Raw genomic sequence first — 126,095 nt, forward strand, 5'->3', positions numbered from 1 at the left:
TTAATCTTGGGAAGAGGGCACTTGTTTTTAACAGTTACCTTATTCAATTCTCTGTAGTCAATGTAAAGGCGTAACAGTCCATCTTTCTTTTTCACAAATAGACCTGGAGCACCCCATGGTGACACACTACGATGTATGAAACCCTTTTCGAGCAACTTTTGCACCTGGATCTTGAGCTCCTTCAACTCTGCTAGGGCATTCTATATGTAGCTTTCAAGATAGAAGTTGTTCCTAGCTCCAATTTAATAGTAAAGTCTATCTCCTGATATGGTAGAGAACCCGGGAGATCCTCTGGGAAAACATCTGGATAATCTCTTACCATTAGTTCTGAAGTCAGGGAGACCTCAAATTTTCTAGTGTCAACCACATTGGCTAAGATACTTCAGGTACCTTGGTTAAGCAACTTGTTGGCTTTCATAACTGAAATTACTTTGGGCAAGACTACGGTCTCAACCCTTTCAAACTTAAAGTTAGCTTCCATAAGAGAGTTGAAAATCACCTCCTTACGGGAACATTCTATACTAGCATTGTAGCAGCCAACCAATCCATGCTCAATATGACATCAAAATCATGCATGTCTAAGACTATTAAGGTTGCATCTACATATGGTTGGCTATCGTAATCTGACATATTTTTATCTTTTCATTTGCTAAAATAAATTTTCCCTACTGATATGTTTCTATTAGGGCATTTATCATTTGTGTGCCCCTCCTGCTTGCAATGATAACAAACCTCGGAGCCAACCAAACATCGTCCCTAGTGACGTCTTCCATAAGAGTTACACACTAGCCAACTTCTCTCTACCATTCCCAACTCAGAGGCCTACTACTTGTGAAGGGATTGGAATTCTCCCCAACAAAAGCAATTGGATGTCATTGTCTCTTACTTATATTTTACAGAACATACAATTACAGAGTAATTCAAAGTGATGGAAACACAAGGATAAACATAATAATCTGAAGCATGGTTGAACTGTGAAAATGGAGAAGAGGGATAAGTATCATATACCCTTGAAGAATATTGTCTTCTCCCTTCCTCTCCCAACACGAACACAGGATGCTTGTCTCGATCCTTCGAACGCAACCACTAACACAACGTATAGGAGAGGATACCACTACAATGTCTTCCTCATTATTCTCAGGGACGAGAATTATTAGAGAGTTATGGGCTTCTAATGATTAATTTTGGTAGAAAGGGAGAGGAAAAGAGCTTAAGAGAAAGAACAACAGAGAGATGGAGAGGGATTAGGATGAAGATAAAGATCCACTATCTTCATTCTTCACGTAAAAACATGAGGGAATAATGTGAACAACTTCCCTTTTTTTTTAACCAAAAGATTTTTTTTTTTGGAGAACAACTCCGAAAGGGAGTTGTTAAATTTAAATTCGAATTCAAAATTTGAATTTAATATATATGAACCATTTTAATATATATATATAAACAATATGTAATATCACATACAACACATAACCTATAGTTTATATTATATTATATATAATATAACCTATGGTTTGTTATTCTCTCAAATAACCTAAGGTATTTGTATGAAGATAAAGATCCTCTGTCTCTTCATTCTTCACATAAAAACATGGGGAAATAATGCGAAACAACTTCCCTTTATTTTTAACCAAAAGAATATATATATATATATATATATATATATATATATATATATATATATATATATAATATATATATATATATATATATAATATATATATATATATATATATATATATATATATATTTGGAGAACAAACTCTGAGAGGAGTTGTTAAATTTAAATTCAAATTCAAAATTTGAATTTAATATATAGAACCATTTTAAATCACATACCAACACATAACCTATAGTTTATATTATATTATATATAATATAACCTATAGTTTGTTATTCTCTCAAATAACCTATGGTATTAATATAAATCACTTTCATATTAATTTTAACCTATATTATTTATATGAATCACATTCATATAAATAATATTTGAATCACATTCAAATAATTATCTCTCTCATGAAACTATACAAATTTAATATGAATCACATTCACATTAATTTTAACATATAGTTTCTATCTGAATCATATTCACACAATTAATATTTGAATCATATTCAAATATTTGTTTCTCTCATAAAACTATATATAAATTTAATATGAATCATATTCACATTAATTTTAAGGTATAGTTTCTATATGAGTCATATTCATATAAATAATATTTGAATCATATTCAAATGTTTATTTCTCTTCAAAAAAAAAAAACACTACATAATATATCAACATACATTATTAATTGTGTCTTATACAATTAATTTTCTTTAATTAATTTGAACAATTCAAATTAAACCAAAATTAATTTGATTCCCATTAGTCTTTATTGAGCTAACAAGGGGACCTTATGGACCTGTAGATTGAAGCTCGAATGATACTTGATTATTTAATTAAACTCTTTAATTAAATTAATCAACTTTCATTAACTGTCGGTCACTCCACTAAAGACCGACAGGTAAACTTTTCTCACTATAGATATATTTTTATGTCCATTGTATATAACCAATCAACAGTGCGTTTACTATTCACAAATTGCTCATAAGTACAGCTGGGTCAAATTACCGTTTTACCCCTATATTTATATCTAACTCCTTAAATACCACTGATCTCTCTAATGAACATTTAGTCATAGTCTAATTATAAGTGAACCCCTCTCGGGCTAAGAGAGATTGAGGTGTCTTATTATTCAAGCCCAGGAATCAGCTCTTAAAGGTGCAATTTATCTACCTACCCTAACAATAAGAAATGAGTGAATTCTTTCTTGTGTAGTTGTGTTCCCAGCTCCTCAATCAGACAAATCTCCAAAATGGTAGGCTTATTGAGTCGGTGAATTTGGTCACTTTCAGCAATACAAATCAAAGGATCGCCTTTATAGGCATAAATTCACAACTCACTCAAGATTCAGGTCAAGTCACCTATGGTCATCTTAGTGAAATGTAAGTCTCTTTTAGCAATGATGCTATAAAGAGAAACTATGCATTCCGTAGTTCGATCTTATACAAACTCTTTGTATAGGATGCCCCAGTCACATGTCTTCATATGAATGAACATGATCAAATCATTTGTAGCACTTTACAACAACTGTAACAACTACAACACGGGTTGTATCAGTAGTTTTACTAGGATAAGGCATCGAACCTTATCCATATACTATAGACCATTTAGATCATCACTTAAACATGATCCACTTGGATGTCTCCACATACATGTTTAAGTTACATATGATGATCTTGGATCTTTGTTTAATGGGTCATTGCATATAAAATTAGTCAACCATCGATTTAAATAATATATAACTATGAGACTTTAGGGCATGTATCCTAATAGTTTGAAGTGTCGAAATGGCCTATCCGATTTCTGGATCTTCTACTGAAACCGAGGCTTAGAAGCCTTCTAATCTGTCTTCATCTTCTAACCCGAGGAAGGTCCTACACCAAATATCCTTAAGTTCTCGCTTTCTGACTGGAAGTCCATCTCGACTTCCAAATGTGCTTCTACGTGAGTGACCGATTTAAATGTTCACACAAAACTTATTTTGTCCTTCAACTCTGAATGAATCTTTCTGCTTTCAAAGTTTCCATAGTGACCAATTCATGAGTGAAATAGGACAATGTGTCAAACTCTTGGTCATACACCTCAACATATGCCCCTGTTTTAGGTCCAATAACTTCTACTTATTATACCTCAAGTTAGCAGAGAAGTAGTTTGTGTAAAAGCGCTCCTTGAACTACTCCCACATCACTAGTCCACCACTTGCACCTATCATATTCTTTGTCGACTTCCACCAAATCTGTGCTTTATTAGTAAGCATGAAGAAAACACACTACATTTTTTATCCCCTAGGCTTTTCATATAACAGAATATTGTCTCAATTGTCGACAACCATAACTCTGCATTGGTTGGGTTCTTTAGTGACCCATTGAAGGTGCGAGGATTGTATTTCTTGAAATCCCACTTCACTGAAAGGTTCGATATGCTCTGGTCTGTGTTTGGTTCTAGGCCTGAATTTGTGGCGTCTGAACTTGTGCGGGTGGTATTTGCTGAGATTGAGCAAACTGGGTCGTTTGCTCATCCAAAATGTCCTTTACCTTATTCAGCACCATTGTCATGACCAATTCCCCTATAGCTGCTGCCAAATAAATAAACTCAATCAAGATGGCTGAGGGTATCGGTGTCTACAAGGGCACAGTCGTGTTTTGGGCTCGACTTCGTGTCTGAGTTTCCGACACCCTGACCCAGAAGGTTCTTTAGGCAGTAGGGGATCCTCCGGCACAAGAGGGTCATGAACTTGTGAATCTTAAACTTGTGGTTCCTGATCTTGTGAATCTTGATCTTGAGGATTTAGAACTTGTGGATCCTGAACTGTTGGATTTTTTCCTTCAAGATTTCGCCCCCTGTGGTAATCCTATGACCGCCTCTTTCTTTAACACGTATCATTTCCTGACAATAAACGTTACCAGACTTTAACAAATTCTTCACCAAGAGAAACAGATAAATTGCAATCATAAATCCAACACCATCTTCTACATATTATTCTAAAGACTTTTCTTAAGGGATTTACCTGGCTATGATGAAAAATCCATTAATGGCCAAAGGGGACAATCTGGACTTATATAGTACGTCAATCTACAGAACCCATTACATGGGCTCTGATACCAACTATAATGACTCGACTTTCTAAAATACCTGATAGGGTCGTTATTTCATGCATAAACTTGAACATAGACATTTACTTTTAAAATATGAGAATTAGACTATTTTATTAAACAAAGAATTCGAAGAAAGTTCCAACTCAGAATTTCACAACGTTTTGAATCGGGGTACCCTAAAACATAGATTTTAAAATAAGGGAAACTAACCGGAAAAAAAAAAAAAAACCAAACACTTAAGTTAGGTAAAAAAAACTAAAGCATGAAAAGAGAACAGGAAAAACATGGAAACGACTCTAGAACTCGTATGTAGAAGAGTTTGTTTAGTCCCATTAACATTGTAATGGATTCCTATAGTCAATCGATCGTGTATCCTTGCCCTTACCTGAAAAACATGTAAATATAAAGGATAAGCATAAAATACTCAGTAAATGACCTATTACTGGGATCGGGCTAAGCAATCACATGCACTGAATGTTAAGGACTAATGGGACATGCATACTGTAAGTGTTTCTGGATGACTATCTAAGGGGATAACCTATCTCACCCTAACCCGCATGTCTAGTGGCTTAATGACACACCGTTAAAAAAACATGAAAGTGAACCTGTCGATTTATGGAAACGTAACATGCAAAGGAACCCATCAATTCACACATCTAGTGGCCTGGTGACGCATCGTCAAAATATGGAACTAGACCCGCCGGTCCATTGTATCAAAACATGCATCGAGGCAAGATGGTAGATTTCCCCTACTGGTCTAACATGTATCACATACATAAATCTCATAAGTGGTCCCACAACAAAACCCATATCATAACATATAGATTCAACATGCTCATAATCCTCATAACTTTCATACATGAAGGGTGATTTGGAGTTTTAGGGGCAAAAGCGCTCTACCCAATGGAATTACGTTCGCCAGTCATTGGTCCACCTCCCTGCTCAATCCACCGTGTCACCATCGCTCGCCGGAATCTTGAGGTGCGACTGACTGGCGACGCGCGATGGACCGATGATGCAAATGGTGCGAGCCCAAATGGCAACTGGACGAGAGCTCATGGCTGCTGACGTTCGTGATTAACGCAGGTGAATGATGCGCGACTCGATGTTGGAAACCACAACTAGGTGTCAGCTGGGTTGAGTGGCAGATGACGGTCCGAGCAAAATGCTAGCATTATGGTTGAGGCACTGGTGCTTCATGAAGAAGAAGATGAAACTCCCTTTTTTTTTCCCTTTTTACTTTTTACGTTAACCAAGACACCAATATATATATAAATATTTTAAACCAAAACCCTAATCACTTTTATCTATCTATCTCTCTATCTCTCTATCTCTCTATTTATCTTATTTCATTTTCCTTTTCCCTCTCTTAAACAATTCCTCAAATTCCAAATTAACTTTTTTTTCAAAAACTCAAAAATAAAAATCAAATAATTTAAGACAATTAAATTAAAAATTACCTCAAATTTTGGGTTGTTACACTAATGCCTTTGATATAATTCTTATACATTTGAAATATCATGTTTATAAAATGAAGCACTCATATTTAACTTCAATTAGTGACTTAATGATATTTGATGTACTACTGATCTATACTTGAAATATCAATAAAATGAAACATATATGATCTACTTCAACATAATTTACTGATTGATGTTTGATTTATTACTGATATACTTGAAAATATCAATAAATGAATAAGTGAAATATCATTAAGATGAAACACGCATGCTCTACTTCAAAATAAGTTACTGATTGTTGTTTCATTTACTAATATACACTTGATACGCTCGACTGATATATTTAATAGTGATGTACTTGACCGATATACTTGATGTACTTGTCAAATCATGCACTCGTTTGTACTGCTGATAAACTTGATACGTTTGTACTGCTGATAAACTTGATACGTTTGACTGATATACTTGATATAATTGATAATAAGGTACTTTACTGATAAACTGCTGATAAATTTGTCAATCATTCACTTGTTTATATGCTGATAAACTTGATACACTTGATTGATATACTTGATAATAATACACTTGATTATTATATTACTGATAAACTTGATAATAATGCATTATTTTATAATGTTGATACAACTAACTGATATACTATCGATATATTTGATTGATATATCATAATAAACATGATAATGATGTACCGATACACTTAGATTAAAATTTAAAAAAAGAAAGAAATAAATAAAGAAAGAAAGAAAGAAATCAGATGATAATCAAACAAAAATCACAAAATACTTAATAACGATCATATAGAAATCACGTAGCAATCTGATACACTTGTACCTATATCTGATTTACTGTTATATACTTGAAATATTATGCTTATAAAATGAAACTCACATGCTTTACTGATATACACTCTTTTAAATATGTCATTTATATGACCAATATACTTCTACACTTTGTTATTAAATATAAGTTTATCGATACACTTTAATTTGATATTCTATATATCAGCTCATTGATACACTCTGAATATTATACATGTAAAAGTTCAGGTTGGTTAGCTCATTTTCAATTGATAACAATTAGATTTAGTCATTCTTTTGTTTCCCCAAAATAATATTGTTAAAGTTGCCATTTGATCTTTTAAATAAAAAACTTGAACTTGAGACATGTTTGGTTTGCCTAAAAGAAATATTTTTCAAAAAGTTATTTTCATTTGAATTCTTTTTATAAAAACAGTTTAAAATAATAACATGCATGTGTTTGGGAATATTTTCTCAAAAGTTTTTTTTATACATAAGATTGTCTGGTTTGCTATACAATCAAAGTATTTCGATTAATGTCAAATTAATATAAGAGACGACTATTGAGCACTATGAATTAATAGTTACAAATTTTTATTTTAAAACTTTCATCGACATAGTTTTTTTCCCTTTGTTTTTGTTTCTTTGAGTAAATAATCAATCGAGTGAGTTATTAGATTTAGTCATTGGAGGTGAACGATGAAGTTGGTTGTTGCTAAAATTAGGCGTCAAAGGTGGTAATCACCAATGATGATTGTTGCTGGAGTTTATCGCCAAAGAAGGAGTTATCAGAAACATTGGAGGGAGAAATAGTTGGTTATCTAACCAATGAATGGTAAATAGTGCTCATGTAGCATAATGGGAGTAAAAAAAAAAAAAAAAAGAAAACCCTTATTCGTATTTTCTTCCTAAACATTAGTGTGCTATTATTATCAACTCAATTCATTCTGATTTAGAGTTCCAAATGCCCTAATATTCTAAATAAGTGGGCACATGATTTCAACTCATGCTAAAAAATATTTAGCTAGATTCTCAACTTTGTCCTTCCACCACTAGGCATACACACTTAAAAATGCTTGTTTACAATGTCACATATGCCACTTCCTAGTGGTGGTTGTGCTATCACCACTTAGTGAGATACTTTGTTTTATTTTATACTTCTTTCCATCATTTAGAACGATGACGTACTTGGCAAAACAATGAGGTATTTGATTTAGATATACATATACTTGATGGGTTTTCTTTATACCAATTCATCATTGTCATATGGATAATTGAATTGATTTTGAGCTGTCGTATTTGAATTGAATAATAATACTCATAATAATTAAGCCAACTTCTTTGAAAAATCATTTCACTAGAGGTGGTTCGTTTGATTTGCCTTCCTTTTTATGCTAGGGCATGGGTCAAACATCTTATGCTTAGAAGTTTGAATACGTAAGTTCAGGAAACTAAATCTAAGAAACTTGTAGGTAAAAATATATTCAAGTTGTGTCTTTTTTTTTAAAAAATCGGTGTAAGTAGTTATTTTTACCAAATTCAATAGGAAAAATAACTTTCGACCCAGACAAATTTTAAGATTTATTAAAAGCAATTGAATTGAATTTATGCATTGGAAGATTAAAATGGAATGAATTCCTTTGGACCAGTATTTCAATCAAGAGTGCAAATTTAAAAAACTTGATTTAAAAATAATTGTGTCATAAAGTGGAGCATGAGAATAAGATACAACTATCAAATGAACTAACTCAATTAATCAGGACCTGTATAACTAGTTTAGATGTAGTGTTTATAAGTTTAATTTTACTTTTAAAAATATTTATTTTTTATATTTAAATTTTTTTTTGAAAGGTGTCTTTTTAAATATAAAAAAATATTTAAAAATATTTAGACTTTGTAACAAAAAGTTTCAAAAGTACAAACACTTTTGGAACATTTTGCTATAAAGTGTAAATATTATTGGAATTTTTCTATTTATAAGAATTTTCCTTTTTGAAAATTGTAATTACATAGTTGGTTAAAGACAATACTATTACCTATATTACAATCATCATTTGTAAAAAGAAAAAAAAGTAGTTCCCATAAATGTTAATTTAGGAAGATTTGAATTTTTGACCTCTAACTAGTTGTAGCGTTTAAAGCAATTAAAATAAATTATAAAAATCATAAACATTGAACTTTGTATTTTGTGTAAAAAAATATTTATAAACTCTCATACGTTTGAATAATACCTTTAAGCTTTTAAAAACAGTTAAAAAAATTACCATACTATTAGTTTTAGATGGAAGTCATTTATGCTTTGTTTCAATATTTTTAGATTTTCAAAAGTTTCATTACTATTCTTACCTCAAAGAAAAGTTAAAAAATATATTTTTTTCATTTATTTATATCCCATCACCTTTTTTTTATTCTCTCTTTTTTATGTCCTCTTTTTTTTCAGTTCTCTCTTATTTATTTTATTTGTTTCTCTCGGCCCTTGCTTGTTTGACCTTCGTTTATCTTTTAAAAAAATAATAATAATAAACATGCCTCTTCAATTTATCTTGGTTTTTTCAAAAAAGAAACAAAATAATGGAACCACCCATGCATCTTAAGATTTAAATATTTTAAAAGGTTGTAGGTTAGTAATTGAATGTGTGTTAATGCGTTGTTTAAGTTTAATAATAATAAAGAAAAAGACATGTTGAGAATTAGAGACATATTGAGATTTGGATCAATAATTTTGAGGATGTCTATTAAGAGAAGAAGAAAACATGTACGTTACCAAATTTGAAGTGATCAAGACTTTGTTACTCTTTTTTCCGCTTCAAATTACTTTATTGTCGTGATTAGTTAAGAAGAACATTGTGATCGTAGATGATATTTCTTTATCTGACATTTTTGTATTTAGCTATTTATTGTTTTGCTGGGTTTTAAATGAAGATTTTGATTTTAAATTTTTATGGGATTTTATGTTCAGCTTGAAGTTTTTTGTGTATACTAGGTAAAAGAAAGGGAAATTATTTCAAATGGTAAAACTGTTGAAAATATTTTTGATAGAAGTCTATCAGTGTCTATCGATATCTATCATTAATAATTCTAAAATTTTGCTATATCATGTAAATATTTTGGTCATTTTTCTATATTTAAAAACAACCCTAAAAGAAACTTGTGAGACACGTGAATTGAATTTCTTTGAAAAAATTTTGGAAGGCAAAATTTCATTATTGAATGTAATACTATTTATTCATTTTTGGATAAACGCCCAATCTTGCTCGTAGAGGATTACGCATTGAGCAAACAACATGAAAGAAAACGACAAAATACGTGGGTGGTGGATGTCAAATCAAAACACAAGTTGGTAGTTGATTTGAGAAATTGACAACAGAACCAATGGATCTTTGACGCGAGTAATCGACACAACAGGGTATAGAATTAAATGCAAATGTGTTATTGAATCATCAGAAAGAGACAAGGAAATTGCTCTTTTGACACCTATAAATAGCCCTTCAGAAAATGACTAAGTAACAGTCTTCCCATCGAAAGATTGATCAAAGCTCTACTTGAATTCTATCTCAATCCACCAATGCCACTGAGCTTTCAAACTTTTCTTTGAAGAATTCTGAGTGAGAACTCAGTCTTCTTCCCTAAAAAAGGAGAGAGAGAGAGCTGCACTACCACCTTTACAACCACCTTTGAAGTAGTCACCAAACAAGCCAAAGGAATCGAGCGATTGCGACTAGTGACTTGACACTTTCATTCTTTGTTCTTTATCATTTTTTTTTTTTACATTTACGTTTGTATTAAGTAATTGAAATTGAAAAATCCATACTCTTAATATGAATGTGATGTCTTTCACATTTTATCCAATCATGTGTTTTCTATCTTTGATCATGAGCAACTAAATCTTACATGGGTTAAGGAAGCTAAATTGACATTTTTTCTAAGTCTTGCATAAGCCAAAGTTAATCTTGTTTGATGTATGCGTATTACATTGCTTGAAGTCAATTGTGAGATTAATTTAAGTAGACATAAGAGAGGAAGTGTGTGTAGATCTCATTTAATCAAGGAAAGAAGTAGCTTTAACGATAAAGTTAACTTTTTGTCAATATATTAACTCATTGCATACGTCCTAGAGATAGGATATTGTGAATTAAAAACATCGAGAGAAGAGTTCTCTATTTTTATGAATTAGTGACATGAACACATGACTTATCTAAATTACTTAAGAAAATATTAGTAAACCTTTCTTAACTGATATTTCCTTCACTGTCCTTGCACACAACTTCATTGTATTTGTAGTCACCACCATCTTTTCCACTTCATTTCCATGCCTCATACCATCCAACGCATCGATCATCTACTATCACTCACCCAACCACCACCATCAACTTCAACCATACTTGTAATTAGTTATTAGTTAGTTATATGAAACACTATCAATGCATAATTAAAAAAACTCATCGTGTTAAGATTAAGCATCAATATCAACGCATCTTAATCAGTAGTCCATGTGTTTGACCTTAGACTTATCAGGATTTGTTTAGACTTTTACTTGGGTATGAATAGGTAAAACATTGCATTTAAGGTTCATTATGCATTTCATTTAGAGATTAAGGCACGACATAACACTATAAGTTCATTCATTAGATTGAGGCGCAACAAGTTTTTGCACTGTTGTAGGGGACTTCGGTAACTAATTTATGTTTGATTTTTTAAAAAAAAAAAAATTCAGGCACTCAATAGTAGGAGTATTGTGCACTTGACCAAGAAGTGTTGAAAAACATCATATAAATGAAGGCACCACATTGGAATCATTGTATGACCTTGAAATTGAGCAGACTTTTTATAGATGAATTAAAACCAATCGGAAAAGAAGAAAAAGGAACAAACCTAGAATCATGGGAGATCCGTAAAATGACCAAAATGCACTCAATGCGGCCAACAATGCGGCTAACGATGCATTGGCACGAGTTAATCCCATACTCCTAGCAAATAATAAGGGCACATTTATAAGAGAGTTTGCTTCACAAAATTTATACAATTTTTCGTTAGGAATTATGCGACTGAGAACTAAAGGGGCCAGGTTCGAAATGAAGTTAGTAATGCTCTAAATGATCAGGTAGCTGGACAATTTGGAGGAGTGCCAGACGAAGACTCTCACACCCATTTAAAGAGCTTCATTGGGATATGTAACATTTTTGTAATCTCAAATATCATTGAGGAGAAGATTCGGTTGTTTTTGTTTTTGTTCTCTTTAAAATACGAAGCAAGACAATGGGCCTATGCATTAGAACCAATGAAATTACTTCTTGGGAATAGAAGATGATGAAATTTATGAAGAATTTCTTCCTGCCTACCGAAAATGCAAAAAGACTACGAGAAATTACCAACTTTCAACAAAAGAATTGGGAAACTCTAAGTGGCACATAGGCAAGATTTAAGATATTAGTGAGAAATTGCCTGCATAATGGTCTGGTGAATTGCATGTAGATGGAAATGTTTTATGATGGACTTACTGAAGCTTCGTAGACTACGACAAACTTTATTGTGGTAGGGGGCCTGTTAGAGAAGACTTATACCGAGGCAAAGGCCATTCTAGATAGGATTTCACAAAATCATGAATACTGGGAGGATAATGGTTTTGGATCATGATCAAACTCAGGAAGAAACAATTCAGGAGTAACAGATAATGATACAATAGCTGCACTTCAAACTCAAGTGATTTTTTTGACGAACCTACTGCAGATGATAGCGTTGAATAAAAACAATGTAGGAAGTAATAATTAAGTCAATGCAGTAAGTCAAGTTGCTAAAATTAGATGCGTTGGATGTGGGGAGTCATACTCATTTGACATGTGCCCACACAATCCACAATCTGTATGCTTCATCCAAAATAATTCGTATTCAAATACTTACAATCCCATATGGGAAAACCATCCTAACTTTTCTTGGGTGGAAATCAGCTACCGCAGACAGATCAGTCAAGCGGGCAACAAACAAATCGAGGTAGACCACCTGGGTTCCATCAAGGACATCAAAGACAAAAATAAAAAACCCGCTGCAACAAGCATTGATTTCCTCATCATTGGTAGTATTAGGTTGTATGTCCTAAAACTCGCAGTTTGTATTGTTAAACATTTTCTATTGTTAATAAATATGTTATTGATGTTTATTCAATAAAACTGTTGTCGAATATGTAATTGTACTTGTAAAGACTAAATTCAATAAACTAAAGATCTATGGTATATAAATACTTTAACTTTCTATGGTGATACAAATATGGATCAAGTTTGAGTAAATATCCAAAACGGTCTATAGTATATGAATAAGGTTGGGTGCCTTATTTCGGTAACACTATCGGATACGGCTCATTCTGTAGTTGTTACAATTTGTTCATTCATGTAGTGACATGAGGAGTAGGGGCGTCTTATGCAATGAGATTGCATAAGATTAGACCAATAAATAAGTCACTCTTATTTTATAACGTTGTTTACTGTTTATGACTGACTGTTTTAAATCGATGATCTAGGTAACTCAACCTTAATCCTAAGTTAACTATGAATTCCTATTTATTTGGGATTATCCTTAGATTTACATAGGTGAGGGTTGGCTCAACAGTGTCGGCTCAATAAGCGTCCCATTTCAGGGGTAAGGTCGGGTAGATAGTTGGGGACATAGGGTGTAAGACAGAATTCACACCTACTCGATTTAGAAATAGGAGAGAGGTTGTTTTCTTAAGTACTGAATCCAGGTCTCGAACAAGAGGCCCTACTCTCTCATTGTCCCAAGAGGGACTCAGTTTAGTGATTAGATCGCAAACCAATTGTTTATTAAAGAATCAGTGGGACTTAAGGAGCAAGATATAATTTCGTGGGTAAAACAACATTTGACCCAGCCGATATTACGAACAACCTGTGAAGGGTTGACTTACTGATTATGGTTAAATCAAGTGGAAAAACATATATCTACAGTGAGGAGAGTACAACTATTGAGCTATAGTGGTGTATCTCGGTAGTTAACGAATATTGATTAATTGAATCTAAAGAATTTAGTCAATTAATCTCAAATCGTTGGAACTCATGATCTATAGCTTCATAAAGTCCCTTTACTAGCTCGTAAAATTACATTTGGATTAGTAAATTGAGTGGTTTTGAAATGTTCAAAATCGAAATTAGGGTTTTAATTTGAAGTGTTCAAATTTCAAATTAGGGTTTGAATTTGAAATGTTCAAATTAAATTTAGGTTTTAGATAATTATATTTGATATAATTAATGTTTAATTTATCGAAATTAAATGTAATTAGAGAGTTTAAAATATTTAAATGTTAATATTAATTACATGAATAGGATTCATGTATGAAATAGGTGTTTAATTAATTTAATATTTGATATTAAATTATTAATAATTAATTAATTAATTTTGTTTAATTAATTAAAATCAAATTGATTTTCAATTTTCAAATTCAATTTTGTATTTGATTAATTTTTAATTAAATCAATTGAAATTGAAAATTAATATTTGAGATAGTGGAAAAATCCACATTTTGAGTTACTTAGTGGATTATTCCACATTTAGACACCTGTCCCACTTGGTTAGTGGACTTTGATGTGTCAATCAGCATTATGGCTTAGTACTTGCATATATTAGATACATAAAAGCTTTAATTTTGAATTGAAGAGTGATGATGCATGCTGAATTTATGAAATTCTACAGAAATTCTTCCTTTCTCTCTAAAACCTTCTTCTTACCTTCACCTAATTAACCTCAATCAGAGTTTCCACCACTTAAATCCAAGTTGGAGAAAAGTAGAGAAGACTTTCTTGGTGGTCTACTATTGATTTAGAGGTTGAATTCATGGAAAGGAGCAAGGTTCAAGAGGATTTTTTCAAAGGTCATAAGTTCTGAAACCCTATTCTTTGAAAAGTGTTTTCATTCATGCTTTTAAAACTCAAATTAAGTGTAATTAGAGTGTTTATTGATTCTGATTACTTCTGATATTTGCTTGTACTTTCCATCAATTAGTATCAGAGCATGATTTAAGCACTCAGTTAATGTTAATTTGAGTTTGGTGGGTGAATTTCTATGGACGTATGTTTGGTTGACTGATATAGTTGAAATTCAACTTTGGCATTAGATTTCTCTTTGATTATGAAGTTTAATTTGTAATTAGCTCTTGATTAATGAGCTTATATGTGTGCTCTAGAGTCTAGAATTTTATTGGAGTCAATAGAGTTGAAATTAGGCTGTATTCAAACATGGAAGCAAGCTTGGTCAGCTGTAGAAACTGGAAGTTCAGCTACTGCCCTCACAACGTCGTGACGCTGCTCATAGATCATCACATTATTGTTCCTAGAGCTCGAAGCATTGTAATGTTGGGATGCAATGTCGTGATGTTGTTCATCCCAGTTTAGAAAGGCACACTTTCGTGAGTCAGTTTGCACGGATGAAGCCGATTCGACCGGTTTTGGTGGTTTCTAGTCCGATTCAACCACCCTAGAGTCTGGTTCAACCTCATTTGGAGCCTTAAAGAGCCGGTTCGGGCGGTTTGGGTCTAGTTCGGGTTGGGTTGAGGTCCAGATCTTTTTTGAAGCTGATTTTGAATTATTGTTTATAATAATTAGTTATTTTACTTGCTTAGGATGCCAAAGTTGAACCATATTAGTGGTGTTTAAATATTTATGCATTTGATGTATGTTATATTTAAATTAAACATGTATATGCATAATGTATACCATGTATATTTAAAATTCCACTATAGGAAGCATGTTACATACATTGAAAATATGTTATAAAAAGTTATAATATACAGTATGCATGTTTTGGGTTTCTAAAGTTTAATATAAGTGTTATATTAAAGTTTGAATGCCTTTGATGTATGTTATGGATGCATAGTATTTCTATTATTTTATAAGTTGTTATAAAATTGGATTAGACATTAAAATCTATAACAAAGATAAGTTGCATGCTCACGTAGGCTAACCACTTATTTTAATAGTTAAAATAGGTCGTTATCTTATAAAACTCGGGTTACAAACTCAACTAGTATATAATCCTATCTAAGGCTAGGGGTACTTAAGTTGACGGTCTACGAAACACCTCCTATCTAGGGATTATGGCCGAATAATTGAGCGTTTTTAACTGATTTTATAAGTACATATGAGCGACGTGAGGTATTAAAATTGGTTTATCACCTAGACATCGTAAGTTAAATCTAATTATAAACATTATACTTAGATAAACAACATAGACTTAGGTTGTTTAATTAGCCAGAATAAACCTAAGTAAAAGTATAAACAAGTAGAACACTTCAGTGGGAGATGAATAACATATATGATATGTTGTTAGAACACTTCAGCGGGAGATTAGTAACATATACGATATGTTGTTCTTAGCTCTCACGTCCCTATGAGTTCACACTATGAGATGCATGCTTGGGTTCCTGTCACCTTGAGAGTGACCTCCATTCGAAAGGTGTTTGCATGGGTCAACATCAAGGTGAATAGGGGAAGTAGTTCATAGTAAGATTAAATATATACGATATATAGATCTTAGCTCACATGTCCCTAAGAGTTCACACCGTGAGATCCATGCCCGACTTCGTATCAATTTTACCTCGGCTGCTCCATTCGGAAAGTGTTTGCATGGGTCAATAGCAAAGTGAGGAAGTTCATAGTAAGTGGATGAAGGATATGTGTCAACGTGTCCTGCAGTCTCTTCCGTAAGTTTGGACAGTGAGATTCCTATGTTACACCTGATGTCGTCTTTTGGGTAGCATTAGTTAGTCGCTAACTACGACTATCCCCTCGGAGGGTTGTAACATAAGATTCCAAGCAACTTAAACTCCAGAAATGGATAGAATTTCTTAGGTCGATTCCCAACCTCGACTTTCCAATTCGGTAGCATCGTTGGGACCACTGATTTCTGAATTCTGAGAATGGAGGGTTACACTTACAAAATTACTAAGTGTTAGTAAGTTCTTGACCAAAAATGGTAACTAAATGACTATAGGAATAAGAGTTATTCTGGAGATAGTATTTAGTAAAGAATGTTTTGCTTTAGTGAAAGGGCATTTGACTGTCCCTTGGTAGCACTTATTCTGACTCACTATAGTATCGTTGCAAATAAATAATGAAAATGGATACATTATACCTTTTACTAAAACTAAATTGGGTTTACAAGAAATTTACTAATGAGAATTTATTTATACTTTCAGCATGTCGACTTCTTTAAAATCACTTGCTTCCAGTATCATTAACGTCATTAACAATTCAACATGGAAATTGGATATACTAGCGAACGATGATTTAAGATTTGTTTTAACAGAGGAATGTCCTCAATCTCCATGTTCCCAAAAGAGTTGGTATGCATATGACATATGGAATAAGGCTAATCAAAAAGCTCGAAACATTATTCTGGCAAATATATCTTATATATTAGCTAAGAAATTCGAGAACATGGTTTCTACTAGAGAAATCATTAATGTCATAGATGAAGAAACAAAAAAAGCACAATATAGTAAATGTGATTTGCTTGTGATTGAAACATGTTTAGTGAAAATGATAGCTTATGAAACTAGTTCATGGAGATAGCTTATAGAAGGCAAAGCAACCTTTAAGGTAGGGACCAGAGAGGTTGTTTTAGCTAAAGCAGTGGGAGATATGAAGTTATTTGTTAGAGATAGATACATTTTACTTGAAAATGTTTATTATATTCCTTCTATGAAAAGGAATTTAATTTCTATCTCATGTTTGCTAGAACATAAAAAGTTTCTTTTGAGAATAATGAAGTGTTCATTATTTTGAAAGGTATTAAAACTTGTTCAGCAAAATTGGAAAATAACTTATACGTGTTAAAACCGACTGAGGTAAAAAAAATGTTTTGAATATAACGATGTTTAAAACAGTTGAAACTCAAAATAAGAAAAGAAAATTTTCTCCAAATGTTTATTTTTGGCACCTAAGACTAGGTCACATTAATCTTAATAGGATTGGGAGATTGGTTAAGAATGGACTTCACAACCAATTAGATGATAACTCCTTACCACCATGTGAATCTTGTCTTGAGGGTAAGATTACTAAAAGATATTTTACTGGAAAAGTTTTTAGAGGCAAAGTACCCTTAGAACTAGTACATTCAGATCTTATGGTCTGATGAATGTTAAAGTGAGAGGAGGGTATGAATATATCATCAGCTTCATCAATGATTATTCAAGATATGGTTACATTTACCTAATGCATCATAAGTCTGAAACACTTGAAAAGTTTAAGAAATATAAGGTAGAGATTGAGAACCAATTAGGTAAAAAGATTAAAACACTTCGATCAGAACGAGGTGGTGAGTACATGGACTTAAAATTCCAGGACTATTTGATAGAACACATAATTCAGTCACAACTCACAGCACCTAGCACACTTCAACAAAATGGTGTTGTAGAAAGAAGAAATAGAATCCTGTTGGACATAGTTTGTTCTATGATGAGTTATACTTAGTTGCCAAGTTCATTTTGGGGTCTTGTAGTAGAGACTGCAATGTATATACTGAACATAGTTCCCTCAAAAAGTGTTTCAGAAACACCTTACGAGTTATGAAGAGGACATAAAGATAGTTTACGTCACTTCAAGATTTGGAAATGCCTAACACATGTGTTGGTGTAAAATCCAAATAAGCTGGAACATCGTTCAAAAGTATGCCTATTTATAGGCTCTCCTAAAGAGACAAAAGGTAGTTACTTTTATGAACTTCAGGAAGATAAAATATTTGTATCGAAAAATGCAACATTCCTTAAGGAAGACCACATTAAAATTCATCAACCTCGCAGTATGCTAGTATTAAGTGAGATGTCCAGAGAAACTACAGATAGATCAACAAGAGTTGTTGATTAAGTAGGTCCTCCAACAAAAGTTGTTGATGAAACTAGTACTTCACATCCTTTTCAAGAGTTGAGAATGCCTCTACGTAATGGGAGGGTTCTCCAACAGCCTGACTGATACATGGGTTTAACTGAAACTCATATCATCATACCTAATTCTGGATTAGAGGATCCATTGACTTTCAGACAAGCAATGAAAGATGTGGATAAGGATCAGTAGATAAAAGTCATGGACCTTGAAATGGAATCAATGTACTTCAATTTAGTCTGGGATCTTATAGATCAACCATAAGGGGTAAATCCCATTGGTTACAAATCGATCTACAAGAGAAAGAGAGACCAAGCTGGTAAGGTACAAACCTACAAAGCTAGACTCATGGCAAAACGGTTTAACCAAAGAGAGGAGGTAGACTATGAAGAAACCTTCTATTCGATTGCCATGATCAAGTCTATTAAAATACTCTTATCCATTGCCACTTTTTATGATTATGAAATCTAGAAAATGGATGTCAAGATAACTTTTTTGAATGGCTATCTTGAAGAGAGTATCTATATGTCTCAACCAGAGAGGTTTATTAAATAGTGTCAGGAGCAAAAAGCTTGCAAGCTTAATAGATTCATTTATGGGTTAAAACAAGCATCTCAATCCTGGAATATGAGATTTGACACCGCGATCAAGTCTTATGGATTTGAATAGAACGTTGATGAACCTTGTGTTTACAATAAGATTGTTAACAAAACTATAGATTTTCTGGTTTTGTATGTTGATGATATTCTACTCATAGGAAATGAAGTAGAATTTCTGGCTGACGTTAAGAGATGTCTTACTACGCAATTCCAAATGAAGGATTTGGGAGAAGCATGGTATGTTTTTGGGATACAAATAGTTTGAAATTGTAAGAATATAACTTTGGCATTATCTCAAGCATCTTATATAGACAAGATGTTGTTTAGATATAAAATGCAAAATTCCAAGAAAGGAATGTTACCTTTCAAACACGGAATTCGCTTGTCTAAGGAATAATGTCCTAAGACACCTTAAGAGGTTGAGGTTATGAAACGAATTCCATATGCATCAGCAGTAGGGAGTTTAATGTATGTTATGTTGTGTACTCATTCCGACATATGCTATGAAGTTGGAATTGTTAGCAGATATTAGTCCAATCTTGGATATGATCATTGGACTGTCGTTAAAAAAAACCCTTAAATATCTTTAGAGAACGAGGGACTATATGCTCGTGTATAGTGCTAAGGATCTAATCCTTATGGATACACTGATTCTGACTTTCAGATCGATATTGATTCAAAGAAATCGACTTTGGGGTCAATATTCACTTTAAATGGAAGAGTTATAGTGTGGAGAAGTATAAAGAAAAGTTGTATTGCTGACTCCACCACGAAAGTTGAGTATGTCTACATTTAAAGCAGCTAAAGAAGCAGCATGGCTCAGAAAATTCTTGACTGATTTGGAAAGAGTTCCAAATATGCATCTGCTGATTACCCTATATTGTGATACCAGTGGAGCAGTTGCTAACTCAAAGGAACTTATGAGCCATAAGCGTGAAAAACACATCAAGCGCAAGTAACATCTCATCAGGGAGATCGTACATAGGGACGTGATTTTACGCAAATTGCCTCTAAAGACAACTTGGTTGATCCATTTACAAAGGCCTTCCTAGCTAAAGTGTTCGAGGGTCACCTAGTGGGACTAGGACTACGAGATAGATATACCTAGGGCAAGTGGGAGAAATACTTAGTATATGACGCCCTAGTTTATTGTATTTATTCTCTTATTACTCAACATTGTATATATATTTTTATATATGTAAATTCACTGGATTTTTAGTCCAAGTGGGAGTTTGTTTGATTGTATGTCCTAAAACTCGCAGTTTGTAATGTTAAATATTTTCTATTGTCAATAAACATGTTATTGACATTTATTCAATAAGAATGTTGTCGAATATGTAAATTGCACTTGTAAAGACTAAATTCAATAAACTAAATATCTATGCCTATTATATGAATACTTGAACTTTATGTGGCGACATAAAGATGGATCAAGTTCAAGCAAATAGCCAAAATGATATATAGTATATGAATAAGGTTGGGTGCCTTATTCTGGTAACACTATTGGATGCGACCTACTCTGTAGTTGTTACAATTTGTTATAAAGTGCTACAAACAAAGTGATCCTAATCCATTTCATGTAGTGACATGAAAAGCGGGGGCGTCCTATGCAATGATTTTGCATAAGATCGAACCAAGAAATAAGTCACTCTTACTTTATAATGCTATTTACTATTTAAGACTGACTGTTTTAAATCGATGACCTAGGTAACTCAACCTTAATCCTGAGCTAACTATGAACTCCTATTTATATGGAATTATTCTTAGATTTACATAGGTAAGGGTTGACTCAACAACACCGACTCAATAAGCCTCCCATTTCAGGGGTAAGACTATGTAGCTAGCTGGGAACATAGGATGTCAGACGGAATTCACACATACCCGATTTAGGGATAGTAGAGAGGTCGTTCTCTTAAGTACTAAATCCACTTTAAATTCTTCCTCTCTCTCTAAAACCTTCTTCTTCCCTTCACCTAATTAACTTCAATTGGAGTTTCCACCACTTAAATCCAAGTTAGAGAATAGTAGAAAATACTCTCTTGGTAGTCTAGTGTTGATTTGGAGGTCGAATTCATGGAAAAGAGCAAGGTTCAGAGGATTGCTTCAAAGGTATAAGTTCTGAAACCCTATTCTTTGAAAAGTGTTTTCATGCATACTTTTATAACTCAAATTAAGTTTAATTAGAGTATTTATTGATTCTGATCGCTATTTTCTTGTACTTTCCATCAGATAGAAGCCCTACTAAAACAATATATGTAAAAGAATAGTGCTCTACTTCAAATTCACGCATCATCCATATGAAATTTAGAGCTTCAAATGTGGCAGATTGTTGGAGAGCTAAATAACTGACCACTTAGAATATTGCCAGATAACATGGAAGCTCTTAGAGGCCAAGAAAGTCCAGGCAAGAGCAATGTCTATGACACTGCGGACTGGAAGACCCTTGACTACTAAAAATTCAGAGAAAAGCAATACCTATCATTCATTGACCAAACCAAGATAGCCATTGATCATCAAAACACAGAGAAATCAACAAAAGAAAAGGTAACGCACAATGACTCATTTCCACGTAGAAAGAGAAAGGAACAAGAATCCGCAAATGATAATGAACACAGAGATTCATTCGTGAATGCTTCAACTTTAAGGCGCAACACTTGAGTTACGTCTAACTCCTCCCTTTCCCTATAGGTTTAAGAGAAATAATGACAAAAAGAAATCCAAACACTTTCTCAATGTGCATAAGCAATTACACATTAACATTTTACTAATAGAAGTTCGGGAGCAAATGCCAACCTACGTTAAATTTCTGAAAGATATATTATCCAAAAAGAGGAAGCTTGAGAATTTTGAAACCGTTCCATTGACATATGAAAGTAGCGCATTTGTTCAACACAACATACCTGAGAAGATGAAGGAATCCTGGTAGTTTTGTCATTCCCTACTCAATAGGGGGAATAGATGTAGGTCGCGCATTGTGTGACTTTGGAGCAAACATCAATTTAATGCCTTTGTCAATCTTTAAGAAATTAGGGATTGAAAAAGCTCAGCCTACAAAAGTAACTCTTTATCTCGCTGATCATTCAATTACATATCATAAGGGTAAAATTGAAGATATTTTGGTCCAAGTAGACAAATTCATATTTCCTACAAATTTTGTTATCTTGGATTATGAAGCTGATAAAAAGATCCCAATCAATCTTGTGGGAGCTTTTTCTTTTTTTATTGATGTTCACAAAGGTGAACTCACTATGCACATAAATGACCAGCAAGTAAAATTCACTATTTTCGATGCATTAAAGTATCTTGACGAGCTGAAATCACACAATCTGATAGAGAATGTGGATTGGACTAGTGAGATTGACGGGAGTGAATCAGAACTATCAGTAAAAAGTGAAGAAGAAGAATTTCTAGAATCAATCTACGCATTGCGCAACCTAAAAAGGAAATTGGAATCCTTTGAACTTACAGGAAACAATGTTAGTGGCAGAATATGAGAAAGAAATATATAGAACTTCCCAAATATGTCATTTCAATGATTGAGGATGAGAGGGACACAAGATTTGAAGATGGTTTGAGAGAAGATATTCGTGTTGGGGATGATGCCCTAAACTCTCGTTGGGTCCTGTAGTTTGTAAACACAGTTTTGAACAAATGCTTGTGATGTAATAATATATGATATTTTTTTCACTTTTGTCTATGGAACATTGGATGTTTTATTTGCTTTACTACAAACCAATAAACTAAGATCCCTGGTTGTTGTTTGTAACTTAAGCATGTATGTGAAGACATACAGGTAGATCATGTCTTAAGTAATAAACAAAATGGTCTATAGTATATGGATATAGGAGGGAAACCTTATCCTGGTAACGCTACGGATGAGGCCTGGTTTGTAGAATAGTTACAAGTGTCATGACTTGCTACAGATGGTCTGATCCTGATCATTCATGTAGAGATATTCGAGCGAGGGCGTCATATACAAAGGAGTTTATATAAAACTGGACCATGAAGTGTTATAGTCTTGTTATATAACGTCGTTCATGATAGAGACTTCACTTCACTAGAATGACCATAGGTAATATTACCTCAATCCTCAATGAGTTGGAAACTTCTGCCTTTGACGACGGTTCTTTGATTTACATGGGTGCGAGTGGCTAGATCACCGACTCAAACCTACCACTTTGGGGATTCGTCTGATTTAGGAGCTGGGAACTCAACTACATAAGATGGAATTCACTCCTTCCTCGAAGCAGGGGTAAGTAGATAGATTGTTCCCTTAAGGGCTAATTTCGAGGCTTAAATGATGTTATGCCACACATCTTCTCATGGCCGGAGAGGTGTCCACACATAGTAGGACTATGTTGTATTGTTCATTAGAGGGATCAATGATACTTAAGGAGTTAGATGTAACTACAGGAGAAAAACGGTAAATTGGCCCAGCTGTACTTACGAGCATCTATGAAAGGTTATTATGATTGGTTATATCTGATGGACACAGAAATATATATGTGGTGAGAAAAGTGAAGCTATCGATCTTTAGTGGAATGCCTGACAATTAAGGATGGTGGATCTTGTGGCTAAAGAGTTTAGTCAGCTATTGACAATTAAGGATGGTGGATCTTGTGGCTAAAGAGTTTAGTCAGCTATTAACGTACCATTGGAGCCTATTAGTTAACGAATGGGGGTTAATTCGGTGTAATTAGTTTAACCAATTAATTTCGAATCGTTGGAGCCCATGATCTGTAGGTTCGTGAGGTCCCCCTACTAGCTCGTAAATGGATTAGCTTTAGAATAGCGTGATAAGTTAATTTGAAACGTTCAAATTAGAATTAAAGGAATTAATAATTATATAAGATATAGTTACATGTTTAATTTTAAGAATTAAACAAAATTGGAGAATTAATATTTAAATATGATTTAACTATATGAAGGTTGATTTGTATAAAATTAATTTAATATTAGATATTAAATTAATTAGAATTATTTAAATTGTTTAAATAATTATTTATTAATTTTATTAAGAAAATTAATAATATTTTTGTTTTTTTTAAATAAAATTTGAAAATTGAAAAAGTTAGAAAAAGAAAAAAAGGAATTTTGGTTTTTTCCACTACACCTTTATGTAGCTCACACAAAACCCACCAATTTTTTGCTTCAATAACTCTAAACATGAGCTGTATCTCATGCAACCATCTTCTTTGCATGATAATCTGCAATATATTGAGAAAATTGGAGTGGAATTGAGGCATGCAATCTATAGAATTTTTGTTGAAAACTTTGTGTTGAAGGTGTTCTTCAAGTGGGTTGTAGTAGTGAGCTATTCTCCAAATTCCCTTCATTCAAGCTTATTTTGAGTCCCACAACTCAATCTAAAGCTCCAAGAGAATAGTGGGAAAGATCTTAAGATGGTCTACAACAAAATTTTGAGAAGTTTGCAGCTGAAAGTCGAGATTTGAAGAAGTTCTACAAAGGTATGACTTGAAACCCTCTTGTTTTAGTGTGAGCATGCTTTAGTTTCTGCCAAAATTAATGAATTAAAGTGTTTATTGATCCTTGTTGCTTTCGCTGCTTGCTGATACATTCCTACACTTTTTAAACCCAATCAAGTTTTAGCAAAGTAATAATATACCCAAGATTATTTTGTAACGATACTACAACAAGACATTCTTGACTAAATACTATCTCCAGAATAACTCATATTCCGATAGTCATTTAGCTACCTTTTTTTGTCAGAAATTACTAACTCTTTAGTAATCCTGTAAGTGTAACCCTCTATTTTCAAACCTCAGAAGTCGACCCCAACGATGCTCCCGAAGTTGGAAATTCAAAATTGAAACTGACTTTAGAAATCCTATCCATTTCTGGAGTTTGAGTTGTTTCGAATCCTATGTTAAAACCCTCCGAGGGGATAGCTGTCATTAAACGTCTAGCGATGCCAACTTAAAGACGACAAACAGACGCAACATAAGAATCTCACGGTACAAACCAATAGAAGAGACTGTAGGATATGTTGACACATATCCTTTACCCACTTATTATGAACTACTTTCCCCATTCACTTTGGTCTTGATCTCATGACGAACACTTTCCGAATGGAGGTCACTTCAAGGGTGACACGAAGCGCTACACAGATCTCACGGTGAGAATTGAAATCAATATATCATATATTTGATTTTTCATTGAACAACTTCCTCTCATTCACTGTGATTAATTCACACAAACACTTTCCGAATGGAGGTCACTTTCAGGGTGACATGAAGTGTCGCATAAACCTCTCGATGTGAACATCTTGAGAATGTGAAAATTAAAATTAAAACATCACATTTGATTTTAAGGTGAACAACTTCCCACATTCACCAAAATCTCGATTCATGTAAACACTTTCCGAATGGAGGTCACTCCCACGGTGACGCGAAGTGCCACATGAATTTCAATCGTGAACTCTTAGGGACATGAGAGCTAAAAATAATCATATCATATATGTTTATTAATCTCCCATTGAAGCGTTTTAACATATCATATACATTATTTATTTTCACTGAAGTGTTCTAATAGCATATCATATATGTTATTAAACCCCCACTAAAGTGTTCTAACGTTAAATGAGGTATACATTTCCTTAGGCTTGTTCCGGCTAATTGAACAACCTAAGTCTAGGTATTTATCCAAGTATAACGTTTATATTTGGATTTAACCTATAATGTCTAGGTGATAAACCAGTTTTAAAACCTCACATCGCTCATGTATTGCTCATAAAACCGGTTAACAATGCTCAATTATTTGGCCATAATCCCCAGGTAGGAGGTATTTCATAGACCATCAACTTAAATACCCCCAGCCTTCGACACGATTATATACCGGTTGAGTTTGTAACCCTAGTTTTACAAGTTTAACGACCTATTTTAACTATTAAAACGAGTGGTTAACCTACGTGAGTATGCAACTTTTCTTTGTTATGGATTTTAAATTAACCTAATTTTATAACAACTTACAAAATTTTAGACATGCTAAACATCTACAACATACATCAAAGGCATTCAATATTTAATATAACATTTATATTAAATAAAAGAAACCCTAAACATGCATACTATATATTATAACACTTTATAACATACTTTCAATGCATGTAACATGCTTCCTATGGTGAGATTTTAAATCTACATGGCATACTTTATGCACATACAAGATTTATTTAATTATAACATACATCACATGTATAAATAATTAAACACATATTGATATGGTTTTAGTTTTGGAATTTTCAAGCAAACAAAAGGCCTAATTATTACAAAAACCAACAAGAAACAGCTCCAAAACTCTTCCAGACTACTTGAATTGCTCCAAACCGAACTTGAAGAGCTTGAACCGGACGTGAACCATCTGAATCGGACCAGCCAAAACCTTTTTGAAGCTGAATCAGATTGGACAAGAAGAGAACCGGTCGAATCGGCTCAAAACTCGCTCACTTGCTCTTCAAACCGGACCAGAACTCGCTTCCTCACTCGGTCAATTCTCATCAAGCCGGTCAAACTCGTTTGGTTAAGTTGAAACTCAATACTCGACGGCTAGTGGTTGAAAAAAACTCAATCGTCGCTCCTTGATGAAACTCGTTTCTCGCTTGACTATGAGCAGCGTCGCGATGCTCAAGGGCAGCGTTGCAACGTTGCTTGGACAAAAGCTCACGATCCAGTTTTCTACAACTTGGCCTTCTTCACTTCTTTCTTCAATTACAACTTAATTTCAACTCTAATGACTCCAAATAAATTATAGACTCTTGAGCACACATATAAGCTCATCCAATAAGAGTCAATTACAAATTTAAGGAATCAAAAAGAATTTATATGTCAAATCTCAGAAAACCATATCAGTGCACCATTTTCATATATCTCATAAAAAACACACACCAAACCAAAATTAAACCAAATTGATCCTTAAATGATGCTCTAATACCAATTTTTAGAAAATACTAGTAAGCAACGAAAGCAAAACGGATAAATATCATTTTAATTCATTAATTTTGGCTATAAATTAAGCATGCTCATAAACTAATAAGAGGGTTTCGTAACATACCTTTGTAGAACCACTTGAATCTCGAATTCAACTGTAAATCTTTTTCAAATTTACTTCTGAACCACCTCAAGGCCTTCCTTATTATTCTCTTGGTGCCTTAGATTGAGTTGTGGGACTCAAAATAAGCTTGAATAAAGGAAATTTTGAGAAGAAGCTTGTTGCTGCACCTTGGAAGAACACCTTCTTCAACCACAAAGTTTTTCAGAAAAAACTCATATTTTGCATCAGTTTGCATGCTCGATTCTCAGTCCAATCTTCCCTATTTATTGCAAGACTATCATGCATAACAAATTGTTGCTTGAAGAGACGCTTATGCTTGGACGATTGACTCAATGAAAGGAGTGGGAAATGAATGAGCTACTTGATAGTGAAAGTGGAGATTTCCCATTTTTTCCAATTTCATGCTTTCAATTTTGTTTTATTCAAATTGATTTTCCAAAAGCAATTTTGGTTTTCAAAATTGAAATTTTTATTAATTTTACAAAATTACTTCATTAATTAATTTTCTAATAAAATTAAGAATAAATAATTAATTAAACAATTTAATTAATTCAATTAATTTAATATCAAATATTAAATTAATTTAATACTAACTCCACCATCATGAATCCCTGATCATGAATTTAATATTTAAATCGTATTTAAATATTATTTGATTCTCCAATTCCATTTAATTCAAAAATTTAACACGTAATTATATCAAATATAATTACTAATTCCTTTAATTCTAATTTGAACGTTTCAAATTAACTTATCACGCTACTCTAAGGCTAATCCATTTACGAGCTAGTAGGAGGACCTCGTGGACCTATAGATCATGGGCTCCAATGATCCGAGATTAATCGATAAACTCTTTACACTGAATTATCCCCCATTCGTTAACTATTGGGTCACTTCACTAAAGCCCAGAGTTACACTCCCCTCATTGTAGATATAGTATGTGAAGGAAATCAAGCATGAGGATTTTCATGAGTAGGGGAAGAGATCGTTTCAAATTCCATTCTAATTGAACACAAACAATTACAGTCTAAGAATGGAAACTAATAGGTCATGCACAAATAGAAATTACCGCATGCTAAAATAGAACTCTAGGGATAGAATATGTGTACCTCTAAAGAACCATTCTTCACGAATCCCTCGAATAGTCTCTCTATGCGTCCAACAACAACAACGCCCAAACGCAATGATCGGAACAACACGACCAACAACACAAACACAACGAACGACCAACAGCTACTCGAACCCAATCAAGTCCAACTCCATTCACAAACTGAGTAAGAACACCACCACAATGGTTACCTTGATATTCTTAGTGTGAGAATCCAGGAGTTGTGGGCTCTATATGATCTTGGCTTGAGGTAGAAATTGGGGGACTACGATCGAGTAGACGATCAAGCAAGTGGGAGATAAGATATTGTCTATCGTATAGATGATGTGCTTGATCGTTTAGTAAATGGCAGCCTATCGTATAGACTTAGCCACTCGATCGTGTAGCTACGATCAGCTGAATGAACTATCGTATAGTCAAAGATAAGCGATCATTTAGTCTCTGCCCAACTATTGCTTAGTGAAACTATTTCACGTGATAGCTTATCCGTGAGTTCTTTCCTAATGAAGTAACTTCTAATTTTAGGAAAACAATTTTCCTTTTATCTCCCGGTTACCATAAAACCACCAATAACCTCCCACTCAATCGGTTATTAGAGAAAAAGATTTCATTATCATATAATTAATATATTATAAATAAATATGATAACTAACTTATCATATTATATTTATAACCTATAGTTTTAATATTTCATCTCATGAAACATACAAACCATGATTCTTTTTCTATTTTATGGTACTTAATGTAAATCATATTTACACTAATTCCTCCACTTGATGTATCCCATACATCACACCAATTATATCATATATAATTGAATTTCCTCTTGTTAATTTGAACACTTCCAACTACCCCAAGAATTGATTCTCAACTTGAATCCATTGAGCTACCAAGGGGACCTTATAGACCTGTAGCTTGAAGCTCCAATGGTATGTGAATAACTGACTAAACTTTTTAGTCACGAGATCCACCATCTGCTAAATGTCGGGCACTCCATTAAAGACCAACAGCTACACTCTTCTCATTACATATATATATTTCTGTGTCCATATCAACCAATCAACAGTGCGATAACCCTTCACAGATCGCTCGTAGGTACAGTTGGGCCAATTTACCATTTTGCCCCTGTAGTTACATCTAACTCCTTAAATACCACTGATTCCTCTAATGAACAATAAGTCATAGTCCTACTATGACTAGATCCTCTCTTCCAAAGAGAGGATGTGACCACTATGTTCAAGACCCTGAATCAGCCCATAAGGGAGCAATCTATCTACTTACCCCTGCTTCGGGGAAGGAGTGAATTCCATCTTGTGTGATTGAGTTCCCAACTCCCCAATCAAATAAGTGCCTAAAAAGGTAGGCTTGTTAAGTTGGCAATCTGGCCACTCTCACCCATACTAATCAAAGGACCGCCCTCATAGGCTGGAGTTTCCAAAACACTCAGGATTAAGGTCATGTCACCTATGGTCGTTATAGTGAGATGTAAGTCTCAATTATCAACGGCGTTATATAAAGAGACTAATCATCTCCTAGTCCGATATTATACAAACTCTTTGTATAGGACACCTCCGCTCGCATGTCTCCACATGAATGGTCAGGATCAGACCATCTGTAGTAGTTCACAACACTTATAAACCTCTACAAAGTGGGCTGTATCTGTAGTATCACCAGGATCAGACCACGAATCTTAGTTTATTGGATATGAGTAAATGCAAATAAAATATCTCTTATTTTATTAATAACAATGTATACAATGTTTACAAACTACGAGACTCCGGGAGAATTAGGACAAAAATCCCAATATTATGTCCACTCGATATAACCATGATTAGTAAGTTGACCTTTCACAGATTGTTCGTAATAACGGCTAGGTCTAATGTCTGTTTTATCCTCGGGATTACCTCTTCTTCCTTAAGTTCCACTGGTTCTCTAATAAACAATTGGTTTGTGATCCGATAAAAAATCGAGTCCCTCTCGGGGGGGCCCTTGTTCAAGGCCCGGAGTCAGCAGTTAAGGGAACAACCTCTATACTATCCCTGAAAGTGGATAGAAGAGAATTCCATCTTGCACCCTATGTCCCCAGCTATCTATCTGGTCTTACCCCTTAAATGGAAGTTTATTGAGTCGGCGCTATTGAACCAACCCTCATCTATGTAAATCTAAGGATAATTTTGAATAAACAGGAGTTCATAGTTATCCTAGGATTAAGGTCAAGTTACCTAGGTTATCGCTTTGAAATAGTTAGCCTTAAATAGTAAACAGTGTTATAAAGTAAGAGTGACTGATTTCATGGTCTGATCTTGTACAAACCCATTGCACATGACGCCCCCACTCCTCACGTCATAACATGTACGAATTAAGATCACATCATCTGTAGCACTTTACAACTCCTTGTAACAACTACAGAATGGGCTGCATCCAATAGTGTTACCAGAATAAGGCACCCAACCTCATTCATATACTATAGATCATTTTGACTATTTACTCGAACTTGATCCACTTTTATGTCTCCACATAAAGTTCAAGTACTCATATAATAGTCATGGATCTTTTAGTTTATTGGATTTATTTCTAAAATTAAATAAGCAATCCATATATTCAATAACTTATTAAATTTTTAGAATAAGTTTTATTGTTTACAAACCATGAGTTTTAGTAAAACCTAACAGTGCTTCTGGAGGTATTGAGAGGAGACCTATTTGTGCAGAATGTGGTAGAGGTCACTAGGATCTATGCTTTGGGAAGAATGATGTATGCTTCAACTATGGACAACGTGGACATTTCCGCAGAAATTGTCCTAAGTTATTGCAAGAGAGAAATACTACTCAAAGAATCACTTCTTGGACAATTGATCAGCAGAATATGCAAAGAGCTTCCAAAGGCAAGGGTTCAAGCGGTGCTAAGCAGAAGACACAAGTGGGTCGCCTCTGTGCTCAAGGGAATATTTTTGCAATGACCCAACAGGAAGCTGATGAAACACCCAATGTCATGATTGGTATGTTAATTTTTTTTTTTATAAACCTGCCCATGTATTATTGATCTTGGTGCTACACATTCTTATGTGTCATGTGTGTTTGTTGTGGGTGTTAATAAAAAGATAGAATGTTTGCCAGAAGATTTGTTAATTAGTATGCCATTGGGTAAAACATTTGTGGCTAGAGATGTATATAAAGAATGTACAATACGTGTTAATGGAAGTAAATTGTCTATTGACCTAATACCCCTAGATATCCAAGAATTTGATATAATTCTAAGGATGAATTTCCTTTCAAAATATCATGCCTCTTTAGATTGTCATCGAAAGGAGGTATTGTTTAAATAGCTAGGAAAAGTCGATGTGAATTTTAAAGGTGACAAACGAAATCTACCTACATGTATGATCTCTGTACTGAAAGCATGTAAGATGTTAAGAAAGGGTTGTACTGCTTATTTGGCTCACATGATAGATAAACAGGTTGATAAGAAGTTGAAATTAGAAGATATACCAGTGGTACAGGAATTACCAAATGTTTTTCCAGACAATCTGTCAAGATTACCACTTGATAGAGAGATAGAGATTGCAATTGACTTAGTGCTTGGAACAACCCCGGTCTGTTGAGCACCATATAGAATGGCAAAAGTATAATTGAAAGAGTTGAAAATGCAGCTGCAAGAACTGGTGGATAAAGGTTACATTAGACCCAGTGTTTCTCCGTTGTGTGCTTCAGTATTATTTGTGAAAAAGAAGGATGGTACACTAAGATTATGTATTGCTTACGAACATTTAAATAAGGTAACAATACGTAATACGTATCCTTTGCCTCTTATTAATGATTTATTTGACCAGCTAAAGGATGCCTCAGTGTTTGCAAGATTGATTTACGGTCAGGGAAACATCAGTTGAAAATTAAGGAACCAAATATTCCAAAGACATTGTTCAGGAATGGGTATGGGCATTATGGGCATTGCTAATGCACCTGCAACATTCATGGATTTGATGAACAAGATATTTCATCCTTACTTTGATCAGTTTGTAGTTGTGTTTATTGATAATATACTGATCTATTCTAAGAAAAAAGAAGAACATGTTAAGCATTTGAGAATAGTGTTGCAGACATTTCGAGATAGGAAATTGTATGCAAAGTTCAGCAAATGCGAGTTTTAGCTCGAGCGGGTGATGTTCCTTGGACATGTGATTTCAGCTAAAGGTGTTTCAGTGGATCCACAGAAAATAGAAGTAGTACTTAAGTAGGAGCAACCCAAGACAGTGATTGAGGTACGTAGCTTTCTGGGTTTAGCTGGTTATTATCGTCACTTTGTTGAGAGATTCTCGAAGTTGGCACTTCTATTAACAACTTTGACCAAGAAGCATGCTAAATTTGTATGGAGGGGGGATTGTGAACAAAGTTTTTATGAATTAAAAAGGAGATTGGTTTCAACACGTATTCTAACACTTTCAATACTTGGTGTTGAGTACGAAGTTTACTGTGATGCTTCTCGCCAAGGTTTAGGGTGTGTTCTTATGCAGAAGGGTAAAGTGATAGCTTATGCTTTCAGACAGTTGAAAAAGCACGAGTGTAATTATCCAACATATGATCTAGAGTTAGCAGCAGTATGTTGGCACTAAAGATTTGGCGACATTATTTGTGTCGGGAAAAATTTCGCATATTTACATACCATAAACGCTTGAAGCATGTCTTTAATCAGAAAGAGTGAAATGTGAGGCAAATAAGATGGCTAGAGTTAATCAAAGATTATGACTGTATTATTGATTATCATCCAGGCAAGGCTAATGTGGTAGCTGATGCTTTGAGTAGGAAGACAGTATGCCCAAAAGCTTCATTGAATGCTATCAGTTCATCTCTTTTATGTGAACTAAAGGGTTGTAATGCAGTGTTAGTAGCAAACAACTAGGGAGGTTTAATTGCATAAATTCCGGTAAGGCCTATCCTATTAACAAGATTGTTGAGGCACAGAAAAATTATGCAATGTTGAAGTAGATACGAAAAACAGTGGAGCAAGGTCATTAGATAGAATATGATGTAAGGAATGACGAAGTTGTAATAAGATATAACCATGTATGTGTTCCTACTAGGGTGGACTTAAAGCAAGAGATTTTAGAGGAAACCTATAGCTCAACCTATACAATGCATCTAGGTAACACTAAAATGTATCAAACTTTGAAATAGTTCTACTAGTAGGCTGGGATGAAACGTGATATAGCTGAATATGTATTGAAATGCATGATTTGCCAGCAGGTTAACCCTATTAGACAGAAAACAACTGGGCTCCTAAACCTACTCCCAGTTCCAGAATGAAAGTGGGAGCATGTTACCACGGACTTCCTATTTGGACTTCCTCGCACTCAGAATGGTCATTATGGCATCTAGGTGATAATTGACAGGTTGACTAAGATGTATATAGAAGAGATCGTTAGTCGTTATGGAGCACTAGTATTAATTGTCTCTAAATCGATTGTCTCTGACCGAGATTCATGATTCACGTCAAATTTTTTACCAAGCTTACCATATGCTCTTGGTACTAAACTTAAGTTTAGCATAGCCAAATCCCTAGATAGATGGGCAATCAGAATGAACTATTCACTGATGGAGTTTGCATATAATAACAGTTACTATTCCAGTATTGAAATGGCTCCCTATGAGGCTTTGTATGGGAGGAAATGTAGAACCCTAATATGTTGGGACGAAGTTAGTGAAAGGAAGTTTCTCGGTCCAAAATTGGTGCAAATCACTACGGATACTATTAAAACTATTAGAAACTTAAGGCGAATCAAGATTTCTAGAAAAGTTATGCTAGTTGTCACACCCCACCCCAGACTACCTTCTGAGCTTGAGAAAGGGCATGACTGCAGCAGTTATCAACTCTTTTGTTGACATTTATTGCCTAATAACTCTTGCAGAAATAACTCTGATACCAATGAACAAATTTTACAACCAACTGATTTAGTCAAGGAGGCAAACAACAACTGATTAAGTAGGCTCATTTTATTTCAAAACGTAACGTTTATACAACTTCAAGACTTAACTATAAAATTTACAACTGTAAAACCCTCCGGAAGTGTAACTGTGGCATGTGGCAGACTTTGATCTTAGGAACACCCTGGAACTCCTCACGTTTCGCTACCTGGGGGAAAAAAGAAAAACATTTGGAAAGCATGAGCTATAAAGCCCAATGAATGACTAGAAAACTGATTCTTATCAAAAGAACTACCCCACACTTGGGTACTTTTGCTCAGATACCTTCTCAACTATGTCCTTCAGTATAGAGCTACTCGGATACCTTCTCAATCATCCTTCAATCGAGTTTCAAGTAAAACTAGTCATACAATGACTTTCTTTAATAAAACTTAGAAAACATGTCTTTATCTAAAAGATCTTTCTTTAGCACATGGTTTCTTAAAACATTGAAAATATTTTAGTCACTCACCTTGATTGTTTATGAACCTCTCTTTAGAAGTTCCTTTGGTCACCTCGGGCTCCCTTTTGAAGCCTACGATCTAAATTCATTTCAAATATTACTTATAGTTCTAGGCTTTATCTCAAGATACTTCCTTCTACAAATATGCTCTAAAATGTCTTAGGAAGCTTACCTCAAAATCTTAGCTTAGAAATCCTTGTGGTTTGGCCGGAATCATCAAAAAATCAAGACTGGTTCAGTTTACCCGACAGCTCGACTCTTTTGTCTTTTCCTCATTCTTCAGCCCGATTTCTTAGAGCTCCAGTAGCCCTACTTTGAAAACTAGACTTGCAGAGCTTTCAGGTGGTTTTGAAATCACTCCAAACGCATAAGTAGTTTGGAAGAACTGCTTGTTTGAATTTGGTTTTCACGTATGTCCGGACAGTTCTACCTCCTCCGCGTCCTTGCTTGTATCTCCGACCCACACTTTGTTTTCCCTCTTCTTATTTTTCCTTCTTTTTGATCTCTAAGTAATAACTTGAGGTGTAGGTCAAAGTGGGGCGTCCTCCTCTTTTATAGGCGTCCAAAAGCCCTCTTTGTCCGACACCTCCCCATCCAAGTGTTGCCCTTAGCGATTGCCAACCTCTAGCCCTTTCCACCTCCTACTTGAGGTGTCTTCACCTCACCCCATCAATGCAATGTTTGATCAACGCAATGTTAGGTGTCCTTCTCCTACATAGCCAACGCATAGGACTTACTTTTGCATGTCTTCTCATGCACCCACCTCAAATCTTTAAGGCTTAAGACTTCTTCCTAGCAAGCCACATGTCTGATGACGTCCTCCATATGAGCTCATCCTTCTTATGAGTTCATTCCACTCAATATGCGTTCACTAGGATGATGACCAACACTCCCTTTCAATGCATAGTATGAATTCAATGCATAGCAACCCTTGGTTCCCTTTGGTTTTCAACACAGCACCATTGCAATCTAACTTACTCAGTCATTGCAAGCCTTAACCATCGCAAGAGCCAACACCATGCGTCCAACCTAGCCCATTGCATGGCCTATGACGTCAACCTTCAATGCATAGCAAGGTCACACTACACCAATGCATGGGGCGGTTTCTTAGCATCAACGCATGGCTCGCTCCGCATCAACGCATCGCTTGTATGGGTCGCTTGGCACTGGCACTTGGCATCGTTCGCATGGGTGCTTGGCATTGCTCGCATGGCATCAACGCAGGGCTCACTCGGCTGCATCGACACATACGCACTTGGCCGCATCGACGCATAGGTGCTTGGTCGGGCGCTGGGCATCAACGCATAGGGGTTTGGCATAGGCACTGGGCACCAACGCATGGGCGCTTGGTAGAGGCGCTTGGTATGGGTGCTCGACGCATGCCACCCTCCAACGCATGCCTTGCCCACATCCTCGCCTACTCTTGCGTCTGCATGCCCTTTGCACCGCCGACCCTCGTGCCATCCAACCTTCCAACGCATTACTTCAACTTTCTTCCTTCAGCTGCATACCACCCTCCAATGCATCCATTGAGCCTATTGTGTTGGTCTAACCTCTAAGGCATGCGTCACTCCCACTTCAACTTCTCCCTTTGCCTAAATAATCTCTCCAAGATCTTATGGCCAATGTATAGCAATGCCTAAACACTTAGTAAATTTTACAGTAGGGTTTTACTTAACCACATCTTCAACACTTAGGGTTTATTTCCAAAGTACTCAATTCCTTTTTATCACTTAGGGTCCTTCCTACTCTTATCCTAGGATTTAATGCTTAGTTAATTCCTTTTATTTTATGCTTATAAGGGAAAATGAGCTCTAGGTTTCACACTAACAAACATCATCGGGATCTGGAATTCGAGGTAGGACATAGAGTTTTTTTTTTTTTAAGCTTTCTCCTTGGAAAGGAGTGCTACATTTTGGTAGAAAAGAAAAATTGAGTCCAAGATATATAGAACCGTATGAAATCCTGGAATGCATAGGACCATCAGCCTACCGCTTGGCATTGTCCATTTTCCACTTGTTTATGCTTAGGATTAACCTAACTAAGTAAGCTTAGGATGTACCTAAATGAATAACTTGGATTGTATGACCTAAGAAAGTTTTGAGGCTAAGTGTTGAAATTAAAAGTTCGAAATTATTTAACAAATGCAAGTTCTTTTAGAAACTTATTAATACTCGTTATTGTTGGAGTAATTTATCATGATTGGGCACTTGACTAGTGAATATGAGTTGTGATTGGCTAAGTGTTAATACAAGTTGGCCGAGACGGGTGTTGGACTTGTTTGGCTTGGAAAATAATTTTTGGATTAATTTCCTAAAATAATCTAGGACCGCATGGGATAAGGAAAAATGAGTAAAAGCCAAGTAGTAGGTCAAGCAAGCAACTGGTTGGATGGTTTTGATTGGAGGAAAAAGTGTGCAGCTTCGACCAGAACATTAGGGTCTGAAGAAGACGATGGTTCTTCCAAACCATTCGTTCAAAATCTGCCATTTTTAAACTAAATTCAAGCTTATTGAGTTGGGAGTATAACTTGGGGTTGTCGAAGTGATTTAAAGTCAGAAAAAGGGAGAAATCGTGAAGAAAGTAAAGGTTATCTGTAAAACTAAAAAAATCTGAGCAAGGTGTAGTCCAGAAGCAAGTCTGAGCTATAGAAGATGACTTAAGAGCTGAAATTTTGAGGTTAGTTACTTTAAAGGTTTTTTAATATAGTTCATGAAGAAAGTATGTGCAAATTTTCGCTTTAAGTTGGGTTAAAAGTTGGTTAAAATGAAACTAGTATTTTCTTGAATAGGGTAGCAGCAGGCCAGCCAACCACCCCCCAAGATTACCAGCCCCACCAGTGCACCTCCTGTCATGCCAGCATCCCACCAGCGTGCCTTAGCCTACCCATCCCTGCACATTCATAACTAGCCTCACCCACCCACGCTCAGCGTACCTCCTGTTATGCCAAAACCTCTTAAGTTGAATTTAAGAATGCTAAATATTTGTGAAAGTAGTTTCAAACTATTGATTCTTGTACCCGAGAGATGGTTATTTTCCCGTGCTTCTTAAATGTGTTTCAGTAGCACCACTTAGGTGATCAGGAGTCAACTAGGACAGATGTGGTTAGAGTATACCAGGAAGTCCAGAGGAACCTACGTCTGTAGCGCCACCCAGGCTATCAAGGGGCTACCACCAGGGTCAGATGTAGCTAGAGTATACCGGGGAGTCCAAAGTAACCTAGTCCTATGGTGTATATCTATGCTTAGCCTTGAGGCAGCTCTGCATGCACGTATGACCTTATGATTTGGTTTACACCGGGGGGAGGGGCATTCTTTGTCCAGAATAACCCGTCGTTGTAAACAAGTATTTGGATATATAGTTGGTGTGATTTTCTGATAACGTCTAAATGTTTTATAATATGCTTATAGGAGTTGATCATGCCACTATTTTCCTAGTACGTCTTTGAGATGTTGTTGAATCTTTCATTCCTTGCCAATGATTTACTAAATGATTTGATAAAATTTATTGATGAATTAGAAAGTGATAATTAATGCTTATATTTAAAGACCACTCACTGGGCATTAGCTCACGGTTTTCAATGTTTTATGTTTTTCCCCCTAAGTAGCGTTAAAGTTCAAGAATCAAGTTGAGTTGTTTACCACCACACGACGAGAGTCTCCTGCTACATTGTAGGTCTACATGTTTGAAGTCCTGTTGTAATTAGTTTACATATCATGAACCTTATGTATTTGAGTTTTGGGAGTGTGGGCCAAAAGAAGTTGTTCGTTGTGTAGTTTTTTAAAGTGTTTTTGTTGTACTTGAACTTTGTTCATGGTTTGTATATAATAGGAGATGGAAAGCTTGTGAAATGTGTTTGTGAATGTCATGATATGAAAAATGTCAAGGGGAATTAAATGTTTACTAAGTGACTATTTATGTTTGCCCAAAAGTAACACTTACTTTGGAAAGTTAAATAACTTTTGATCATTATTCATTAAACACTTTAATGAACTTTAATCAATTGTTGCATGCTTTTAGCAAATCTATCTAATTCACTTTTCCAGATAGGTTCCCAAGTAGGGGTATTCCATTTCCGTCAACTTAAATACCCCAGCCTAGCCAGAATCCGCCTTAGATAAAAGGTCCCTTATAGATAGATTTATTACAAATTTAATCTTTTTATGGAAATTAATTTAATCTTATTAACCCGATTTAAAATATTAAACTTAGGTTTCTAATCTCATTAGAACCATGAACTTAGGTCTATCTCAATCAAATTTTAAAACCCTTTTAAAACATGATTTTACCTAAGTTTGCATGCAACTCTTGTTATTGATTTTAATTCTAATTTCATTAATTATAACTCTTATAAAAAATGAAACAATCAAAATCAACCATAATACGAAGCAACACATCCACAAGGCATTTATAACTCTTATCAATAAACCTAAGTGGCATGTTTTATGCAATGTTCATTCATTACTACTTTATATAACACTTTTATAACAAATTAATGAACCAAGCATACATGAATATGCTTAATGCACGCATAAATATAACTCTTATATTATATGATGCATGAGCATGCTTTAATGTAATTTAATCATGCAATCAACTATATTATAACACTTATACTATAAAGATGATGCATGAAGAAATGTATAACCTAAGGTGAGTTTTAAATCTATATGTCATACATATGGTATATAAACTAACATACATCTCATGTACATTAAATAAAACATGATGGATCGGGATGATATGCCTCAAAATCGAAAATAAAACTAACTATTACATAGAACCACGAGTCAACCAGTTCAAACAAGCGAACCGGGTCTTGAACTGCCCGAGCGAAGCCTTGTTTCTTGATCGTGTAGCTTATTCTTGTGATCGTCGAGTAACGTTGAGCGAATAACCACGATCATATAGCATGGATCGAGTGCCTTTGAGCGATGAAGCATGAAGGCCACTCAATCGTGCAGTACACCAAGTATAATCCATGTCTAAATGATCGAGTAGACGACAACTATACGATGAAACATGATCTCAAAATGATCGAGGAGCAAGGATCGAGTATCACATACCGAGTAATCGAGTAGTCAGTGACTATGCGATGAACATGCTGGCCTGCTGGATCGTTAGTGCACGTGCCTACCATGCAACGAGTATCATATACTCAGCAATCGTTTACCCCCATCGTTTACACGATTGAGTAGCCAACGCAAACTGATCGAGTAAACTCTTTACTCATTCGTTTAGCATCAGCCACGTGATCGTTTAGTAAATGCTACATGATCAAGTTAGAACTTTTTCTACTCGATAGTTTAGCCAAATCTGAACGATCATTTAACTTAGGCTACACGACACGACCAATGCTTGGTCTTCTTCCTCAAGGTGAACAACATCTCCATACTTCGAAACTTCATCACAAACGACTCAAATCACTCCAAACACTTTGAATATAGACTCGATAGAAAGTTAATTATGCCAAAAAACACAGGGGTCTTTACAAATTAACTTTGAAATGTAAAAGAAAGCATTAAAACAGAGGAAATCATCCCGGAACATCTATCAAACCATCCATAAACACACTTAATACTTAAATGCATTGTAGAAAACTTAAACCCACAAAGACTGTAAAATAAAGTTCAATACAGCAATGAAATTTGAAATATCAGAACAACTTGGCTTTGATACCAATTTAAGGAACTCTGAATAGAAAACCAGTGAGTGGAAGCGGATCGTTCCAAATTTCATTGAGAAAGAGCACAAACAAATGCAGTATAAAAGAACAGATTATGCATAAACAATAAATTACAAGCATGCTTCTTTAATTGAACAAGGGATAGAGTATGCAAACCTTTGAAGAACTCTTTCTTCAAGTATTCCTTGATCGTTCAGCAACTCACTCAACAGCACGAACTCGAATGCAACGATCAGAACAACCAAGAGCACGAATTGAAGAATCCTCAATCACTATCGAGTGCAACTCAATCCTCGACCTACTAACAAAACAAGAACACCACCACAAGAGTTACCTTGGTATTCTCGGTGTAAGAATCCAAGAGTTGTGGGCTCTGTGTGACTTTGGATAGAGGAATGAAGGAGGTAAACGATCGAGTAGACGATAGAGGAAGGGAGTCTATCATATAGACTTGAAACTCGATCGTGTAGAAGAAGAAGTCTATTGTATACACTTGCTGCTCGATCGTGTAGTAACGAGTAACTATCGTATAGTAAACTTAGTACTCAATCGTTTAAGCTGTGAGATGCTATCGTTCAGTAAAACTCTTTTACTTGATAGTCTTTCTTTTCTTGTGAGACTGATTCAATGAATCATCAACTTCTGATTTTGGAAAACCATTTTCCTTTTTATTTCACAATTACCATAACCATGCATAACCCCCCACTCAAGTCGGTTATTAAAGAAAAAGAATAATTAATTATCATATAATTAATATATTATAAATAAATATAATAACCAACTTATCATATTATATTTATAACCTATAGTTTTAATATTTCATCATATGAAACATATAAACCATAGTTCTTTTCCTATTTTATGGTATTTAATATAAATCGTATTTATATTAACTCCTCTAATTAACAATGTATCAAATACATCATATCAATCACATATAATTAAATCAATTTAATTGTATCATATATAATCAAATTTCCTCTTGTTAATTTGAACACTTCAAACTAACCCAAAATCGGATTCTCAACTTGAACGTATTGAGCTACCAAAGGGACCTTATGAACCTATAGCTTGAAACTCCAACGATATGTGAAAAGTTGACTAAATTATTTAATCACGAGATCCACCATCCGTTAACTGTCACTAAAGACTGACAGTTGCATTCTTCACACTACAAATATATTTCTATGTCCATACAACCAATCAACATAGCGATGACCCTTCACAAACCGCTCGTAAGTACAGTTGGACCAAATTACCGTTTTTCCCCTGTAGTTATACTCTACACTCTTAGTCCACTGATTTCTCTAATGAATAATAAGTCATAGTCCTACTATAACTGAGTCCTCTCTTCCCACGAGAGGGTGTGGTTCCATAAGTTCAAAACTCGGAAATCGGCCTTTCAGGGAGTAATTTATCTACTAACTCCTGCTTTGGGGAAGGAGTGAATTCCGTCTTGTGTAGCTGAGTTCCCAGCTCCTCAATTCAAACGAATCCCCAAAATGGTGGGCTTGTTGAGTTGGCCAACCTGGCTACTCTCACCCATACAAATCAAAGGATCGCCCTCATGCAGGAGTTCCCAACTCACTCAGGATTAAGATCATGTCACCTATGCTCATCCTAGTGAAATGTAAGTCTCAATTATGAACGATGTTATATAAAGATACTAATCATTTCATGGTCGGTCTTATAAAAACTCTTTGTATAGGATACCCCCACTCGCATGTCTTCACATGAATTGTCCGAATCAGACAATTTATAGCACTTTACAAATACTTGTAACATCTACAAAGCGGGTCGTATCCGTAATGTCATCAAGGATAAGGCTTCTCTCCTTTATCCTTATACTACAGACCATTTAGGTTATTACTTAAGGCATGATCCACTTATATGTATCCACATACATGCTTAAGTTACATAAAATAACCTCAGATCTTAGTTTATTGGATTGAGTAAATGCCTATAAAATCACTTATTTTATTAATAATAATATGTTTACAAAATGTTTACAAACTACGAGACTACCAGGAGATTTAGGGACACCAATCCTAACAAACATTATAATTTCTCATAAAAATTATAATGAGTCCCACTATTCCACCATAAAAAAACAACTACAGAAACATTAACCATGGTATCAAGTTATTGCAAAAAAAAAAAAAAAAAAAAAAAAAAAAAAAAAAGGAAAAGAAGATTGTATAAGAAAATATTAACATGTATATAGCTTTAATAACTTTATATAAGTGATAGACAGTGATAAAGCTTAATCACAGTCTAAAATTGGTGATAGAGCTTTATCATCATTATTTATCAGTGATAGAGAAATGTTCACATCCATACATATTCTCACAAAAAACTATATATCTGCATAACAACAAATAAAAAACAAAGAATAATAAAAATTAAGAAAATATTGAAAAGAACTCAAATACAATAACAAAATTGATAGAATTCTAAGATTCAACTACAAGAACATTAACCATAGTATCAAGTGATGGAGTTAGCATGCAATTAGTAGAAGAAATCAGGATCATTAAGCATTCTAATTCAGCAATTTTAGAATCTAATTAATCATGTTCATAACAAGAAAACAGAGTTTTGTGAGTTACCTTTGAAGAACTCTTCAATCTTCAAAACCAGCTTAAATCTTCTCAGCAACAAAATGTAGACCACCACTTGATCTTCTCAACAACAAAATGTAGACTACCACTTGATCTTCCCAACTATTCTCTAGGACCTTAGATTGGAAGATGAATTCCAAAATGAGCTTAATTGAATGGAATATAATGAAGAAAGTTAAGTTTTCTGTAGAAAATTGAAGAACACTTCTTCAATGTATATTCCAACCTAAAAATCTCTTGCATGTCTCCCAAACCTCAGCTCAAATGAACTGGATTTTGTTCAGTTCAACATGCCACTCCCTCTCGTCTTGGTTTGACACCAAGTAGGTCTTTAATGTGAGTGGAATTTGAGTATACAAAGTGGGAAAACCTCACTTAGTTGAATTTTTTTTATTAAAAAATGAATTTCAAATTAAATTAAATTTATCTTTTAATTTTGATATTTAATTTTCAAAATTAAATCAAAAAAATTCAAAGTATTAATTCTATAATTAATATTAAATAAAAAAAACTCATTAATTTTACAAAATTAATTCAACAATTAATTTTCAAATAAAAATTAATTTTTAATAATTAATTATATTAATTTAATATCAAATATTAAATTAATCAAACACAATCTATATAATTTCTATTCATATAATTAATATTTAAATCAAATTTAAATATTGTCCACTTTTCCAATTTCAATTAATTCAATAATTAAATATGTAATTATATCATATATAATTACTAATTCTCTTAATTCGAATTTGAACGTTTCAAAATTACTCATCACTTTATTCTAAGGTTTAATCCGTATGAGCTAGTAGGGGAACTTAATGGACCTACAAATCATGGGCTCCAATGATCCAAGTGAAGTAATTCTTAGACAAGAGTGCCTATGAGCAGAAGCGGATCTTTCCCATTTCATTGTGACAGAATTTCTACACCACATTCTAACATACAGATATGTATTGTAAACACTAATTATTGGCATGCTTTAACAATAAATAACAAAAGACCAAGAGATCGTACCAGTTGAAGACTTTCTTTAATAACACTCAGTCCAACATGAACGAATTCCTCTTGGTCCTACTCGTCCAGCAAGCAATCGCCTAGCAGCACTACGGTTGTCTACACGATCAGTAGCGCACAAACAACAAGCAACCGTATAGTGGGAGAAAGGAGAAGACTATCGTATAGTCGGGTGTGCCTGATCGTTTAGAGTGGGGTACACAATCATGTAGTAAACACTAAACGATTGTCTATCAAAAGGTAAGCGGTCGTTTAGTTACGCTCGGTGCGCTAAGCGATCTTCTAACAAAGGTAAACGATCGTTTAGATAATTGTGGGCGATCGTTTAGCTACGCGGGTGTTCGATCATTTAGGAAGGCGGGCACTATCGTATAGGCTCTCAACGCTAAGCGATCAAAGGCTTTCACACTATGAGAAAATTTTCGGATCTTTTTCGTGTCTTGCAAAAATGAAAACAATTTTCATTTTATTCTCCAGTTACAAGAACTGAATCGAACTTCCCACATTCGCATGTATTCGGAGAAAAACTCGGCCAATTATCTCATACCGCCTAATTAATTAAATAATGAATATAATCATATATATTCTTAACCTATAGTTTAATATCATATATCAACTATAGTGTTTTCTTCTCTACTTGATATAAATCATATTTATATCCAATTTTCTCCAAAATAATGTATCCCATACATTTAGTCAATCATATCATATATAATTAACCAGTTCAATTATATCATATATAATCGAACTCTCTCTTGTCAATTTGAACATTTCAAACTGACCCAAAAACTTATTCTCAACTTGTATCCAAGCTACCAAGGGAACCTTATGGACCTATGATTCAAAGCTTCAAAGGTACGTGAATAGCTGACTAAACACTTTAGCCACGAGATCCACCATCAGTTAACTGTCAGGCATTCCACTAAAGACCGATAGCTGAACTCTTCTTACCACAGATATATTTTTGTGTCCATCGGATATAACCAATCATGAGTATGAGAACCCTTCACAGATGCTCGTAAATACTTTTAGGCTAATTTACCATTTTACCCCTGTAGTTACATTTCACTCCTTAAGTACCACTGATCCCTCTAATGAACAATACAACATAGTCCAACTATGTGTAAACACCTCTCCGGCCATGAGAAGGTGTGTGGCGCCACATCGTTCAAGCCCTGGAATCAGCCCTTAAGGGAGCTATCTATCTACTTGCCCCTGCTTCGGGGAAGGAGTAAATTTCATCTTGTGTAGTTGAGTTCCCAGTTTTCAAATCAGATGAATTCCCAAAGTGGTAGGTTTGAGTCGGCGGCCTGACCACTCGCACCCATGCAAATCAAAGGACCACCCTCAATGGCAAGAGTTTCCAACCCACTTAAGATTAAGGTCATGTTACCTATGGTCATCCTAGTAAAGTGAAGTTTCTGTCATGAACGGTGTTATATAACGAGACGTTAACACTTCATGGTCAGGTCTCATACAAACTCTTTGTATAGGACGCCCCTGCTCGCATGTCCCTTACATAAATGATCAGGATCAGACCATCTGTGATAAGTCACAACACTTATAACTATTCCACAAAGCGGGCCGCATCCATAACGTTACCAAGATAAGGTTTCCCTCCTATATCCATATACTACAAACCATTCTGGTTATCACTTAAGACATGATCCACTTGTATGTCACCACATACATGCTTAAGTTACATAAAGACAACCAGGGTTTTAGTTTATTGGTTTGTATAAAGCAAATAAAACATTTAGATGAGCAAAATCAAGAAGTGAAGTAAATATCATATATTATACATCAAAGTGTTCATACAAACTGTTTACAAACTACAGGACACGAGACTTTAGGGCATCAACCCTAACACCAAGATTAATTACCTAAACTCTTTAAATCGAATTAATCAACATTCATTAACTACCGGGTCACTCCACTAAAGCCTAGTAGTTGCACTCCTCTCACTATAAATATATTTTTTTCCACTTGATTTAATCGTAATCGATAAGTCGATCCTTCATAGGTTGTTCGTAATAACAGTTGGGTCAAATGCTATTTCACTCTCGAAATTACATATTTCCCCTTAAGTACCATTGATCCTCTAATTAATAATTGGTTTGTTATCCAATCACCAAACCAAATCCCTATCGAACCAATGACAGGGTGGGACCCCTTGTTGAAGGCCTAGAATCATTACTTAAGAGAATAACCTCTCTACTATCCCTAAAAGCAGGTAGGAGTGAATTATGTTTTGTACCCTATTCCCCAGCTATCTACCCGGTCTTACTCCTAAAATGGGAGACTTATTAAGTTGGCGTTGTTAAGCCAACCCTCACCCATGCAAGTATAAAGATAATTTCGAATAAACAGGAGTTCATAGTTAGCTCAGGATTAAGGTCGAGTTACCTAGGTCATCACTCTGAAATAGACAGTCTTAAACAATAAACAACGTTATAAAGTAAAGTGACTTTATTTCTTGGTCCGGTCTTATACAAACTCTTTGCATTGGACACTTACACTCACATGTCTCCACATGAACTATTCAGGATCACATCGTTTGTACTAGATACAAAGTGGGTCGCATCCGATAGTATTACCAAAATAAAGTACCCAACCTTCTTTGTATACTATAGACTGTTTTGGCTATCTACTCGAACTTGATCCATTTTATATCTCCACATAAAGTCCAAGTATTCATGTAATATCCATGAATCTTAGTTTATTGGATATAGACTTTTACAAATGCAATTTACATATTCAATAACATATTTATTGAATAAACTCCAATAACATTTTTATTTCAAATATAATAAGTTTAAATTTACAAATTGCAAGTTTTAGAACATACAACCCAACAAATCCCACTTGGACTAAACCTCTAGTGGATTTACATATATACAAATATATACAATCTTGAGTGATGACATGCAGAAATGCATGACATCTTAGGCCTTTTATTTAGAATTATGAAGGCCGTTAAGCAGAATATGCGGCAATTATGTTAGGAATTCATGAGAAAATGAGCTTGCGGCGTTCAACATTCAGAATCTTGGCTAACCCGTTATTATGCAATCAATTATCTATTTTTGTAGCTAACGCAGGAAGTGGACGCAAACGCGGAAGCCAGACTACTGCATAGACGACCGCATGCAAAGAAACTCTCCTTTACAAAAGCGAACACATTCGATCAACGTGTGGGTGTTGCAGTGATCAGTCGCATGCATCTATCGCATAGGAGTTGCGATCGTCAAGCGATTGCGGTCATCATGTAGAATTGCGGTATTAATCGAATGCGATCACTGCACGATTGCGGCTACACGATAACGTATACTAGTAAGATCAATGCAAGGTTGGTGGAATGAATGCATCAATGCATCTCTCGGGAAAATCAAAAGATGAAGTTGACATTTCACCTACCACGTTGTTAGCAGCAAAAATTCAGAAAAGGATTAACGCGTTGCGAATGTCAGAATCATAGCAGTCCATTAATGCTGTCGGCGATCAAGCTCTATATATAGAAACCGATGAGCAGAATTTCAACTTATCCAAGGATTTCGCCTGAGGTTCGCCTTAGGGCGGATCCAGGGTTATCCCTGCGATCCAGAAAAATGCGTGAGAAGAAAGCTTGAGAGTTCTTCATCTCCTTCCTCCATTCTGAGTGACGACTAGAGCTTTCGACCGGAGTTAGATCTCGAGAAAGTCAGCTCCACCGCCCTTCCATGGCACAATCGGCAGCCTTGACACACATCTGCTAGAAGCAAGACATTGCTTCCAGCTGATCATTTCATTTTCTCTTCTTTTCTTATATTGTATTGTATTACATTTTGGAATTAAGGAATTAATACATTATGTGTTCAATGCATTTCTGTGTTTCCATCGATTCCATCTCCATATTTCTTTACTTAGCATCCTTAACTTTTATTGCATCACTTAGTGAGATTGCTAAAGTATCACATACTTAGTCATGTGGATTAGAGATATGAAATATGTAGCAAACCACCGAGAAGTGTGCGTTGTGTGAGCGTGTGAGAAAATCTTATTTGCTTAATGTGAAGTTGTAGCAACGCTTGTCTATAGGCAGACGCAATGCTTGCTATGAGTAAAGTCAGCAACAACTAACTACCCGGGAGGGTAAATGGTTGGTTGCATTAAGCAATGTAAGCTATTGTTCACTAAAGATAGGAATAATCTTGCGTCAGTCAAGTTTGTGTGGTTACCTTGTCTTATGTATGCGTCCATCACACCTTTAGAACTACTCAAGAGAGAGTCTAAAGAAAGAACCTAAGACTCGAGAGAGTTAGGTTAGAATAGATGCTCGAGAGGGCTAGATTAGATTTGCATAAGCAAGAATGGAGATGTAGGAATAAGCTTCGTTTGCTATTATACAGCGTATGCATCCTACGGAGAGGACAATGGTTGCGTCCAGGAAGTAGGATATGGTGGTTGTAAGCGGTCATCTCGACCCTTATGCATACACATCGCATACATCCTAGATTTAGGCTTTTAGTATAGCATGATCGCATGGCTTGCTTTGACTAAGGTTGCCCTTGCGGTCACTCTTAAAGGTTGCAATGAAAACATCTCCGCATTTTATCTATTTTCCCATCCATTTACTTCGCGTCAACAGTTGTCGTGTCTCTACCTCTCATCCATATTCTTATTGTGTTGTCTGTTAGTTAGGAGTAGGAGTAGTATTAGCTTAACAACCCCTCCATCATTCTTTTATTCAACCGCCACATGCACATTACCACATACATCTAGCTACAAGTCCCTGAGTTCGACCTCGGATCACCCGAGAAACTTGCGTTCGCGTTATACTTGGTGTGAGCACAAGAAAACTTGTGACGGAACACACGGTCATCGCATACATTCGATTAATGCATAATTCATTCCAATGCATGACCACCGACGCATGATAATCAACGCATACATTAAGAACATGCATCGCATATTGTGTCCATGGAACTTTAGTTATCAAGTCCTTGACGATTTGGTAATCTAAATTTTTGTCATCATTGAGTATGAGAAAATAAATACATATATACAAATATATACAATTATGCAAATCTCACATTCAAAATGCAGATTTAAATCCCACTTTTCTAAGTTGATTTTGTTTCCAAAATGTGAAAAAAATGCAAGAAATTGACTCTGATACCAATTGTTGGGAATCGAATCCCAAGCGGAAGCGTGTGGATAGTCTTGCATTTGGTTTTTCATTTTATATGAAACAAAAACGGCAACTAAATAGAATAGTAAATAGGATAAACATCATAAAAACATGCTTTAATAAAGGGAAATAAAAAGGATAACTATTTCTTACCTTTGAAGATTCTGTGGCCTCTTGAAATTTCCTTTAGCTTTTCAATCGATCTCAAATATAACCATAAGAATGACCTTGTTATTCTTTAGAACTCCAATAGTTGGATAGATGGTATTCAAAAATTGGAAGATGGAGAGATAGAGAAATTTTTTTGAGAGAGTGAAGAGAGAATTTTCTTTTGGTGGCTAAGTTAAAATTTTACCCTAAAGAGGGCCATAAGAAATAATATATATGGAAAAAGGGTTAACCCTTTCTCCAGATCTTTCCTTTTATAAGCATCACATGTTTATCTGCATTCATCTCTCTATAAAATTTCTTAATCAATTAATTAACCATTACTTAATCATTTAAATAACTATATTAAATCATATTCAAAATAGAATTAATTAACATATAAGTATCACATATTTATATGTATACAACTCATTAGGAATCCAATTCCCATAAATCTTATATTTGAATCTTATTCAAATATATCTCTCTCACATAATGTGAATTATAGATTACATCTATAATTAATTATATATTAATCACATTAATATACATTTTTCTCAATTGATTTGAACAATTCAAATCATTCATCATTAATATTCTTTAGTGAGCTAATAAAGGAACCTTACGAACCTACAGATCAAAAGTTTTAACGATATGAGATTAATTGACTAAATTCATTAACCAAATTAATCAATATTCGTTAACTGTGGGTACACTCCACAAAAGACCCACAACTGCACTCTTCTCGCTAAAGATATATTTCTATGTCTATGGATATAGACCAATAACAGCAAGTTAGTCCTTCACGAGTGTTTGTAACATCAACTGGGTCAAATTACTATTTTACCCTTGGGTTACCTCTATATCCTTAAGTATCAGTGCTCCTCTAATGAATAATCTGTTTATGGTCCAACCATTAAACAGAAACCCCTCTTAGGCCAATGAGAGGGTAGAGCTCTTTGTTCAAGTCCTTGAGACATCACTTAAGGGAACACTCATCTACTTACCCTAAAGTCGGGAATGAGTAAATTTCGTCTTGTATTATTATGTTCTTAACTCCCCACTCGATCTTGTCCCCAAAATAGTAGGCTTATTGAGTCGGCGAACTGGCCACTATCACCCATATAAATCAAAGGACAATCCCTCGTGAACAGGAGGTCATAATATACTTAGGATTAAGACTAAATTGTCTAGGTCATTCTATTGAAATAGAAACCTAACTAGTCAACGGGATTACATCTAGTGATTATTATTTCGCGGTTCAGTTTTATGCAAACTCATTGTATAGGATACCCTCACTCGCATGTCACCTACATAAACGCGTTGGATCATTGTGTTTGTATCAAATAAAAGTGGGTTGTATTCATAGTGTTACCAAGATAAAGTACTCAGTCTTATCTCTATATTATAGACCCTTTAGGCTGTATCTTAAACATTGATCCCTATCTTTCTCCACATATTGTTCAAGACTCATAAGATAGCATAAGATGATAGTTTATTGGATTTAGGGTTATTAAGACAAAATAGAATACAACACAATCAATAACATTTACTGAAATAACATTTATTGATGACGGTCAATTAATTACATTTACTATCTACGAGTTTTAGGTGTAAAACCCAATATATTTAACCCGATAGCACTTTTTACTCACACTTAGAATATCTTTTAACTAAAACTTAATTCATTCCTTTATAGAACTAGAACACTTAGAAAAATTTCTTCTTTTATTACTTTACTTACTAACTTCATATTTAATCAAATAAAAACTAACTCCATAAATATTCTTTAAAGCAATTAACAACAACAACATGAACTTTCAAGCATGATATTTAGGAAGTTAAGTTCTAGGGTTTACAGACGGTTCTTCAATTTCTTGGATCATAGTAGAATTTCTAAACTTATTTCAATTTTTGCATTCACATTTGCCAACTTTAAATTGACATTTTTCACATTTTCATTTTCTATGAAATACAATTTATTCTTCATGAGAATATGACCAAACTTTTCGATAACTTCGTTGGACATGACTGCTTGAATTTTGTTCCCTATAAGTCACATATTGTTAAGAATTAGTAACATAATATTAACCGTATAACAATTATTGGAAGATAAAATCAGTAAACAAATTTTACAATAGGAATAAAGGAAGCATGAATAAAACGATTATAGAGAACAAAGATAATACATGGTTGGGAATTTGGGATTTCGATGTTATTAATGGAATCCACATTAAAAATATTAAATAAATTGTATATAATATTTATTATATAAGTCTATAACCTGTCCAACTTCAACAAGGAGGCCAACGGAACTATTAATTTTCCTTAAATTAAAACTAATCATATCTCCATTTAAAAATTTAAAAAAAAAAAAAAATCAAATTTTTTATATAAACACTGCAAGTTCACCACAATTTTAGATTGTTCTTCTCCAATTTCTGATAATACTCGGCAACTCTGTTTTTTCACTCCAGTTTTCACCCTCTTTTCTTCTCTCTATTTCTCAGTTTTGGTAGAAATCTCCACATTTTTTCACATCATTTTCACTCTATTTTCTGTTTTCCTCTTCTCTACCTCCTCTTCCACATCTCCCCTTCTCTGCATAAATAGGTGGCGCCCACTTCCACACAGAGAGGCCATGAAACAGGAAGCAATTCGCTCACAACCTAATTCTCTCAATTAAAATTATATTTTAACACCACTCATTTGTGATGAAGTGAATTTTAATGTAGTCATACAAATTTGTTATCACATTTGTCCAAAATTAATATCCCCCGAAATATAATCTATAATGTAATTTTCTTTCTGAAAATAATTTGTTATCTCATTTGTCCAATCTTACATTAATATCCTCTGAAACCTAATCTGTAATATAATCGTTTGATTTAAACATATATTATAAAAAACAATATAAAATAAAAACATTCATATGTTGGGTTAGTTGCCTTTTCTCAAAAGCATTTTTATACGCAAATTTGTTTGGTTTGATGTAGACCGAAGTGTTTCTATTAATGTTAAATTAATATAAAAGAAGATTGTTAGATGCTATAAACTGATCGTAAGAGTTAGTCGCATAGGTAGTCATTAGAGGTATCCTCAGAGTTGGCTTGTCACACCCCTTCCCAGATTACTCTCTTAATCTGAAAGAGAATGTAACGATAATGGTTACCAATCTTTTTGTGGCACCCACTACCTAACTAGTCTCCTTAACCCGTTCAAGGAACCCTTGATCCCATATACAACATTCAGTAAACTTAGGAAAACTTAAAAACAACCTCAAAAGATCAGGGTTCAACACATAACATAAATACATCATATTAATAATTACAAAGTTTAGTAGGTCCCAACATTCTTCACTAGTCCCTAGTATGAACAACACATATAAGCAGACATGGACAAAATAGACACCTAGTACGTCACCGCAGTCTTTAAGCTAGTCTTGAGTCCTTGAGTGGTAGAGCAACAAGGCAACTAACCTCTGGGGGATGACCACTACTTAGGGAAAAGGAAAACATTTGAAAGAATGAGCTACTTGTAGGATTGTATCAGTAAAAGCGGAAGCACAAGGATCATCTAAGCATTCAAATTCACTAATTTTGGCAAAATATAAAACATGCTCTTGCAGAAAAACAAGTGAGTTTCAAGACATACCTCTTGTAGAACTTCTTCAAAGCTCCTTCTCCAGTTGTTATCTTCTCCAAATCTTATTGCAGACTACCTCAAGATCTTTCTCACTATTCTCTTGGTACTCTAGATTGAGTTGTGGGACTCTAAACAAGCTTGAATCAAGGGATGAAGGAGATATGCTCACTGTAGAAAACTAGCTAAAGAACTCTTTCTTCAAACCAAATTTTCTCTCAATATCTCTATAGATTGCATCACCGATTTTCACTCAAATCTCTTCATTATATTGCATATCAACATGCAAAGGAGAGACTTGCATGAGTTGCAGCTCATGCTTGGAGAAGACAAGGCCAAGAAGATGCATTATTTGTGAGCTACTTCAAAGATGGATAATGGAAAATCTTCATTTTCCATTTAAGTGTTTTGTTTTCTAATTTATAAATTTAATCTTAAAAATCAAAATTTGATTTTAAAAATAAAAATTTTAATTAATTTCATAAATTAGTTATTAAATAAAACTTAATCAATGTAATATCAAATATTAAATTAATTTTAACACATATCCATCTTTATACATTTAAATCATATTTAAATATATATAAATTCTCCTATTCCATTTAATTCTTAAATTAAACATGTAATTATATCTCATATAATTACTAAATCCCTTAATTCTAATTTGAACGTTTTAAATTAACTTATCATGCTATTCTAGAGCTAGTCCATTACGAGTTAGTAGGGGGACCTTGCGGACCTACAAATCATGGACTCCAACGATCCGAGATTCATTGGCTAAACTCATTAGACCAAATTAATCCCCATTCGTTAACTAATGAATTACTCCACTAAAGCCCATAGTTACACTCCCTTCACTGTAGATATATTACGTCCACATGATTTAACCATAATCAGCAAGCTGACCCTTCACAGGTTGTTCGTAATAACGGTTAGGTCAAATCTCTATTTTACCCCCGAGATTACATCTTATTCCTCAAGTCCCTACTAATCCTTTAATGAACAACTGGTTTGTGATCCAATCATTAAACCAAACTCTCTCAGCCCAGTGAGAAGGTAGGGCCACTTATTCAAGACCTGGATTCAGTACTTGAGAGAACAACCTTTCTCCTATCCCTAAATCGGGTAGGCGTGAACTCCGTCTTGCATCCTATGTCCCCAGCTATGATCACGAATTGAAAGATGGGAACACGTTGATCTTCTTCATTGATGCGGCCTCAAAAATCAGTGTGCTTGTCTTCCTAGCGAAATTTCTTTTTCATTACACTGTGCATGTCCTCCAAAAGAATATTTCTCAATATATCACTAATGAAAGTCTTGTGAGGAAAGCAAGTGTGGTCTTACCCCTGAAATGAGAGTCTTATTGAGTCGGCGCTGTTGAGCCAACCCTCAACTATGCAAATCTAAGGGCAATCCCGAATAAACAGGAGTTCATAGTTAGGTCAGGATTAAGATTGAGTTGCCTAGGTCATCTAGGTGAAATAGTTAGTCTTAAATAGTAAACAACGTTATAAAGTAAGAGTGACTTATTTCTTGATCATGATCTTATGCAAACTCATTGCATAGGATGCCTCCACTCCTCATGTTATAACATGTACGAATTAGGATCACATCGTATATAGCACTTTACAACTCTTTGTAACAACTACAGAGTAGGCCGCATCCAATGGTGTTACTAGAATAAGGTACCCAACCTTATTCATGTACCATAGATCATTTTGACTATTTACTCGAACCTGAACCACTCTTATGTCTCCACATAAAATTCAAGTATTCATACAATAGTCATGGGTTTTAGTTTATTGGATTTAGACTTTCATACAATTTATGAGATCAATAACAAGTATATTGATGATAGAAAATGTTTATCATTTTATAAACTGTGAGTTTTTAGGACATAAAACCCAACACTACTAGCCCAGTGAATGGCTAATAAGACTTTAATCATCATGCTTAAAATTGAAAACTGCCAAGCAAACTCATACTTAAAACATTTAAACATAAAATCTCTAGAGTTATTAAGACATCATAACTTCTTAAAACCTTGTTGAGAGAGAACCCTTTTGCTGAATCCCTCAACCTTTATCTTTAGTTGGTGTGGAGATATCTCAACACAACCAATGTCAACTCTACCTACGTGCACGTGGTAATAACTAAGTATCGTCATACCTTAGGTACTGGCCTAGATACCTTCTCAATCTTACTGTTCTTCAGTATCAGGTTCATCATAAACAACATAAAATCTTACTCATTAAAACATGTATATATAAAAGCATAGTAACGTGAAATATATGGTTTATCATCCTTATTTTAAAATCATGAACTTCTAATTCATGTTTGTAACATAAAGTATATAAATACTTGAATATGCTTTCGCAACTTCTTTAAACTAAGTCATCCATTAATAGGCACTTTAAATTTAGTTTGCTTGGAAAACTTCTTCATAAAGTTAGCATGAGCCTAAACTTCAAAAGTAAAACATGTATTTATTAGAACATTGGGAAAACATTTAGTTTTGTCACTCACAGCCTTGGACGTCCTTCCGAGATTGATAAGCCTTCCCTATTGGTGTTAACCCTGTGAAAATGATAAACATTTTTGATCAATGCTATTAGTCCCCAAGTGAGACTAACTCTCATAAACAAGCTTAACATTCAACTTAGAACATCATTTTCCATCTCAACATATAACTTCATTATGCGTTCAACACTTAGAAAATTCTTTGAATGTTAACGTTGAACCGTGCAGCCAACTAGCATCTCCCATGCGCCAGTGCAAAACCTATGCACTCATCCAGCCGCTCATCATCGCAATACCTCAACACCAGCGCGTGCTCTATCACCCACAAAGTAACCCTTGCGTGCATGCCTCGCATGCACTCTGGCACAACATCTCGCATCAACCTCCCCTTGTGCGCACCTACAACTTGCCAATTGAGTTGCTTGCTTGCTCAACAGTTGCAGCTGCCTACTTATTCAAACAAAAAATTCCAGATTAGCTTTGAGCTCGAATAACTTATTTTTCAAACATTTTCTTTGAAAATTTCCTTCTATAAACTTGTTTAAAAATGCATTAACTTACTTGCCTTAAAATTTGAGCTTCAAATTCTTCGTGGTCCGGTCAGAATCCTTCAATCTCTAATTCTGCTCAGATTCATCCAATAACCTGACCTTTTGAAGAATCTTTCAGATTTCAATTCGAATCTCTAAGAATTTCCTCTCAGTAGCCCAAGAACATCAACTACCTCATCAATCGTTCAAATGGCTATGAAATCACCACTTTTTCACAAGTAGGCTGCTCAAACCAACCCTTTGAAGTGAGGCCTTCTTTTATATTATGAACTGTATGTCTTCCTTTAAACCTTCGGCAACCATCTCACTCACTAAGGGTGTGTTTGGTGTGTGATAAAAATAGAGAGTTTAGTTGAGTTAAGTTGGTAATTATTATCTGGAGAGTTAAATTATCTGGGGAGTTAAATTATTTGTGTTTGTTTGCAGAGTTGAGTTGAGTTGGTATTGTCTGTGTTTGTTGTGCAGAGTTGAGTTGAGTTGAGTTGGGGGATCTGATGCAGTTTTTTTATGAATGAGATTAGTTCTATTTTTTTCTGTTTGTTTTTTATTTCGTTTTTTATTTTTTAGTTTTATGCTTTGCTATTGTTGATTAATTTTCAAATATACACGTATTTTCTAAAATCATTTATGACATAAACTGGTCAATCTCAATTTGTAGAACATAATAGATTATTTTTCATATATTCTTTTCAAAAACTGTAATAATTCTAATTCTCTTTAATTTGTAAAACATATCAACAAAATACATTTCATATTGCTGCTCAATTACTTGGTATATTATATATTGTATGTATATATTGAATGTATGAATATATATTGAAGGTAATTATCCCAATTACTAATTGGTATATTGTATGTATATATATTGAATCTTGCTAACTTAACATTATTATTTCACACATCATACTGTTTATTTTTATATAATATGGATAGTATATTTGGAATCGAAATTGTACATAGGATAATTACTCTTCATTTGATTATGATGGTGAGAATATGATGTAGTATAGTAACATTTTTCATAAGATCACAAAAATAATATGAATCGACTGAACATGTGGCCGTTTCCAAAAAAAAAATCATAAAATATATGTTCTTTTCGATACTTATAATATAACATATTGAGGGTCTCAAATAGAACATAACATAAGATAAGATCAGTCCTTGGAAGAAATTCAACAAAAACAATGAATCAAATCATCATATCAAATTTTTGTAAAACTAAAAAGTAAGCTGAAAACAATTTTAAATGAATCGGAAAAATATATTTATGTAATATAACACAAAAAAAATCTATTAAATTAGCTACCAATTTTGAAATGAAAATCAAATTATAATGTATAAAGAAAAAATAGATGTAAACAAAGGACAAGATAAATATGAAAACATGAGGGAAGAAATCGAAAAAATAGAACAAAAATCCGAAGAAAAAAAACAACGGCAGAAAGGAAATGGAAGAAGAAAAGGGACGCGAAATAAGAGATAAGATGAGGGAAGAAACCAAACCATGGGAGAAGAGAGAAGATGATGGAAGAAATCAAACAACAGAGCGTCGGAAGAAGAGAGAAGGAAAAATGACGTAAAAAAACACCAGAAGATTCCTAAGGGATTCTGCCTTGGATAAAAGGAACTAAGAAATTGTTAGCCATGACATCCACCATGGGGAAACTTTAGAAAGTGACGTTCCAAAGGTTTGACGAGAAAAAAAAAAGATCTAGGGGAGAATCCAACCGGGAAGATGAGGAAAGAGAGAAGAAAATAAAAATATCATTGGTTAGTTTTGAATGGGTAAAAAATGTGATTTTAATAACCCACAATTTTTCTTTATGGGCTTAACAAACATGGGTAATAAATACTCACTCAATCCAACAACTCATACCATTTATCAAACACCTCCTAAATGGATTTAATTCTCCTAACCTTGACAGTTGGCCCACTAAGTCAGTGATTAAGTTGAGAACTTTTTTTAATCCAACACATAGTTCATCAATTCATCACAAGGCACATACTCGACATTCATAACTATCATCTTGTGCCCATTGCCTTATCCCCTGGTCATCGCATAGCTTCCTCGCACGCAACCCTTCGCCTAGCCAACGCACACCATCGCATGCGCTTGCTACCACCACAACGCCTAAGGCAACCTTGCCCATGTCGCACGTGTCCAAGCTCTCTAACCTCACATAGGGCTTGGCCATCGCCTAGCTCATGCCCAACGCCTGGCTTCCTCTCCCTTGGCCAACACTTCAGTGCCTTACTCCTTGCCTCAATGCCCGGTTGGCACTCATCCTAACCTCAATATGCTTAGGCTACCGCATACCTCAACAAAACCTTCAACACAAGGCTTCCATACTTAGCCAAATCTTCTTCTTTTAATCATACATATCTATCCTTTAGCATCCGAGAGCCTAAATATTTCGTACTTAGAATATTTTTCTTCTTCTTCCATCTTTCTCAAACTTCTTCCCTACAACATAATATTAACTCATTCTAAAATTAATTAACATGCTTAAGTAGGGAAAAAAAGGGTTCGGGATTTATATGGATGCTGCAGATAGCTGTCAAAGTAAGTCATCAGAGGAAGTTTTTGTTGGAAGTAGTCATATGCACGATTGCCAGAGTTGGTTGACGAGGTTGATTGTCGACAGATGAATCATAACAAATGTTAGAATGAGTGATAGATGGTTATTTAATCTATATCCTCTATTTTCTTAACATACGTCCCATACTTTGGGCGACTAGTCCACTCATCTTATTTCAAATAGGAGTCATGAACCTCGTCGTGGTGATTTAAGATGATTGAATCTTGTTTAAAAATTAAAAAAAAAAAACCTTAAAAATATATATCTCCATGTCGGCCTTCCAATATATGTTCAATTTTCCACCTACTTTAACATCTAGTCAAAACTTATGGTTTAATCATCATATACAAGACTAGAATCTTATTTTCTTTTATTTTGCGAAAATCATGTTGCATCGAATAGGGAAAAAAAGAAAGAAAGAAAGAAAGAAAGAAAGGAAAGTGGCATCCCACTTTGTGTTGATTACTTCCAATTTTGCCATATACTCTTTTTAGAGTTGTATGTTTAAATTTCTACCTCTTGTATATTGTACCATGTTTTTCTTAAAAAAATATATATAAATTATAGGCCATGAATATATATTGATAAATGAATATAGCTCAATCGATATAAAATATATATCATCATATATTTTTATTTGATATAACAATAAAAATATTTAGATTTAAACTTCAATTAAAAAATACATGTTAATTATGGATAAACTACATTCATTGATAATGAATAAAAAAATTAAATTAAATGCACCTTAGAATTTTTACTCCCTGGAATGCACCTATCTATCTGCATCCCAAGAGCTACCCAATAAGAAAACTTTCACATGGTAGTTCTTTCATATTCATTAAAAAATTGATTTAAAAATATTTATTTGTGTAAAAACAAAGAGTATGTTACATTTAATTATTACTTGTAAATAAATTATTAAATCTTTTAACGTATATAGACGTTGATTATATTAATGAAGGATTTAGAACAATAATATTGAATATTATTTAATCAGAGAAACGAAACTCCAAAACATAAAAAATATTTAACTGTGATAATTGAGACTCATTTTACCCTACAATTGTTATATTAAAAAAAAGGTTAAATTATATAAAATACCATTAAACTTTATACTTAATGTCAAAAATACCTTTGAACTTTCAAAAGTTTTACAAATACCCTTAAACTTCTAAAATGAGTTCAAAGATATCGCTACCATTAGTTTTGGATGAAAACCATTAGTGTTTTGTGTCAAAAACACCTCTAAACTTTCAATATTTTAAAAAATACCTTTAAACTTTAAAAAAATGTTCAAAAAATACCCTTATTGTTATATGAACAAAAGTCGTTAATATCATCTTACTTCTTTATTTTCTATAGTTTTTCTTCCATCCCTTCTTCAATACTCTCTTACTCTCTTTTTTTATTGACATTTATTTATTAAAAATAATTAAATAAATAAAAATACACACTTCTTCAAGTATATGAACTATAATAAAAAGAGAGGGAATAAATGAAGCACCAAGAGATTTTAAGACTTAAATGTTTAACAAAATTGTCTGTTAGTAATTGAGTGTCTGTTAATATCCAAATACATTTTTTTATTTGACTATTTATTATGTTTTAAGAAAAAATTTTGATTTTGAAATTTTGTGTGGTTTTGTGGATTTTATGATTTGACTTACAATTTTGATTGTTAAAAAAATTAGTATAAGCTAAGAATTGAAAAATTAAAAGAAAAATAAAAATATCTATATGAAAAACAAAAAGAGAGAAAAACCATATAATTTATTTAAAATTGGAATTTTTGAACTTAAGAAAACTTCAAATATATTAATCATCATATTAATGGTATGAACATTTAAAAAAAATTAAAATTATTTTTTCATGAGATATTAATGATTTTTGTTCCTATCTTAACCATAAAAGTATTTTTGATTTTTTTTTCTAAAATTATAGATATTTTTTACACTTTTTGAAAATTTACAAATATTTTTTAAACAAAACTTTCCCATTTTTTAACTTTTTCAAAAGTTTGTCAAACATTTTTTATAATTTAGGTAAAAGAAAAAAAGTAATTTATGGAGCATGGGTCCCACATGGAAAATAGAAAATAAAAATATCAGGGTTGGGTTCATGCATCCGCCTGTTCAACCGCCCTTCTCTTCTTGGCAGCCCAATGAGAAAAAGAAGAAAAGGAGAAGTAGTTTACAATTTTAATTTCCGGAACAAAAGTAATAATAATTTATTTCATTATTAATTTTTCTGTCCGAAGTCCAAATAAATTGTACAGATCATGGCGGGATTCAATTCTCAGCAATGAACAATCCCACCATTTCATCTTATTAGTTCTTCCTCTTCTTCGTTCCCCCACTTTTTCTCAATCTGCCGCTTTCTTCACTGCCCATTGCAGGTGAGTTTCGGTCTTGATTTTTTTTGCTCTCAACTCCTTCTTCCTTCAAAATTTCCTTTGTTTACTTGAAGTCTTCTTCTTCTCAATGTATTAAGTTCTAATGAACCCAAATCTTAAGGATTTTAGTTTATCATCTGTGTGTCTGACTGAACAGTCCTGAGAAATTGAGTTTCTCTTCCTTCTAATTTTAGTAGTTTTGCATTTTTCTACAATTTCTATTTTGGGGTTGAATGACCTTTATATATATTTATATATTACAAAAAGAAGAAAAAAAAAAAAACGGAGATGACTACTTGTTGTTCGGATTTTTTTCGAAGCCGTAATCGCGTAGTCGATGTTGCCCTCCGATTTTAACTCGTGGGTTTCGATCTCTGCTTTATAATGCTGTGTACTGCTTAAGAAAAATCTTGGATCCAGGGGCGTGAGAAGATTCAGATGGGAGGAATTTAGATTTTAAAGAATATTTTATCCACATTTTATTCGATGGGGATAGAGATCAAAGTCTATAATTGATAAGTTTTTCGTTGTTGACCGATTTTGAAATAGGCGTTAGACCTCATAGATATACGACGAACCATCGTTAGATCCTGAAACATTATATGTGTTTAACAGATTGGGAAGTTTTATAATTGTATTGTGGGATTGGGCCACACGAGTTTTTCCGTCGATCAGTGGGGTGAGCTCAAGAACATGGTTATACAAAGAAATTGTTGTAGAAAATATCAAGAAATAATTATAGTTGTGCCCTGATCAATGCACAAATCCAGAAGTTGGTGGATAATGACTTTTGAATGATATTTAATATTAAAATGAAGTTAGCTGGGTTTACAGAATTAAAATACAAATGTTGTGTATCTTTAACTGGTTGGCGTTTGGTACAGGATAATCTCATCTTAGATTCTTGATCTGATTAATTTTTTAATGAAATTTTGATATTTGTTCAGCCACGGAACTTTAAACTGAAAATATTTGTAACATTTCTTTTCTTGATTTTCTTGGCCTCCTACTTGTTTTGTGCAGTGTTTCTTTTCTTAGAGAAAGAAACTTAATGGAAGGTTGATTACATTGCCATTGGATATGGATATTGGATTTTTTTATTAAAACTTGAAATGGTTTGTCTGCCATACTCTGGACTGACAATTGACAATTGTAATGTTCTTGAGATAATTACTCAACTTTGATTTTTGTTTTGCTTTAAATCCTATTGTTTGTTCATCCTTTTGAGAAAGTTTTGGGATTGCAACAGATTATTACTCTGAACCCTGCCTCCATAATGATGAGGCAATTGCAGATTTGGTTGTTTTCTTTAGCTGTGAGCAAATTCAGTTTCTCCCAGTGTGTGGTTTGACAGCGTAATGCATCTTTTCCAATTATTAACAAAGCTATATGGTACCTGGAAGGTATTATAAAATGAAGCCGCAAGCAGTTTATGATGTTGAACTTGTCAGTTCTACTCAGAGTATAAAACATGAATTTTGGCCTTTAGATCCAATCGATCCGGTTCAATCAAAGTTCCCATGCTGTTTGGTTTGGACACCTCTTCCTGTTGTCTCTTGGTTGGCACCTTTCATTGGCCATGTGGGGATTTGTAGGGAGGATGGAGTCATTTTAGATTTCGCAGGATCAAATTTTGTGAATACCAATGATTTTGCATTTGGTTCTGTTGCAAGATACCATCAACTCGACCGAGAGAAAGTAAGTTCATAGTAATCAGTTTACATAAATATTTCATGAAATTTACTGCCATGTTTCCTAACAAGAAAGCATGTAGATTGAAATGCATAAATTTCACTTAGAAAGTTCAATGAAACTAATGTGCGTTTCTTGCTGAAACCATATACTGTCTTCTTTCATGGATGGTTATCATACTCTCTCTTACTAGTTCTTTTCTCTACACACAGTGTAAAATTCTTTGATGGACCATTAACAGTGTATTGGAAACTTGATGTTTTCTGCAGTGTTGTTTCCCTACGAGCTTAGCTGCACATCAATGTAAGCAGGGCTACCAGCATTCACAGTATGGAACTGCCATTACCTGGGATGATGGCCTACTATCAAGTACGCGGTATTTCGAGCATAAATCATACAACCTTTTTACGTGCAACTGCCATTCCTTTATTGCCAATTGTCTGAACCGTCTTTGTTACGATGGATCGATGAGTTGGAACATGATAAATGTAGCAGCTCTAATTCTGTTCAAGGGGCATTGGGTTAATGGCATGTCCATTATAAGATCATTCCTTCCCTTTATACTGGTGGTCTGCCTGGGCATTGCCATGGTGGGATGGCCCTTCTTGATTGGTCTGTTATCGCTTTCTCTCCTTTTGGTTGGTTGGTTTGTTCTGGGTACTTATTGTATAAAAAGCCTGTTGGAATGCTAGATTTGGTTGAACATTTGTGGTTGAGAATCACTGAGTGATGGTTCTGTATCCATTCTTGCTTGCAACTTAAAAGAGAGAATGTTTGTTCATATTGTTGAACTTTGGACTTCAACGGTTGAGTTTCATATAATGTATAGAAAGATACTATTTTGATTATTTTTAAAGCAGCATTGATTTTGTGAAATGTGGCCTCTGGCTGATAGCATTTTTTTCTGTTTAGTTTTCTTTTTGTGGGGTTTATTCTCAATTTTTCTATTATAATTTTCACTTATCTCAAAAATAAAGAATAAAAAATTTAATGATTATCAAATTGGACCTATTTATTTTAGAGAATTGAGAATATTTTGTTAGGGCTCTCCTCTCTCTTATTGGCGCTCCTCATTCCTCTTTTGCACTTGCATTACTCAATTATTATTTTTTTTATTTTTTATGCTCGTACTCTCATTCCACCAATCTAATATGATAGTGGTGTTCTTCATTTCTCTCTTACATTTGCATATATTCAAACAATCTAATATGACAATCTAACATATTAGTGCCCTCACATGTTAAGGGTGCTCTTCATTTCTTCCTAGCGCTCTTTGTTCTTCATTATTCCCTTGCACTTGCATTCGCATTCAAATAATCTATTTGTAGTTCTCACAAGTTAGGATTCTTTTCTTACTCTCTTGCGGTCACACTCATTTTCCCTCCTTCACTTGTGCTCCTCTTCACTCTCTCCTTGTGCTTGTTGTTCTTAATCTTTATTAATGATGTGCGTGGTGCAATCTAGTGCTATGACAATATACTTTATTAGTAGTGCAATCTAGTGCTATGACAAATACTTTATTAAAAATTTGTGGTAAATACCGTAATGAATTTAAAATCCGAGTGATCATTATAAACGACCATCTAGCGGATATTCAATTTCCCATCCATTGGTTGCTCCACTGAAAAAGAGTTGCTTGAATAAATTTTAGCTAGAAATGATTACAAGTACATGAACAAAAATAACCGTATGTTGTCAAAAGCAGTACAAGTGCGTTGTCCATGGTCTCACGGCAACAAATCACTGATAACCGTCCGATTGGTCATCGGCGAAAATGTCTTATCCTTCAGACCGATTGAACATCCTTCTGAGCTGATTCTCTCTCGAAAATTCCAAACAAAATCCTGTGTCCGAATGGACCCAATCTATACTTCGTTTGATCAAATCCAAGTTATTGATCCCGAGGCATACGGATTCACCGCCCCAGAATCCCAACTCTAACCGACTCAGCCACGAACTTACGCAGCTGATCATTTACTCCTTTTCAGTTGTGGCCACAATCGAGCTCTCTCGGCCATACTTCCGTTTTGTTTTCTGCTATTCCAATTTCTTCACTCGGGGCATGTCCTCTTCGCTGTCTCCGAATGCGAACGATGGGGAAACTGTTCGAAGGGACCGAATTCTCTCCAGCAAGTTGTATTTTGATGTTCCTTCTTCAAAGGTACTGGAGTAATTTTTGGTTAATCTCGGTGTGCATGTAAGCTTATTCCAGGTGTCGCCTGCACTCATGTGTATTTCTGGATTCTGGTGAAAACAGGTTCCGGTGATATATTCGTCATCGTACGACATCTCATTTCTTGGAATAGAGAAGTTGTAAGTAACTGACGCTTTATTTTTTTCTATTTTATTTTAGTTCAGATTGTTTAAAACTCATTCATCGTGACGTTTGATTGATAGTTAGATATTTTTTGTTTGTTCATCTCTTTACTGCTTTGTTTGTGTTCTCAATCATGCGATATTCAGGATTCATGGGGGTCTTGTTAAGTTTTCTTCACAATTCTAAAATTCTATCTTTTTAAGTTGGTAAGTTTTAACTTGGAAATCCTGTCTGTAGGCATCCATTTGATTCGAAGAAATGGGGTCGTGTATGCCAATTCCTTATTGCCGCTGGAGTTTTAAGGAAAGATCAAATCATTGAGCCTTTCGAAGCTAAGAAGAATGATCTTCTTGTGGTGTGTTTTTAGATTCCACTTTTTCTTTTAACTTTATATGCACGTGCTATGAGTAGTTTGGTACATTCGCGCTCTCCCTCTGTCTTTTTCTCCATGAATTATCAAATTGCAAAGATCACGAACCTGTAGTGCAACTGCTTATTTGAAGTATAATTGAAAAGGCATATCTTTCTAATTATTATTCATGTGAGAAGACTAAACTAATTCACGAATTTTGGTAATTGGACAATGAAACATGTTCTCACTGGTAATATTTGACCAGGTTCATTCCGAATCATATTTGGATAGTCTGAAGAACAGTTCAAATGTTGCTAAGATTATTGAGGTATTTCGGCATATCCTCTGGCTTTGTGAGTCATCTTGTTGCTCTTGTGGTATAATTTGGCTTTGTTAACCATTATCCGCCATGAAGGTAACTAGTTACTTGTTTCTTCTTGGGAGTGAGACTTCAGTCTATGCTAAGGTACGGGTCATAGGCATACTTGTTTAGAATTTTAAGTTGAAGTCCCTTTTCCAAAGACATGGTGAGAATTGTAATATATGAAAGCCTCAGATGTTTCATTTTTAAAAGGTTGAATATGCATTGAGTCGAATTATTTTTCCCTTTCCTAGATTCAATTGCTGGTTGTAGTCTTTTCAATTTTGATAGATCTGAACTACTACAATATAGGTTCCTCCTGTTGCATTGTTTCCTCATTGTGTTGTTGAGGAGAAAGTTCAACGTCCATTCCGTAACCAGGTGAATTATATGGTTCATCTCAAATTATTTCCTCTCCCTTCTTTCATGTCAAATTTGAAATGGGTTGTAATTGCTGTATGCTGCTGCAGGTTGGAGGGAGCATATTAGCTGGAAAAGTAGCAAAAGAGAGAGGATGGGCCATCAATGTAGGAGGTGGTTTTCACCATTGTTCTGCAGAACAAGGAGGGGGATTTTGTGTGTATGCAGATATTTCTCTGTGTATACATTATGCCTTTGTTCAGCTAAATATATCGAGGTATACTGTGCATAAACTTGCACCATGATGACCTAAAGCAACTCATACAGTGCTGAGTTTTGTTGCATAGCATGTAATTGTGGTAATTAAGCATTATGATCCTAGTGATATTCAACATTTGCAGGGTAATGATTGTTGATCTTGATGCCCATCAAGGAAATGGCCATGAAATGGATTTTGCCTATGATAGTATGGCAATTTATTTTTCGAGTAATAGCTTTTAATTGGCTCTCTTTGGGAATCCTAATGGTTTTATCTATACTAGCAGGACGAGTATATATTCTTGATATGTTCAATCCTGGAATATATCCATTTGTAAGTTGCTCTGATATTCCATACACCGTCTCTGGATGAAATTATTGATTCTGCTGTTTTCTGTTTGCCCTCTTGTTAGTTTTTTCTTAAGTGCTTCCAATTTTATATTTTCATCTCATTTTCAAAGTCCCTAGTTCCATTTTAATCGAGCATTGAAGTTCTGTTTGACTCTGTGTGTGTGTGTGTATGTGTGCGTATGTCAGGATCATGAGGCTAGAAGATGCATTGATCAGAAAGTTGAAGTAGTTGTAAGTAAAGCTTGTTATGGAAATATATTCTATTTGTTTCTCATGTTTCCTGCTTGTTTCATGGATTCATTTTCTCATGCAGAGTGGGACCACAACAAGTGAATACTTGAAGAAATTAGATGAAGCACTCGAGGTTGGGTAGCTTTCCTTAAATTCATTTTTTAATCTAATTGTTTATCATGTACCTATGTTTCTTTGTTACATCTTCTCACATTGAATGTTCGGTTTATCATTGCTAAAAAATATATTACTTCATTGGACAAATTATTGAAACTTCTCCTAGCCTTTTACCCTTTGAGGGTTTCAAGTTTTATGCAACATAATCTTCTACTCTTCCACTCTGCATCTGGTTTATAACATTTGCCTATGTTGGAAAATGAGCAATTTAATTGTTTACCAACTCTCTGCTAATTTTCACCATGTTAATGGTAGGTTGCTGCCACTTCGTACGATCCAGAATTAATTGTTTACAATGCTGGGACTGATATTCTAGATGGAGATCCTCTGGGCTTGTTAAAGGTAACTGTGTCCCCCAAATTGGTTCCACAAGAATTTGATTTATCTTGCTCCCTTTCTAGTTAGGGTAAAAAGTTTGTCGGTTGTCATGTTGGACATATACACTAATTTGCAGATTAGTGCTGAGGGAATAGCTAAGAGAGATGAAAAGGTTTTCAGATTTGCTCGTGCGAGGAACGTTCCCATTGTGATGCTGACATCCGGTCCTTTCCCTGAACATGTCAATGAAGTTTATTGAATATGCACCTTTTGTATTATGCTTGACCCTTCTCTCTTGTAAAATATAAAAATTATACTCGTCCATCCGTTTTATTTAATACTATCTTTTAACTCTTTGATCAAGTGGTAAAATATCTTATTGGAGCCTATTTAATTTCATTTTTAAATAATTATTACATACCTTTTTTATTTAGAAGGCCTCTTATCAAAACGAATTTCCATCTTTCTCATTTTCACTCAACTTTGATTCTTAATATTGTAAGGTATGTTTATCCATCAGCATTGAAGTTAATTTCATCATTGTACCGTTTTTTGCAACTCTGAAATCATAACTTGGGTGGTATCTTGAGATTTAAATGACTAAGAGTTTGAGTATAACATTTATATCAACGAAAATTATTTTCTTGCCAACTATAAAATCTTGGTGGTATGAAACTTTATATCGATAATGGTAAAAGAGTATTCTCATGAAGAAAAGTTCTTGTCGATGGGGAAAAAAAGTCGTGGAAAATCTGTAAAGATAAGAAGTTTGTACCCAAAACCTTGAGTGGTAGGAAATAGAAGCATTATGATATGATTAGAGATTGCTCAAATAACAGGTTACTTTTGCCATTTCATAGCACCTCAGTCGATCAACTTTATCTTTTGCCATTTGATTTTTTGCTGACTGCATTGTTAGTCTACTGGAGTAATGTTTATTAACCGATAATTTTTAAATTTCACTTTCAGGCGGTTACATGAAATCTAGCGCTAAAGTCATTGCTGATTCAATCGAAAATCTCTCGAAGCAAAGTTTAATTGATACAGAAAGCTCTCCAGGCAGAACCTAGTCACCAAGTGAGCTACTTTGTTTTCCTGTCTTATTAAGTCTGTAGCATGAACCATTTGGCACGCCTTTTCTGTAATCACATGTCTTGTATGAATATGTATAAAGTTTGGAGCAGAACTGTGTTCCAGAAATATATATATATATATATGTCCTCCCATGAAAGGAGATATTATTGTGGCTTGTACTTTGGTAATTATTTGTTAAAAACTGAAGCCTCTGCAAAACAATCAGTAATCAAAAGAATTGAGACAGAACACACAATCTTATGGTAGTTCAATCAAATAAAAGGTTACATCCACTCACACTTTCAAGTCTCATTCTGATTTTCACAGTAGATATACAAGAAATTTAGAGGCACTCTCTTAAGGAGCTAGAGCTAGCAAAATTAGCGTTCTGTATTCCTAGCATACTTAAGACAATCGTCTTCCCCAATCACTCAGTGATACAAGAGCGATAAACAAAGAGCTCTAAAACCTCACATTGAACAAAACCTCTGTTCATCTCTCACACCCACTCATCTCAAATCCACGGATCTTCAATTCTCCATCATTCGGTTCTCAAACGGTCATCATAAAGCACGTATTGGTAGAGAAAATATCACTTACCTATTTTGATAGTCCCATGTGAATAATGTTTAAACATCAGCTCCATAATGTCAGCTTGTCAAAGACTGGACTACAAGGTTGCCTGGTCACCAAAAGTTTGACTCTAGTCATTAAAATTCCAACAGTGGTTAGGAATGATCACAAGGACAGGAACATAGATAAACCCTTTGATTAGAGAACCTGACAACAGTTGTACTGTTCTTTCAAACTCTCTTTGCCTTTGGTTATCTGGAATGGAAATTGGATGTGAATAACAGAATAAGAGTTTGGTCAGTATCACCTCAACATCATTAATTGAGCATAAATATAAATTGGCTTAAAAATCTGCCTCTTTAAAATCATGGAAATTGACAAATCAAATCGTTTGAATTTCTTGAACTTTTAAGATAATGTGATATTGAACTAAACAATCTAACAGTTGTTTTGTTGATTTTCTTAATACAAATACGCATCAAGTGACTGTTGGAGGTCAATGACTTTTTTCTTTGTTTAATACTGTTTAGATCATCTAAGTTCTTATGATCTATGTTTAGAGGATTTCTGGTTAGCATGTAAGATAATAGAAGATAAATTTCATAACATTAGAGTAGTCACTATGTGTTGGTCTTGTGGTACGAAGATAGGTAAAAAGAAATGTTAGGAAACTTCGTGCAAACGGGTTTGAACTCAAAGATATCTGTTTAAGATATTAAAATTTTATGAATCTTCTTCTTTGTTGGATTAGATCATTCCTTGACTAACTGATTATTTACGATGAGGATTTATTTCAAGACAATGACTTGAAGTTTTTTTTTTTTGGTGTGGAACTGTGTAGTACAATCAGATATTATATGTTTCGTGAAATTAAATCTTTTGAAGAGTGAAACTTTAAACAACCTGTAAAATGAAGAGTTTTCTCGTGAGATGAGTTTGATATATCAATTTAAAGACGAAAAGAGAAAGAAGAAAAGAAAAAACTCTAGCGGTGAGCCAGATATCCTTTGACAAGTATGAAAAGAAACTGAAGGAAATCAGTGTGCTAGAGGTTGAGGCTGAATATAATAATAGGGTAAAAGGGTAAAGGGTAGGATGGGTGAAATCCAAGGCAAGTCGACGGGAAAACCCAAGTCCTAGTGGGATGAGTGAGGACAAAAGCAGCATTGAGTTTGATTGGAGGCAGAGAAAGGCAGACATTATAAGCCCGAGATTGATGTCTCATCCCCAATGGCTTATGTAAGCACCGACACTAACACCAACACCAAGCCCTTTCCTTTTTACTCCTTCGTCCAATGCCTCTTCTCAACTCCCACCAACTCCAACTCTTTTCTTCACTCTTGGGTTTCCTCCAGACTGTCCCTTGACCCCACTTTCCCATTTTTCTATCTAATAATCCCCAACACACAAAATCTTAAAACACAATTGTAATCAAACCTACTTGAGAATGAGATATGTTAGAATAAGAAACTAAGCTTTGTTCTTGTAAAACTGTTATGGTCAAAGTCATCAAGCCCCGGCTGTGTTTTGAGACTGAACCAGAAGTTTCTGGATTACAAACCACACCATGTTTAAAGCTGTCTCTTATCTTTTTCTTCTTCTTTTTGATTGATACAAGAAACCAAGTGCTGGATGATCAATTTAAACCATTATCAGTATCCTCTATCATATCAAACATCTAACTTTATTAATAGTCATTTTAAATCTCATTGTATTTATATTCTTTCTATCCTTTTCTTTTCTTGTTTATTTTTTGAGGTTAAAGTGTGAGGAATCCTGCAAAGAGGAGTTAAGATCACGCAGGAGTTTGTTATACATTTCACATGATCCACGAATCTCCAGCTTTGCCTTTCCAACGTTTACCACTGCTCCTTTTACATTTTAGCCCTTCCTCTTTCTCTCTCTTTTTATGATTTTTATGAAATTATGCAATTTTTGTCTGAAAAGTCTGAATCCACACAGCTGTGTTTGAATTGTGTATCACAATAGGTTTATATAGTATAATTTTTATATGCAAGTTTGTGAGATTAACAGGCTCAATTTCATTATTCGAGACTATATAGAAAAATCTTATTTTTGAGCCAGATGTCTTTAGGGCATTGAAAAATGGGAGCTTTTATGAGGCATAGCATTTATAATCTGCAGAAAATTGTGAACTTTTTTGATCCCCCACATGACAGCTAGCTAGGTAGATGTGTGCAGCAAAGTTGAATAAATCGTTATGAAGATTTGATTGATAAATAACAATGGTTGTGTTATGTTGGGGGTCAAAACCCAAATATGAGTTGTGTTATTGTTATTGTTGCTGCTGTTGCTGCTGCTACTACCTCGGTAAGACCCAAATTTAAATGACTCTTAGTCTTGTCTTACTCATTAAAACATACAAAGTTGCTTGTCTAAGCAGCCTCTTTCATGAATATGTCTCAGGTTCGTTGAATCGCCATCAAATACAAACACTCAGTTTGTACGTTATGATAATCATAACTAATTAGCTAATCATGTAAAAAAAAACATTACTTACACAAATTAAGAATCCTTTTTTTTTTTTGTATAATTTAAATGTAACATCATGATGTTTTGATTAGAGAGAAATGGAAAAAAATAATAATAATAATTCATATATCCTAACGAATGGACTAATCAACAATACATATATTGGATTCTAGAAAAATTAATTTTAATTTTAGCTCAAGGTTTAGATTCTAGAAAAATTAATTTTAATTTTAGCTCAAGGTTTAGAAGAGTTGAGAGTAGAATTAGAATTTAAGTTGATAAAGATTGACATTAGTTCTTAAAAAAAGATTGACATTGACATTAGTTTTTTAAAAAAAGATTGACCTTAGTTCAACTTGCACTATCTCATTGTTTCAACCAATTCTCTCCCCTAATATAAATATTTGGATATGAGTTCAATCCATGGTATTTTATATATCTATATTATTATTACTAATGAATTGAACAAGAAAATGATCCTATTGGAGACTCAATTGTCACTCAAACCTAACAGTTATTTTGCATTCATAGTCAATGGATTATAATATTATTAGCACAACCATATGCATTAATATATTTATAACTTCCATTATTCTTTTATAGCATTATATAAACATCTCTTAAGCTATTGACTAATTCTACAATAGAGGCAAGTAAACTCTGATATCAACAAACTTTACCAACAACCTTGAAAAGAGATTTAACTTCTAGACCAATTTAGGGTATGTTAAATGATTTTCTAAATGTTCAGAAACAATTTTTTTTTCTTTTATTTTTTTTTCTTTTTTATTTTTTTGGCTTTAAAAACATCTTTGTAAGCATTTAGAAAGTGGATTCAAAGTAGTTCGAGGTTAGTTTTTTGTTTTTTTTTTTTTTTTAAGAAAATGGATGAAGTGGCATATTATAGCCTACTTAATATTGAGAACTCTCGTTATAATGGTTAAGGTTTCAATTATTATAACTTACACTTAGTTATAATATAACTATTTAAAAACCTTCAATGTCTACGATGTATACTATTTTATAATCATCATCTCTCCTTATTTGTAATTTAGACTAAAATAGTATATATTTCAAACACAGACTATTATAACCTATAATTTAAACTATTATAATCCATATTATTATAACAACTAATTCAGTTCTCCATACAGTAAGAAGTCAACTTAAGGAAAAAGAAATTTTTTATTTTTAAAAAAATTGAGTAGAATAATAAAAGTAAGGGGAAATGCCAAGGGCAGAGTTGTCCAAATAAAAAGAAAGTGGGTCCCGCATGCATCTAGTTGTTTGATGTGTGTTTGTGTCCTGGTTTAGGAGAGACTATATATAGAGATCCATTCGCATTGCATTCAGATCCCAAAAAATTGCCGTTGTTGTTTGTACGTCATTGAAATGGTTAGAGAAAGATTAGAAATAGAATAGATGTAAAATTGATGTGATCAATGGCGGCGAAGAAAACGTCACTGGTACAAGGACTAGAGGCAGAGGAATACCAAGAACTTGAACCCCTCATTCAAACTTACCACAAATTTGAAGCTTCTCCTAACACCACCACTTCCCTCATTACCCAACGCATCGATGCTCCTCTCGACGCTGTCTGGCCCTTTGTTCGCAGCTTTGATAATCCCCAAAAGTATAAACACTTCATCAAAAGTTGCAATATGTCGGGTACGTTTTTTTTAAACTTTCACGACTTTTCAAGTGCTTAAAAATATACATTTTTTTTAATTTTCTTATAAAGCACTTAAGTATATACATTTCAAATATACCTAAGTGCTCTTCATCTTATCAAATTTTTTGTTTATTTTGCTTCAAAACTTAACCAAGGGAATGCCCAAATTAGGTCATAATTTACAAGAATGGTAAGAATGTTTATTTCTATATCGTGTTTAAATCATCCTCCCAACATTGAATTTAATATTTCAAAATTAATTTAGATTCTATATTCTTAAAATTTATGATTGTTTTTTTTTTAATTAAGATTTTTTTCTAGCCAATTTTAAAAATATTTTTTTTTTTCAGAAAACGTTTTTTTTTTAAACTTGGTTTATTTTTTTGAAAACATTATTAAATCATACTTACTCAAAAGCTCTTGAAACAAGATTTTCATACCGTTTATATTAATTACTATTAAATCATAGACTTACTCAAAAGCTTTGAAAAAAGTGATTATAATTATTTCAAAATCGTGATAAATTTATTGTTGTGTTTTAAACAGCAGGGGATGGCGGGGTCGGAAGCATCAGAGAGGTGACGGTGGTCTCCGGCCTACCGGCATCGACAAGCACAGAAAGGCTAGAAATTTTGGACGATGAGAAGCATATTTTAAGCTTCAGGGTGGTCGGAGGAGAGCACCGGCTGAACAACTACCGATCAGTGACGTCGGTGAACGAGTTCAACAAAGACGGCAAAGTTTACACAGTCGTTTTGGAGTCGTACATCGTCGACATACCGGAAGGGAACACCGGCGAGGACACCAAAATGTTTGTCGACACCGTCATCAAATTGAATCTTCAAAAACTTGCGGGAGTTGCCACAGCCTCTCTGCATGAACATGAATAGGAGTGGCGGCGGCGGATACTCTGCCGACGGTTGATGGGACTGGACTTTTTTATTAAAAAAAAAATGTTTGTATGATGATTAGTGGTGGGGCGGTATGTTTTTTGCAAGTTGAATTTGATTTTTAGCTTGTTCTAATTTATTGGGTCGGCCGATAATGGATTGGTTGGGAGAATTATAAGAGATGATATGATTCAGATTATAATATATATTTTCGACAAATATTGTCTTAATTGACGTTTCAATAAAAGCTTTGATGGGTTTTTTTTTTTCTTTCTTTATTTTTTATTTTTTTTTCCTTCTAAATCTTATTGTGGGAAACTTTTAAATAATCAACTTCAATTTCATAATTTTTACTTTGAAAATGAGGATTTCAAAGTTAATTTCATTATCGGTTTAAAGCATATATCCTCTTCGATTAAGAAATCGAGATTTTTTAACTTTACATATGAAGCTAAAAAAATATACATTTTTTTATATACAACCTCAAATAGTATAGAGTCAGATTTGTTGTTAGATGAGATTAATTGAATGAGTATATTGCCTAGAATAATACAAATTTGCATAGAAATATTATTAATTTTATCATGAGTGTGTTATTTATAATATATGGTTTTTTCTCCATATTGGATTTTCTTGATTTTCAGATTTATATCTGGAAATATATTGAAACAAAATGTTGAGTCAATTAGCTAACTACATTTAATGGCTTATTAAATAAAAGTAAAATCTAGTTGGGATATATTTATATATGTATATAGTTCGGGTTAAATAAAATTAAATGTGTGATAATAAATATAGTATGGATCCTTTCCATAAGGCAAAAGCAATGTACTAAAGATGCTTTTCACATGCAATTGCGCACTTTGATAATCATCACAAGTTCATTATTGGATTATTTGCTTATTAAGGGAAATTATTTTCTTGTTCTTATCATAAGATTGTGTCACTTGAAAAACAATCCATAGTTGACTTTTTTCAACCACCCCTTTTTAATTATTTTGATGGTTTCTCTCCTCCTAATAAAGATGTATTATTGTTCTGGACTTTGATTCTTATATTTATGTGTATTTATTTACCCACACGTTCTAATGAGAAAGCACTTTTGAAAGAAAATAATATATACGTTTTTGTTCTGAAATTACTTTAAAAAGCGTACATTGAAATTTTTTTTAAAAAAAAAATCATTTTTTTAAAAATACTATTTGTGAATCCCTAAGTTTTGGATTTTCAATGACAGAGACTGGAAGATAAAAGAATCGTGGGGATTGCTTGTGAGCAAACCATAGGAAACATGTGACCTTTGAACTTCATTATTAAAAACTTACATAAAAATATTATCTTTTCAGTTCATGAGCTAAGGTATCACAAAAAGCCTTTTGAGTCCTCAGACTCTTTTTTGTCAAATTTGAAGTTGCATTTAATTTTTCAAGTTCTTCGTTTGCCTTTCTTTTTCAATGAGTCGATCCACCTGAAAGTACTTGTCAACTCACTTACCTGATAATCTCTTGCTCCTACGTCATGTTGATCTCAAAAAGGAAAGAAAAGAAGAGGGTTCTTCAACACCATATGTATAATGGCAAATCTTCCATCGTTTACAACCTACCTACTGGCCTTGCCTTGGATATCATCTGATCAAATCTATATGTAAAAGTTTACACAATCGATTTGACGAATCTAAACTCAAGACCGTATTGCCTGACAAAATGAAAATGTAAAAAGCCGAGAGGCTGGCTGCAGAGAGCAGGCACAAAATTCCTCCATAGTATAATAGATTTTGTTACAGACAATGTCTATTTTATATATTATATATATAACTTCAGGGTAGCGTCAGTGAAGGGATGGATTCCTAAATCAAACCAGTGGCAAAGATTTCTCTCTGAGTGGATTGTCATGGAGATGTTGCCTAAGGAACTTTACCCTCATGTCCCCTTTGTCATTCATGCATTCCTTCCTTTTTCTTCCATTTTCAAACCCATTTCCATTTAAGGTGATGGATGTTGCTTGTACTGCTGCTGTAGCCATTGAATCAACCATGTCAAAGTCACCAACAGAGGCATCCTCATCCATCACATTTGTGGCATTGTTAAAGAAATTAACATCTAGGTTCTTGCCATCTGAAATTTTTGCTGGTTGTAGAAACTCAGCTCCTGACTTGCAAATGATTTCTCTGGCTCTGAGCTTGGAGTTCAAATGGTCGAACACTCTCACCCCTTGATCTTCTAATACCAGAAGCCATTCTGAAGTTAAATCAATTAACCGTTAGCCATCACAAAATAACATCACACATATATAGGGAAAAATTTTTCTAATGTTCTTATAGTATATACTTCCTATATTTATATTATGATTTTTCCTCTCATAAAGAGTTATTTAATGTTGTTGGACCTCACATCATTCTTAAAATGATGGAAATTTTTTCTTACATATTGGCAGATAATGCCCAGCCAAGTTCCAATGTCGTCCCAGCAAACACAACATGACTCACAATATACATGGATTACAATCAATTCTTTATGAAAGTTCAAAACATAACAATTGTGTTGACAACGTTAATGTGACCTTGGTGTTCTTCAAACTATATCTTCATTATCATTAAGAGAAGCACGTGAAAATTGTCATCACATTAGAAAAAATTATTGTCATAGAATCACAAGTCAATGTACATGTTTAGAAACTAACCAATAAGAGCCGTGGGTGTGGAGATGTTTGGTTGACTCATCCTCTCGCTGAAGCCTGGCTGGTTTCTGATCCAATTGATCAACTGAGAGGGCCAACAAGAATTGCGGAAGGCATTTATGTAGGACATAGCCTTAGTCAGATTTCCAGTGTCTCTGCACCAATCAGAATGTGCACATTGTAAATTTCTACTGCATTACATCACATGTATTGCTAAGTTCAGATTAAGAATTCAGATACTATAGCTAACGTCTAGGATTTGTTATACCTAAAGGATCGAATACCATTATCAGCAACAAATAACCAATTCAAACAAATAGTTCTTAAATCGGCAACAGGTCGTTCAGTTCCAAATTGAAGTTTAAGGAATGGGTACTCTGGTATCATCGCAGCATCATATAATACTTCTCGCAGAAGAACTTCATCTGCAGAACCCTACAGAAGAAACAGTTCAATAAAATCAAAGCTTTATTCCCTTTACCACATCAAGATGAATAAGCAATATTACTTCCAAAGATGTATCTGATCAAGCTTAAGCCACCATGGGCGTGTATGGTGTATCTGATGGATAGTAGCAGAGTTGCAGAACCTCAAACTACATCTCATAAGGGAAAGCCATCAATCTAGAAGTAGGAATACTACTGCCTCAAATAATTATACTACAAACATGGTACACAACAATATAAAAGAAGAAAATACTGACCAACAAATAGGTAGTTGGCAAAACTGACTGCAGCAGCATCCTGAGGAAAATATCTGATATGCACCAACAGATTTCAGATTACAAGCACCCAGAGTCATTGATAATAGGAGAAAAGATCGGATGCAATTAGAGCACAGCTAAGAAAAGGCTTGGTCATCCAGATATGTAGAGGGAATACGAACAAGAGAAGCCCTGAAAACATAATGAACGTGCACGCAAAAGCCATTGGAATTTTTATTTTATACCTCACATACAAGAGAGATACTACTTTCAGAATTATATTTGTTTGTGAACATAGCACAATCGGTTCAATTATATGATTCCCAAGAGAGAATATGTTCCTGCCATCCCTGTTCTTCACTTCTAGCAATGTTTACAGATTGCACTTCATGCCTAGTTTGCATGCATCCAATATGTCCACTGAAGTATATATGGTGGATAATTGAACAGAGCATCCAGTTAATGTATACCAAAATCAAAGCAGATAAACTGAAGATACTTATACTAGATAGAGAATGATACGATCTCCTCAGTTGTCTGATGATGGAATTAGATTTCTGTGTTGTGTCTATGTGAAGGTCAAAAGAGAGGCTACTAAGTACTTAACATGCTTTACTAAACAAATATAAGAGGTCCGAGGAACAAATTGTAGAAAATCCAGGTTATCTAACAGTCTCGTGACTTTAAAAGAATGAATATCAACATCAAATCTTACCATAGAAGTGACAGCTACGAAACCCAGCAATCATTTGGACCGCCCGGCTGTGGAGTTCATTTTGCAGTTCTACCATTGACATCCGAGAGGAAAATTTCAAGCACAGCCTAAACAAAAAGGCTTCAAACATAACGATCCCAGCAAAGTAGCCCACCCCACCGTTGATACTGATACCTTGACAAATTTCATGGCTAACAAGAGGGAGAAACCCCTTCAAATCTTCTCCAGGTTTGTCCACCATCCAGACACGGGCCAAATCCAGAAAATAAGGACCAAACCCCAAGGAACAACCGTCCTCCTCGGACTCTTGACCACAGCAAATACTGATATAACTAACAACCCCGTCGATCAAATTCTCAGCCTCTTCCTTGGACGTTTTCTTCTCGACAACTAAATCAAACAGACAGTAAACAACCGGGGCCAGCACCGCGATTCTTTTCGAGGCACAGGACGACGCCGTGCAAGAAACAAGAAGTTGGAATAAATCCTTAACTGCCAGCAGCTTCTCCGAAGAACCTCTAGCTGCGGATTTAGCGGTGTGAAACGTCAAAGCAGAGTAAAACCAGACAACGGCCACCGGTGGGTCGGGCAAATTTCTGAGCAAACGAGAGAAAATGGGAATGAAACTAGAGAAATCAGTAACCCCTTTTCGATATTCATCGAAAAACCGTTCGATTGATTCTGAAAGCATTAACCCATAAGGGTCAAGCTGGTTTGGAAGTAGAAGGAGCTGCGATCGGCTTTCATTCATTTTGAAATAACAGAATGAAATGGAAGTTGTATCTGAGAGGTGGGTTTTTGGAGCAGTGAAAGAGGATTTGGTAGTGAAGAAGAATGGCGAAAGACGTGGAGAGCTGTATACAGTAGAAGAGTATTGAAACCCTAGATACTCGGGTTTTGAATAAACCTTCGGAAAAGGAGGGAAAATGGTATCATCATTTTGAATTCGCAACGAATTAAAAATAATATTAGCAAAATTAAACAAATCTTCCCTCCATTCCTTTCTAATCACACTATCAATCTTAATTTTTACCTACTAATCATTTCATTGATGTAACATTGGGTTCTCCATTATCGTCTTCTACAATTGGTTTTGTCTAAATACCAATCCACAAAGCTTGCTTCCATTAAATCTCATAATATCATTCATAACCATAAACCAGAAAACGAAAAAAATATTTGAAGCAAAACGTTAATGGCGAAAGCTGACAAATTGCTTTTTCATCAAAAGATTTTCTTATCAAGCCAACTAATCATCGGTTAGAAACTGACATAAATTTCAAAATAATTGGATATAATCTTGTTGCCTAATTATCCGTACAATAGACCTTTTTATTTTTTTGTCCTTTTCTGAAAATGACATTTAGAATGGAGATTTAAATTTTTGAACTCTTGTTTGTTTTAATTCTAATCATCTAGTTAAAAAGAGATGAGGAGATGTAAAATCACTCAGAACAAATGTCTCATCGATTATCTAACATATTCAACGTATATTTGTTACTCTCTCTTTTGTACATACACATCATGTGTTCGATATGATTATAATCACAACTATCTTAAGTTATATTAATGCTCGATAAAAGTCAAGATAAATAAGTAATTTGAAGTGATTGAAAATAATAACATTAGAAAGAACACAAGATTTTGGATGAAAGAATCTTCGACTATTAATAATAAAAAATAATAATGATGGGCTGTTAAGATAAATTAAAGAGAGCACGTGAAACAACGTACGTTTAAAAAAAAATACTAAACATTAACAAATAATCAACAGAAATTATCCATCTACCCCTCTAAACTTTAGTAAGGTGTATTAATTAAAATTTTAGACAAATAATTGTATTGGTTTAAATCATAATATTTTATAAGTAAATGAATTTACACCTTTCAATATTGATTCATAAAATTATCACATAATTAATTTTAAAAACTCATATTAATAAAATTATCTATTTAACTACAACATTATCTGTCTACTATTACATTATACATCTAAAAGAAGTTTTAAAACAGAATTCATATTACTGACAGTATAAATTGATTTCTTTCACCAGAATTAATAAAAAGATTGTTGATAGAAAGCCATTTTAGACTATAAATTGTAGAAGGAATTAGGAAATTAAGGAAATGAAATTTGGAAGGAGAAGTTGAATGGCATTATCAATAAATCAAAAGATATCAAACTGAGTTGAAAATCTCAGAAGTCTGAGTAAACTCCAAAGTTGAAAAGAGACATAATTCTTTATCATGAACAGGCTCCAGATAACATGGGGAGATTAACAGGAAAAAAGGAAAGAAAAAAAATATCATCAAGGAGGATCAGTCATGGGGTCTTATTTAAACATCACTCATAACCTTCTATTACATTTCCACAAACATCGTAATACATCTTATTATAGTCTGAAGCATCCACCAACGACCAATACCTGAGTTGGATGGATGGTCTCACTTGGTCCACCACTGGAGGAAATCTTTGCGTCTGTTGATCTTCTTTTGCAACTGAAGAATTCCATAAAGTAATGCCTCAGCAGTTGGAGGGCAACCAGGAACGTAGATATCAACAGGGACAATCCGATCACAACCCCGAACAACCGAGTATGAGTAGTGATAGTATCCACCACCATTTGCGCAGCTTCCCATGGATATAACCCATCGTGGTTCTGGCATTTGATCATAAACCCTGCAGAGAACAAATATTCAGCATAGCTTTGGGCGTGTGAAATGATTCGTCAAATACCATAAGAGGAAGTTACAGAGTTCAGCTATAAAACCCAAATTGGACTATTAAGAACTTCAGACAGACAAAAAGTTCTCAACCTAGTTCAGAGGATTCCATAATCTCCTTTGTCGTAAAAGGGATGTCAGAACCAAGATGGACTACAAGTAATCCTCACCATTCTTATTTGTGACCTGGATTCTATGTACAGAAACATAAAAGGATCAAACACGCAGCCAGACTGACAAGGGCTGATTGTTCATCTCCCAATCGATGGATAAGCTCACTTTCATTGTTGTTATCATAGATATCGTTAATCCCACAACACAGCCTCTTAAAGTTGAGAACTAAGGCCTAGCAATAAAAGCTTGTGATTTAGTTAATGTCCGACAGGTCCTAAGTAAAATTTGTATGAATCCAAGGCCTTTACCACCATGGTTAATTGGTCATCCTTGGGGTTAAAAGGCACAATTTTTGTTGAAGAACCATACATATTACAGAAACAATATACTATGTACAGTCATTCTTCAAGTTTCATTGAAAAGAATGAATAAATCAGGTGGTGTTCTAACCTATTTATATGACTAAATTGGTCTTCAATGTAACAATCAAGGGATTCCCTAAACTTAGAAGAAAATCAAAACTCGGATATAGTAGCATTTTCAACAAAGATACTGGTTCACTAACCACCAGCAGGAAGTTTGAGTTTCAAGCTTGAGGTATGGAGCATTCAGGTTGAACATTGATGGGACTCTTAAACAAAGAAAAAATCGCCATAGCAGCAACAGTCATTAACATTGACACATAAATACAAATAAGAGATGGTGGTTGTATTTGACCTCAGTATACCTACCACATTGCAGATATGTGGAAACATTCCTTTCCCAATAATAATCTGTCAAAAAGTTTAATGCATTTGATAAGAAAACAGGTTTTGATTTGCTTCTATAGCATCCATTAGGCATTTCCCAAATGAGTCAGTCAAATATTTGAAACTCAAATACCATGTACACACTTCAAGATTTTTTATTTGGATTTTAGTCTATATCGCATTTCTCAAATTCATGCACCAATATCCCATTCGCTGAGATATTTTTAGGAAATAGCTTAATATCCTGAAAAAACAACGTTACTAGCCACTACACCCCTCCTAGGTATAAAGAGTTATTTTGAGAGAAGAAAACATGAGAGCCTTATTTCATTCAAAATAAAGGACTTCCTAATCTACCGCAATTACAAGCAATACCACCATATAAATGAGACCAAAAGTTCAAAGAAATTTGCATATCATTGTGACTCACATTCTTATATCATTATTCTTTTCTATAAGAAAATTCTCATGTATAGAATTTAGAGATCCCTTGGTCACATTAAAACTTCATTTTTACCCATTAAGATTAAACAGTAAGATCTCCAACGTGAGGGTACATCTAAATTGGTGTATTCCTCTAGGGCTAGGCTTTAGTTCCATTTTCCTCAATAAACAGAAATTCATACATAGAAGCCTAGTGCAAGCTACTTTATAAAATTCAATTTTTTATTTCTATATTTCAACAAGTGTCTTGGCTAGCTTGGACACACCTTAACTGTTATTGTGTGAGAATCACTTGATCCTATTACATTTAGAAACCAAGAAAAACTAAATATATTAAATCATACGTAGATTGCCACAATAACTTGTACTCATCCCTTCTAAATCGTATATTATTTACATTTGGCCTTACTGACAATTAGATCAACCCACCAAAGATCATTTTGGTTAAGCATTATTTGTGCTATTTTGTGGAAGATTTGGATCAAAGACATTCTAGAATCTTCCAGGATAAGAGCAAGACAACTAAGGATATTGTTGATACTTTCATTCATAATGCTTTTTTTGGTGCAAAGATTTACCCGCTATATAGTCATAGTTTTTCTTTCCTCAATGCAAATTGGAAACACCTTTTGTATGCCCTTTGAATGGGTTCTTTTTGTATACCCTAAGAATGGGCTCCTATTCTACCTTTGGATATCATGGGGTCTATCCTCTTCCAATAGTACAGTAACTTCTCAATCGGTTAATCTACAAACTTAAAAGTGTGCATTTAATATATAGTGCTACTACGCCAGCTGACTTCACCTCCAATGTGTTCTTAGCTAGCATAAACGCCTCATTCATATAATTCCATGGACCTAATGTAACTTCTTAATCTACAAACTCAAAAGTGTTCATTTAATTTATAGTGCTACCACGCAACTGACTTCATCTCCAATGTGTTCTTAGCTAGCGTGAACACCTCTTATCCACATCATATAATTCCATGGACCTAATGAAAAAGTACTAAAATAATATAACCAAAAATGTGGATAGATGAAACACAATTTCAAAAACTAAAGTTGGACAGTGGAAAAGGAAATTATCTTGTGGCTAATAAACAGCATGTATAAAAACCAGAACTAAGATTAGAAAAGAATGGCAAAGAATTTCTTTTCCAGTTGACCTTATTAAGAAGTTAGCTACTTATGTGAAATGACTCCAGAAATTCTTGTCAGACTTTCAAAGACGCCACATGCATACTTTCTTGACATATTTCAGAATTAGGAAGTCTTACTATGATGCACATTTCAAATTCATAGATTAACAAAATAAGGAGAAGGGACATCTTCAAAACAAACAAAATAGTCACATTCTTCATTAACACATTAACCACTCGGACATATAAAGAACAGATATAAACAGATGGCTTATTGTCCGAGAAATCATGATTACTCAACCCAAAGAGCATGCATTCTTCACACATCATGCCAAGATGATGAAGCGAAAAAACTCTGTACAAGAACTAGTTTGATGATTACTTCATAAATTTTCCTTGTAAACCATGGAAGTCATGCGATGAGTGAAAATTCATGAAGATATATAACATGAATGTAGAGGTAAACAAAAGGAATTAAAGAGATAAATTTCTCAATTTGCATTACACAACTCAATAATCCAACATATCAAAAGTAATCAACCCGTTTTTCAAAATGAAGAAGAGGAACCTCCCCAAAAATCCATCAACATAGAGGCTGAAGCATTTTATTCATGAAAATCAATACGTATAATCGAAATTAGTTTGACCCAAGAAATAATAAAATTCAGTAGATAATTAAAATGGCATAAGCCTTTGACCTTTTAGATAACAAACCATTTTCAGAAAAGATAAACATATTATGAACATTACACACAGGAAGAATATCTTCACAAGTTTAGATGGCCAAAATAGTGCGCACTACGACCTACAGGCCGGGAACAATTGACAAAAAGGAATAACTCCATAACCTAAAAAATTATACAATTTTGAACTTCGATCTCAATATGAAGTTTTCCGTCAATCTAGTAGTTTAGTCAATTATCCAGTCAGGTCCAAGAATTCTGGGATCAACAAATTTCTTGTATTAGAGAGAGAGAGAGAGAGAGAAAACTAACTTGCGAAGAGCTGGGGCCATCTTGTTGGTGAGGGTACCGGCGACAATCATACAATCAGATTGCCTAGGGCTAGGACGGAAGATGACACCGAAGCGATCGAGGTCATAGCGGGCAGCACCAGTGTGCATCATTTCAACGGCGCAACAAGCAAGGCCGAAAGTCATGGGCCAGATAGAACCACGGCGAGCCCAGTTCATAAGGTCATCAACCTTCGAGATGACATACTCAGCCGCCTTCGGAAGACCCGTCGGGGACGAAGCCGAAGGAGGCAGCGGCCTCGTATACGGCGTCGGAGAGGCAGTCGATGAAGAAGACAAAGCCGGAGCTGTGGTATGAAGAGAAAAAGCTCCCCGTGCAGCAAGCAGATGAGGGATGCGAGTGGAAGCTCGGCTCACGGCGGCCATTGCCACGGATCAAGATTCAGAACTTCCGATACAACCGAAATGAACAATTCTAAAATCCGCAAATCGGTATTATTCCTACTTACCGACGTCGTCTGTTGACGTGGCACGCTATTGGCTCTACGTAGAAACGACATGTCGCATTCGTCTGGGCTGAGACTACTAAAAGCCCAATCCAATTAATTTGGGCCTCGCCCAATGGGCTTTCCTCTCCAATCGAAGATCTCTGGTCTTTTCGGTAAATTCGTAAGCAGAAATTTAGGGTTCATCATGAATCCCGTCTATAAATTTTTGCTGAATCGCAGGTTTTCAATTATCATCCCTGCAACGATTTTCTCCTACTTCTTCTTCAAATTTGTTTCCGGTTTTTTCTTATTTTTACTCTCTTCACCTTCAATCGGAGAGATGCGTTTGAGTTCTTGAATCGTAAGCTGTTTTTCTTTCTATTTTAACATTTCGATGAAATGGGTTATTCTGAATTGGCTCTATCATCGAGTCAGCAGCAGGCGCCGTTTTAATGGCGATCCGTCTGCCGCATGGAGCCGATATTTAGTTACCGGAAGAAGATCCTTGAAACTTAATCGTTTCAAGATACAATGTCCGGTCGACATTCTTTAAATTTTAACCCCGTCATCTGCAATTTTGGATATTTTTTTTAGGTTTTTGAAATTGTATGGAAAGAAATTTTGTATAATTAGGGTTTGAATTGGCATTAAATTCAGACACGGGTGTTTGTACTTTAATCTTCCAACAAACAACCTTTTGCACGGTGCCTATATTGAGCTACTGAACACGATTGGGGGAATCTATCATTCTATGTGGTATCCTTCAAATTTTAAGCAGCGAAATTTTTATTCATTTCCAACTTTTTAAACTATTTTATTTTAAACTTTAGAATTATTCTTTGATCATACACTATCTTTTCTTTATTTAGCTTAGTGAAAGTGTTTTTGTGTTACAGAAGTTGATTTGCAAATCTGCATATTTGTTAGAATGTTTCTTTAACATAAATAAAGCGACTTTATCCTTCAATTTGTGCGAATCCTTGTTGATATTAACTGTGGATTTGTGATTTATGTAGTGCGCCAAGCGTTTCCTGTTGGAACAATCCAGGTTGTGGAGGTTTCAGGAGAGGTTGATCCTGGCCTTCCTGCTCTTGATCTTGAAAATAATAGAAATTTGTTCACAACTTTGTTGGGATACGGGATATCTGTACATTACTTTGCATCAATTTTCATCGTTAATCTGGCATTTTGAGATTCATAGTTTCTTTTATGCTTTTGGCTGCAGATGAGAAACGAGAAACGACCAACCCTTGAACATAATTGGTATGATATCAATCTGGGTTGTAATTGTTGTAGGTATACATGAAGTTTAGATGCTGTAAAAATCTTAAGAATTTGATGTCTTTATTGACGACCAAGGCAGATATGGAACCTGTAATATTCATTTATAATTTGCAATATCATGTATATTTATTTGAAAATGAATTTTATAAATACCAAACAAAATATATTGGCATAATCCTTAGACAGTAAGTTAACAGGCCCTGCCATCTTCAAAACCAGAAGAAACAAAAGAGTGAATGCCATCCCGTCCAATCATCAACCATGATTTGAAAGCACGTATGATATCATAATCAAGTAATGCAAATTTAAGAACATCATGATCAATTTTCAGCTATAATTGAGCATTTTGAGATTCACAATGTCAATGTATTTTTTGCATAGACAAATAATATAGTTAGGGTTATTGGTTAGGGATTATCTTTTAAAGGGTGTAGATTATTAGCATGTATTAACTATTTAAATTATAGTAAGCAAAGAATAAAAAATTAATGGAAGTAAAATAGAAAAAATCATAGTAAATAGTAAAATTTGTTTATTGTAGTGGGAGGTGGTTATTGTAGTTTTAGAATCCTTGTCCCAAATGACTCTAAATACTATAAAGACGGTTGATTTAAAGATGGTTGATTTGGCAAAACAAAGGATTTAAAACAATATGTTGCATTGAACATCAAGTTAGGTCAATTAAGTGATCTTATTATTTATAAAAAGAACTAAATTAATTTACAAGTTTACAATCTTTTTTTCCTTTTTAGAGTATTAGTTATGTAATAATGGTTATTATAAAATGTGTTTGGGTTGTTATGTGAGTAATAATGGTTATTATAAAATGTTATAATAGTTTGTATTAGGTGTGTAGGTTATTATAGTTTGGGTTATAATAATCCATTTTGGATTTTATTTTTCATGAAATATCATATTTTTACAAACCTAAATTCGTTCCACCAATTTGAATAAGATGTGATATCAAACTTTGTGATGATATGATAAATACAATTTCATTCTCTTCAAAGGATATTAATTATTACCCAACACATTAATGTATGTCAATAGAGAAATTTCACAAATAGTGAAAAAAGAAAATCAAATCTTATTTATGTCCATGAAATAGTAAAAAAATATTATAATCTACTTTAGATAGAAAAGTAGGTGATGAAAATAGTTGTTAGGCATTGTTGGATTTATAGTTCTGGAATATCATTAAGTTCATTGACAACCTTGCATGTCATTCAACAATGGGCTTCATGGTCATTTGCAAAGTCCATTACATTCGTAAAACCAGATTGATGATATCCATAAAGCTTTCTCTTACTACCCTAGATATCCATAATGTTTTCTTTTACTACCTTAGATTCCATCAAGCTCATCTTGTGATAGGTCATGTTCATATGAATCGTCAGAAGAGCACCTTCATGTATATGTCTAGGCACATTTATCAATAAAAATTTTTGTTTGCATTCTTAATAAAATAGTCTTGATTAAAGTAGGTTTAATTTTAGGCTCTGGATCAAATCTTGAGTTTTAAATGAAAATAAAAAGAAAAATGTGATGAAAACACAAGTATTTAGGAAGAAAATCAAGCCTTTTAAGAATGGAAATTGTTGTAATAAAATAATTGCAAAAGCATAATTAATATATAACTAAATTATTTTAAGAATTTAAGTTTTTGTATCAACAAACACTTCAAATATAGAGGATGAAATTTGATAGTATGGATTAGATTCCACCCGACCTACAACACATGAAGGAAAAGATTTTAAATTTACCAACCATATAAATAAACAAGAAAATAGTGAGGCAAATAGTACAAATAAAGACAATAATAAGCAAAGAAAGGAAAATACTACCAAGAAAGACACAAAAGAAAAGAAAATTGAGACAAAGAAGAGTACCACCTTATGTACAATAGAAAGAGGAAATGTGAAGCTTCGCTTGTTCTCTAATAAGTTGAACACTATGACAATCAATAAATAGATATTAAGTAATAATATAAAGAAAAAAATGAAAGTAACAGGAGATGTGATAAGAAAAGAGAGGGAGGGGGGAAGGACTTACCAACAATGGTGTGGTGAAGATGAGGCCTCGTAGTTGTAAGGAAAAGAGGTCTCATTTATGGAGAAGAGAAGGTATTGACATTCTATGTGATGGGTAGGTCAAGTTTAGTTGTACCTAGGGTAATTAATACACCTTAGAAACCCCACCTAGTGAAATAAAGTGATTAGTGTACTATTGACGTGAATACTAATGTCAATCACATCAACAAAGTACTTGCAAACCACTACTTTATGAACCACTACTTGCAATCAAACTAGAGTAAACCAAACAAGAACAACTTGGGAACCAAACAAGAGTTATGACATAGTTGCAATGAGATTGGAAAAAAAAAAAAAAACAAGGAAGCCAACGAGCCATCAACTATTGCTTAGACAGTAAGAACCAGCCTCAGAGCAACGAAATTTTTTCTTAGGTGTTTTGAATTTCGGATAATATGATGTGTCATGGTAAATTAGATACATTGATCATTAGAGTCAATGCAAAAATAGTCATTGAAATAGTAGCAAAATAATCACATACCGATAATCAAAGACCAAGAACAGTAGCAATGCAAAAACTGTCATTGAAATAGTAGCAAAATAATCAAAGACCGATAATCAAAAACCAATAATCAAAGACCAAGAACAGTAGTAATGCAAAAACAGTCATTGAAATAGTAGCAAAATAATCAAAGACCAAGAACAGTAGCAATGCAAAAATAGTCATTGAAATAGTAGCAAAATAATCAAAGACCGATAATCAAATAGTAGCAAAATGATCAAATACATTGATGAGACCAATAATCAAAGACCAAGAACAAAACACTAAAATCAAGCATAGTACAAAATAATCGGAGTAAGTTGAAAAGATGTGTAAAAAATAAGTTACATTTGTCAAAAAAAAAAACTATAATGACTCATCATCGGCTGATGAAGAGAAAGAAGACTTACCATTGGATCTAGTAACTCTACCAAGATCTTAACACCATCCTCCATCCCCTACCATGCTCCAAACGAGGATCTCCATCCCCTACCAAGCAAGATCTGAGCTCCAACATGGTTGTATGATTTTGGACTCAGATAGACAGAAGGGACAATACAAAATATTAAAGAACCGAAAGAAGCGGCATGGGGAAACCCTCGTTTGGAGCAAAGAGAGCAAAGAGCACTGAAGGAAGTGGCAAGATAAAGGAGGAACAAGAGTGGCGTTCGAAACGGCAAGATGAAAGAGGAAGCCAAAAGAAAGGGTTACAAATCTAGAGAAAAATACATATCTAGACTACCAAACATACCGTAGTCTCGATCTACGAAGGATTTCTTCAAATCCAACCAAAGAGAACCACAATGGTCGTCGATCAATAGGAACGGAGAAAAGGAAGCTCCAAAATCCATCAAGAATGATGCTGATCGAGAACAATGGCGAGATCCTAAGGAGAAGAGATGGAAGGAAGCATAGCAAAATAATCGAGCAGTAATCAAAGTAAACAAAACAAGGGAGAATAAAATAATCGAGCCAAATAATTTGTGGGTTAAGTGGGATTTGGGCTCCAACTATTTTAGTTGGAGCCCTAAACGTTGGGTGGGCTATAATAGCCCACCCGCCCAACTCTAAATAGGGGGTCCAAACACTCTCGTAAGTTTTTTTTTTTCAGTCCATGACTTTTTTAAAATTTATGGACTAATACAAAATTAAAAGTTATTGAGACACATTTATCACATAAGTGGACAGTCCTCAAAATACATGAAAATTGTTATTTAACTTTTTTGTAGAATAATTTTCCCTTTGCACATATACTTTCTAATTCAACTTATTCACTTCATAATGCAGTGGATACTCTAACCTATTAACTCCATAACCCTGTCGGGTAATGAGAGTAGAAATGCCAAGCAACAAACGTCGTCTTGAAATATGATGATTGCAGGACACATTCGTTTATAAACAGAGATCGCCAGTGGAGAGATCTAGATTTCTAAAAAGATCCAAAGTTGAAGTTGAAGTAACATCACTTGACAGTGTATCTGCACCTTCAAAGTTCCGATAACATCACAAGGTCCAAGCAATCTATATATAAACAAAAGTTAATTCAACTGGCCTCAAGAAACCAATTAAGAGAACCATCAGATCCATCATTGACAGGCATTCAAAATAAACTGTCATTGATTCCATCATAGACCCAATATCTTACATTTTGATGTGGCATAATTTATATCTACATACTTCCTGCAAAACTGCTACGACCGCCTCCAATGCATAGTAGTTATGGAAACAAATAAACTGCTCAAGCCATCTTCAAAATTGGAAATTAGAATTACAAAGATGGAAGATGTAACAGAAGTTTACCAGATAGAGAAGCAAACTCTAGAACAAAAGTTAAACATTGAGATGTTTAGAAGCAACAGGAACAGTCAAATGGGCAGAGCGGAGTGCCTCCAGCATCTGGATTGCCAAAACCCAGTTCCTCTTCTGTGTAAATTATAAGCCCGTCCCCTGTTTTCTTTCTGCGGCGTGATGGTGGGTCTGCAAAGCCATTTTTAGACTGAGTCCCATCCTCTTTCTTGTTCTTTATCTTCTTTGGTCTGACTGGTGTATCTAGTTTTGGTTCCTTGGCCTTTTCAACTTCCGGTTTTTTTCTCTTCTTCCCGGCGAAAATTTCATCAATCTCATTGTGTTTCTTTATTGAAGGGGGCTTTTCCTCTTTCATTGCAGTATTGGGTTTTTCTGCAGCATTGGAGTTTTCCTCTTTCGTAAAGGCATTCTCTTGCACCTTTTTAGGCGTTTTAGAAGATTTCTTCGGCATTTATAGAATAAAATCACCTGTACAAGAAGTTCATTAATCTCAGAAACTAATCCTAGAGCACCCATAATAAAGCAGCTTTCTAAGACCTCTATTTGAAGTCATTACTGCATGGATCCGCAACATCTAAAATTGAAAACAACAATAATAATTGAACGTTATTAAAAATTTAAATAATTTTATTTTGGGATCCCAAATAAAAACAATAAATCATATCATTCTAAATTGAAAACAAAGCTATACTTATTGAGAGGAGAAACTCTAAAAGAGTACAAAAATAGAGCTTCAAAGAAAATAGATATGGACCATGACATCACTAGACTCGTGGCACTATCTATTGTCACTTTGTCATGTGCCCCAATGCTAAGAAGCACAGATATAGATATGATACGACACGGACACGGACACGGCGACACACCATATATTAAAAATCTAGGACACAACAAGAACACGCCTATTAAAACATACATTTTAAAAAATACATACCATTTTCAAAGTAAATGGGTTGATGCATTTATAAGCTTAAATGTAACACCCCAAGATTCGAATTAGGATTCGGAATCCAGATGCAATACCTTAGTTGCCCTGGCATTCTCCTACATCCCCTACGACCTGACTCATTATCCTCTTGTGCTTCCAAGATTGAAGACTATCCCTACAAACCAACACTGGTCCTTTCTACATGCTTTGTCCTCATTCACATGCATCCTAGAAAAAATCCTAGGAGGTCATCCAACATAGGATTGCTCCAAGTTAAGTGTCACAATCGCCCTTTCAGGGACTAGGATTAGCAATTGTGCGGCACTTGTTCCCGCTCAAGAACAAGTCAACCAATTCAGATTCGGATCACCGATGGCACAACGAGTGCCTCTCACAACCTCCACCACCGTTTCTTAGAAAACGGGCCTAGAGGAAAATGTTTTCGCAGACATTTGAAAGCATGATTTGAGTAAAGAAAGATTGTAGTAGGCTAGAAAGCAATAAGCAACAACAACGACTTTATAGCATATTACTCCAGATATGAGGTTGTGATGATTAGTCTTACCCCTATATAGTGCATTCTGAACAAAAATTCAACTGATACCCTTGCATATGCAAAAGGGTGAGCAGTCACTTACAACAAAAGTACAAGAAAAGCAAACTAACTTAATTGATGAAAGAACATAACATGAAAGCATGACAAATAGGGGTTGGATTGCGCATGCGGCCACGAGCAACACGCCCTGGACAAGCATGACCGTTACTTTGTTCTCAACCGTGTACTTCATCGTGATCGGTGGACATGTCACTACGTTGCGTTGTTCATCATTGGGATCAGGATAGTAGGGTTTCAGATTGCTAACGTGGATGACAGGGTGAATCTTCATCCATGAGGGCAACTAAACTCGATAAGAGGTTTTCCTGATTTTCTTGATCACTTCGACTGGCCCTTCATATTTTCTCACTAGGTGTTGGTCTCACTGGCCATGAAACCAAAACTGATCTGACCGCAGTTTAATTAATACGTGTTACCCATTTGGAACTCATGAGGTCTATGCTTCGTATCGGCCCACTTCTTCATGCGCCTCGACGCTTTCTCTAAGCACACGCGAGCAACTTTAGAGGACGGTCTCCACTCTATGGTGAAATGCACTTGAGGGCTCTTTCCTGCATAGGGGTGGTCTATGATGTGAGGCATGAGGGGTTGTTGACCACAAACAATTTCAAAGGGGGTCTTTCCTGTGAACGAGCTTTTCTGGTTGTTGAAGCTAAATTGGGCAACATCTAACATCTGAAGCCAATTCTTCTGTCTTGCATCGATGAAGTGTCACAGATACTCTTCGAGCATGCTATTGAAACATTCCATTTGCCTATCAGTTTGTGGGTGATAGCTCGACGAGATGTTCAGAGTCGAGGCCAACATTTTGAATAATTCCGTCCAGAACGTCCCAGTGAATCTTTCGTCACGGTCACTAATGATGCTCACGGGAACACCCCACAGTTTCACGACATGCTTGAAGAATCAGTGGGCTGTCATTTCTGCGAAACACAGTTTTGGCGTTGGGATGAATGTGGCATATTTCGAGAATTTGTCAATGATGACCGGTATGGATTCAAATTCTCCAACTTTCGGCAGGTGCGTGATGAAGTTAAGGGATACAATCTCCCACGGTCTTGAGGGCAGTGGCAAGGGTTCCAGTAAACCTGCTAACTTCGTCCTTTCGACTTTGTCATGCTGACAAACAAGGCAAGTTTTGGTGTAATGCATGACATCGTTTCTGAGGCTCGACCAATAGTATCCTTGATTCAATAGCACGTAAGTTCTTTGCCAGTCATTGTGTCTGGCTCACACAGTGTGTCATGGCATTCTTTCATCAATAATCTCCACAACTCCCCTGACCGATGGACATATAGGCAGTTACCTTTGGTAAGGAGGAGGTCGTCTTCGACCCAAAATTGTCGAGTTTTCCCTTCTTTTGCTAGTTGTACAATTACGTAGGCTACTTTATCATTTGCGAGATGTGCCTTAATCGTCTCTCGAATGCTCCCACTCAAACTATTAGCTTTTAGATGGGCGAGCATGCATAGGCTGCATGCTCGTTCTTTCGACTGAGAGCGTCAACTGCTTGGTTAGCCTTACCCGGCCTACGTTCAAACTGAAAGTCAAATTCAGCTAAGCATTCTTGCCATTGTGCCTGTTTCAATGATAACTTTGGGCTGGCCGAAAAAGTGACATATTAAACTATTATTTGTCTTGACCACAAACTTCGCACCTAGGAGGTATTGTCTCCAGGCCCTTAGACAATGAACAACCGCCAGCATTTCTTTTTCAGAAGTGGCATACCGCTTTTCAACGTCATTCAACTTACGGCTCTCGTACACAATGGGGTGTCCATCTTGGAGAAGAACGCCCCCCAAAGAAAAGTCTGATGCATCTGTCTCGACTTCAAAGGGCTTAGTAATGTCGACTATCCCAAGGACAGGACCCTCTATCATGGCCTTCTTCAAGCCTTCAAAAGCGGCTTGACACTTTGGAGTCCACCTCCAACTCGTATATTTCTTCAATAACTCCGTCAGGGGTCCTACCTTTTTAGAGAATTCTTCCACGAACCGTCGATAATAATTGGCTAATCCGAGGAAGGATTGCAGATCAATGACAAAGGTCGGCACTTTCCAACCTCAGATGGCCGCAAGTTTCCCTTCTTCCATCCCTATTCACTTGCATTCAATCACATGGCCGAGGAAGTTGATACGCTATTGTGCAAATGAGAACTTCTCTCTCTTTACATATAACTGATTCTTCCTTAACTTTTCGAAAACTATTTGCAGGTGGACTTTATGTTCCTCTATGAATAGGCTGTACACAACTATATCGTCAAGGTAGACTACCACAAACTTATCTAGATATTCGTGAAACACTTGGTTCATTAATGTACAGAATGTAGCAGCGCCGTTGGTGAGGTCGAAGAGCATGACTAGGAACTCAAATGTCTCTTATCTCGTAACACAGGTGGTCTTTGGCTCATCACTCTCTACCATGCAAACCTGGTAGTACCCCGATCTTAGGTCAAGCTTTGTATAGTACTTGGACCCATGAAGACGATCGAACAGATCAGTGATGATGGGTAGAGGGTACTTGCTTCGGACTGTGAGCTTGTTCAATGTTCTGTAGTCAATGCACAATCGGAGACTTCTGTCCTTTTTCTGAAACAGCACAAGGGCCCCATAGGGCGCTTTGGTGGTTCTAATGAATCTCACATTCAACAACTCGTCTAACTGCTTTCTAAGTTCTACGAACTCTGGTGGCACCCTGCGATATGCATTTTAAGTAGGGGGTTTGGCCCTGGGTAGCAATTCAATCTCATGATCTATCCCCTCCGTGAAGGCAGGGTTTTTGGCAAACTGTCTAGCATGACGTCGATGTATTTGTCTAACACATACTAGATCTCCTCGGGAACAGATTCTTTCGAATCTTCTTCCCCGACCACAGGGATGGCCATGAAGGTAGGTTCATCACGGCTAGCCCTCTCTTCAGCTGGATAGTCGATATCATTTTCACTCCATATGGTTGCTTGATGATTGTTTGGACAACAATGGGGCTCGACCCCGTGATCACTAAGCATGTGGCTAGAGGCATAGGGATGACCTTGTGTTCAAGGAGAAATTTCATTTCTAACACAACATCGAAGTCATCCATCTTTACGATCACAAAATCGGTCTATCCAACCCATGAACCTAGTTTTGTCATCGTCCTTTAGGCAATTCCCACAATGGGTAGGGTGACTGAGTTGATCGCTTTCATTTTTCCTGGGTCCTTGCCCCACTGCAAGTGGAGGTGATGGGCTTCTGTCTCAATCATAAAGTTGTGGGTGGCTCCAGAGTCGACCATCGTGCTCTTGGTCAACTTATGGTTCATCCATGTTTCAACATACATGAGCCCACGTTCCACTGGTTCCTTGTTTCCTTCTGTCTTCTTTTGGAGGGTAGATAAAAGCTTTAGGGCCCTCATGCACAGGTTATCGTCACCTTCTTCTGTTAACGTGTTTAACTCAACTATTTTTCCCTCAATTTCAGAGTTTGTTGCCAACAAAGCCTGGAAAGCTTTGAGGGCCACTCAATTTGGACATTTGTATTCTCGATGGGACCCCTTACACAGGAAGTACGAGAGGGGTCCCCCTTTATAATTGCTCTGTTGCTGATTAGGCGTACGCCCCATATAGCCCCTTTTGGTTGGAAGGGTTTATGATCCGTCCCTCCTGCTTCGTCTCCTCCCCTACTCTTGGGAGAGCTAGATCTGTTCGATTTGTTACCCCCATTAGAAGAGGTTAGATTCCACCTCGATTCCTAGGGCATGCCATTGTTGAGAACAAACAGCCATTCTGCAGCAGCGAAGGTTTCGGAGAGACTTTGGACTCTCTGTTCATACAATTTGGTTTTCGCCCATGTCTTAAGACCCTCGACAAAACAGAAAACTTTGTCTTTCTCTGACATGTCTCGGATGTCCAACATCAATCCCGCGAATTGCTTTACGTATTCCCCGATACTACCAGTATGTTTCAATTCCCGTAGTTTGTGTTTTGCTAAAATTTCAATGTTCTTGGGGAAGAATTGAGAACGCAAATCCTATTTCAGCTTATCCCACGTGTCAATGGTACATCGACCCTCTTGGATGTCCATGAAACGGGACCTCCACCATAACTTGGCGTCGTCTGCCAAGTGTATCATCGCCAAGGTGATCTTAAGACTCTTCAGTCACTATATTCGTAGCCCTGAAATATTGCTCCATATCGAAGATGAAATTCTATAGGGTTTTAGCATCATGAGCCCCAAAAAAGGGCTTAGGTTCGAGTACTTTCACCCTGTTAAACTGAACCACACTCCCAGTTGGGGCTTAGTTTCCCACTGCTCTCATGAAGAGGTTTAGTCTTGCACTGACGTTTGCGATCTTTGTCCTTACGAGATCGAGGGCGGTCTAAGGTCTTCTAACAAGCTGTTCAGCATCTAAACTATCATTTTCTATCAGCTGTCTAGTTCTTCAACACGCTTTTCCACATGAGCAATGAGCTCTGAGCTATCCCCATGCTAGAAGCTACCAGATCTAGTAGCCTTTGCTTCCAGGGTCTCAATCCTTGTCATCAACTCCTTGACGGGCATTCCATCTAAACGGCCAGCTACCGCATCGATTCTGTCGACCTTCTTAGAGATTTCTTCTAACTGACTTTATAGGCATCTAACATGACCAAGGACTTTTCTTAGATAGAGCAGTTGCTCTTCTATCTCAACCAACCAGTCAACTTGGGGCTTTCCAACTGTTTTGTAGCAGACATGATGGCAACTTCTCAACTTCTCAAGCCAACATGGCTTTGATACCAATTGTCACAATTGCCCTTTCAAGGACTTTGCTTAAAGATTGTGCGGCACTTGTTCTCGCTTAAGAACAAGTCAGCCAATTCATATTTGGATTGCTGATGACACAATGAGTGCCTCTCACAATCTCCACCCCCGTTTCGTAGAAAACAGTTTTAGAAGACGGGTTTATAGCATACTACTTCGGATATGAGGGTGTGATGATTAGTTTTACCCCCATTAGTGCATTCTGAACAAAAAGCCAACTGGCACCCATGCATGTACAAAAGAGCAAGCGGTTACTTACAACAAAAGTACAAGGAAAGCAAACTAACTTAACTAATGAAAATACATAACATAAAAACATGATAAATAAGGGTTGGATTGGGCATGCGGCCAGGGGCAACACGTCCTGGACAAGCATGATTGTTACACTAAGTACACTTAACTTTGGAGGTCTTATGATTGAGCCAATGAAAAGGAAGGTGCACCTTGTTGGTATAAGTAGTAACTACCAATTTTTCTAAACCTTCTTAACCATACTTCCATGTCCTTGAGATCCCTCTCGTTCGGATGTGATATCGGTTCATTCATGTACCCCTCCTAAACTCGAGGTGTTGTATACCCACCAACTTCTACTTGGTTCATCCCCGAACCACATCCTACTGGGAGAGGTTCTGCTCTGATACCATTTGTAATGCCCAGACCCAAGATTTGGAATACAGATTCGAAACTTATTTGCTTTAATGTTCCCCTACATCCCCTGCAACCTAACTCATAATCCTTTTGTGCTTTCAAGATTGAAGACTATCCCCACAAACTAACACTGGTCCTTTCTACATGCTTTGTCCTCACTCACATGCATCTTAGGAAAAATCCCAGGAGATCACCCAACTAAAATTGCTCCAAGCTATGCATACTTAACTTTGGAGTTACTATGATTGAGCAATCGAAAAGAAAGGTGTACCTTATTGGTATAGGTAGTAACTTTCAATTCTTCTAAGCCTTTCTTAACCATACTTCCATGTCCTCAGGATCTCTATCATTCGGATGCGATATTGGTTCATTCAAACTTTGAGTGTTACATTAAAAAAACTTAGTTTGATGTATTTCACACTCAAAAGTTATTATTATTGTCATATATGCAACTTTTTAGTCTACTCAACAAGTATTCCATGTATGTCTAACACAATTGTTGCACTAACAAGTGTCCGATATGTGTCCAACAAGTGTCAGAGTGTCCAAATGTCTAACATGTGTCGGACACGAACAAGCTAGCCAAAATAAAGTGTTCGTACTTCTTAGCTCCAATGCAACATGAACTGGATGACTTTAACTAGTAAGACCTAAACCGATTGTTCTGTTACAAATCTGGTAAAGTCATCTAATCTAAGTCATCTTAGTGAACAATTAACCTTATCCTACGGTAAACTAGTCCAACTACTATGTATAGCAAACTCCTTTACAGACTCAGAGGAGCAAACCCTCAATCTACTAGGTACCGAACATTATAACGTGAATTTGTGCTGTACATCAATTCTAGTAAAACTGGATGATGTATATCAGTTGTAGTAGGTGGGGTAATTGCCACTAAATTGTACCCACTATCAAATCCTCTCATGTTAAAAACATGAAAATTTTAATATCATACATGTAAGGCACTCAAGTTATCATATAAAAACTGTTTGGCGAGGCCCAAATTATCAACAAAAGAATCCGAACCAAGCCCGGCTTTCCAGTTGTTGAGTCACTTACCTCAAACAATTTCGAGCAACAAAATTAAGTTGCTTTCAGCTTGGGAAAGTCTATCCAATCTTAATAACAATTAACATAATTCCATTTAGTTTGAACCCAAACTACTGTAACATTTTCATTTTTCCCATGGTGCTTAGAAAATGTTCCCAAATTGATATTTATTCTCAAATAAGTCCCATGACCGCAACGAAACCCCCAATTCGAAGCACAATGAAAATTCAAGGCTTATAACTCTAAAGACAACATTAAATAGTAAATTCAAATACGATATCGGAGCCTTGTAATCGACAGAAAGCTAAAACTCCTCTGACTTGTGAATCTAAGGCCGAGACAGAGTGTGTAATCAATTTCAAAGTCAAATGAATCATGGGTAGCAAGAACAAACCAGAAACCAGAAGGAAACACCCACCTAAACTGACCGTCGAGAACACTAGCTGGGCGAGGGATTGATTACTGTCCTAAGGGATGTCCGACGTCGTCTGAGTAGTGTTCTGCGGTGCGCGGCGACTGGGAGCTTCCGGGTGCAGTGGCCGGAGAAAGACGCAGAGGAGAGGTAGGGGAAAAAACTGAGAGAGAGAGAGAGAGAGGAAGGGATCTGCAGCAAAGCACACAGGGGGAGAGAGAGGAAAGATTACCTGCTGCAGTTGGCGGCTGGTAGGCGGAGCAACAGCGCGTGGGCGCTGGGCGAGAGAGAACAGGATAGCGTCGTGAGGGAGCCGGGGAAGGTAGGGAGAGTGCGTGGGGAGATGGGGCTGCGGAGGAACGTTTTTCTTTTGTTTTTTTAACCTAACCATAATTGGCTTGATAACTCTAAAATTTATTTTCTATAACTCAAAAATTGCCATACCTTTGTTTTAGTACCACTTAATTTTAGAAGATTTGAACTACGACTTTCATCATTACTAACAAGTCTTTTTTTCACGGTAGATTAATTGTCAATCTTTAAAGAGTCTTAGACTAATGATTAGTATTTTTACTTTCACACACATTTATTTGGGAGTTTGGGACTCTATGTTCTAAACCGTCATTTTTTGGTCTTTTACTAAAAAAATGTTCCTTTTTAATCTTTGTATTAAAAAGAATCATTTTGATCCTCTTATTACTATGTTGTTAATAAACTAATAGATTTAACAAGTGACTTCTATTATAAGATGAGTTAAGTGTCGTGAAATTATTTAGTTGTCAAATAAGTTGGCTTCCAAATAAGTGTCATTCTTAATCAATCCTAGTCATAGTGAATAAAATTCCATCTCATGATTTTTCAGTTTTAACAAAATACTTCTTGTAACAATAAGATAGTACACCATTCCCTTTGATTCCAAATTTAGTGCATTAATATTTGTGTAACATTATTAACTATGAGTTTAGTCCCTATTCTCATAATTTCGATTCATATGTTTATAAACATTGTTAATTCACATAAAACCTATGTTTCTTTCTCACTAAGTGGAATTACGCTGAGAGATATAAATATAACTCGATCGTCCACGACGCTGTGCAATCGTATCTACCGTAAACTGATAAACGGCTCCTTCTACGTGCCCCCAAAAAAGAAACAGTAAATCCCCAATTCAATTTCTGAAATACCAAAAATCGACGCCGAAGAACCATGGAGGCAATCGAAGTTGAGAGAGGAGGAAGCGGATACTCACTGAAACCATCGCGATTAAACAGCGAAGACATTCTCTTCTGCATAGATGTGAACCCTGAATCTTCGGTTGAGATCAAAACCACCGGCTCTAATGGACGACCCATCACCAGAATGGACTCCATTAAGCAAGCAATTCTTCTCTTCGTCCACGCCAAACTCTCCATGAATCCTGACCACCGATTTGCTTTCACCACCGTCGCCAAATCTGCCATTTGGGTAATCCCTCCCATCACCTATTTCTTCTTGATTTTGCTTTCTTCATTCAGAAATGTAGGTTTTGGATTACGGGATTTCTGGGGTTTCTGGGGTTTCTGTCTGTTTAAGGCAAATTTCAATTTCTAGGGGAGTATATATTTCCTCATCTTCTTGCTTGCATATTAGCTTTTCTTCATCCTTCTACTCATTTACCTAGATTGGGGAACTCAAATCCTAACAGCCCACCTAAAGATATAAAACAACTTCATGTGGTTTAGGAGAAATAATGACTGTTCTTTGATTGGAAACTCGTAGTTTAAATTCTTTTGCAGTTTCGAGATTGTATGTAGCATGTGTTGTAGACTATACCTGAGTTCTCTTTTTCTCCTTATCCAAAAATCTTATTTAATTGCTTATTGAGGGATTCTATTTCGTAAATGATCACTCCTCCGGCTTGGCTTAGTTAAAGTCAAATGCCTTCTAGTTTTCAGCCTGGGAACTTAAAGTTTTTGGTTTGTGTGAATGTGATTAAGCACTTGGGTCCTCCTTTCTCGTTCAAACTGTGGGGCAGAAAATGAAAAGGTCGGTTATTAGTCCACCTTGTTTGTCCAAATTTGAATAGAAGAATTACACAAACTTGCTGATCCAACCAGTATCTAATTTTCTACTTATAGTTGAAGTATATAGCACAAACTGTCTGATCTAACTAGTATCCATTTTGCAACTTTGATTTGAAGAATATAAGTTGACCGTGCTGATCCAACATTTTCCCTTTCACTTTGTTAACTCTCACTAAGAGCTGGTGTTTTGATATTGTCAATATAATGTTGATATATGCTCCAGTATTAGAATTAGATTGTGAAAGACTACAATACTGATGGTATTTTAAGGGAAAAGAGAGAAGATAATATCTCCAACTATCCTTCTTCTTGAGTCTATTTCTTTTGGAGACGAGCATGGAGATTCTGGTTGCTTGCAGCTGATTTCTCCTTTAACCATTGTTACTTGAGTTCTTAACTCTCGCCCTCTATGATTGACTGCTAACATACAGAAGAAGAAAACTGGAAAACCCTGAACCTTAGTTGTCTGCACTAACCACGCAAGAAAGACTGAGCTTTCACTTCACTTCTATAGCTCCCATCACTCTTGCCCTTCACGTTTGTCATTTGCTTCTCCTTATATTTATTTTTAGTCTTCACTTCTAATTAAACTAAAAGAATTATCTTCATGGCTCAACTTTCTGAAATGCATAACTAGTCATGGGTTGAGGGCATATTTAACTGTGTTATAAATGTACTGTTACTCTTGCACTTTATATGATACACTAAGTTGCTAAACCTCTAAACTGATGGAAATGTTATTCAAGCGTCTGCATAGAAAAAGCCTTATTCTTTTGTAGCATTCTTGTTAAATGACATATCTGCTTCTAATCCAATTTTTTTTTTATATAAATGAAGCTCAAAAAAGAGTTTAGCAGTGATATTGCAGCTGCAGAGGCTGCAGTCAGGGGACTTGGTGCTACTACCCCTTGCAGTCATGCCGATCTTACCAGTCTTTTCCGAGTAGCTGCTCACGAAGCAAGAAAGTCAACCGCCCAGAATCGTATTCTAAGAGTGGTATTTTCATTATACCTTTAGTCCTAATCTGTCAACTCAGCTCAAATATTTATCTATTATCTGAAACTATGAGTGAGCCTAGATTATCAGACCTTGAACGTCTTATGTTTCAATGTATGTTTGAAAGATCATATGGATGCATCATAACCATTTGTTGCATTTAGATTCTTATTTATTGCAGATCATCGACACGACCCCAACATCAATGGCCTGTGAACCAAAAAGTCTTCACTTTTGATGTTATATACCTCCACGAGAAGCCCGGACCTGACAACTGCCCACAGGAGGTGTATGATGCCTTAGTTGATGCCCTTGATCATGTCAGCCAGTATGAAGGCTATATTTTCGAGAGTGGCCAGGGAATTGCACGTATTCTGTACCGTTGTATGTGTCTGTTGTTATCACACCCCCAGCAGCGAATATCACTAGATGATCTAGATATACCAAAGCCTCTTACAAAGAAATTGCCTCCCGCTGATTCTGTTCCTGCGGCCGAAGTTGTCCCTGTTACCAGCCAGTGAAACAACTAGGGGCTGAAAACAATGGTGGAAACCTGGATTGTTGTTGTAGCTTAATGTTACCTCACTTGTTCATCTGTATTCTGATGTTTTTTTGGCTATTTCTCTTTCTGTTGACAGATTAAGTTTTGTTTAATGTACATAAGGTCAAGTTTATGCGATAATAGAGACAACGGTCTAATGGTATGATATTCATCTTTGTCATGTTCAGATTATTTGCGCGAAATGTCATATTTTGATAATCATATTACTTATTGTTGGGTCCATTTGGGTATCAGAAAGTTGACTTTCATTCTTGAGATCGGGGAAGGGATGAATATTTTTTGTATGAGAGAGGAGAGATTCTAAAGGCTTGTTCCAATAATTGATGGATTCCCACTTGGCAATCTGATTCAATTATTGCTATGTTTTATAATTTCCTGAAAATGATAGAATGTTATTATAAAATTTATTAATATAAGTCAACTTTTGAATTAGGGAACATCTCTGTCCCTGTGTGGTTTACTAAAACTATCTGATCAACCTTCAACCACAAAGGAAAAAGAAAAAGAAAAGCTCTCTGATAATCCCAAAAGCTACACCATTGCCCTTTCACATGAACATAAAGTTAATCTCCTTATACCCACCTGACTCTCTAATTATAAATAATTTATATTTTGATTACGAATTCGATAGATACGTACAAAATTAGGCTTCTAATGAATCAATTTAAGTCGGATCTTATTTCAATCTCTTTTAACTTTTCAAATGTTCATAAGATCATTATTCTATTTTGGCTCCAAAACTTTTTAAATGTCCATAATCCTTAAATTTTTAAAATTCCTTCTATTTTGATTTCAAGAAATTAATTACATAATTTCAGATATACCTACTAACATATTGATATGAGCATGAATTCAAGTCGAAAATAGACTTAAAAGTTTAGGTCTCATTTGATAATCATTTTTTTTTATTTATGGACAAAAATAGAACATAGTATGAGAGTATCTCATACTCGAGATTGATACGAGATTTAACAAAAAAAAAAAAAAAAAAACCTACAAAAAATTATTTCATAAAAGAAAAAATATACATATACACATGCTGACGTGGGATGAGATGAAATCCACTGTTGTAGGAAGGTGGGACCCGAAACCCCATCCCCATACTTTGGTGGAATTTCGAACCTTTTGGCATTGGATCCACGTCATCTCCAATTTCAAAGATTCTTTTTCAGAAACTCATCGCCGTCATCAACGGCTCTCCTTTATCCAAGCAGCTACCTGATGGCTGATGGGTCCCTTTTGGAAGATTGGTTAATTTAAATGGCAAATATGTTATAATAATGATAATTAATTATGTATTAATTGGAAATTAATTATTATGAAAAATAATATTGACCAATTGATTGGCCATTCATTTCTTCTTTGCTGTCCCAAACACCTCTTCCTTCTCCACAAGAAACAAGAAATTCCATTCCCTACTTTTCAAATTTCTCTCCCAAAGAGAAAAGAGAAAATATATATATTATATATATATATGTAATTTGTTATCTTAGTCAACCATTCATTACTTCCGACTATACAACTACTCAGATATGGATTTACCTAATTATTATCTTGCTAATTCACAAAAGTACTTCTCATATATTTCAAAATTATCTTTTTTTAATTTGAAAAGTTGCGATATACGGTTGATTCAAGCATTAGGAGTTCTTTAGAAATACCAATATTACCTATTCAAAACCAATTCAAAATGACAATGTGTGTTTATTTTTTTTACTGAAATTAATGGTTCATTGTTATCAAACTTATACATTCATATATTGACACAGGATGATCCTAACTCAAGCATTTCAAATCTATATTGGAGTAGAAAACACTTAAAATGTTAAACGAAAGTTGAGACCTAGAACTAACCTAGAGCGAAATTTGAATCTAAACAATAAATCTCTTTACTGCTAATACATATTATTTATTTTATACTATATTCTTAATTGTGATTTCAAATTCTATTGATCCCTATTTGTTGTAAAGTTAAATATCTTTTGCTTTTGTCGGTTGGCTAAAGTATTGGAGTGTCCAAAAATTATATATTCTTTTTTTTGTTATAATAATATAAAGAAAAATATTTAGATGCAGCTGGTTTGCACTAATCTATTGTATACTACACCCAATAACAAAGGGTCACATGGTAATTTTTTTCTTTAAAAAGTTAAAAATGATTTTTCGTTTTGGATATAAAAAAATGGGAGTATAGAGATTAGGTTGCACCTAAACATTGCTTTGATATAAATATTAAATTAAGACAAATGAATTATTCTGAGTCAACGGGCGGCCTCTAAAGCTATATAATATAACCTTTTACTTTGCTAATCTGCCCATGTAGGCCCATTAAATTCTTGATTTAAAGAGGTTTTCGTTTCTTCAACTTCCCCCACCACACAACTTTGTGTTTATATTAATTTAAAATTTTCCCTTCTCTCTCTCAGAGTTGAAAATGGGAATCTGTATATCCTCTGCATCTTCTCAGATTCGCCATGAAACTAACGGAGTTGGGAGTATTTTTGAAGAAGATTACAAGTCTTATTCTGTTTGTGGGATTCAGAAACTGGAATCCATTTGTTCCAAGCAAGGGAGCAAAGGGCTCAATCAAGATGCTGCCTTTTCCTATCAAGTAATTATATTTGTTTTATTTAATTAGCCATTTAGAATTATGAATTAAATCATTAAATTCTTTCTTTTATTTATTTTGGAGTAGGAGTTTGGAGGAGTAGAGGAGAGTGATTTGGTTGGTGTGTTTGATGGGCATGGACAAAATGGTCATATTGTGAGCAACATAGTGAAGAATAGATTACCTTCACTATTGCTTGGGCAGATAACCGCTAAGTCAAGTTTGATGCAAAGCAAGAGTTTTGATAAGTGGAAAGAAGCTTTTGAGACTTCCTTCAAGGTCATGGATAAGGAGATCAAACTTCAAGAGAATTTGGATTGCTCCTGCAGTGGATCCACTGCTGTTGTCCTCGTCAAACAGGTAATAATTGACACACAATTTAATGAGACTGATATATCTATCAATGATAGTCTATGGAAGTGTTAGATTAACGTGTGAGATTGAAAACAGGGAGATAATTTGGTGATTGGGAATTTAGGGGATTCAAGGGCGGTGATGGGGAGAATGAGGGATGATGGAATCGAAGCCGTTCAATTAACGACAGATTTGAAGCCTGGATTAGCGAGTGAGGGGGAGAGAATAAGGAGTTGCAAAGGGAGAGTGTTGGCTTTGAAAGAAGAGGCTCATATACAGAGAGTGTGGCTGCCGAATGAAGACGCGCCGGGGCTGGCTATGTCGAGAGCTTTTGGAGACTTTGCTCTTAAAGATTATGGCATCATTGCTATCCCCGATGTCTCCTTCCGCCGTCTTACTTCTCACGATCGTTTTATCGTTCTCGCCACTGATGGGGTAATCTTCTTCTTTTTTTTTTTTTTTTTCCTTTTTCTTCTTCATCTATACCTTGGAATCATTTTTTTTATTTTAATTTTTAATAGATTCTACAGAATTATAAAGTTTTAAATCATGTCCAAGTAGGCTTCTCTTTATTATAATTATTACTCTTTTGGTTTATGTTTAATAGAGGTATTTAAAGTTTAATATATATCTAATACGTCCTTGACTTTCGAAGTAAATTAAATGAAGTCTGTAAGTCCTTGGCATGTTTATCTTTATGTAAAATTAACTAATTTATTATCCATAAAATTGATTGTTATTTTTTTTTTCTTATTTTGCCATCATTTGGTTTTTAATTTTAAATTTTTTAAAATTAAGTCTATAAAGACTCATTCCTATTACTTTGTTATCTAGTTTTTGTCAATATTTTCAAAAATTAAACTAAGTTTTGAAAACTATATATATATATTAAAAACTTGTTTTTATTTTTAGGAATTGGTTTAGAATTATTATTATTATTCTTTTTACTTTAGAAATTGATAGAAAATAAATTTAGTTTTTAAAAAATTAAACAACAAAATGGTGAGACTTAAACTTTCAACTTTGTATTCCATAGGTTTGTAAATTTTTTAAAATAAATATTAAACAAATCAAGTGCTTATCCATCAAAATTTAAAGGCTTATCTTAAAAGTTTTCATGGGCAAATTTTCATCTTTATTTGAGCTTGTTTACTATTTTTCAAGAAAATAAATTTATTAGGTAGAAAAATATTAGTATACTTCGTCCGTTTTAAAATGGTTAATTTTGTCAAAGCAAACATAGCAAATCTCGATAAAAAAAAATTTATGGTTTCCTTCATCTCCTATTATATTAAAAAAAAATAGTTAAAAGAATTTTAATTTTAGATGTAATATATCATTACTTTATATTTTGAACGATTTGTATGAACACTGCAATTTAAAATTTACTATACAATCAAAAGTGCTTTTCTTATTAGAAAAATGTTTAGAGTGAGCAAGAGGACTGAAGTTATATACTTAATATTAGTTAGCAATGTAATAGCGATATATTAATTTGAGATGTGGGGTTTTCAATAATTCAGATATGGGATGTGTTAAGCAACGACCAAGTAGCATCCATCGTGTGGGCGGCGGAGAGCGAAGAAGCAGCGGCAAAAGCGGTGGTGGAGGCAGCTGCAGAGGCTTGGAAACGCTACCCTTCTTCAAAACATGATGATTGCACCGCCGTTTGCCATTTCTTACAAACCCATAACGCCACTGAATGAAACTAAACTAGTAATAACTATATGGATGGAGCAGTTAGAACCGCTGTTTTTCATCGTCGATCAGTCCATGTCCGGGATCGGGATTGGGATGAGGAAGGTCTTCAAGGCTGCAATTTTTAATAAGAAACGATTGTGAAATAAAATAGTTGTTGTTTTACGGTAAATATATTGGTAGGATTGATTTTGAAACAGCATATTAAATAAAAGGGTCATTTGACCATTTCAGAATCATTCAAAACAAAAGAAGAAAGAAGCATGAAGAGAATGTGATGTATGTCGGGGAGAAAAATAGAAGCATATACTTTATTACAATTTTAGATACGAAATTTTGTTGCAAAATTTGATGAGAATAACAACAAAATACTTAGGGTATGTATTTAATTTTAAAAATATATTTTCAAATGTTTAATTTAAAAAATAAATTATTTTAGAAGAAATTAGAGTATTTGAATGAATTTTTTGAAAAACATTTTTTTCTCAGACTTGATCCAAATAAATTCTTAGACCATAAAAAAAACATATTTTTTAAAATTATTTTTAAATTAAAAAATCGATGCAAATCAATTTTAGTTGGGTATAGCAATGCACCTAATTTTTTTTCCACCACAAATTTCGAGATAATTTCCTTAAATTTTACTTTGGCCGGGTGAGATTTCATCCATATTTTTTTGTAACTTTGACATTGACAATCGACAAAAGTATCCGTACACCTTCAATTCTCACATATTTTTTTGTAACTTTGACATTGATAATTGACAAAAGTATCCGTACACCTTCAATTACCACATATATCTAAATTTCAATCTATTTTTTAAGAATCTTTGAAACTTTCTATTTATCATTTACAATCATTTTAAAAAAGATTTTAACTTATTTGTGAGTTTGACCCTTTTTTTAGTTGAGGCTTTTAATAGCCTAAAATAGTTTATTTTCAAATATAGCTAAACTTTTAAATCTTACCAAAATAAATAAATAAAAGAAAGAAAAGTTTGTATTGTTATGATATTTTTGTNTATATATATATAAGTTTGAATTTTATTTAAAAATAAATTAAGCTTTTTTATAATCATTGTTATTGTAAATTAACAAACATTCAAACTTTCTAAAAAAAAATTGCCCAAACTATATTCATTTTAGTAAAAACAAGTTAAGAGTGATAATAATTGAAATTGTTCGAAAAAATATGAATAGGATACATACTATTTCATTGATTCTGGTTCATACTTTTTTTTTTATTTTTTTGTTATTTTGTTATATTTTGCACGATTTCATACTATATATATATATGTTTGTTTATATATTTATGTTGAATATGAATTGTGATGAGTAAATTTTCTAAGGTGAAATATAAATGATTGAACAAATATAAATCTCATTAATTTTAAAATATAAATATTATACATGGAATTTGAAAGTAAGACATTAACCAAAATTTTTCTAAGATGAAATGTTTTTTTTAGGCGAAAAAAGGAAAAACACAATAGCATTGTTTGACCGATAACCTATAACTAACCAATGAATTAAGGTTCTACTTGAGAGTGATTTTGGCATGAATAAAATTGTGTTCGCTCTTGTAAAAATCACTTAATGATCAAATAAATTAATGTTATGTTTGAGAGTGATTTTGACATGACCAAAATCATGTTTCCTATTGCCAAAATCACTTCACTTTAAAATAGTTTGGTTTGGCAAATAAACGAAATTGATTTTAGCAAAATAAAAAAGTACAAATGAATTTTGAATCTTAATGATCAGGAATCAGTAATATAACATAGTATAAATATTAACTTTTTCTAACAAAAGTTCTTAAAGCATCTTCCACCATCATCCATCTTAGTAGACGATTCGATTCACCTTTGTTTCATTTTTTTTTTCTTTTTATTGGATTTCTCTCCGTATTTTTTTCTCTTAGTTTTTTGTGATTGTTTCTCTCAAATTTTACTCTTCGAGAATTGGAAGAAGTGAAAGAGAAATTTCCATATCCTTTCTTTAAAACTTCTTTTGCTTTACTTGTTTTTTGTTGAAATGATGTTAGACTATAATTGGCCAAGGCAGGAAAGATATGTACAATAAAGGGGTGTGACTATAAGAATAAAATGAACATTATTCAATATTTTAAGGGTAAAGAGGGGAGTTAAAAATTCTCACCCTCGTAGTCCTTTTTAATACATTAGCGATGGAGATGAAAGAATTGATTCAAAACTTCTTTCTTTCTCTATTTGCGACTATAACAAAAAGTTGGACACCCTCTTTTCTTTTCTTCACAAAACTTTAAGGGACCGTTTGTTTTTTGGGAATGTAATAATTGAAATCTTAAATGCTCGGAATTATAGATATGCGGAGTCATAGAAGTTCGACATCTTTAGATTACCATATTTATTTTGTAGGAATATTTTTGCAGATATTTGAATATATTTTGATAACTATGTTTGTTTCGTACAATTTCTACTTGGGAATGTCTTAAATTTACATAATTTTCCATGAATGTCCTTACAACTATTTATTAATTTATAATTAATTTGAACTTATATAACATATTTGTTTTTATCTATTTGAATTTATTTTTAAATTAATACAGTGTTGGAAATGTCCTAAAACTCGCCGTTCTTAAATATTGTTAACATATTCTATTTATCAATAAAAGTATTGTTGAGTATTTTATTCAATAAATTGTTATTGATATTGCATTTTGTTATAGAAATCCAGTAAATGAATCCATGGCTATAATATAAATACTTTAACTTTATGTGGCGACATAAAAGTGGATCAAGTTTTAGTATATAGCCAAAATTGTCTTTAAGTATATGGATGAGATTGGGTATCTCATCCTGGTGACACTATTGGATGCGACCCATTTTATATACTAATAATCAAATGATGTGATCCCAAAATCATTCATGTGGAGACATGTGAGTGGGGGCATCCTCTGTAATGAATTTGCATAAGACTGGACCTCGAAATAGTCACTTTTCTTTATAACGTTCGTTTACTATTTCAAAATTCAATGACCTAGGGTAACTCGATCTTAATCCTGAGCTAATTATGAACTTTTGTTTATTTGGGATTATCCTTCGACGGTGAGAGTAGTCCAATAACACTGCTCAATAAGCCTCCCATTTTAGGGATAAGACCGGATAGATAGTTGGGGACATAATTCTGCAAGATGAAATTCACTCCTACCCGACTTAGGGTTAGCAGATAGGTTGTTTTCTTAAGCGTTGATTCTTGGTCTTGAACAACAAGGCCCCGCCCTCTCATGATTGAGAGAGTTATGGTTTGTTAGTTAGACTATAAACTAAATTGTTCAATAGATGATCAGTGGGAGCTTAAAGAGCAAGATGTATTTACAAAGGTAAAACGATAGTTTTGACCAAGCTGTAAATACGAACAACCTATGAATGATTGACTTACCGATTATGGTAAAATGGACAGAAATATATCTACAGTGAGAAGAGTGCAACCATCGAGCTTTAGTGATATGTCTCGATAGTTAACGAATATTTATTAATTTGGTCTAAAGAGTTTAGCCAATTAATCTCAAATTTTTAGAGCTCATGATCTGTAGGTCCATAAGATATCTCTACTAGCTCATAAAATTATCTTGGATTGATGAATTGAGTAGATTTAAAATGTTCAGATTCGAAATTAGGTTTTTGAATTTGAAGTGTTCAAATTCAATTAGGGTTTTGGTTAATTGTATTTGATACAATTAAAACGTTTAATTTTGTTGAAATTAAAAGAAATTAGAGAGTTCAAAAATATTTAAACAATGATTTAAATATTTGATAAGGTAAAATATAATATTTAATATTTGATATTAAATTAAATTAATTAAATTAGTTAAAAATTATAAGACAAATTAAAAAATGATTTTTGAAAAATCAGGTTTTAATTGCAATTAATAATCAAATAAATTTGGATTAAAATTTTTTAAAGTGGAAAAATCCAAACACTCAAAATACACCTCATGCTCAACTGTATTAATCAGTAATGCATGGTCTTTATGTATAAATTGAAGGTTTGACTTCAATTATCAAGATGATGGATGTTGAATTCTCGCTGAAACTCTGCTGGAAAACTATCTCTCCAGACCCTCTTCTCTCTTGATCAATTTCACTTCAATTCAGAAATTCCACCTCTCAATCCAAGTTAGAGAATAGTAGAAAAGGTCTCTATGGTGGTCCTTAGCTGATTTGAAGTTCCAATATGAGAAGAGAAGTTGCGTTTGCAGAGATTCATCAAAGGTTGTAGTCCTTGAAATCCTTCTTTGAAATTCTATTTAATGCATGCTTTGAAATTCAAATTAAGTGTAATTAGAGTGCTTATCGATTTTGTTTTTTCCACTGTATGTTAATTTACTCCATCATATAGGTTATATTATTTTTCTCAACAAAATAATATATCATAATTTAAGATTTTTTATAAAATAAATATTAATTTTAATTTTAATTTGAATATCTTGCTAAGAAAAATAAGAATTACGATATAACAAAAAATGATATATATGATCGATATAATTTATTTTAATTATATAATGTATGAAAATTAATATATATATAAAATTAAAAAAGGACAAAAATGTAAAATGGGGATGCCCTCAACTCGAGAATCTAGAATACTCATGTTTCAAGAGGGCATATAAAACTCTCGAGATGCTCTCTGTAAGGGCATCCTAGGATGCCTGGGAATCTCTAGATGTTAGGGCATCTAACAATATTGCAAAACAAACACGGTAATCCAGGTACTCACTCCATGAGAATCTAGATATCCACGTAATAAACGACCCCTGGACTACATCTATTTCTTAATGTATGGTGCTTCCAATGAATTGACCTTGTGCACGCACATACGTGTCATATATAGATATAGGCCTAAATGGTTGAAACATGATCCATGTAAGGGAAATGGAAAATAGAGTAGTTGTAAATATAGTAATCAGGTATAAAATATTAGTAATACAAGGCAAAATAATTCGCAAATATAGCAAAATTTAGATTCGACTAGTCTATTAGAATAGATCATATCGTTAATAGGAGTTTATCAGTGATTGAGTCTATTACTCATAAGAGTCTAAAGCTACTCTATCATTAATAGATTTTGCTATATTTGCAATTTTTAAAAATATTCCTATATACTAAGTTAGTCCTAAAAGTGTTACCTATTGCAAGTATCCATAGAAAAATAGATTTTGTGTTTCAAAAAATGGGCTCAATTTACAATTGTATTTTTTTCAGGTGTAGTTGCAAATATAATAATCAGACTCAAAATATTAGCAAATATAACACAATGCAAAAGAATTGGTAAATATAGCAAAATTTAGATCCATCTCACAAAGTATATTACTGATGGACCATATCGCTAATAGGAACCCATCGGTGATAGACTATACCATTAATTTGTCCATCATTATAGACCATATTGCTAATAGAAGGATATCAGCGATAGAATCTATAACAGATAGATTTTGTCATATTTGCAGTTTTTCAAAAATATTGCCATACACTTAATTATTAATTCTAAAAGTACTACTCATTACAACTACTTGATATATTTTTTAAAAAATTTTAATTGTATAAATTTAAATTAATCTTTCAAATTAAACTAAGATCAACAAATCTAAATTAATTGATCTTCATACCATTTTGCTAAATTAAATTAAGATAAATTGAAACCAATTTTATAACATGGACTTCAAACATGTTAGTATGTTACAACTTAGTCCATGTAATTTTATATTTGTAACACTATAAAGTTTTTATTTTTATTTTATTAAGGTGCAAAAAGATTTTGTGCATACATACATATATATACACGTATTATATATATCAATAAACTTATTGATCTCAACTTCAAATGTATTTATAAAACTACCGGAGTTAAATTTGTTACATTAAGAGAAGTCAACGATGATGTTTTTCACATAAAAAGATTAAACACCACGGAAATTAAACTAAAATGAGTTAAAGACTACAGATAATAAAATATATTCATCATCGCAGATCATATTTCATGAGGGTTAGATATTGATATTAAAAATTAAAACAAAACATACAAATTATTATCAATTAATCTCTATATTTTAGTGAGAGTAATAATTTAGTATTTGTGAACAAATTTAAACTCTATTATGAAAAAATATTGTCAAAATTTTATGAAATTATATTGCATGTAGATTGATAACGGATAAAAAACCAAATATTTTTAATTATAAATTACAGGAACTAAGTTGTTACCATACAAAGGAAGTTTAGCTTTATTGAGATGCATTAAATTATTATAAATCACTAATTTTTAACCTAGTAAAATTTTTATCTTATTTGAGAAGTTTGACCATCAAACAAAACAATTTTACGATTTTACTCAAACATTTGTCAATATCGACACATGTCCATTTATGTATCAACAATTTTGAAATATGGATATCATTAATACTTATCATTACATAATAAAATTAGTACTAACTTATTACAAACTTAAAATAGACAATATTTGACTAAATACTTACAAAATTGGAAGCATGTGTGTCGGCTCATTACAATAATAATAATAATAATTAAACACTAGTGTTTGGGCACCAATTTGATATGAGTTGTACAGACTATACTAGCTCATTCAATATTTAGGATGTGTGTTAACAAAGTAGAGATAAGAGTTATTTAACACATGTTTCATTACAATAACATTATTTTTTTTAATTTAGTGGTTAAAATAACCAACTCTCCCTTAATCCAATATTTCTAATGATTCTACTCTTTGGTGACCAACTTTAATAACTACCTCAGACAACCAACTCTAACGATCAATATAGCGCTCAACTTTAATGAAGACCGCCCATGACGCCCAATTTTTGTGTTGGTCACCTATATGACTAACTCCGACAATCACTCTAGTGACCAGTTTATAATATGTAACAATCTTCTTTTTATAGTAATTTGACATTTTAATAGAAACATTTTGAATGATATCAAATCAAACAAATTTGTGTATAAAAACACTTTTGAGAAAATGTAACTGAACACATAAGTTTTTATTTTATATAATTTTTATAAAAACTGTTTAAATGGAAAGGACTTTTGAACAACATTTTTCCTAGTAAATCCAAACATGCCCTAATATATAGCTTGTTTCATAGGTCCCATCAAAAGTACAAAACAAGGAAATTGTATATACATGAAAAAACATATTTTATAAAATTGAACCAGAGAATGAGATAAGAAATCCCCCCAAGTAATTTGTTACAACGATATATACATTTTAGACCCTACATTAGTTGAAAGGTAATCCATCAATGGTAATGTAAAAAATGGGTCCCAATTGATTATTTTTGTTGTTGTTTACCTATTTTTTGTAATCGTAATGAGATGTGGAACCCGCCTTGAAATTTTTGATCAAATCTGTAATCTAATTGAGGAATAAAGGGTGTTCAATTTGAATGTGGTTGAAAATTACGTGAGACCCACTACTTTTACCAAGTTACCATTATCATTGTCGTTACAGTTATTGTTACTGTAATAGTATGAAAAATCATGAATTTGTTACATTTATTGTTACCTTTACGACTACTACTATTACTGTTATAGTTATCTTTACCGTTAAGGTTAAGCAGTACTTTAATGAAAAATAACTAAACTCAAAATCCAACACATTTTTTAAAGTTGGTGGAAAAAATCTTTTTATTTCCATTAACAAAAGTATGATATTTAAGGTTCTAATACTTAAATAATAATAATAATAATAATAATAATAATAATAAGAATAAGAAGAAGAAGAAGAAGAAGAAGAAGAAGAAGAAGAAGAAGAAGAAGAACAACAACAACAACAACAACAACAACAACAACAACGAGTAAAATACAAGCCTAAACACTAAGCCTATTGTTGGAGAAGAAATTTCGTCCAATCACAAAATGCCACGTGTCGTCCATCTGGCCATCTGATCAAAATAATGGTCTTATCAACTTAAAAAGTTGGCCCACCTAAAACTATCAAAATCCTTTATAAATAGAGGCCTTGCCCTTTCATTTGGGGGAGGGGAAAGTTATGAAGATTGGAAGCTCCGAAGATTGAATTCTGTAAAATTGAAGTCAAAAGCTCTCGAGTTCTCCAGTTCCAAAGTCCAAAGCTCCCAAGTTCTCGAGCTCCAAAGGAATAAAGCTCCAAAGTTCTCATACTATAAAGACCAAAGCTCTAAAGCTCTGAAGCTTTGAAGACTAAAGCTCCCAACCCTTAAAGATCCGAAGATCGAAGACTTGGAAGACTAAGGCTCCAAGCTTCTGAAGACTTCAAAACTAAACTTGTAAGAAGATTTGGAAGACTTAAACTTATTGTAACGTTCGAGAGAAGGAATCAAAGGAATATATATTAGTGATTGTACTTTTATATATGACAAATTAATACAAATACAAAGTTTGAATTCAACAAATTAAATTTCTCTGAAAATCTTGTCGAATAGTTTACACACCCAGTGGGACCGTCTCTACCTTTCATCTCTTTCTCTACAACAAAATCTACCTAACGAAGTCATGACATCCAAAAACAACACTCCCAAAACTTCAAGCGATGTCCACAACAGACCAATTACTCGCAACCGCTCTAAGGAGATTCAACAATCTGAAGAGTTGCTACCCTTGAGATCATAAGGAATATATGGGAACAAATTTCAGAACAACCGCAAGGCGGAATTGTCATTAAAGAAGATCCTGCAATTATTAAGCATATTCCACCTTCTGAACAATCAAACGAAGAAGCATACACCCAAATATTATGTCATGATGGCTGACGTGGAAACAAGTGAAGAAAAGATGGCTAAACTCGAAAAGAAGGTTAACATGCTGATGAAGGTACTAAAAAACAAGGATTAAGTAAAATTGCACCCCTCAAGAATCACATCGAGATTTGTGACACGGTTAAATCAAGTCATACACCTGTAGTCAGGAATGATGACAAGGGAAAGATTGTTTTGCAAGAAGGTCAACCACAAAATTCGGCGTCAATTGCTTCGCTATCTACTCAGAAATTATAGGAGATGATTGCCAACTTCATCAAGGCTTAATATGGTGGATCTACTCAAAGTTCCCTTTTATATTCTAAGCCATATACGAAGAGGATCGACAATCTAAGAATGTCAAGCGGATACCAGCAACCAAAATTCCAATAGTTTGACGGGAAGGGCAACCTAAAACAACACGTTGCTCATTTCTTTAGAATTAATTGATTTTACGGGTCGAAAAAAACATGTTGTGAGGTAGTGATTGAAAACCAGGGTTTATGGGTTGATATGATTCCTTTAGAATTACTTGAGTTTGATGTTATCATAGGCATCGATTTTATGAGTAAATATTATGTCTATGTTGATTGTTTTAAGTAGAAGGTAGTGTTTAGAAGAACATGAGAGAAGGAGATATTATTTGTTGGAAGGAAAAGAATTCTCCCTAGTAGTTTGATATTAGCAGTTAAAGCTAGAAAATTATTGAGCAAGGGATGTGCAACCTATCTAGCACATGTAATTGCTTTCCAGGATAAGAAGTTGAAGCCAGAAGACGTGCCAATTATTCGAGATCTTCTTGATGTATTTCCTGAGTAGTTGTCAGGCTTGCCACCTAACAGGGAAATGGAGTTCACTATTGGTTTGATTCTAGGTTCAACTCCTATTTCTCTAGCCCCGTACAGGATGACGCCAACTTAGTTAAAGGACCTGAAGGTACAACTACAGGAGTTGGTGGACAAGGGGTATATTAGACCTAGTGTGTCACCGTGGGAAGTGCCAGTTTTGTTTGTGAAGAAGAAAGATGGCACTCTCAGGTTATGTATTGATTATAGACAGTTGAATAAGATGACGATTAGGAACAAGTATTCATTACCCCGTATTGATGATCTCTTTGATCAGCTAAAGAGAACCACAATGTTCTTCAAAATAGATTTGAGATTAGGATACTGTTCGGATCGGGGATCAATGTCGTTAGTTCAACTCCAAACCAAATCAAAAGAAAATTTATAATACCGAACTACTCCTATCATTACAAATATGTAGCAACAATAGTAAGTCCAAGTCGATCCGTAGAGAAGCGCGATTGGTTTTATTAAGTTAATTTTCTAATGAGAGTGATAAATGGGGGGAGGGGGTTTGACGTGGATGAGATAACATGCGTAAAATTAAAATAAAAGGGGTAAATGTAATCTAAGATAGGAGTCAATCTAATTTATAGAGCAAGAGAGAGTTCCTATAAAATTTCTTTCATTAGGCATCAATTAATTATACTGAATCTATCAACCTCTCAACCTATTAGAAAATCTAATAGCCTAATTAGCCAGTTTTGATAAAAATCTAAATTAGCACTAATTCAGATTATAACTTTTCCTTCTCAGCGACATACAAGTTAAAACTAAAAAGCATTAAGAAAGGGTTCAATTGTTGAGACATACTACAAACCAGAAAGCCATATCTTGTATCATGATTTATTTGGAAAAGATTATATTAGGGCATGTATGCATTAGGTCAGAAAAAGTCTAAGCTTTACACATGCGATCATAATACGTGCAACTAAATCAATCAATATTGCATAGGCTATGACGATTTTGCAAACAAGAATTTCAACAAATTAATTTGTAAGAAGAATTCATCAAAACTCTATTAATATTAAAACGAATCCATCCAAAGAATTCACCAGAGTATAGTTAAATTAATAGAAAACCTTCAAGAAATTAACATAAAGCTCTTGCTCAAAGAAATTAGATAGAGATTACCTCCAAATTTATAGACAAATCAAGAATGAACCTCAAATCTATCAATTACAACCCAAAAAAAAAAGGCAAAACTAACCTAAGGATACTAAAAATTGATAGGAATAGAAGAAGAAGGAAGTCTGACTTCGGCTACCATGCTAATCATTTTATTCGCATTGAGAATTGATGTCGTTCGTTTGACTCCAAATCGAAACAAAATAAAAATTATAATACCGAACTACTCCTATTACTACAAAGACGTAGTAACAATGGTAAGTCCGAGTCGATCCGCCGAGAAGCGCGATTGGTTTCGTTAAGTTAATTCTCTAACTAGAGTGATAAATGGGGGATTTTGGTGTGGAAGAGATGACATGTGTGCAATTAAAATAAAAGTGCAATGGATATATGAAACAGTAATGGATTCATTTAGTTCTCGGATCAAATAGCCATTCAATGTAAATCAATTCATTGTTTTGAGCCAACATATCATATATTCGAATTATGAATGCATTATTACCCAATCGATGTGAATTAACTAATCTCTATAAGCCCCAAAATCAATTAATCAGAAATGATCAAGCGTCTTAATTCGTAATTAAGGTTAAAAATTCGTGCCCTAACTGACCTACATGTTTCTAAATGCAATTGGGTCCTCAGCGGCTATGGAGAACTAGAAATACATACATTAGGATTCATAATTCAACAATATTGATTAAGTGTCAGGACAGTCGTGTTTAAATAATCAAATTATTCTTAAATCTAGATTAAACGTTCAATGCAAATATTCATGGATAGCCTAAAAACCTAAGCATGCTCATCTAATTGATGCTACAAAAGTAAATTCAAAGCATTGACAATTAATTACAAGGATTCGTGTGAGTTTGAATTTAACTAGCAATGACATGCATTTATAATAGGGGCGTCAATCTAACACATAAAAGTAAGTCTAGATTAAACAAGATTCAAGAAAAACATAATTTTGAATTAAAGCATAGAGATTGAACAGAAAACTAATCAAAATACAAAGAACGTTCGATCCAAGAACTAACCGAAAGATTACCTCATCGATTCATAGACAAATCGATGGGATACATTCTAATACAAATTCATAATCCGAAAATAAAATAAAAACTAACCTGAAGATACTAAAAATTAATAGGAACAGAAGAAGAAAGAAGTCTGACTTCGGCTCCATGTCTTCAGCTCCTAGATTCGGCCTATACCCCCAAAATTCAGCATCTTTCAACCTAGGGCCGAGAAGAGATATTTATAGTGATCAACTTAGCGTTGCAACGTTGATGCGGTGAGAGGGAAGCATCAGACAAGAATNAGAAGAGATATTTATAGTGATCAACTTAGCGTTGCAACGTTGATGCGGTGAGAGGGAAGCATCAGACAAGAATCCAACGCTCACTTGCGCGTGCGCTCAACTCTATGTTCGTCATTCTTCGCAGCGTGCAACGCTGATGCTTCTGCCTTCAAACATTGGAGTGAAGCGTCAGGATGTGTTGGGACACTAGCGGTGATGCAGCTTCGGAGCGTTGTGATGCTTGGAGTAGTGTTGCAATGTTGTGCCCACTGCCAGATACTCGCTATTCGATGTTCGACAGCTCGATACTCGATCCTCGTTTACTCGTTAGCATTTTTTTTTATTACTTTACAGCCTTTTACTCGATGGTACTCGATGAAGCTCGATGGTTGCCTCATACTCGGTGGAACTCGATGGCATTTTGATCTTTACAACTTTTTTGAAGTCCGGATGTTCAAATTAACTCCAAATTTCTTTAAATCAATCCTGTTCTTCACCAAATGATTAATTCTATCTTTTGGTTGCTTGGTACCTACAAAATAGGGAAAAAAACACATAAAATCCATTAACAAGCTCAACTTAAGCTAGGAATAATAGCTCTTTTTGAGAACTAACGATATCATTAGTTAAGGTTTAAGAAGCAGATGTTCCCAAGATTGCTTTCAGAACTAGATACAGGCACTATGAGTTCTTAATAATGCCGTTTGGTTTGATGAATGCCCCTGCGGTGTTCACGAACCTAATGAATAGGATATTTTGTCCGTATCTAAATTAGTTTGTGACTGTTTTTATCGATGATATTCTAGTATACTCTAGTAGTAGGAAAAAACATGAGGAACATCTGTGGACTATGCTCCAAACATTACAATAGAAAAAGCTATATGCTAAGTTCAACAAGTGTGACTTCTGACTAGACCAAGTGGTGTTTCTAGGACATGAAGTATCAGCAACGAGAGTTAGTTTCGACCTCTAGAAGACAGAAGCCATAATAAACAGGGAGCGACCTACTACATATGAAGTACGCAGTTTTCTTAGACTAGTAGGTTACTACAAGAGATTTGTGGAAGGCGTCTCCAAGATAACTCTTCCACTAACTAGTTTGACGAGAAAAGATGTGAAGTTTGAATGGTGTTTGCACTGGTACTTACTCTTCCTACCCCAGATAAGAAATTTGAGATTTATTGTGATGCATCCTGACAGGAACTAGGATGTGTGTTGATGCAAGAAGGAAGAGTAGTAGCTTACGTTTCTTGAAATTTAAAGAAGCATGAATGTAATTACCCTACTCATGACCTAGAGTTGGCAACTGTAGTATTAGCTCTGACGATTTAGAGGCATTATTTGTTTGGTGAGTGATGCCACTTATTCACTGATCATAAGAGCTTGAAGCATATTTTTTATCAAAAGGAACTGAACTTGAGATAGAGAAGGTGGTTAGAGCCGATCAAGGATTATGATTGTACTATTGAATATCATCTAGGTAGAGCCAATGTAGTAGTTGATGCTCTAAGTAGGAAGCCAAAATCAACAAAAGCTACCCTTTGCACTATTTGAGAGGTGTTGTTACAAGAGTTTAAAAGTGCTAATGCTATTTTAGCAGTTGGGCAAACAGGAAGTCTGGTAGCTTTATTTTAGGTACAACCTACCCTAGTTGATGACATTCTTCTTGAGCAGTTAAGAGATTCTAATTTCCAAAGAATAAGCAAGAGTCAGAGAGGAGATTATGAGTTAAAGAGTTGATGGAGTTTTACTCAAAGAAGGGAGAGTATGCATACCCAATATCCCAGTATTGAATTAGGCTATGCTAGAAGAAGCTCATAGTTCAACCAATGTTATGCATCTAGGCAGTACAAAGATGTATAAAACGTTGAAGAAATCATATTGGTGGCCTGGCATGGAAAGAGAGATAGCAGAATTGGTAGATAAGTGTTTGATTTGCCAGCAGGCTAAGCCTAAATGGCAGAGACTAGCATGATTACTTAATCCACTTCTGGTGCCAAAATAGAAGTGGGGGCATATTATGATGGATTTCCTATTTGGTTTACCCAGAACGACTTCAGGGCAAGATGGAATTGTTGGGGTTGATGCCTTAAAGTCTCGTGTCCTGTAGTTTGTAAACAGTTTGTACGAACGCTTGTGATGTATAAAATATGATATTTACTTCACTTCTTGATTTTTCTCATATGGATGTTTTATTTGCTTTACTACAAACCAATAAACTAAAATCCCTCGTTGTCTTTATGTAACTTAAGCATGTATGTGGTGATATACAAGTAAATCATGTCTTAAGTGATAACCAAAATGGTCTGTAATATATGGATATAGGAGGGAAACCTTATCTTTGTAACGCTACGAATGCGGCTCGCTTTATGGAATAGTTACAAGTGTTGTGACTTGTCACAGATGATCTGATCCTGATCATTCGTGTAGGGGACATGCGAGCGGGGGCGTCCTATACAAAGAGATTGTATAAGATCCGACCACGAAGTGTTAACGTCTCGTTATATAACACCGTTCATGATAGATACTTCACTTTACTAAAATCACCATAAGTAACATGACCTCAATCCTAAGTTATGAGATGATTGGACGGTTATGAGATAATTGGCTGGCGTTTCTCCAAATTCATGTGTTAGTGGGAAGTTCAATTCAGTTCTAGTAACTGAAGAATAAAATGAAAATAGTTTTCATTTTGCACGAGAGACACATAATCGCTCACGGTGTGAAAAGCCTTCTATCACTTAGTGTTTGAAAGCCTATACGATAGCACCCGCTTACTAAACGATTGCACACCCACTTTTTCCTAAACAATCGCACACATGCGCTTTCCTAAACGATCACTTACCTTCTTTAAACGATCTCTTAGCTCTTGAGCTGAACGTATAGACGATCGCTTAACTTTTACTACACGATCGTGTACCCGCACTAAACGATCAAACACCCTACTATATGATAGTCTTTTCTTTCTCCCACGTGCTTGATCGTAGTACACGATAGTCTTTCCTCCTCCCCTCTACCAATTCCATCAAGCCCACCCTTTGGATTCTCACTTCGAGAATACTGAGGGCTTCGAGTGGTGGTGTCGTCCCCTTTTTTGTTGTTTGTGCGAAGCTGTTCGTGGAAATGATTGAGGTATTATTGGGCGATTACTTGCTGGACTAGCAAGAACGAGAGGAGTTCACATGAAAAAAGTCTTCAACTGGTATGTTCTCCCGGTCTCTTGTATTTTATCCTATAAGGATGCCAGTAATTTAGTGTTATTAATGCATATCTGTTTGTTTGAATGTATTTGTGGATATTTTATCACAATGAATTGGAAAGATCCACTTCCACTCATAGGTACTCTTGTATAAGAATTCCTTCAAGAATTTGGGTAACTGTTGATAGATTAACTAAGACAGCTAAATTTTTACCAATGAAGATCACTTTTACCCTAAACAAGTTGGCTAAGCTGTATGTTGATCGAATAGTAAGCCAGTACGAAGCTCCAGTATCGATAGTATCATATCGAGATCCGAGGTTCACTTCAAAGTTTTAGCCTAGTTTACAGAAAGCCATGGTACTAAGTTACATTTCAGTACGACATTCCATCCGCAGACCGATGGTCAGTCAAAGTGGACAATTCAGACATTGGAGGACATTTTGAGAGCATTTGCACTACAGTTTAAAGAAAGTTGGAATACACACATATCATTAATAGAGTTTGCGTATAATAAGAACTATTATTCTAGTATCAGAATGGCTCCGTATGAGGTTTGTATGGTAGACCTTTTCATACGCTAGTATGTTGGAATGAGGTTGGAGAAAGGAAGTTGTTAAGTCTAGAACTAGTGCAACAGACTTCAGATAGTGTTAAGCGAATTAGAGAAAATTTGAAAATAGCCTGAGATAGGCAGAAAAGTTACGCTGATAAGCGAAAAAGAGATATGAATTTGAGATAAGTGATCAGGTTTTCCTTAGGTTATCTCCTTGAAAGAAAATACTCAAATTTGGCATGAAACGAAAGCTAAGTCCGAGATATATAGGCCAATGGAGTGTATAGCCCAGCAGTGTATAAGTTAACTTTACCTATAGAATTGTCTCGGATTCATGATGTCTTCCATGTGTCAACGTTGAGGAAGTATGTACCAGATCCTGCTCAAGTGCTGCCAGAGCAGCAAGTACAGCTAAAAGAAGATTTAACTTATGAAGAAGAACCAATGGAAATCCTTGATAGAAAGGAGCAGGTCTTAAGGAATAAAACAATACCATTAATAAAGCTATTGTGAAGAAATCATGGGATTGAAGAAGCCTCCTGGAGACTAAAGAACAAATGAGGAGTAGATACCCTCAGTTATTCGACAAAACTCTAAGCAAAATTTCGAGGACGAAATTTTTATAAATGGAGGTAAATTATAAACCCCAAGCCCTGTTTTCCCTTCTTAAATATGTATAATTAATATCCCTACTTAAATATGTATAATTAATAATGTTCAGTATGATTAACTTATGATAGTATTGGGATTGGTGTCCTAAATCTCTTGTATTCTCGTAGTTTGTAAACATTGTATAAAAAAAATTGTTATTTTATGAACATACACTCAATCCAATAAACTATAATCCTAGGTTATTTTATCTAATTGAAACAAGTATGCGGAGATATACAGGTGAATCTTGTTTAAATAATAACCTAAACGGTCTGTAATAGATGGATAAGGCTGGGTACCTTATCCTGGTGACACCATAGATATGACCCACTTTATAGATGTTAGAAGTATTGTAAACTCCTACAAATGATCTAATCCTGATAATTCATGTAGAGACATGTGAACGAGGGTATCCTATACAAAGAGTCAGTATAAGACTTGACTACGAAATGATGAGTCTTATTATATAACACCGTTAATAGTAGAGACTTACATTTCACCAGGATGACCATAGGTGATATGACCTGAATCCCGAGTGAGTTATGAATTTCTGCCTATGAAGGCAATTCTTTGATTTGTATGGATAAGAGGCCAGATTGCCAACTCAATTGCCTACCATTTTGGAGATTCGTCTAATTGGGAAGCTGGGAACACAATTGCACATGACAAAATGCACTCCTTCCTTGATGTCGGGGTAAGTAATTAAATTGCTCCCTTAAGGGCTAAGTCTGAGGCTTGAACAATATGGTCACACCATTTCTTGACCCGAGAGGGACTTGGTCATAGTTGGACTATGACTTATTGTTCATTAGAGGGATTAGTGGTACTTAAGGAGTTAGATGTAACTACAGGAACAAAATGATAATTTTTTTGGGTTGTATGTCCTAAAACTCGCAGTTTGTAATGTTAAACGTATTATATTATCAATAAAGATGTTATTGACGTTTATTCAATAAAACTGTTGTTGAATATGTGAATTGCATTTATAAAGACTAAATCCAATAAACTAAATATCCATGGCTATTATTTGAATACATGAACTTTATGTGGAGACATAAGAGTAGATCAAGTTCAGTAAATAGCCAAAATGCCTATAGTATACGAATAAGGCTGGGTACCTTATTATGGAAACACTATTGGATGCAAGTTACTCTATAGTTGTTACAATTTTTTGTAAAGTGGTATGAATGATGTGATCCTGATTCGTACACGTATTGACATGAGGAGTGAGGTTGTGTTATGCAATGAGTTTGCATAAGATCGAACTAATAATTAAGTCACTCTTACTTTATAACACTGTTTATTGGTTAAGACTGACTATTTCAAAGCGATGACCTAGGTAACTTAACCTTAGTCCTGAGCTAACTATGAACTCATGTTTATTCGGGATTATCCTTAGATTTTCATGGTTGAAGGTTAGCTCAACAACCTCGGCTCAATAAGCCTCCCATTTCAAGGGTAAGACCGGGTAGATAGCTGGGTGTTGGATCGATATGGCAACCCTAAGGGGGGTGAATAGGGTTTAATTAAACTTTTTTTTTTTCTAAATTAACCCAATTAAACTAATTAATACACTTTTTATAAATAATAAGAAAAATTCAACTTATGCAACAAATAAGATGACAAAAATGTGATAATTTAATTCTATCAAATTTTAGCAAATAAATAAAAACAAATTAAAGATACAATAAATTGCTTAAATTAATTGCAAAAATAAAAAGGAAAGAGTTAGAGAAGAAGACACCGCAATTTTTATAGTGGTTCGGTCAAACTCGACTTACTCCACTTTCCAAGCGCTTCTTGGGAATTTGAATAAAATCTTTCCGACTCTTTCCACGGATTATAGCCCAACCGTTACACCACCGCTCCTTTTACGGGTTCAAAAGCAAACCCGATCCTTTCCACGATTTAGGATCAAACCGTTACAAATGTTGGAATTTTTGAAGAATACAATACAACTCTCACTAGAGTGGATTTATAAGTTTAAGCACTCAACAAGTTTATCCTCACAATACAATAACACTCTCTCAAGAATAAGATGAAAAGAAAAA

At 34.5% G+C, this 126,095-nt stretch overlaps 8 protein-coding genes and 1 long non-coding RNA gene across 21 annotated transcripts; 6 read left to right on the forward strand and 3 right to left on the reverse strand.

Moving 5' to 3' along the window:
- The first annotated feature begins 61,123 nt into the window (after positions 1-61,123).
- LOC120087142 (protein REVERSION-TO-ETHYLENE SENSITIVITY1) lies at positions 61,124-63,953 on the forward strand. 2 transcript variants are annotated; one of them, XM_039044044.1, is made up of 3 exons: positions 61,124-61,388; positions 62,635-63,083; positions 63,347-63,953. In XM_039044044.1, the coding sequence occupies exons 2-3, from the start codon at positions 62,775-62,777 to the stop codon at positions 63,767-63,769; spliced, it is 732 nt and encodes a 243-aa protein (XP_038899972.1). In that variant the 5' UTR covers positions 61,124-61,388; positions 62,635-62,774; the 3' UTR covers positions 63,770-63,953. The 2 variants fall into 2 exon arrangements, with proteins under 2 accessions (XP_038899972.1, XP_038899973.1); XM_039044045.1 differs by having other exon boundaries at positions 62,789-63,083.
- A 764-nt stretch (positions 63,954-64,717) lies between these two features.
- On the forward strand, positions 64,718-71,505 carry LOC120087141 (histone deacetylase 2). 9 transcript variants are annotated; one of them, XR_005484441.1, is made up of 15 exons: positions 64,721-65,238; positions 65,335-65,390; positions 65,632-65,749; positions 66,012-66,074; positions 66,162-66,212; positions 66,420-66,488; positions 66,578-66,744; positions 66,869-66,933; positions 67,013-67,059; positions 67,263-67,307; positions 67,390-67,440; positions 67,740-67,826; positions 67,939-68,043; positions 68,772-68,879; positions 71,208-71,501. XR_005484441.1 is itself a non-coding variant. In XM_039044042.1 (14 exons), the coding sequence occupies exons 1-14, from the start codon at positions 65,140-65,142 to the stop codon at positions 68,781-68,783; spliced, it is 1,035 nt and encodes a 344-aa protein (XP_038899970.1). In that variant the 5' UTR covers positions 64,721-65,139; the 3' UTR covers positions 68,784-69,055. The 9 variants fall into 9 exon arrangements, 5 of the variants coding, with proteins under 5 accessions (XP_038899971.1, XP_038899970.1, XP_038899968.1 ...); XR_005484442.1 differs by having other exon boundaries at positions 71,215-71,500; XR_005484443.1 differs by lacking the exon at positions 67,939-68,043 and having other exon boundaries at positions 64,718-65,238; positions 71,208-71,505.
- Positions 71,506-73,281: 1,776 nt separating this feature from the next.
- On the forward strand, positions 73,282-74,751 carry LOC120086292 (abscisic acid receptor PYL2). 2 transcript variants are annotated; one of them, XM_039042852.1, is made up of 2 exons: positions 73,282-73,610; positions 74,161-74,751. In XM_039042852.1, the coding sequence occupies exons 1-2, from the start codon at positions 73,385-73,387 to the stop codon at positions 74,502-74,504; spliced, it is 570 nt and encodes a 189-aa protein (XP_038898780.1). In that variant the 5' UTR covers positions 73,282-73,384; the 3' UTR covers positions 74,505-74,751. The 2 variants fall into 2 exon arrangements, with proteins under 2 accessions (XP_038898780.1, XP_038898782.1); XM_039042854.1 differs by having other exon boundaries at positions 74,164-74,751.
- Positions 74,752-76,056: 1,305 nt separating this feature from the next.
- LOC120084423 lies at positions 76,057-79,629 on the reverse strand. Its single transcript, XM_039040201.1, has 5 exons — positions 78,599-79,629; positions 77,884-77,936; positions 77,449-77,615; positions 77,184-77,335; positions 76,057-76,741 (listed from the first exon to the last, which is right to left on the reverse strand). The coding sequence occupies exons 1-5, from the start codon at positions 79,347-79,349 to the stop codon at positions 76,356-76,358; spliced, it is 1,509 nt and encodes a 502-aa protein (XP_038896129.1). The 5' UTR covers positions 79,350-79,629; the 3' UTR covers positions 76,057-76,355.
- Positions 79,630-80,731: 1,102 nt separating this feature from the next.
- LOC120085810 (NADH dehydrogenase [ubiquinone] iron-sulfur protein 7, mitochondrial) lies at positions 80,732-85,219 on the reverse strand. Its single transcript, XM_039042008.1, has 2 exons — positions 84,763-85,219; positions 80,732-81,278 (listed from the first exon to the last, which is right to left on the reverse strand). The coding sequence occupies exons 1-2, from the start codon at positions 85,164-85,166 to the stop codon at positions 81,044-81,046; spliced, it is 639 nt and encodes a 212-aa protein (XP_038897936.1). The 5' UTR covers positions 85,167-85,219; the 3' UTR covers positions 80,732-81,043.
- Positions 85,220-85,398: 179 nt separating this feature from the next.
- LOC120085812 lies at positions 85,399-86,701 on the forward strand. 2 transcript variants are annotated; one of them, XR_005484035.1, is made up of 3 exons: positions 85,417-85,589; positions 86,245-86,297; positions 86,454-86,701. It is a non-coding gene; the product is annotated as an uncharacterized LOC120085812 (long non-coding RNA). The 2 variants fall into 2 exon arrangements; XR_005484034.1 differs by having other exon boundaries at positions 85,399-86,297.
- Positions 86,702-90,648: 3,947 nt separating this feature from the next.
- Positions 90,649-99,719, reverse strand: LOC120085811 (uncharacterized protein C6G9.01c). Of its 2 annotated transcripts, none has more exons than XM_039042009.1 (2): positions 99,328-99,719; positions 90,649-91,357 (listed from the first exon to the last, which is right to left on the reverse strand). In XM_039042009.1, exon 2 carries the CDS (start codon positions 91,338-91,340, stop codon positions 90,930-90,932), a length of 411 nt encoding a protein of 136 aa, XP_038897937.1. In that variant the 5' UTR covers positions 91,341-91,357; positions 99,328-99,719; the 3' UTR covers positions 90,649-90,929. The 2 variants fall into 2 exon arrangements, with proteins under 2 accessions (XP_038897937.1, XP_038897938.1); XM_039042010.1 differs by having other exon boundaries at positions 99,554-99,717.
- Positions 99,720-100,393: 674 nt separating this feature from the next.
- On the forward strand, positions 100,394-103,113 carry LOC120085808 (BRISC and BRCA1-A complex member 1). The gene is made up of 3 exons (XM_039042007.1): positions 100,394-100,785; positions 102,222-102,380; positions 102,545-103,113. The coding sequence occupies exons 1-3, from the start codon at positions 100,528-100,530 to the stop codon at positions 102,899-102,901; spliced, it is 774 nt and encodes a 257-aa protein (XP_038897935.1). The 5' UTR covers positions 100,394-100,527; the 3' UTR covers positions 102,902-103,113.
- A 2,163-nt stretch (positions 103,114-105,276) lies between these two features.
- Positions 105,277-107,899, forward strand: LOC120086638 (probable protein phosphatase 2C 72). The gene is made up of 4 exons (XM_039043377.1): positions 105,277-105,553; positions 105,638-105,910; positions 106,001-106,339; positions 107,428-107,899. The coding sequence occupies exons 1-4, from the start codon at positions 105,377-105,379 to the stop codon at positions 107,608-107,610; spliced, it is 972 nt and encodes a 323-aa protein (XP_038899305.1). The 5' UTR covers positions 105,277-105,376; the 3' UTR covers positions 107,611-107,899.
- The last annotated feature ends 18,196 nt before the right edge of the window (positions 107,900-126,095 follow it).

This window comes from Benincasa hispida, chromosome 9 (genome assembly GCF_009727055.1).
Source record: "Benincasa hispida cultivar B227 chromosome 9, ASM972705v1, whole genome shotgun sequence".
Lineage (NCBI taxonomy): Eukaryota > Viridiplantae > Streptophyta > Magnoliopsida > Cucurbitales > Cucurbitaceae > Benincasa > Benincasa hispida.

Excerpts from the sequence above, each read along its gene's own strand:
- LOC120084423 (XM_039040201.1), bottom strand. The coding sequence starts at position 79,349 with ATGAATGAAAGCCGATCGCAGCTCCTTCTACTTCCAAACCAGCTTGAC. Across the intron at positions 77,616-77,883 it reads TGCCAACTACCTATTTGTTG|GGTTCTGCAGATGAAGTTCT; the intron begins GTCAGTATTTTC and ends TTTCTTCTGTAG. Across the intron at positions 77,336-77,448 it reads AATGGTATTCGATCCTTTAG|AGACACTGGAAATCTGACTA; the intron begins GTATAACAAATC and ends TGATTGGTGCAG.
- LOC120085811 (XM_039042009.1), bottom strand. The coding sequence starts at position 91,340 with ATGCCGAAGAAATCTTCTAAAACGCCTAAAAAGGTGCAAGAGAATGCC.
- LOC120085810 (XM_039042008.1), bottom strand. The coding sequence starts at position 85,166 with ATGGCCGCCGTGAGCCGAGCTTCCACTCGCATCCCTCATCTGCTTGCT. Across the intron at positions 81,279-84,762 it reads ATGGCCCCAGCTCTTCGCAA|GGTTTATGATCAAATGCCAG; the intron begins GTTAGTTTTCTC and ends TGTTCTCTGCAG.
- LOC120087142 (XM_039044044.1), top strand. The coding sequence starts at position 62,775 with ATGGTACCTGGAAGGTATTATAAAATGAAGCCGCAAGCAGTTTATGAT. Across the intron at positions 63,084-63,346 it reads ATCAACTCGACCGAGAGAAA|TGTTGTTTCCCTACGAGCTT; the intron begins GTAAGTTCATAG and ends TGTTTTCTGCAG.
- LOC120085808 (XM_039042007.1), top strand. The coding sequence starts at position 100,528 with ATGGAGGCAATCGAAGTTGAGAGAGGAGGAAGCGGATACTCACTGAAA. Across the intron at positions 100,786-102,221 it reads TCGCCAAATCTGCCATTTGG|CTCAAAAAAGAGTTTAGCAG; the intron begins GTAATCCCTCCC and ends ATATAAATGAAG. Across the intron at positions 102,381-102,544 it reads AGAATCGTATTCTAAGAGTG|ATTCTTATTTATTGCAGATC; the intron begins GTATTTTCATTA and ends TGTTGCATTTAG.
- LOC120086638 (XM_039043377.1), top strand. The coding sequence starts at position 105,377 with ATGGGAATCTGTATATCCTCTGCATCTTCTCAGATTCGCCATGAAACT. Across the intron at positions 105,554-105,637 it reads ATGCTGCCTTTTCCTATCAA|GAGTTTGGAGGAGTAGAGGA; the intron begins GTAATTATATTT and ends ATTTTGGAGTAG. Across the intron at positions 105,911-106,000 it reads CTGTTGTCCTCGTCAAACAG|GGAGATAATTTGGTGATTGG; the intron begins GTAATAATTGAC and ends GATTGAAAACAG.
- LOC120087141 (XM_039044038.1), top strand. The coding sequence starts at position 65,140 with ATGTCCTCTTCGCTGTCTCCGAATGCGAACGATGGGGAAACTGTTCGA. Across the intron at positions 65,391-65,631 it reads TTTCTTGGAATAGAGAAGTT|GCATCCATTTGATTCGAAGA; the intron begins GTAAGTAACTGA and ends TCCTGTCTGTAG. Across the intron at positions 66,075-66,161 it reads ATGTTGCTAAGATTATTGAG|GTAACTAGTTACTTGTTTCT; the intron begins GTATTTCGGCAT and ends TCCGCCATGAAG.
- LOC120086292 (XM_039042852.1), top strand. The coding sequence starts at position 73,385 with ATGGCGGCGAAGAAAACGTCACTGGTACAAGGACTAGAGGCAGAGGAA. Across the intron at positions 73,611-74,160 it reads CAAAAGTTGCAATATGTCGG|CAGGGGATGGCGGGGTCGGA; the intron begins GTACGTTTTTTT and ends TGTTTTAAACAG.